This window comes from Rhineura floridana, chromosome 11 (genome assembly GCF_030035675.1).
Source record: "Rhineura floridana isolate rRhiFlo1 chromosome 11, rRhiFlo1.hap2, whole genome shotgun sequence".
Lineage (NCBI taxonomy): Eukaryota > Metazoa > Chordata > Lepidosauria > Squamata > Rhineuridae > Rhineura > Rhineura floridana.
Window position 1 is genome coordinate 20382610 of NC_084490.1, and position 124649 is coordinate 20507258.

Genomic DNA, 124649 nt, shown 5'->3' on the forward strand with positions numbered 1-124649 from the left:
GGACATTCTGCCTGCAAAGCAGACACTCAGCCCCTGAGCTATGGCTCCTCCTTATATTAGGCTCAAGAACAGTGACTAACCCAAGGCCAATCAATCAATAAGTTTTAGCACTGAGCACCAATTCCAGCCCAGGTATCCCTAGTCAAAGTCCATCACCAAACGTGTAAGGCCTGCAGTACGGTAAACATATATTCAAAACCCACAGGAGGGCCATCGTTTTATTTAGGAGCAAACAAAATGTCACAAGATAGCGAGCAAGCTTTTGAGTTCTTCAGACCTGTTTCGTCAGGCTAGATGTTAGGCAAATAAGCGAGCAGGGGGAATCCACCAATCTAGTTCAAGGCACAATATCTGCAGTTTATCGCAATGGCGTATGTGTAAACATATATGGAGGTTTATGGACAAAACAGGGTCAACCCTATAGTTAGGCAGGTGAGATGGCCTACATCAGTTGAGAGATTTTGGAGCACCATTAAACGGCAGTACATAGTCAGCTATTTCACTTATTCTATTTTTACCAGCTTTGGGGGGGGGCACCATTTCTGCCTCAAGCACCAGTGTTTTGTGGTATGCCCTCCCCACATTCTATTCATTCTGCATATGCACTCAAAACACACCTACATAATACGCACACATTTTCAACCCACACACACCGGCTGCCGTCTTTACCCAACCTAATTCTCAGAGGCTCATAGCAGGTCACCATATCTTAAAACCACAAAAGTAAGCCCTTGCCACATGTGAGCGAGCTGTTTTATGACATTCTTATCCCACTGTCTTCCAGGGAACTCAGGGCAAGATACAAGATCCCCGACTGCTTTAGCTTCACACCAGTCCTGTGAGGTAGGTGGGTTAGGCTGAGAAATAGCACCTGGACCAATGTTACTTAGCAGTCTTTGTAGCTGAGCTTGGATTGGAACTCAGGTCTTCATTCAACTCTCTTAGAACGCAGGAAGTGGCTTTATACTAAATCAGACCGTTGGTCCATCTAGCTCAGTATTACCAACACTGACTGGCAGCAGCTCTCCAGGCGGTCTCTCCCAGCCCTACCTGGAGATGCCGGGGATTGAACCGGGGCCCTTCTGCATGCAAAGCCGATGCTCTGCCCTGAGCTACGGCCCTTCCCCATGGACTGACCTACAGCCCCCGTCTTTATGGTCCTGACCAACAGGCGCCAGCATGATCGACTTGCTGCTACGCCACACTGCAAAGCAGTAATCATAGTAGCAGTAATAATGCATTTATAATAAATAAAATAATATATTGCTTATTATATTTATGAGACGCCTCATAAAATAAATTGTCTAAGCATCAAACAAATAAAAAGAGAATAAGAACTATAAACCCACAATAAGGGCAAGAATAAACATTCAAATGTAAAACCAGCTCAATGAAGGTCTAGATTAAGCAATAAAATACTGTCGATAGCAAGCTCAAGCATTCAGAGGGCTTCGCGTGGCTTATGCAGCTGCAATCCCCTTAACAACCCCGTAAGGTAAGTGAGGGTTATTATCTCGCCTCTGCATGACCTCACTAGGTGAGTCCTCCCTCAGCCTCCATTTTGCAGGGCGGGCGGGGAAAACTGAAGGCGCCAGAGAGCGCGGTTTACGAAAGGCGACGTAGCGCGTTCCCGGCAGAGGCAAGATTCGAACTGGGGACTTTCTGACCCGCGCAGTCTAGTCGCTTAGCCGCTGTGCTAAACCAGCCCTCGTGTACTGCCCCTATCCGTGCTCCCTGCGCACGCACACAGCAACCCCCGATACCCACACCGACGAATACACACACACGCGCACACACGAGAAACTCCTTTCTACACAAGCACAGCTTGCCCTCATCATCCCTTGCATCCTTCCCATGCGCAGAAGGCAACCTCGTCCACAGAGCGAAGGCCGGGGTGGGTCCGCGGGGGGAGTTAGCAACGGGCCACTTCGGAAAAGGCTTTTCCCGCGTGGTCTCTTGGGACGCCCGGCTACGACAGGGTTAAGCGTGTTTCGGGTGGTTTTTCGGCTAGCGCGATTTCCCTCCAAACCCCTGGATCACCTTACCCAACCTCTCTTCCCTCTTCCACTGCAGGGATAGGCGGGGACCAGCGCGCTTTCCCCTCCTCTTTCCCAACAGTCCCCTCCACACTTCCAGTAATCACCCAGAAACAAAAGGGGGGGCAGAAGGGGGAGGGAGCCTGTTGGGGTTTACCAGCCACTTCCTGCCAATCAGAAGCCTGCCAGCCAACCCCCCCTCGGCGGCCAATGAAAGTTGTGACCATTCATAAAAATAAATACGCTGCCACGCTCCACCCCAGCCACACACAGGCACAAGGGACCCAACCTCTCCCCAGCGTGTCAGTTTCCCCGTGAAATATACAAGCTTCCAGCTCAAATATTATTGCAAACCTCGCTCTCTTTTCCTTCTCTCCCCGCCCCCTCCCGCCGTTCTCCGTCCTGAGCTCCCATCACAATGCAGCCAGCAACACACTGAAATTATATTCTAGTTAATTGGTTTTGTGTGTGCGTCTCTCTCTTTCCGCCTCCCCCCTTCCATACTCTGCTAACGGGAAAAGCGCTTCGAGAAACGCGCGCACACATTCACACGCGCTTCCAGGAAACCAGAGACAGAGAGGCTGCGATTCTTTGCGAAAGGAAATAGATTTGCTTGGCTTCTCCACACTCCTCCCTCCGCCCCAAGCAACTTCTATCTCTTACTGCTCCTCTTGAGTCCTAATCCGGGAAGTATCTGAGAGAAAACCTTAATTTGCACAGGCTGAGAACGAAGCTCTATCCGGTACCCTCCGGGCGCTCCGTACATTCCCCCCCCCCACAAGTATGGGAAAGAGAGGCGATCGGACTGGGCTCTATTTCGGCAGCAGATCCCGTGAAGTAGAGTTCATTTTCTCATTTTGATCACCCCCCGCCTCTTTTTCACTCTTCCACTCTTGGAGAAATACAGGCGCCTCTGCTTCCACGCTACCAAAGGTAAGTGAGTTTTAACAACAACAGTCGCAGCAGCAGCACAATCACTTTTCTATTGTTGACGCCAGAACGGTGAATCGGGGAGATATTTCAAAGGTGGGAAGAAGACGAAGCACAGACCAGCCCGTCACGCTTAAACAAGAGGCAGTGCCTGGAGAACTTTGCCTGCTGTAGAACAGGGAGACTGTTGTGGTGGGTTAACGTCGGGTGCTAGTTAGCTTAGTTTAGAATAAATAACTTTCTCCAAGTTTTAATGTTATAAAATCGCCCTTTATTTGTTATTATTCTGGTTTTTTTTTATTTATTTAGAGAAGATAAAAAGGAATCGAATTATAAACAGGCGGCATGATGAGAGGATGAACCAATTTTGAAAACAGACAGAATTTGTACACATTGGAAATCTGACAATTGTTGTTGAAATCTTGGATTTCAAAAGCATTTTCATGTTGCTTTTGAGAGCTGGGTTCTGAGGGATATTTAAGTCCTATCAATGTGGAGTTGTGTGTGTGTGTTTTGACACAACAATGTGCACAACCAACTTGCCACATTCATTACTTTTAACAGGTCCACCCCACACTCTTAAATCCAAGGGTATGCACAGCTGGGAGTACTGGGAGGAAAGTTAAAAGAGAGCTTTGAATTCATCTAACCCAGTAGAAAATATTTTCAGGATTTCGAATGAGAACCATAGCAAAACTTTGCTTGGGAGACCCGATTTATATTTCCACATATTCCCCTTGTGAACATGAATGGCATTTCTTTGCTCTTTGGCAGAATTCTATCGATGATGGTATGATCAACATCATTGTTGCCTTTCCATAAACCATACTGAAGGCAATCAAAAAAATCAAAGAGACAATAAAATGGTATTATAAAGAGCAGGAAAAGGAGGGTCTCTTGGGTGAAAGCCTGAAACTCAATGCAAGAGCATCCGCATGGCACACCAAATGTCCCAGCTACAGTCTCTAAGTAGGACAGGCATTGTTGCCTTGGAGAGCCATTGCTAGTCAGTAATACTGAGTTAGATGGACTGATGGTCTGAGTCTGTATAAGGTACTTTCGTGTGTTTTCCTGCAGTCCAACCCATGCTAAGCATATTTAAGCCTTATTTAAAACTTAAGCAACTCTCTCATGTTGAAATGGATGGGCTTAACAGTGGTTAACTGTAGGTGGATCATGACCTCCTTGCTTTTATTTTCTTTTTTAAGTCTCAGCTCCCAACACAACTGCAAAAAGTTTTGCTAAATGGGGGTGGGGGTGGGAATTGTCCAGCTGATTCAAGGAGGGCAATGAGATGTGGCTGGCTTGGCAGGCCAGGCTGCATAAGGTGTTCTGTCTTTGCGATGCACCTGCTGAGGAGACTTTTTTAAAAGTTCTGAACAGCCCTACAAAGGAAAGGGGAGGGTGCCTTGGAGCAAAGGTGCCTTGGAACATCACAGGTGCCAGGAATGTCCACAGTCAGACAGATTTGCCTCTTGTTGATGCTTAACCATCCAAGACTTGATAGTCTCATGCAGAGATTCAAGGGAGGGGAATTCTGCAGCTTCTCTGCGTTGGGAGTGAATTGTACAATTGCACCCAGTGCAGGACGGTGGCAGAAAATGTGGCAGAATCCATGGCAGAATCCATGGCAGGAGGCAGACCAGAGCACTGACTCATGCAGAGATGTGACAGGCATCCTCATTTAACAACATCTCTGTATGACTGAAAGGTGCTATCACATCCGATACATATACCAAGCAGCATTGCCCTCCTCCAGCAGAGATAGGAAGGCTATAGCAGTGACTCAGTCAAAGAGGCAGCTTTATTGAGTGAGTACTTCATACTCACGAATACTATCAATCATTTTTCCCTCAAAGAACACAGGAAGCTGTCATATACCAGGCAAGGCTGCTGATTCATCCAGACTGTAGATCTGTCTACTTTCTAAGATTTTCCCCATCACTTGCTAGATGATGTTTTATGGAGATGCCAAGGACTGAACCTGGGACCATCTGCATACAAAGCTTGCGCCCTACTTGCTGAACCATTGCACCTTCCCTAGTTTTCTTACAGCAGACTAGCAGTTTTCACATAGAGTTGCACTTAGGAAATTTTAGACTCTGGACATTAATGAACATACAGCCTGCTCACACCTCTTTACAGTGGAGACTGGTGGCTCTGATGTCAGTGGGCAGTGAATCCGCTCTGGATTTTAGTTCAAACTTTCCAGGAGCTGTCCAAGGCACCTTGAAAGTTCAGACTAAAACCTGTAATGGATTCACTGCCCCACTGACATGGGAGCCACCAGTCTCCACTGCCTCTTTAGATGGGGATGTGTTTTGCTTCCCTTATTTGAACATCTGGGGATCCTTTCTCTTTGCTCACTCTGCTGAGTGAAACTCTGGACCTCTGGCTCAGAGTTTTGCCATGATGGTGGCACTGTTTCCTTGTGGCACCCAGGTTGGTAGGGGCATTGCTAGCTACTTACAAGATTCAAGGTCTGGACACAAAGTCACATATTTGCATAAAATTGGCATATATACATATATGCCAATTTAGAATTTAAATTTCACAAATTTCTCATCCAAACCACCCCATATGAAATTGATAGAGGGTTGGATACAAATTAACTGAAAGCCACCTCAAATTATTTCCTCTACAATTCATCTATCACCACTGATTTCTCACAGCTCAGTCTGCAAATCACTTTGTTTTGCCCAAATCACCTGTAGAGAAAATAATCTTAAATTAATTTTATTTCCCAAGATCAATATCCTAACCAGTAACCCAGATATCTCTCCCTTCACCCTTCAATTTCCCCTTGTGCCCAGAAACAATAAGGCACTTAGAAAAATAGAAACTCTCCTACAGGTTTGGGAATTACCAAAGGATTATTTCTTTGTGTGTGTGTTGTGTGTGTGTTACTTTTGCATCACAACCTCTTTCGAATATGTCGGCATGTGCAGGGCTGCTTTGTAGAATGATCTCTGCCAGAGGAATGATACACACACAAAGCACCACTCCAGAACTCACTTAGATTTTCCGGGAGAGATCTGGGGGACAGGATATTAGAATCCTGCCAGATCCAAGATCATGTATTTGAACAATGCAACTCTGCTTCATATACTGCAAAATCTCCATCCTCCCTCTCAGCCTGGGATGGGAACCTCAGGCCTCGGGGCCAGGTATAGCCCTCCAGGCCTCTCTCTGGCCCTTGGAACTCCCCCTAGGCCATGCACCCTCCTGCTTCACACCCTCCTGGAGTGTGTTTTCCCCTGGCTGGGATATGTCCTTGAATTCTGATCATGCTTCTTGTTTGCCTGGATGGAAGGCAGAGAGGGCTGCATCTGAAGAAACTACCCTAACTGTATAAAGGCAAAATTCACATTTGTTGCTCCACCCACTTTTGCCTCTGGCCCTGCCTACCACTGGCATGTGGTCCCCAGAAGGGAATGCGGCCCTCAGTCTGAAAAAGGCTCCCCATCCCTGCTCTCAGGATTATTCACAGAAGTCTCCTTTTTAAAATCCATATATTGCTTCATTTCTCGGCAATAATTTTCTTCCATGAGAATTGTTCCAAAAACACTTTTCTTGCAGGAATGTTTGTAAACTCCAAACTGTAAACTGGCATAGGCCAGCCTCCCACATCCCCTCACAGCAAAAGCTTAACCACACCCATCCCAAGTGGTCTCCTCCCCCTAACACTTCTTTGGCTCTGGAGTGGGATGAGAGGAACTTCCAAGATGGGGTCAGCAACAGGCGCATGCATTGGTGCCGGGGCTTTCTAGAATAGAACTGTAGCCTGGGGTATTCTTGGGACTGTACCACTTTAGTATGCAGGCAGGCAGGAACTGTATGGTTGAATGTTTTCCCCACACCAAAAAGACCCTGCCCATGGAATGCTAGCATGTTAGATGAAGGCTGATTGATTTCTGTATGCTGGGAGGTTTGAGTGATGGGGAACTATCAAATATATAACCTCCAGTCTGAAGTCCTGAGAAAGCTTTACCACCTGCACCTATAGATTCACTCTAAAACTGGGGTTGAGGCCTTTGTTGTTGCTGCTGCTGCTTTGTTTCCTGACAAGCAGATATTAATCAGGTGACAGTTTCCCATCACTGTCAGGGAAAAGCATCACCTGTTGAATTTCTGCCCCAACACTGATGGTAATATATGACTGCCAGAGGGGAACAACAAGATGGTAACCCCAGTCTAAGCCTTGCTGGAGTATTATTTGAGTCCTCCTTATATCAGGTGGTCCAGAATGAGAGGGGACCAGCTTGGGAAAGTCATTGCCTGAATGTGTGTTATTTGCAAGTCTAGCGGGGAAAGTCTGGACAGTTCCAGGACAGAATTATTTTGGCATGCACAGTGAATGTAGCAGTGACTCCTTTGGTCTTGCTTCCCCTTTCCTGGCTGTAGAAAGTGACAGGATCTGTTCCCTTTTAATGAGAGACTACCAGGGAGTTCACAGAGTCTTTGCAGTATCTGTTTACTTACAAATAGACAAGAACATTCGGGAGCAAGCCGACTTCTCAGGCAACCCCACTGCTGTTTTTGCATTGACTCCCAGGGTGCAAGAGCACAAACCCCTCAGCCCACCCCCAAGGCAGCAATCTGTGCAATTCCTGGTACGGCTCCCTGTCTCCACCCCAAACTCTCGACTGCCATCAGGTGCCAAATATGAAATAGCTTGCTGACTAAGTGGGGCTTTGAACCCAGCTCTTTGCATGCATTTAAGCAGGACTGGTCCTAGGATGAAGAGCACCCTGAGGGTGAGGAATGTCTTCAGGACCTCACTCTGTGGTTTTGTAGTGTTGCCATGTTATGTAGCTGGTGCAGCGTTGCAAAACCTGATAGCATAACATGCCCTTACTGTTCCCAGGCCTTCCAATATATGTTCATGGTAAGAGACTAGAACTAACTCTCAATTTTGACCCAGTACAGTCAACAAACCCTGAACTCAGCTGGATACACTCTGCCATTCAGCTTGGCGCCCAAGGAAAGCATACAGCTCACCTACCCCCCTGTTTGAGTTGCAGCCGTTCGTTCCAGGTAATCACATAACTAGATCTACTGAGATTAAGCATTCCTCCATGTTACGTTTATAGGGGAAAAATCCACTCTGACCAGTTTATTGACAAGAAAAGCTTCAAAACTTGGCAGCAGAATAAGGTGTGTGTGGGTGAAGGTGCTGAGGTGGTAGAATGGACAGAACCACTTTACGCTACAGACAGAGGTGGCCCCAAGAGCATCTTCTCAACACCTCACCTCTGTAGCCTATTTTGGGTATCCTACCCTGGACCATGATACAGTAGGGAATCTGTCATCTTCTATCAGTTTCACATGCCTCATCTCTTTCTTTTTAAAAAAAGTTGTGTACTTTTTTGGAGGGGGTAATTGAACTTACAAAAATAGAGGACAGAAATTTGCATCTTGAGAACAGCACCTTTCTTTCAAGTTTCTAGTCCTGCAGATATAAGCCTGAAAATGCAATTAGCATCACAGTCTCAACAGTTAGAAGGACAGCACATGCTTTGAGCAAGAAAGCCTGAATCAGAGCTAGTGATATCCAATGTTAGTCATAGTGTAGACCCATTGAAATAGTTAATTGGTGTCAGTGGGTCTGCGACTGACATCAGATATTATGTAGCATCTTATCTGGTGCCTGCTTTGAACTCTGGTCACCCAATTCTGCTTTTGTTCTCTGCTGGGTATCACTTTCATGGACAATTCCCTAAACTATCAGTGGCAAAGTCTGTGCAGCAGGCGAGCTTGCTCAATCACAGCCAGCCAAACATTGGACATCACAGCTCAGGCTTCCTGCATGAAGGTGAAAGCTACAAAGCCAAGTTCTTTGACAAGGTCAGTACACTGGAATGTCAACACAACATGCAGAAAGCCACTTTTTTGCTGCCCCCATGCCACCAAGACACCACCAATTTTGGTGGCAGTGGCAAAATAAAAAAATAAAATAGAGACGGCATTAGGGTGGGCAGGGAGGTTAAACTTATCTGTCCAGTCCAGTGGCCTGATGGAGATGGAAGCCATCTCCTTCCCAGTCATCCACCTGATCATTTGATGAGCTGAGAGGGAGCACTTCTCAGCTGAATTGCATGGGGGGTATCTACAAGAGTGTTAGGTGGCCATATTCATTTTGGCTGCACCCACAGCTGGTACGCAGCCGATGGAGGATTGGCCAAGGGACAACGTGGACCTCAGATTAAAAAAAAGGTTAGCCACCCCTCCTTTAGATCAAATGTCTCTGCTGCTTTTCAAATAAACTTTGCTAGACCTGTCGCTTGGTACTGTCGATCTAACACCTTGCAAGTGTAGTGCGAAGGAGATGCTTATCTCACACTTGGCTAACACAGCAAGATTAATATGAAGCATTTTTAGTGGAATCATTTTCATTCACATACCAATTGAAACTTGTCCGTCTCCTAGTTTCTTGGTTCAGCTTTTATGTTTGGGCTCAAAGTAAGGAAAACAGAGTCAAAGGGAGCTGGCTGAACCATTCTCACTTGGAGTTCAAAAGGCAGCAGGTACCTGTTGTGTGAACTGTCTTGTCCTTTGTTTTCAGATGCCGCTTTGGTAACTGATTAAGCATCTCTTCCAGCCAACTGGAGGCGCAATGGTCCCCCTGTGCTGGTGCTGCCCGCCAGCACCTGCACCAGCTGCGGTGGCCATGACCAGCACAGCCACACCTTCCTACCACTTCAAGAGCTTCTGTGGCGAGTTTGAGCAGGTGGAAAGCGCCCTGGAACGCCTCGAGGCCAGCGGGTTCTACTGGGGGAGCCTGTCAGGCACCGAAGCCAAGCAGCTTTTAACCTCCCAGCCACCTGGCGTCTTCCTAGTGCGAGACTCCTCTGACCATCACCACCTCTTCACCCTGAGCATCCGCACCAACACGGGCATTACCAACCTGCGGATCCAGCAGCAGGGCTCAGCTTTCCACCTGGAGGCCTTGCCAGGAGCCGGCCATGCCCCAGCCTTCCACTGCGTGGTCCAGTTGGTAGAGCATTATCTCTGCCTGGGGACCGTAGAAAGGGGGCCTTGCTATCTGGAGAGGGAGGGGCAGCCTCCAGTGCCTTTGGCCCTCCTCCACCCCCTCTGCTGCAAGGTGCCCACTTTGCAAGAGCTGTGTCGTCGGGCTGTGCGTGCCAGCATGCGGGGCAGAGGTGACACTAGGGCTCAGTTGCAGGCGTTGCCGGTCCCACAGGGACTCTTGAACTCACTGTGCAGCTGAAAGAGGAAATACAGCACAAGCTTTTAATGAGCAGAGGTTGTTTCCTTCCCAACATGCCTTGTACAGCACATGGACAGGACTGTTTGCACACAGTGTATTCCTGGGAGTGCCTGTTTATTATCTTTGTGGAATAAACCTACTGGTACGTAAGGGCCAGCCATTGAACCAATTGCCCTCAATTCATTTTGATGTGTCTCAAGCCTCCAAATGTCACCAGAAGCAGAGGAAAAGGCAACCTATTCCAGGACCTGGGGTTGGTGTCATCTTCTGTGACACGAAAGGCCCATAACTCCTTTTCCCTACATTCTCCTTAAGCCAACCAGTCCCAACATCTCAAAAGCATCTTTGGGAAAAAGGTATGAAGAACGCTTAATTCCTGGGATCAGCTGCCTCTAAGCAAGTTCACAAGTTTTCATCGCGCAGTGACTAAGGTCACCTATTGCTCTGCACCACAGATAGAGCTGCACTGTCACCTCATAGTATTGTTCACATGTTCAGCTGAAAGGCATTGAGAGATGCATATGCATGTATGCAACAGTGCTCAGTGCCAAGTGAGGGGGTCCCTGCTACTAGCTAGAGATATAGCTGCAAACACAAGTGTCTTGTGGCAATTTATGTATTTTAAGCAGGTGTGGGTACCTTTTGGCCCTCCACACTCCCATCATCCCTGACCATTGGCCATGCTTGCTGGGGCTGCTGGGAGCTGCACTTCAGTGAACTTCTGGAGGACTAAAGGTTCCCCACACTTGCATTAAAGTGCCACAAGGCAAGGTTCTAAAACATGACTAGTGCTCAGGACTCTAGCTTAGTTAGAAATCTATGGATACCCAGTGACAAGGGAAACGGCATTCTTTGTAGTTTCTTCATACAGATCAGGGCCATACTCTACTGCAAAGGCACGATTCTCAGCACTAACGGCAAAGTCTGTGCACACAGCTGTCCTTCCCCTTTCTCCCACTTGCATTTCATGTTTGACCACCTCAAGATCTCATTTTCTGCACACACACACATACACACAAACTTCGTCAGAGCCCTGAAGGCAGGTCATTACTGTAACTTGACAGCCCTCAAGAATGTTGACTCAGGAAACCAGTTATGAAAAAAAACACAAGACATTCCAGGCAAAAGAAAAGTACAAACTCAGCTACTTTATGCTGCATCCTGTGACTTGAGTTTGTGCATGTTTTTATAAACCGCCAGATATGTTCAAAGGCCATGACTTAGGGGAGCTTGGAAGAGCAGAGGGGGCTAGAGGTCTACCATCAGAATATTTAAAGTGGGGGCTTTTTGTGGAGGTACAAACCAGAGAGCCAGTGTGGTGTAGTGGTTAAGGTGTTGGACTATGACCTGGGAGACCAGGGTTTGAATCCCCACAGCCATGAAGCTCACTGGGTGACCTTGGGCCAGTCACTACCTCTCAGCCTCAGAGGGAGGCAATGGTAAACCTCATCTGAATACCCCTTACCATGAAAACCCTATTCATAGGGTCACCACAAGTCGGAATTGACTTGAAGGCAGTCCACAAACAATTCCTAGAGAAAGCTTTTTCCTGGACCAAGTTAAGAGTCCCCGCCCCCCCCCCCCCCGATCACTTGAAAATTGCTGATGGTCTTGGCAGGCCACTTAATGATATTGCTGCCTGTTGCAGCAACTGTAATGCACTGGGTAGATTCTGTATGATTACTAATTGTATTTTATGGCTCTTTATTTCTCATAAAATTCAAATTGTAATACAGTAACATACAATGTAAGAAACCAATAAAATACAATTAAGATCAATATGAATATTTAATGTGATGGATGTGCCATCTCTTATCTTCAAAACAAATTCAAACTGCAGACCACCTGAACGGAGCTTGAGGACCTACTGGTGGTCCACAGCCCAGTTTGGAAACTCCTGCCCTATACCCATGGTGAAACCTGGGCATATGCTCAACACCTGCCTTTACATTAAAGCACTGCACAAACCAACCCCCTGCATTAAAAATCTGCTTGCTAGATGTGCATGAAAACCAAACTCATTTTTTAAACTTGCGCTACTAGTCTAAAACCCTCCAACAATTAATGCAAAGTTTTTAGCCCTTGCAGTTTGCCCCCCCCTTCAAGTAACTTGAGCCACCCTTCCTGATATAAACCAACTGCAATCCCCAACTGACTGATTTCAATCTTACTCTTGGGTTGTAGAGTCCACATTTCTTGTTGGCAAGCCAGATCTCTTACTGGAAACCATCAGCGTTGCTGCCAATTTGTCTCCAAGGCCAGGTGACCCAGAGCTTCAATCTGCTCTGATAAAACTGGAAGGCTAATTTTAACTCCTGCTTGCTTGTATGCCTCCTTGAAAGTAATGAAACACACTTGGGAGGTGCATACAAAGTTGGCACCCAGAGAGCTCTATACCACTCCTGGACCCCAAATCTCTCACTTTTCCATCTGCCATATTTTCCTGTAGATGCTTCTGGGAAAGATCCCAACTTGTTTCTTCCTGCCAATTTGTTTAATCATCGCTCACCTTTATGCTATTTTCAGCAGCAATCTTTTTCATCTACTGGAAAAAAGGTTTGCATACAGTCATACGTATAGTTCCGTTAATTCCAGTAATAATTCCCCCTGGGATTGTACAAAAAAACAAGGAGGGGAAGTAGTATTTTGAGTCCAGGGAACAAATGACCCAGGAGGCCTCTGGGAATGGCCTCTCCTCTGTATTCAGTTTCGACTTGGCAAGGCAGAGACAAGGGGGAGGTAGGTGGAAGGGAAGAAAACAATTACTCCTTGTTTTTGGACCCTTCTGTCTGAGCTAGTTAACCATTTCATAGAAAAATTGTATGCATGTGTATAATATTAGCCTCAAATGGGCTGTTCCCTTCTCAGCCAACTAACCATACCCCACCACAACTACCCCCCCACCCCTGCAATTCTTAACCTCCGCCTCTTCCTGTATTCCCCATGGAAACTTTCAATGCAGGAACAGATGCCCTGTTTGTAAAGTGCTGAGCATAATGCTCAACCAATTCATATAGTTTCTCATCTAAACAGAGAATCCTATGAAACAGAAGTCTTACACATGAGCTACACCAAAAAGGGCTACAATATTTTATCCACAAATATTTTTTTATTGTGTTACAGTAAGGCAGGCTTGATTCCCCACCAGCATGTGTGGAGGGGGGGCACCCCATAGCTTAATCTTCCTCCTCATCATCACCACCGCCAGCACCACCCTGGCCCTTCTTGGCATTCTTCCTCTTGACACGACCTGGACGACCACCACCATACGGTGAGCGGAGGGAGAAGTCAATATGCTTTTGGGAGTCCAGACGAACGATGAAGGAAGGGATGTTCACTACTTGCTTCCTTACACTGAAGAAGGAAAAAGGAAACGGTTACAGAAATTGCACCTGATCTCACTAGCATTTTTCTGAAGACCTATTTCTCTTACAAAACCAGACAACTATTATGACAGAGGGGATCCAGGTGACACCCTCATCCATCAACCCCCAATCCTAACTCAGGGATTTAAAAATGTACAACATTAACATTTGGGACATGAACATTAACATTATACTCCTATTCTCAAGGCCAGGGTTAACAAGGAAAAGTTGCTGTCTTGCCCCTAGGAGTATACCCTTACTGAATTAGCACTGTGATGCAATCCTAAACATGATTATTTTTATTTTATTTTATTATTAAATTTGTTAGTCGCCCATCTGGCTGGTTGTCCAGCCACTCTGGGCGACGTACAAGATAAAACATAAACAGTTAAAAATTTAAAAAACAGTAAAAACTAATCCGACCCAAAAGCCTGCCTAAAAAACCAGGTCTTCAGGGTCCGGCGGAAGCTCATTATAGACGGGGCATGGCGTAGATCATTTGGGAGAGAATTCCATAGGGTGGAGGCTATTACTGAAAAGGCCCTCTCTCGAGTCCTCACCAGTCTAGCTGTTTTGACTGGTGGGATCCAGAGAAGGTCTTCCGAGGCTGATCTTGTTGAGCGGCATCCCTGTCGATGCTGGAGGCGCTCCTTCAGATAAGCTGGGCCACAACCGTATAGGGTTTTAAAGGTTAAGACCAACACCTTGAATTGAGCTCGGTACACAACCGGTAACCAATGTAACTCCTTCAGCACAGGAGTGATGTGATCTCTACGGCGGCTGCCTGCAATCAGATGCACCGCTGCATTCTGTACCAGCTGTAACTTCCGAACAGTTTTCAAGGGTAACCCCACATAGAGCGCATTACAGTAGTCTAGGCGAGTGGTGATCAGGGCATGCACCACCGGTGGGAGCAGATGATTGGGAAGGTAGGGGCGTAGCCTCCGTATCAGATGAAGTTGATACAGAGCTGCCCGGCTCACAGCCGACACTTGAGCCTCCATGGACAGCTGGGAGTCAAGAATGACCCCCAGGCTACGGACCTGGTCTTTCAGGGGCAGTCGTACCCTGTTAAGCACCAGGCCTATATCTCCCAGCCTTCCCTTGTCTCCCACCAACAGCACTTTGGTTTTGTCAGGATTCAGCTTCAGCTTATTCCTTCCCATCCAGCCACTCACCGACTCGACACTTGGACATGGTTTTCACAAGTCTCACCACTCAAGTGGGTTTTCTTACATATTGTCAAATGTGTTCAAGGTAACAACCTAAAGCAGCTCAGTCCTCATGATCTTACTCACAAAACTGATTACAGAACAAAGTTTCAGAACCAAGCAACAGGAAACACTTGGGAGAAACTGATTAAGGATTGAAATTTGTTGCCCTCAGTGTACAATCCCATTATGACTGCCGATGATATTGAAAACCAGCTGAAACAGCAAGCAATTTGCTAATAAGAGTGATCACATTATTTTTTGCTGAGAAGAAGGCTTGCTAGTTGTTACCTCTACTGCCCACATGTCAAAACCTTCACAAGGTGTACGGCTGAGCCGCAGTGAACCTTGCTGAAATCGTTGGGGCTTTTGGCATACAGCCTCACTGGGAGGGTTGCAAGGCTTTTAGGTTATCCAGGGTTCCAATCCAAGGGGTTGGTGGGGTAAAAAGGCATGCCTGGGGCATTTCCACACACATCCCTGCGCAGGCTACACACAAGAGACATCAGAAGCATTACTTAGATCCTGTCTTTACAACCCACAGTCACTGCTTTCAGCTTCATTTTGCTTAGGTGAAATATAATTTCTAAGCATAGTTCAGACTTCCCCCTCAAGCTCTGACCCACAGCAACATACCGGATGTGTCTTTGACGGATGAGTACTCGGGCATGGTGGATGGACTTGGCCAGGCCCAGCTTGAAGACCTGAGTTTGGAGACGCCTTTCCAGGAAATCCTCAATTTTCAGACCAAGGATGTAATCCAGCTTCATCTTGCCCTCATCCAACACCCCAATTCTGACTAGACGGCGCAGCAATGCATTACCTGAGAGAAGATAAAAATGTAAATGTACTGCTTTCAAGTCAATTCAAACTTATGGCAACCCTATGAATAGGGTTTTCATGAGGCTGAAAGGCAGTGACTGGCCCAAGGTCACCCAGTGCGCTTCATGGCTGTGTGGGGATTCAAACCCTGGTCTCTCAGGTTAACCACTACACCACACTGGCATATAAACAAGCTGAAGAGCTCTATCTACACCCGATTAGAAAGAAGGGATATAAGAATGACAAATTTGGCTATACCTAACTAAAGTTTTGCCTATCAAAAGTTAAGTTGCAAAAAGCAGGCCACAATGAAATGCTCATGGGATGCAAAGAGAGATTATATGGGGGGAGGGGAGAAGAAATGCAGAAAAAAGGAGAAAATGGCACCAAGTTTAGGCATATTATTACATGCTACTAATCAGCACTATTAGAGATTGACCTTGAGACCAGGGTTGCAATCCCATCTCAGCCACAGATGCTGGGCAGTCTTTGAGAAGTCAGTCACTCTCAGCCTTAGTCTGCCATCTGAAATATGGGATTGGCAATTTGCAAGTGTTAGCGTGGAACATGAGATTCTCAATGACGAAGTTTTTAAAAAAAAATCTGGATGGAATTAGAGCAGGAAAAAAGATCAACCCAATATTGGTAAGTGGTATTAATCCAAGAGATCTGATATTTACTTTCAAGACAAGCAACAAGCAAATCCGAAAGGTGTCAAATTTGAATTAACTACAGCCAGATCCAAGAAACCAGCGGGATTCATAAAAGAAGTGAGCTCATTCTAGAACCCTTGATCTGTTAGCAATTGGTACAGCAAGCAGCAACAGAAGAACCATTACAGATGCTCAGCACTGGTTTATCCAGGTCTACCATACCCTCAAAGAGACGCCTCTGATCCTTCTCATCAAGGGTGAGCAGCTCTCGAGCAGCTTTGCGGATCTTGGCCAAAGTGAACTTCACTCGCCACACTTCACGCTTGTTACGCAGCCCATATTCACCTAGAAGTGGGATATAAGAGTTCAAATATATCACACGCTGGCCTCTGGAGTGTAACTGTTTAATGAACAAATTCTTCTCCTAACCAACATAAACTTACCAATAAGTTTCAGCTCTTGGTCAAGGCGTGACTTCTCAAAGGGCCGCCTTGGGGTGACGTATGTCTTCCTACATACCCAACTCCTGGCAACTGGCATTTTGGCCTAAAGGGACAGAGTCCAGGCCTGTGGAGAAACAAGAGAGGTGAGACAATTTATAGAGGTATCAAGCTCATCAGCTCTTTGTGGAGTTGTATTGGGCAACTGATGAAAAGGTATTTGAGAGAAGGGATAATCTACTGAAGCTTACCCACTGAAAAGGGGGAGAATAGGGTCTTGAAGCAAGATATCACCACTTTGGGCCACTTGCTACATTTAAGGCAAGGTAGTAACATTGCAGCCAGACTCAACGCAGATCCCAAACTACAGCAGGCAACCAAGTTACACTTTTTGGGAATTTTAGTACATTAACTTGAAATGTTCTTTTAAAAGGCTAAAAAATTATTTTAGGAGCCAAGCCACTATGGACAGAAGCTAGCCTTCTTCAAAATCCAAGCAGAGCAAAACCTGTAAAATACATGGAACAATTTCTACTAACTGTGCTAAGAAAATCCAGAGCCTCTCACTACTTACATAGGCATGGTTAAGCCCAAATGTGCCAAGCTGAGAAGAGAAGATGAGAATTTGGGAAATGCTCCAAGACAGTTAAGCAGTTGTAATGGCCCACCAGGAAAATTAACTTGAACACCCATTCCACAGAAAAAGCAAAATGAGAACAGAAGGAAAATGAAGCTATCTGCAAAGCAGCTGGAGAGAATACCTTACCTAATCGAGAGGATGATAATTCTCACACCCACCAACACTTAAAAGATGAAAGTAGACACATTCTCCCTTCTCATACTAAAGATGATTTTGCAAGCCCCTCAATCCCATTAGATTGCTGAAGGGTCTTTACTGTCTGTTGCATTTCTTTTACCTGTGCTGAACCCATTTTAAGGCAGATGCCTCGTTTGATTAATGATATAGAAAAACAATTACCCAACATTATATTATTTAAAGTTCAAAATGCCTATCAGCAGCTGCAGCATATATGCACTACACGCTTTTACAAAGAAACGCACAGGACACAAGAAGCATTCGCACCCTCTCACTTTGATTCTCTGAAGAGAACCCAACACTCGGCTAACTCACAGTGACAAGTTCTAAGAAGGAATCTTCCAAAATATAATATAAAACGGGACAGGTATAAAATAAAGAACAAGGGATTCCCACTACCAAATAGGAATAGTTAGCATTTATCTATTTTTTTAGCAACACACTGAGTGGCATAGAGATAGGTAGGTATGTTTTTTATCCGCTGTAGGGGCGAAGTTAATTTTCAAGAAGTCATGTAAAGATGGCTGTTCGAGGGTGGATACAAGGCGTGTTTAATTCCCACCATCCATTAAATACATGAACGGCCAAACGACGCCTGCTGAAGCCCCAGGAAGAGACCAGTCAGACGAAAACCACGCGCTGGCCGGTGTGAACTGCGCACGCAGGTTTGCTAGATTTCTACAACCCGCGCATGTGCAGAACGAAGGAGGGAGAGACAATAGGGGCTCCAATTCCCGATTATTTCAACCGCAGCTGCAGTCGCGACGCCGTTTCTAACAGCTAATTACCGCGAACAATTTCTTTAACATTCATTTAAATCTCCCCTCTCAGCCACCGAGGCCCAACCTTGCACTCTCGTGAAAGGACACCGCCTTACCTCCCAGTAACGTTGACGGTACCTACTAAAAAGAAGGGAGCGGCCTATGGAGGGAGCTTATAAACAGCAGTGATCGGCTCCACCCACCGTCCCCATTAGCCAATAACACAGCGACACTTTTACTGTCTGGCCTATTGGTGACGGCCCGTTTCACGGAGTCATAGCCAATTCGCGCTGGCTCCTAAGAACGATTGAGAGGAAGAGGCTAGAGCGGGTGAGGCGGGAAAGCATATTACGTTAATCGTGAAGGAGAGTTCTTAAGCGGCCGCGTCTATGTGGAAAGCGGAGTCGCCATTACTTTGTGGGGGTGGAACCTAACAGGGTTCTTTAGTGTGGGGAAACAAAGTTCTCCCTCGTTGTCAGCTACCATCCCTGCCTGCGGTTTGGAGCTGGCTGAAGCGGATAAACGGACGGCCCTCTGCTATGTGGGATCAACGGTCTCCACTGTCCCTTGAAACAGTCCCCCTCACCATCCAAAACCGTAGAGATGGCAAAGAGCCAGCAAGACTTTCCTGCTCATTCTTCACCATAGAGATACAAAAAAGTATAAAGTCGAATACGTTTCCGCAGCCTCTTTTGAGCACTTCCGGCCTAAGGTGGAACTGGCTTCTTACTGTTCCAATCAAAACAACACAGGCTTTCACTATAGACGTGAGACAACCATGGCCATGTCGATTTCCTTTATTTTCTTGAAAGCTTAGAATAAGAATTACTCTAAGATTACTGTCTCCATGCTGTCAAACCACTATCCAATGGTAACCCTCGTATATAACAGCTATGGCAATTCAGAATCATAAGAGAGGCAAAGGGTACTTTAGTAATTGTAATTTGGGGTATTTAGTAATTGTAATTCTGGGTATGGGATGGCAAGAGGGCTGGAGGCAGAGAAAGCTTCAGGTCAATCTGTGTGCCACTGTTGAAACAGTGTATGGTGAGGCATCCAATGCATCATCTTGCTCTATATTATGGGGCCAGTTTCAGTTTTTGATGCCACCGGGATGTGGACAAGTAGTACAGCCTGCTACTTGATCTCTTGACTGTTGCCCATTATGGCTGATTAAAGCTAGCTGTGTGGAGTAGACTGGGTGGATCCAAGGAGTGGTAAACATCACTGTGTGATAGAGTGGTCCAACTGCTCCTGAAAAAAACCCTCCCTGGATCCAGAGGCTTATTCCAGTTACTGTCTAGTTGCTAATACGTCTTTTATACACAAGGTGCTTGAGAGGATGGTGGCAATTCAGCTGCTGATGTTGTTGAGGGAAACAGATTTATCTTCCCCCATTTCAATTTGAGTTCCGATCTGGTTCTTGGGACAGAATTGGCCTTGATTGGCCTGACCAGATTGACCTGATTGGCTGACCTTCTCCAGGAGCAGGGGTGTAGTTAACTGAGGGCTCAGGGTCTTAGACCCCTTGCTTTTTTGAGAGCAGGGTTCCTATGACTCCAGCATGCTATTATTTTATTTATTTATTTATTTATTTAATTTGTATCCTACCCTTCCTCCCAGCAGGAGCCCACGGCGGCAAACAAAGCACCAAAAAACTTTAAAACTTCATAAAAACAGATCTTAAAATACATTAATACAAAACAGCATTAAAAACAATTTAAAAACAACCTTTAAAAGGGTTAAAAACATTATTAAAAATCATATTAAACAATTCTGACACAGATGCAGACTGGGATAGGTCTCAACTTAAAAGGCTTGTTGAAAGAGAAAAGTCTTCAAAAGGTGCCGAAAAGATAGCAGAGATGGCGCCTGCCTAATATTCAAAGGGAGGGAATTCCACAGGGTAGATGCCACCACACTAAAGGTCCGTTTCCTATATTGTGCAGAACAAACCTCCTGATAAGATGGTATCTGCAGGAGGCCCTCACCAGCAGAGCACTGTGATCGACTGGGCATATAAGGGATGAGACAGTCTTTCAGATATCCTGGTCCCAAACTGTATAGGGCTTTGTACACCAAAACTAGAACCTTGAGCTTGGCCTGGTAGCAAATGGGCAGCCAGTGCAATTTTTTCAGCAGCGGGGTGACATGTTGGCGATACCCTTCTCCAGTGAGCAGTCTCGCTGCCGCATTTTGCACCAGCTGCAGCTTCTGGACCAATCTCAAGAGCAGCCCCACATAGAGCGCATTACAGTAATCCAACCTAGAGGTTACGTATGAGCCAATCAACATGAAAGGGGAGTGTATTAATCATTGAAGAGAATATTTTAACATGCTTCCTTGTCTTTCCTGTTGTTTGGAGCCAATCAGAGTGAAAAGAGGTGAGTCAGCCACTGAGAAGACTCTTCCCAGCTACTCTTCTCAGCAGCTAACACACTCCCCTTTCATGCATACTTTGGACACATAATGAGAAAATATGATTCACTAGACAATACAATAATGCTGGGAAAAACAGAAGGGAGTAGAAAAAGAGGAAGACCAAACAAGAGATGGATTGATTTCATAAAGGAAGCCACAGACCTGAACTTACAAGATCTGAAAAAGTTGGTTTATAACAGATGCTACTGGAAGTCGCTGATTCATAGGGTCACCATAAGTCATAACCGACTTGAAGGCATATAGTAACAACAAACCTCTGGATGAGGTTGCATTCCTTCAGAAGGAATAGGTACATACTCTGGGGATACTGTTAGATTCATTGCGATCACTAGAAGACCAGGTGACTTCAGTGGCTTGGAATGTATATTTTGGTTGGTGAACCAAATAGAACTGTTCCTGGACAAGCATAGCCTTGCCTTGGAGTCCATATATTGCTAACATCACAATTAGACTATTGTAATGTGCTGTATGTTGGTATACCCTTGTGCTTGGTTTGGAAGCTGCAAATAGTGCAAAATGCAGCTGCCAGGGTGCTTTGTGGGTCAGCAGCTTTACACATATTACACCACTGCTGAAAGATCAATTAGCTACAGAGCAAACTTCAAGGTTTTGTTGACATTTAATGTCCTAAGCAACTTGGCACTTGGATACCTAGTAGACCACCTCACTATGCACAGACCAAGACCATCTTTAAGATCTTCTGAGGATGTCCTGACCAGGAGACTATCACTTTTAAATAGCTTTAAAAGGAAAGTAGACAAATTTATGAAGGGTGGGAATTTCACAATTTTGATAGCTTAAAGGAACATCCAGGTTCAGAGGCACTGTGTCTCTGAAAATAGGTTGTTGTGGTGTGCTGGGTTATTGCCTCCTAGCTTCTATGAGAAGGATTGGAGACTGGGTGGATCTTTGGGCTGATCTAGCAGATCTTATATCTTATGATTTTATTTATCTATTTCAAAATTGACATAACTGCTTAACATTTTTTTGGCAAAAATCCCTAAGTAGCTTACCGAAATTATAAAATCAGAATACAATAAATATAGATTAGAATACAATACATACATTTGAAGTTCATAATTTAAAGCAAGCTACGGAACAGGATATCACTCTCAAATCTCCAAATAGGCCTGGGTGAGTTCAAATCTCTGCTCGTGTCTCCTGGGTGTCAAGGGCCCGGTAAAGATCACCCCTCAGTGAGTGGCTCAGGGGTTACGTGCCCTGCCACCTGTGCAGCTGTGGGCAAGCTGCATAGTCCCAAGGAGCCCAGTTGGCCACTAGGCAGGCAGTTGCGGACAAGGAAGGGGCTGGCTTGTGCAGCTGTGGCAAGCTGAGCAGGCCCTCGCCAGCTGGGGAGGACTAGCCTCAGAGGGAGGCAACGGTAAACCCCCTCTGAATACTGCTTACCATGAAAACCCTATTCATAAGGTAGCCATAAGTCGGGATCAACTTGAAGGCAGTCCATTTCTATTTCAAACAACTTGAGTTTTTAGGAGTAATTTGAAACATCCAGCAGGTGGAGCTTCCTAAATGTCTTTAGGTTGGTGCTACAATTGAAAAGGCCTGCTTTTGAGAGATTTATAGACGGCAGTCTGCTGGCTGCAACACAACCAACAGGGTCTCTTCTGATAATTGTAAAGGTTGGTTTGGCCTATAGTGATGAAGGCAGTCTGCTAGGTATCCTGGTCCCAAGTTGTATAGGCTTTTCTTTGTCAACAATAAAACCTTGAATGTGGCTTGGTAGCAACTAGGCAGGCAGTTCCCATCCTTCAGCAGTGGTATAATACATGCATGGCTAGATATACCATTCAGTACTCTAGCCGCAGCATTCTGCACTAGTTGCAGCTTCCAAACCAAGCACAAGGGCAGCCCCACATAGAGTACTTTATGGTGATCCAAACATGAAGTTACCATTGCATGGATTGCCATGGAGAGGCTATTCCTGTTCAGGAATGGGCATAGTGAACATACTAACCAGAATGGGTAATGAGCACTCTCTGCCACAGAGGAACCCCTAATGACTGAGATGGACCTAGGAGTACACTCAGGCTATACATCTGCTCCATGAGAGGGAGTTCAACCCTGTCCAGAACAGGCAGCTATCCCAGTTGTTGAACCCGGAAAAAGCTCACTGACGTAGATGAAAGTGACCCTCTTACCACTTGGAAAAGCTCCACTGGGTGTCTAGTTGAGAATGCAAAGGAGGCAGCAAAGGTGGCCGCCTTCACTGCCTTAACCACCATGCAGTAGACACTGTTATGTGCTCTCACGCATACTAGGTTGCCCTCACAACAAGTCATGTGCCACTTGTGCTCCAACTGTTGTCCAACCTGTTTAATTGTTCAGAGCTCCCCAATAAACCAAGCTCCCCAGTGCTAGAGAGGGCACACAGGTGCAGTTGTGCTGATAGCCTTCTCTGCCTTGCTATTCCATAGTGAGACTAGGGCCTTGGCAGGATTGCTGGGACTGGCTACTGGAATATCACCCAGAGCATTCAGGAATCCATCGGATTCAATAAGTCTCTGAGTGTTAATCATCTTAATAGGTCTCGCACCTCTGCAGGGTGGAAGTTGGTGTTGTCAGACCAAACTACACCAGGTAATGGTCTGACCAGGACAATGTGGTAATTTCAACCCCCCGCACATCCAGACCCCCTCCTCCAACCCTGAGATAAAGACCAATTTAAGAGTGTGCCCTGCCCTATGTGTCGGACCAATGACAGACTGAGACAGCCGTATGGTTGTCATGAAAGCCATGAAGTCCTGACCTGGGTCTCAGCGTAGATGTTGAAGTCCTCCAGGACCAAGACCTTGGGGTTCTCCAGCACTACCCCTAACACCACCTTATATTCAGTCCTGCAGCAATTTGTGTTTAATCCTCACGAAAATTCTCCAGCATTTTAGTGAGAATTTCTTCTAATAAACAGATTTTTGTAGGCAGTTTTGACTAATGTACACATTTTTGCAAGCCATTTCTCATCATATAATGCATTTTTGCATGTTATTGTCACTCCTATATTCATTTTTATGCACACTTTCCCCTAACATACCCATTTTTGTAAACATTGTTGGGTTGGTGAACATCACAAAATTCAAATAATTGTTTTGGAAAGTGAGAATCTGATAGTTTTGGCTTGAAATGCGGAATAGAAATGATCGCTCATCCCTACCCAGTCCTTCTTGGGATTCCTTCTTAGGGTGCCCCCTCCCAGAGTTTTTGTACTTCTTCAAACCTTGGAATTGCCCTGAGCCTGTTGATACCTCTCCTCTTGCATGTGAATGGTACTGTTTTGGCTACATGAGCAATGGCACTTGCTCACCACAGAAGGAATGATTGGTTTTAGGAAAGACGACAGTGGCAGAGTTGGTGGGGGAACCAGTTCCCAATATTGAGAGTTCTGTTAGCAATTTTAAAAGCTTGTTGTTCATAGGAATACATAAAATATTATTGAGCTAGTTTCTACACTGGTGACTTGCTGGTTGCCAAAACAACAAACAAACAAAGAAAAAGCTAGATAAATTTCCATGCGGATGAAACTATTGGCAGCTGGCAACAATCTGAGATCTGCAGATTCCCCCCCCCCTCACCTTGAGCTCTGGTCTCAAGCGGTAGCCTCCTGTCTGACACACTTCCATCTTGGGCTAGAGACAGACAATAGATTTGAAGAAATGGTCTTCCTTGTGTGCCTACTACATTGAAAGGAAGGCTTCCATTTGGACAAAGGGGAGCTTTTATTTCAGTGCAACCAATAGATGCAGACCCCACTCCCCCAATCTAGATCAAAACTACAGTAGCCCTGCCTGCCATGCCTCTTCCTTAATTTTAAAAAACCCTGTGTTTGCTAATTACATGAATGGCAACGTGTCTAGTTTGGCCCTGAGTGACACTGAGAATGTGGTACATAATTATTTCAACATTGATGAACACAAATACAGCAGAACATATGGAACGCAGGAAGCATATAACATAAGGCATTAAACACCTCATATTAATTTTTTAATTAATGTTAACAATTGCATTTAGTTGAATTTAGGAATGCTATACCAAAAGCCGAACTTGGAAAATGTCTATTGGATGGAGACATTTGGATGCCTCTAAGAAGTAAACATAGCCAAAGAACAATATTTGGCTCCAAATCCAGAACCTCACATGGGATGGCTAGGATTTTAACTTGCCCAGTTTATTCTTTCTTTCTTTCTTTCTTTTTCTTTCTTTCTTTCTTTCTTTCTTTCTTTCTTTCTTTCTTTCTTTCTTTCTTTCTTTCTTTCTTTCTTCAGACAGTGGGTGGCTGAATTTGCCTAGGGAATGAGTTAGTTTTTTTCTTTTTCCTACATTGTGTTCTGGGATGTAAAGAATTGTTCCTGGCTTAGGGAGGCTGAAGGCTTGTAAATCACCCCTTTTCGTTAAAGTGTGGAGGAACAGAAAATGCTGGGTAAATGAAGCTGCTAATTTACTGGGTGTCTTTTAAAATGGGGGAAAACAATATAAGTTAGTTTGTGTGTTTGCGGCTCAAACCTCTGTCCCACTTCTTTCCTTCAAGCTCCATTCTCTCTCTCTCTGAAAGATCCTCCTAGGAATGGCTCCAGATGCCTATCTGACTTCAGGACAAGAGAACCCAGAGTCCTGGATTCCCAATACCTTGTCCTCCAGCTTGCTCCCTTTCTCTAATGTTGTTTCATGGCTGAATTAAGATTGGAACTCAGGTCTCTTGGGTCCAAAATTATTCCGAGTATTGAAAAAAATGGAAATGGACTGCTTTCAAGTCAATTCCGACTTATGGCAACCCTATGAATAGGGTTTTCATGGTAAGCGCTATTCAGAGGGGGTTTACCATTGCCTTCCTCTGAGGCTGAGAGGCAGTGACTGGCCCAAGGTCACCCAGTGAGCTTCATGGCTGTGTGGGGATTCGAACCTTGGTCTCCCAGGTCATAGTCCAACACCTTAACCACTACGCCACACTGACTCTCCATTCCAAGTATTAGAGGACAGCAAATCTGGGTTTTCCCCTAGGGGCTAACTATGCATTAGGTGCAAACTATGCATTAGGTGCAAATGTGTATTAGAGCTGAAATTCCCTTTTGTAAAAAGAGAAAGGAAAGGGAAAGCAGTTTGGGGTGTTGCAATTGGAAGTCAAGAATTGGTGTATGGGTAGATGTAAGGGAAATTATCCTTTCCCCACTCCAGATCTCATCTCATGGAGCTTCCACCGCCTTCCTGGATTTCAAGGGTGTGTTTGCAATAGGTCTAGTAATAGCAAACCAATGGCAAAACATCAGTGTGAACAGTACCTTGAAATTGACTTAACTGTCATTATTTTTCCCAAGGAACTCTGGGTACTGTAGTTCCATAAGGTGGCTAGGGATTCCAAAGAGCAATTTCTTAGCATTGCTCTCATGGTTCATGGAGAAAAGCCAGGACAGTTATAGCAGTTAAAGTGTGACATGTTGTGCAGAACGGATCTCCAGATGAGATGATATCTGCAGAGGCCCTCACCTGCAAAGTGCTGTGTTTGACTGGGTATATGAGAGGTAAGACAATCTTTCAGGTATCCTGGTCCCAAACTGTATAGGGCTTTATACACCAAAACCAGCATCTTGCTTAGCGCGGGCAGCCAAATTATCAAATTCTCAAAGAAAATATATTGATTACTATAATTGAAAATAGAGCTAACTGTGGCACTGCCTCAGCTGGAGTGTTAATAATATGGGAGATGTCATCAAATACCTCTACCCAAAAAGGTTTCAGTTGACTGCAGTCCCACCATAGGTGGAAGTATGTGCCTTGAACATCACAATGCTGCCAGAGCTAAGAGTAGCACCAGCTACTATACTTGAAATCTGCATTGGCGTTCTATACCATCTATGATATAGCTTAAGAGTAGTTTCCTGATATGTGCTGAGGCAGTCTGCATTGGCTTTAGCCACAAAATTCAACCATTGTGCCTCATCAAATTTTATAGCCAAATCCTCTTCCAAGAGGGCTCACAAACTGGTCACAGGTCCCATAGAAATATTAATAGGTTTCTTATATAACTCTGTTACCACACCTTTGTCGAAGCAGCCCATATTAAAAAAAAACTAGCCTCAGGTTGTGTCAAATGTCTGGAGGCCTGTGTGCAAATGCTAGTATCTGTCAGCAAATTAGTAATCTGCTGACGATGCACCCAGTCTGCACCCAGGCTCCTCAGATCCACCTGTAATTGTTCCTGAGTAACAGGTTTACCATTGTTGTAGAAATCTCATATTCAAAAATATCTCTTGGGCTACCAACAGGAAAGCATGTGCTGCAACGTGAGATCTTTAACAGCAGGATGAGAGTGGTGTTCTTTCTGTACGTATGAAGGATGCCTGTGACATTTAGCATGCATGAAGCATGAATATTAGAATATAAAAGTTGCCTTGCTATTTCACACCAAAGATCCATTCAGGCTACAGTCTTACTTCCATTTACCTGGGAGTAACCTCCACTGAATTCAGTACAACGTACTTCTGGCCATCAGGGCACGACTTTGGGGGGGACGTTCTGGGCCCCAATCAGCAGACCAAACAAGAGATGGATTGATTCCATAAAGGAAGCCACAGACCTGAACTTACAAGATCTGAACAGGGTGGTTCATGACAGATGCTCTTGGAGGTCACTGATTCATAGGGTCGGCATAAGTCATAATCAACTTAAAGGCACATACCAACAACATCTCAGCCTATCTCCAATGAGCTCAGGGCGGAGTATATTTATCATCCCTTGCTAACTTTACAAAATTATATGAGGTGGCTTAGGCTGAAAGATAATGACTGACCCAAATCTATCCAATATGAGCTTCATAGTTGAGAAGGGATTTGAACCCATGTTTAGGCCTGTTCCATCACAGACATCCTGTGTTCACTGAGAACAGGACTGCACCTACTATCCCTGCCTTCTGACACCAATGCACCACTTAGACATGCCCCTGGAGCCAGAGTTCCCAAGGTCTGTCTGAGCACAGGCCCCTTTTCAGACTGAATGTGTGGGTGTCAGGCAGATGGGGCCATTGGGTAGATTGGCACTGGGAGTGTGGCTAGTGGGTCCAATTCTCCTTCCCTCTCACTAGTTCATTGAGGATATGTGTGTGATGGGTCATCTGAAGATTTCTTTTTCTCTCTGGTCCAAATATGACACTTTCACTGATATGCATGAGGCAACGTGTCTGGGTGATACTGAGAAAGAGACCCTATATGACATAAAATACATAGTGATGGTTTCATGACACCATGTGAGTAGAGTTTAGTTTGCCATCGAGAAAGAGCAGGGCCTTTTCAATCCTGGCCCCCAAGTCATGGAATTCTCTCCTATGCATTCCGGGGTCATTGTTGCACATTCCTCCACTTTCTTCTGACCATTTTGGGATTTTGACATGGCACCACTGTTTTAGCTGCTGGTTTTACCCCTACCCCTTTTCTTAGTTTCCTAATCAATGCCTTGGATTCATTGTTGTTCACACAACAATGAACTGCTTTTGAACTGATATTATTTTTAATTGTTGTGAACTGCACTAGGGTAAATAAGTAAAGCAACACTCCATATCTATGTGTAAGACTATTTTTGCAAGCATGAAATATTATGCATGATCTATTATGAGGTGTGTGTGTGTGTGTGAGTTCCAGAGACTCTATTTATGCCTCTGTGTGTGTGTGTGTGTGTGTGTGTGTGTGTGTGTGTGAGAGAGAGAGAGAGAGAGAGAGAGAGAGAGAGAGAGAGAGAGAGAGAGAGAGAGAGAGAGACCCTATTTATGCATATCTGTTTGTGGAATTCCACACTCAATCTGGGAGATGCTGAGTGTGTTGTGCTATTCATGTGCAAAATACCCAGCTCCTTTTTGCAGCCCCCCTCGCTGCCCTGGACCCTTCTAATCCCTCCATCCTTCCCTGGTCTTCACCTTTTTGCTCCTGCGCTCCCTACTGCTGCTACCCAAGAGCAGGTCTCCATGGTGATAACACCCCCCCATCCATTCCTGCATCCTCCTCCCTTCAGCCTAAGTGACATGCCCATTGTCCAATCCACAACCCGGGTTGGAAGGGAGGGCTTAGATCTCCATCAATTTCCCTGCTACCCAGGGAGCAAGGATCCGAGGGGGAGAAAAACACCCAACCTCCCCCCCCCCAGTTTTCTCTTCCCCCTTTCTCTCTCTCTCTCTTTCTCTCTCTCTCCTTCCTTTTTTTCAGTTGGGTTTTTAGGTTTGTCTCCTTCACCTCTTCCCCACCCCTCCCTCTCCCCCGCACATCTGCTTCCTTCCATTCCCTCCCCCTCCCCATGTGAGATCACCTATTGTTACAATCTCTGTCTTCAACCCCCCCATCGCCAGTTCGCTTCAGCCACCTTTGATATCCTCTGCCCCCCCCCAATTTATTTTCTTTTTCATTCCCTCCCCTTCCTCGGGCAATGAGAGAAGATGATCGCTGGGAATGAGATCCAGGTAGCAGCTAGCCAAGCAGTCGCACATCCTCGGAAGGATGCAGGCGACAGGATCTGTTGGGTACCATTGTTCTTGGCTTCTTCTGCTCCGTCCCATCGTTTCTGGTGGTGACTGATGGTCACCGTGCCTCCCCTTTTCCTTGCTTTGCTGGGTGGCTGATCTCTCTCCCCCCCCATATCTACGTCTTGAGACCTCTCCCCGCCTCTCTCCCCTCCTTCCTGATCCATGATCCCAGACTCCCCCTAAGATGCTAAGACAAGGCCCCTTCCTTCTCCTGGCTGTGTCCATGTCGTATTTCAACCCAGAGAAAGCTTTGGCAGCGCCTTCGGAAAACGGTGAGTCTTGGTGGGTTGCGAGGGTTCCCATTCATCTGTGGCAGCCCCCCTTCTGGTTGGCCTCCCTCTCCTCCACCATCTGTGACCACTTGTTTGTGTGATGATGGGTTACCTGCCCAAACCTTTTCCATACAAAGTGGGGTACGGTGGCAGACTTGGGGGTTTCTTCTAGGCAAGAGCCTGGTGATGTCTGGATTAGTAAATCCCATTCTGGAGGAAAGGCTGGGATTCCTGTACAGAGTAAATTAATCATTGCTGGTTTTCATCCGATACGTTAACGCCAGAAGTGGCATTTGCTGGTTGTTGGATTTGTTTTCTTCTGACCCTCTTGGTGGTGGTGGGAATTGGGTAAAGCTGGAGGGGCCCAAGGAATGGTAATAGAATTATTGGGGGTTAGGGAGGGAAGATATATGTTTTTGTATATGGCAGGGGTCCGTAATGAGAGCACAGTACCAAAGATCTGGGATTAATATTTGCATGTGAAGATAACATGGGCCATGTGTGTGAGGTGGGCGTGATGTCTGTGCTTGGGAGGTCTGTGGCATCTCCCCAGTATGTAGCATGAAGCCACGTTTGGTCTGGCAGCCATCTGTAGAGAGTGGTGTGACTCAGTATGGATGTGCCCTGGGCACTGAGGTCTGTGGGAGAGTTTTGTGGGACTCAGTGAGGGGTGTGTGTGATGGGGTTGGCAGAGCTCTCAAAGAGCCAGTAGCATGTCTGGGATGGAGAAGATGCTGGAGAAGTTCATGAAAGGTAGGGTGGCTGTGGAGATAGGTTGAAAGAGAGAGGAAGGTGTGCGTGTGTGCAGGCAGGTGTGTCTAGGGAAGGATGGATGGATATGCGTTGATGGGATCTTATGGGTAAGAGGAAGTGACAGAAGCTCGTCCATTGGATAGTGTTGGAGGTGGCTCTGAAAGACCTCAACCCTCATCTGTAAAATGGGAGCAATAAAGACTTTCCTCAAAACATTAGCGTGCGGGGTGTGTGTGTGTGTGTGTGTGTGTGTGTGTGTGTGTGTGTATGAATGACAGAGATTAGAACTGGGAAACAATGTTTGTGGTTTTCCTGGAAGAAAGTGGCTGCCTCCTATGCGAAAGAGGATATTGCACTAGATCAACTTTTGGTTTGATCCAGTAGGGCTCTTATTTTCTCTGATACACACATAATTACAAACATTAGTTTCCCACGATTAATTCTAAAACATTGCTGGATAAGAAGGCCTATCAAACACGTCATGAGGTTTGTCTCACCCTCCCTTGGATTAGACAAATTCCATCCTATTCTTGACAAGGTAGCTAATGAATTTTATTTCATCGCTGGCGATTTCAGAACCCTGTTATCCCTCTTGTTGCTACAACTGGAAATTTCCCTCCTAAGTTTTAATCAAAGCTAACTTTCCCCTTCCCTCTTGCCACCTAGTTTAGTCCCTCATGCACAACTCTTCTAATATTTATCTCTCTCTTTCATCTCTTTTTCTATACATATTCTGATGCCATACTGCAGCCTGGGCATGCAGAGGTGGTGCTCAGGCTACCATTGGCTTACTTGCTATGACATCACCATGAGTTCTGGGCTGCGTGCAAATGGGGAGTTGGCAGACCTTGGACCTTTTTGGCCCATGTGCTTTCTTCTGCAGACAAGGGCAGATAAATCCACAGGGAAATAAAGGAATGTTCTAGTTGGTCACTCAGGGTGGGCTAATCAGGGCTACTTGGGTAGTGTAAGAAGATGCAGAGGCAACATTGTTTGGGGGGAGGGAAGGCCCATGACTGTGTGATGGGCTTAGGACAGAACATGTGGTGTTTCCTCCTCCTTCATCAGCAAAACGTCTATGGGTTTACCACAGACTATTTGCCAGGGTTTCTTTTTACATAGCCTGCTGTGAGAATATAGTGGCCTGTTCAGGTGGATTTCCAGTTCTGGCATAACTTTTTATATGTGTAGTGGAAAACTCCACCAACATTGTCCCAAAATCTTTCCCAGGGAGTGGAACTTAACATTGGGTCTGGCATATAGAAAAGGGGCATATCCTTAAACTGGTTAAAAAAACCTGGGAATTGTAGTTTTTTTGGAAGTAGGGGCCAGAACTCCCTTACCAAACTACAATTCCCAGAGTTCTTTTTTTGGGGAAGCAATGACAGTTTAAGAGTATAAAACAGTATATATGTCCATAGCACTGTCTTGACTCTTTAAACAAGATCTGAAAAACTAATCTGTATAGTTTCAGCTTAGAGATCTGCTTCTGAGGCACTGAGTGAGATGGATGAACAATTGGGACAAATAAAATAATTGAAAGTGGGTTGGGAAAAAGTGTCTATAGGGGCCAACGTGGCATCAACACCTGGCATGATAGGGCAAATGCTTGGGCCCTCTAGGACTGGGGCCATCTCCCATTAATATATATTTTGCCTACCACTCCAATAAGAAGTGCCAAGGGAAGCAGCTGCCACTGCCACCATCTTTATTACCTAGAATGCATTTCAGCCTCAATTTCATGGAGCCCAGAGGCATTCTGGGGAAAGAAAGATGGAGCAGCTGCCTTGCTCAGTGCTTCTCCGCTGTGCAGAGTGTTGTCTGATGTCACCAGGCCTTGTAAGGTTTTTTTTGGGGGGGGTGCACAGGTTGCAGGCAGCGGGAAGTGGCAGGAATGTGTTGTGGTGTTCAGCCCAACACTCAGCCAGAGAAGTGCTGAGCGAACTATCTGCAGTAAGCTGCTGTTATCTGCATTTCTGTGGGGAGGCCCAAGGCATGGTGCTGGGGAGAGCCAGAGGGCAGCTTCCCCATGGGCCCTTCAAACTGGGTGCTGACCCTCTACTGGGGGATGAATGAAGCTTGTGTGGTAGGAGGCCTACGTGTGGAAAAAAAAGAGGACACTGGAGGTATGTGCGTAGGAGGGTAAATAACGGAAGCAGTTTCTGGTGGATGAGGGGTGGAAGAGTATTTGTGACCATGGACGGAAGGAATGGATTATGTCCAGGGAGAGAAAAGTAGGGAGCCAGATTTGCAGAGGAATAGCTGAAATGTGGAGTAATGGATGGCTGGGGAATGGTGCTGTATGTCCTCAACAGATGTGTAAGGACTGGAATCACAAAGGCCTTGTTTACATCTTGAGGTTGAAAAGCACGTCCCCCGCTAGCTTCTGTTATCCATTCTATTGGATCAACTGCATCGCGGTCCCAAGATGCAGTGCTGGAAAACAGGGATGCTTGCTTACTGCTCTCATCCCTGGCCCTACCATTAGGCAGAGTGAGGCAGCTGCCTTATGTAGTGGATGCTGGAGGGTAGGCAGCAACAGGGAAGTTTTGGAGGACACAGCTGTGTGTATCCTGCATCTCCAAAGCTAGCCTGCTGTCCTCAGGTGAGGTGGAGGATGCTATCCTGTTGCCAGTGCTGAAGTAAGATGAGGATTGCCAGGTTCAAGGCCTGAGACTGATCCTGTATCTTTAGGAGAAAAGAAAGTCAGCCAAGTGCAGGTGTTCTTGCAACCCTGTAATGGGAAAAACCACAAGGTGGAATTCTCCCTTCCCCCTGGGGGAACACCTGCACTTGGCTGACTTTCTTTTCTCCTAAAGATACAGGATCAGTCTCAGGCCTTGAACCTGGCAACCCTAAGTAAGATTCACCTTCCAGTCTCATTGTACAAGTAATGGGGGGGGGCAGCATCATGCATTTTCCTTCAGGCAGCAAAATGTCTTGGCTACTTTGGGACATTTTAGTGGATTCTAATAAATAAAGGCTGTGTATACACCATACATTTAAAGCACATTTCCTCCCCCCACCAAGAATCCTGGGAATGGTAGTTTGTTAAGGGAATTGGGAATTATTGCTCTTTGAGAGTAAACTACAGTTCCCAGGATTCTTGTGTTTTTTTGGGGTATGTGCTTTAAATGTATGGTATGTAAACAGCTGCATTATCTTATTATGGATTGTGGATTTATTTATTTTTTTGTTGATGGGCAAACATAGCTCTAGACATTTTAAAAATGTGTTTTAAAGATAAGTCCTATTTTTGGAATGCTTGTCCCATTTTCTTCTATCTCTTGTCTCCCCTTTAGATGGTTTATTCCAGGGCCGGGCTCCCCTGGCCCCTCCGTATGCTGTGGTCCTGATCTCCTGCTCAGGCTTGCTGGCCTTTATTTTCCTTCTCCTCACCTGCTTGTGCTGCAAGCGGGGTGATGTGGGGTTCAAGGTGAGCCAGGTTGTGGAGAAATGAGGTGGACATGTCATGCTTTCTGAAGGGGATTTTTTTTAAAAATCTGTTACTGCAGGCTGAAAGGTTTTATGGTTTTGCAGTCTGTTTATTAAGTAAAGTGAAACTTAATGGCATCATGGATTGAAATGTGTAGTTCCCTAAGACAGGAATGAGACATGTGTGGCCCTCCTGATATTGTTGGATTCCAGATCTCATCAGCCCATTCATCAAGGCCAATGGTCAGGGTTGATGGGAGTTGGAGTCCAATAACATCGGAACGGACACAGGCTCCCCATCCCTCATGTGTAAGAACATGTTGGTGGGCTGGCCTTGCACTAGGAGTTGGCCAGGCGAGGCACTCCCTGAGGACCCCAGTACTCCAAAGGGGCCTCTATCAGCCTGACTTGCTGCCCACTAACTCACTGCCAGGCCCAGGTCCTATCCACAGAGGCCAGGTAGCCAACAGCCTCAACCTTCTACCTCCCTGCCTTGCTGCCCACTAAGGCCACATTCACACCATTTATATATTTCACTATTATTCCATTTTAAACTGTCGTGGCTTCCCCAAAAGAATCCTGGGAAGTGTAGTTTGTTATGGACGCTGGGAGTTGTTAGGAGACTCCTATTCCTCTCACAGAGCTACAATTCTCAGAGTGGTTTAACAGTCAGCCCCTCTTCCCAGGGAACTCTGGGAATTGTGATGGGGAATAGGGTTCTCCTAACAACTCTCAACACTCTTCACAAAGTACAGTTCCCAGGATTCTTTGGGGGAAGCCAAGACTTTTTAAAGTGGAATAATAGCGGAATAAATGTATGGTGTAACTCACTGCTGGGCCCAGCTCCTATTCACAGCGGCCAGCTAGCCAACAGCCTCAACCTTCCACCTTCCTTGGGCTCCGAGAAAAGGCCAAGACAGTCGTTCTTCTTCGATCCGGGCATTCTGGGCAAAGTGGCTAGCAGTGGCAGCTGGTGGCTGCGTATCAGTGGGGCAGTGAAATCTGCTCTGGGGTTTTAGGCCAACCTTCAGCACCTTGGACAGCTGCTTGAAAGTTTGGACTAAAACCCGGTGTGGATTCCACTGCCCCATTGGCATGGAGCTACCAGCCCCTACTGGTGGCTAGGCATTGCCTGAGCCACTGCAGTTTGCCACGATAGGTAGAAAGGCCTTTTAAACTTAAAAAAAAGTAGGTTTAAAAAGTCTTTCTAGTCATCTTGGCAAACCACAGAAATGGTTGGGCGGGCATTCTCCAGGCCACCTCACCAGAATGCTTGGCTCTGAAGAAGGAGGCCTTTGGCCCTTTCTCAGAGGCCAAGTGCCGAGGAGAGTAGCAGAGAAGCTGCTGTTGCTGTGGTGAAGAATATTTTTAAACAAAGTAAGAGAGAGGACATGACAGCTGGTATAGCACAGTGGGGAGGAGAGCCAGGCTGGGAGTCCAGAGTCTGTGAGTTTAAATCCCCGCTTGTGTCTCCTGGGTGTCAAGGGCCAGCTAAAGATCATCCCCACAGTGAGTGGCTCAGGGGTTACGTGCCCTGCCACCTGTGCAGCCGTGGGCAAGCTGCATAGTCCCAAGGAGCCCAGTTGCCCCCCAGCTGGCAGTTGCCAGTTGCTTGTGCTGCTGTGGCAAGCTGAGCAGGCCCTAGCCAGCTGTGGAGAACTAGCCTCAGAGGGAGGCAATGGTAAACTTTCTCTGAATACCTCTTACCATCAAAGCCCTATGAATACAACCAAAAAAAGGATTCATAGGGTTGCCATAAGTCGGAATCGACTTGAGGGCATATAACAACAACAAAAGGGAGAGGGCAGGGGGAAGAGGAAGAATGGCAGTGCTGCCTCTGCAGAGAGCAATATCAGAGGCGGCATGGGGGAGGCACTTTGGTTGTGGGGGGGGCATTTGCCAAACCATACTGAGGGCCCCATAAAGTCTGGCACTGGCCCAACTAATGGATACCAACACTCAAGGGCAGCAAGGCCATGAGGAAACAGTGAGACTGCTATTTCAGGCAGCAAAATGTAAAAACCTGCAGAAAGGCTCCCAGGCTTCCTTAAAAGACTCAGGCCTCCTTTTGATCTTCATCCTTATGTCCACTTCTGCCCACCTGGCAGGAATTTGAGAACCCTGATGGAGAAGAATATTCCGGAGAGTATACACCACCTGCAGAGGAGACCTCCTCCTCTCAGTCTATCCCAGATGTCTACATTCTGCCTCTCTCGGAGGTCTCGCTCCCACCCTCCAACCAACAGATGCCCCAAACAGGTAAGATTCCTGCTGTTTGAGGGGAGGGGGGGCATGCTATTGTCTTCCTCTTCATCCTTCACGTTTTCCATACCAACCTTGCTCCACAGAGATAGCAAAGGCTAGAGTGACAGGTGGCAGAACTTCCAGTAAAAATGGAAAGGCACTGCTAGTTATGACTGAGGTCATCAACCTTTTTGGCCCATGGGCACATTTGCAAACTGGGAAAACGGCCATGGGCACCCTCCCTCCCACTAACGCAGTCCACCAAACACACACCACAACCTATTATCTCAGCTACAATGGAATGCTGCTTACAAGCCTAATGCTCAGTGGGGGAAGAGGTGGGGGGAGGTTACCCAGCAGGCACTAGGGAGGGAATACTTCTTCAGGCACATGGGCAGCCACAGGTGCCACATTGGCTCTACCAGGGTTATGAGATTCTTGGGTACAGCGTGGCATTGCTCTAGGCTAGGGGTAGGCAAAATGGTGCCCTCCTGATGTTGTTGGAATACAACAATGCCCATCATCTTTCACCATTAGCCATCGGCTCCTCCAAATGACCTGCTTGTGGACCATTCTGTCGTCACATTTGCTAGCCCAAAGCTTAGACGGAGGTTTGACAATAGCTGGTCTTTGTTGAGCATTCATTCTGACATTTGTGGGGAGGTTAGATGACAACGACCATTCCTCCTGATTTACTTGCATGGTGGTTATATATCTTCTCACTAATCAGTGGCTTGTCCCACACTTCTTGGTGCATTTCCCCATAATTTTCCTAACTGCAGGACCTACATGTTTTCTTAAAGCAGATTTAGTGCTTTAATCCACTTTTAATTGCACAAACCTATGTTTCTGGTGTGGGATTGAATCCCTCCTGCAAAATACTCACCATTTGGAGGTGTTCCATGCTGGTTGAAAAGACAATAATGCTGGGACAAACAGAAGGGAGTAGAAAAAGAGGAAGTCCAAAGAAGAGATGGATTGATTCCATAAAGGAAGCCGCAGACCTGAACTTACAAGATCTGAACAGGGTGGTTCATGACAGATGCTCTTGGAGGTCACTGATTCATAGGGTCGCCATGAGTTGTAATTGACTTGAAGGCACATAACAACAATAATGCTGGTTGGGGCTGATGGGACTTGCAGTTGAACAACATCTGTAGGGAATTCTGATGTCAATCACTGCTCCAGGCGCTGGCACCTCTGTGTCCTATACACTTATTCATTATTTATTTATTTATTGCATTTGTATACCGCCCCATAGCCGAAGCTCTCTGGGCAGTTTACAACAATTAAAACATTAAAAACAAATATACAAATTTAAAAACATATTTTTAAAAAGCAATTTAGAAACACATGCTAAAATGCCTGGGAGAAGAGGAAAGTCTTGACCTGGCGCCGAAAAGATAACAGTGTTGGCTCCAGGTGCACCTCGTCAGGGAGATCATTCCATAATTTGAGGGCCACTACTGAGAAGGCCCTCTCCCTTGTTGCCAGCCTCCCAGCTTCCCTTGGAGAGGGCCTTTGATGTTGAGCGTAGTGTATGGGTGGGTTCGTGTCGGGAGAGGCGTTCCATCAGGTATTGTGGTCCTAAGCCATGTAAGGCTTTATAGGTTAAAACCAGCACCTTGAATCGGACTCGGAAACATAAAGGCAGCCAGTGCAAGCGGGCCAGAATCGTTTTTATATGTTCGAACTGTCTGGTCCCTGTTATCCATCTGGCTGCTGCATTTTGCACAAGCTGCAGTTTCCGAACCGTCTTCAAAGGCAGCCCCACGTAGAGCGCATTGCAATAATCTAACTTGGAGGTTACCAGAGCATGGACAACTGAAGCCAGGTTATCCCTGTCCAGATAGTGGCGTAGCTAGGCCACCAAGTAAAGTTGGTAGAAGGCACTCGGTGCCACCAAGGGTACCTGAGCCTCAAGTGACAGAGATGATTCTAGGAGAACCCCCAAGCTACAAACCTGCTCCTTCAGGGGGAGTGCAACCCCATCCAGGACAGGTTGGACATCCATCATCCGGTCAGAAGAACCACCCACTAGCAGCATCTCAGTCTTGTCTGGATTGAGCCTCAGTTTATTAGCCCTCATCTAGTCCATTGTCACAGCCAGGCACCGGTTCAGTACATTGACAGCCTCAACTGAAGAAGATGAAAAGGAGAAATAGAGCTGCGTGTCATCAGCATACTGATGGCAATGCACTCCAAAGCTCCGGATGACCGCACCCAACGGAACCCCATACTGGAGAGTCCAGGGTGCCGAGCAATGTTCCCCAAGCACCACGTTCTGGAGCCAACCCACCAAGTAGGAGTGGAAGCACTGGAGTGCAGTCCCTCCCACTCCCAACTCAGCCAGTCTTCCCAGAAGGATACCATGGTCGATGGTATCGAAAGCCACTGAGAGATCAAGGAGAATCAGCAGAGTCACACTCCCCCTGTCTCTCTCCTGACAGAGGCCATCATACAGGGCAACCAAGGCTGTTTCTGTGCCAAAACCAGGCCTGAAACCCGACTGAAATGGATCCAGATAATCGGTCTCATCCAAGAGTGTCTGGAGCTGGCCTGCCACCACTCGTTCCAGGACCTTGTCCAGGAATGGAACATTTGCTACCGGCCTATAGTTATTAAGATATTCTGGGTCCAGGGAGGGTCTCTTCAGGAGTGGTCTCACTACCGCCTCTTTCAGGCAGTCAGGGACCACCTCCTCTCACAGAGAGGCATTAATCACTTCCCTGGTCCAGCCGGCTGTTCCATCCCTGCTAGCTTTTATTAGCCAAGAAGGGCAAGGATCTAGCACAGAAGTGGTTGCATGAACCTGTCCAAGCACCTTGTGAACATCCTCAAGCTGTACCAGCTGAAACTCATACAAGAAATCGGGACAAGGCTGTGCTCTGGATACCCTGCTTGATTCACTTGCTATAACACTGGAGTCTAAGTCCTGGTGGATGCTAAATATTTTCTCCTGGAAGTGCCTAGCAAATTCATTACAGTGGGCCTCAGATGGTTCTACCATGTCCTTTGCATCAGAGTTGAAAACCAGTTCATTTTTTACAACGGGAATACCAATAAGGACGTGTTGTAAAGATCTTGGCCTTTAGGGGCTTCCTAAACTTATAGGAGGGACCATCGAGGCAAGCTCATGATGTAGAGCTAGCCTCACAGCAACAGCATCACTGCCATTTGCTGGGATGGGGTGGAGCAGAGCGGCGGTGAGGTTGGGCTGGTTTGGGAGCACTGGCAGAGCCAATTCAGCCCTTCTGCCAGTGTGCCCATACCTCCCTGCCCTGCCCCAGTAAGTGGCAGCGACAACGCTGCCAGGAGGTTGGTGTCATCCTGACCCAGCAGCTGCTGCTGCTAGCTTATTTTTTTTATCATTTATTTATTAATTAGATTTATATCCCACCCTTCCTCCCAGTAGGAGCTCAGGGCGTCATTCCATAGCGGCTTTCCAAGTAGCTTTTGAGTGTGGGAGATGAAGGTGGGAGAATAATGCTCAAGCCGTTGGACCAGGTGTCGCATCCTGGCTTCCGTTACTAAGGCACTGTGTTCCTCTTTCAGATCTAGTGAAACACTTGGGGCTCAGCAGGCAACACCTCAGTTATCTGCAAGAGATTGGGAATGGCTGGTTTGGAAAGGTGAGTAACATCTTCTTCAGCACCGATTGGGGGAAATGGCTCAAGGATGTGATTGTGTTAGGGGACCCCCAGTTTTTTCCAGTGAGAGCCAGTTTCATTGCATAACTGATGTGGCAGCGGGCATAGCACAGGGAATACGAAGAGCCATCCTGAGGGTTTTTTCCAATTGAAATATTGTTATGCTGTCTTATAATAAAGGGGTTGAAGCAACTTACAACAACAGAGTAACAAGACAAACACATATGCAGATGCACAAAAATGAAACAATAAATAGGAGCGTAGGAGGTTGCCTCAATCAGACTCTTGGTCCCCCTTAGTTCAGCATTGCCACAGAGCTACCGCCCTTCTCCTACAATCAAATCAAAAATGCAGGCAAAGCAACAATTAAAAAGAAATCTCGAAATTCAGTAGAAGGGATAAAACAATACCTACAGCCAGCTTACAGATACAAAAAAAACGTGGCTATTATAAAGGTGTTTGCCCGGCACCAAAATGACATCAAAGTGAGAGTCCCTCGGAAGGGCTTTCAATAGACAGGGCACCATGACTGAGAAAGTCCTCTCTGTCCAGGTGCCCCTGTCAGATTGGGGGGAGGGGCAGAGAGAGCGCTCCAAAGATGACCAGAAGGGCCGGGTAGTCTTATGTGGTCAAAGGCAGTGCCCTGGTACCCAGCTGTTTAGAGCTTTGTCGGTAACCACTAACCCTTTGAATGGTGCCCGTAAATGAAATGGCAGCCAGTGCAGCTCTTTAAGAACTGGGGAGATATGATCCATATAGTTGGTCCTAGTTAGTAACCGTGTCTTCTGTTTCACAGGTAATCTTGGGTGAAATATTCTCAGATTTCACTCCGGCGCAGGTGGTAGTGAAGGAGTTACGGGTGAGTGCTGGGCCACTGGAGCAGAGGAAATTCCTGTCAGAGGCCCAACCATATCGGTAAGAAGCAGAAGAAACTGAAATGAGAGAGAAAAAATATGGAGCAAAACATCCCCATAGATAAAACTAGCCCTGTCTCAGAGGTGGCTTCAGCAGGGCTAAAGGAGGGATTCCAAATAATGGACTATTTTCATATCCTACCTCAAAAACTTCAAAAAGTAACCCCTCCCCCCCATATGTACCAATATCTATTGGATATTGAGATTGTGTCTGTTTTGTTAGTAGAAAATCAGGTATCTTGTGTGGTCACCCAGCAATATTTAAACCTGGAAAAGAAACTGTCAGGCAAGCTAGCTCACCTCTTCTTTTTGAGTGCCCACCTATTTTGTCAACCTTTCATCTTAATTATTTGTGTTCCAGTTCCTTCCTTATAGTTTGTGTACTTTTCGGGATGGAATCTTCTGCAAATCTTGATGTTGAGCTTATCTGCACAGAGTTTTTCTAATTCCTGTCTCACTCCTTAGTCTTGACAAGAAGTGTATCCTCCCCCCGTTTTGCTAAAAATATAAACAATTCTTGCATATTATTTGCATTATTACACATATAATATGATATGCCTACTACTATACACATATATCCATATACACTCCAGGTTTCCTGAAGTTACCGAAACATAAAGGGATACACACAACGATGCACATAACCATATAAAAACACTATGTATTAATTAGGGATGTGCTAGAATTCTGCCCAATTCTGATTTGGTATTGAATTTTCAATTAATCTGCTTATTCATTATAGTCGCAGATTGGATTTTATGTAGTGATTTTTTGTGGCTATTTTGGAAACAGTTTTTCTTTTTAAAAAATCTGTCTAAAATATTGATATTAATATCAATATTTTTTCTGAGGGGAAAACCACACAAATTAGTAAAAGCAGCAGCTTGCAGACAAAGAACGAACTTGAATCGATACCAGCCTGTTAGGTCAACTGAATGCTTTCGAACCAGCACCAGAACCATCCCTAGAATTAATAGGTGTGTAATATTATGCTGCAGATACACTACATCATGGGGCTTGACTCTTCTACATGTATAATACACTGTTTTCTTTGTGTATATTTTTGCATATAATTAGATGGGCTTTTAAAAAGAAAAAACAACAATAGTCAGGCACTTGATACCAGAAGTGTTCTGATGCAAGCAAAGCTCAATTTGATTAGAACTGCTCAATTCTATGTATAAATCCATTTCAAACTAATTCCCCTTCCATCCCTATGCACTTCCCTTGTCCCATGTGCAGAGTACTTTTACAGGCAGGCTTTTTTTGGAGCAGCGATTAATTGTGTTATTGGAATCCCATCTAGCTTGGCCCTATTCCATGTTGATGGAATAACGGGAAAGAAAAGTAGGGATGGGGGACAAATTCAATTCAGTTTGCATTTAAAACTGAATCTATCACATTCACACTTTCTGAAACAATATGAGAACCAGAGCACAGGCCTCCATCAAAATTCACACTTATCCAAATTTTATGATGCAGTTCCCCAACCAACCAATGTTTACAAAAGTGCATATATTATGGGAAAGTGCTCAAGAAAGAATGTATCAGTGAAAATATCATACAAAAATGCATTATATTAGGAGAAATTGCTTGCAAAATTGTCTATATTCATCAAAATTGCATACAAAAATGTGTTTATTAGGAAAAATTTGCATTAAAATGCTGGAGAATTTTCATTTTAAATTTTCAAAAAATCGCAAATTGCTGCAGAAATGTGGAGAACTGAATGTAAGACTGGAACAAGGAGAAATGGAGAGAACTGAAATGGACAGATCCAGGGTCGGCGCCAGGCATGCCGGGGCCCTTGGGCACCAGCCTGCCCTGGCACATGCACACACACATGCACACACGCCCCACCTACCTACCTTTCCCTTGGTGTATGCTGCCCGCGCTGTGCGCACATGCCTGCCGTCAACCAAGATGGTGGCTGAGGCTTCCCTAAGGGGCTGATGCCTCCACCACCATCTTGGTTGATGACACACGTGTGCTACATGCGCGTATCCCTTCCATCAACCAAGATGGCGGCAGGGGCATCAGCCCATTAGGGAAACCTTGGCCGCCATCTTGGTTGATGGCAGGCTTGTGCCCGCAGTGCCACCAACATTTACGTCAAGGGAGAGGTAAATGGGGCATGCAGGCGGGCGTTGCAGACCTGCACAGCAGTAAGGGGGTGCCTGGGAGCTCCCTCTTGCGATCTGCGGCAGGGTCAGGAGCTGATGCTGCCATGGATTGAGGAAGGAAACGCTACCCACCCACCCTAAGGAGGGACCCTTCAGGGGCCCCTTGGGACCCAGGGGCCCTTGGCCAGGGCCCAACCTGGCTGCCCTTTGGTGCCGGCCCTGGAAAGATTTTTCCACCTCTTGTTGAAAGACTTACTTGAGACCCACACAGCACAAAGGCTAAAACACAACTGGGGCACATTTCAACTGATCGTTCAAAAACTGAAGCCATTAACAGAAACAGGTGCTGCTTCTTTGTGATAAACGGAGCCAAATCTTCTTTTCCCCTCCTTTTTCTGTGCTTCTCTCCATCCACCCCTTACCCTCAAGAAGTCTCCAGCATCCAAACATATTGCAATGCCTTGGCCTATGCACAGAGACCATCCCTTTCCTGCTTATCATGGAATTCTGCCAGTTGGTAAGTAAACTTATGCCAAGATGAATTTGGGCAGGAAAACTATTCTCACTCAGATTCTCAAATTTCTGTGTGGGAAACACCCCACCCACCCCCAGTAATCCAGACATTAGGTTTGGGTGTGGACATCCATCTACTTAAAATCTACATTTATAATTTATATATGTGGGAGTTAATCACCCCTTCCTCGCAAAGATCTAACATCAGATTTGCATGTGGAAATCCCTTTGCCTCAAAATCTGGATTTTGAGCCTGGTTACAGAAATTTCTGAATCCCAACGACAGATTTTCAATGTGTTTGGGGGAAAGTTTTTGTTGACTAAGCAGTATATAAATCTTGTTAGATAGATGAATGAATGAATAAATAAATGGAACATCTTTCCTTCAGATCCCAATTCTGAATTGAGGAAGTTGGAAGTTGGAATCCAACAACATCTGGAAGGCCACAGGTTTCCCATCCCTGCTTTGAAAAAAGTAAAATCTGAAAATTTAACCAAGGGTGTGCCTGGGTTGTCTGCTACCCCATGGCTGTTCCCCACATTTTAACATGGCAGGGGGTGTTCTTCTTTGAAGCAGTCTCCCAAATGCTTGCCTACCATAAAATTATGATTAGGCCTTTATTATTATCATGCTTCCTAGCATGGATCATGTGGTCTGACATTATATCTTTGTTTCTTTAGAAGTTTGGGTATTCAGAATGAGATTAATGCTACCTGCCCTTCTAGGTATGCCCTTTGTGATGTTGTCACATAGCCAAATCTACCTGCAGGTTACGTCCACACCATATATTTAAAACACATGGTCTCCCCCTAAGAATCCTGGGAACTGTAAAGGTGCTGTGAATTGTAGCTCTGTGAGGGGTAAATTATAGTTTCCAGGATTCTTTGGGGGAAGCCATGTGCGTTAAATATATGGTGTAGATGTGATCTACATGACATTGTCATAAAGTCAAATTCGATTATGGGCAGGAAGTGAATGCCTCTTCTTGCTGTTTCTCCTCCTTTATATAGAAATGTTAACATACTAAATTCTGGGAAATTTACCTGGATCTACGGGAGGCATTGTGCTACCTTTGCTGACCCCTTTTCTCACTTGGTGTCCCTACAGGGAGATCTGAAACGTTACCTTCGAGCTCAGCGCAAAGCAGATGGGATGACTCCTGATCTTCTGACCCGTGACCTCAGCACACTACAGCGCATGGCCTATGAGATCACGCTGGGAGTGCTTCACTTGCATAAAAACAATTACATCCATAGGTAGGGCTTGGGGCTGGAGACCATGATTCTTGGGTTCTTTAAGAAGGAAATGTGGAGCTGGATCTTAAAATAGGAGGGTTTACAATCAAACTCAAGGGGCATTTTTGATGAAAATGGGTTTGGTTTATAATGTGGTAAGAGGTAGAACTCCAGATACCTATGTGAGGCAAATTAGATTCATTTGTTTAGAGTCTGATCAGGGCGGCGGGGGGGACAAAAATGTGAACCTGCCAATCTGCTAAAGCCTTCTGCCCAGACCCTACTCTGGGTACCCCACCTATGGAGGTGAGGTGAGTATCTGTGGCAGAGAGGACTTTTTCTGTGGTGGCACCCAAAGTTTGGAGTGCTTTATTGTCATTTAGCAGAGCAATCCTAAGGGGTGGAGGAGTGGCTCATGGTGGCCAGGGCAGGAGATAGTGGCCTTTTTTTCTTTCTTCATTTCAGTGGGACTTGGTTTTTTTAAAATCCCCTCATAGGTTTCTAGGAGGCGGATTACCTATGCCAGCTCCAGGTGGGTGTTGTTGATGGGCCTTATTTTGGGATATCTTGGGGGAATGGAGGGGCTTTGGATCCAGGGCCAGCCCTATCTGCCTCCACTCCCAGAATACTCCATTTCGGGGCCTACTGCCAGTGGAAGATTGATGCAGATGAAGATTTTTTTATCCCTCTGTAGTGATCTGGCGCTTCGGAACTGCTTGTTGACCTCTGACCTCACAGTGCGTGTCGGAGACTATGGCCTGTCACACAACAACTACAAGGTGAGGGGGTGGGGCTATCCATACCACCACAAGGCCCTTGTAGGTGGTTCTGGGAGGAGCATCAGGTAGAGATTGTGTCTGTACTGTGTACAAAAAGTTCCAACTTCTGTCCAGGCATTGCCTGCGTTCTGCGGCCAGAATAACATTATGCAAAGGAAACTGATTGGCCTGTGTTTGCTTATTTTCCCCCCTGCTTCCAAAATAATGTCTTCGAAGGATCTCATACTGTTGGTTAGGGTTAAAGGGAAGGGAGAGAAGCAAGAGTACAGAGGTTGGGAAGATGTGCTTTGTGGGAGCCAGTACCTGCCAGCTGAGTGCTTGGAGATGGAAAGCCATGCAGAGCAATGAACTTCATCACAACTGGGAGCCCTATACACTGCCACATATTTTTTAGTGCTGCAGGGGTTGCCAGCATGACCCCCATAGAAGCCATGGCACCTGTGAAGGCTTTCATGGGCACCTCAGGCAGAGCTCCCAGACTCTGAGCTTTCATTTTAAAAATTAAGTCTCTAGCCTTCCTAGAAAAAAAGTTATGAAGCAAAATGTGTAGGTACCCTCTGTCATGGCCCCTTCAGAGGACTCAGAGGAAGAGGCAGAGGCAGAGTTGGCAGACCCAGGAGAAGGAACTTGTGGAGCCCCTGAGGGCACAACTCTGGCTGTTCCCCAGCTGGAGAATGTCCAGGACCTGGCTGAAGCCCCTCAATCGGATTCTGGGCATGAACAGGAGGCTCCCCTCCCCCCTGCAGAAAGGAGACGCCAGCGAGTAGCACAGCAACGAAGGAAGAGGTCGGGTCGTTTAAGGACAAGCAGGTCTGAGCAGCTGGGAGACTAATCACGGGCACCTGGCTTAGGGAGTCTGTTATAAAAGGCAGTTCATGGCTGCAGCAGACTGCTGACTACAATGTCGGTTGTGACCTCTTGCGTGTAACGCCGTTGCTAGCCTCTAGACCTTCGAACTGGACCCCTGGCTTTCTGAACTCTGATGCCCTACCTGGACAACGCTCTTGGACACTGCTACTGGTTAGTTTGTCAAGCCTTTCTTCTGCCAGCCGGCCTCCGTTATCTGCCTGGCCTTGACTGATTTATTGCCCAGCTAACTGCCGGCTGCTTCGTTACTGCCCAGCCCCCAGGCCTGAAGCTGACACCCTCCTAACTGATTTCTGTGAAATGAGCCATCCTGGCTGCTCCTGCCTTTCAGTGGTTTTTAGCCAATGAATGAAGTCAAAGCTGTGACAGATAAATGAATTGTTTGGACACCAGGCAATAGGAATCTTTGGGGTCCTAAAGACCTGCTGTTTCTCAATCTCCTTTAATACACTTTTTCTCCTTTCATATTTTCTGGTGCTTGGAATCTCTGTCGTTTGCCCCTTTCCCCCCTAGCAACCAGGATGGACACCCCCATGGCAGCCATTTTCTGACTGGTGCCCACAGCACTCCTTCAGAATTCAAAATGTGCTCATTGGTCCAAAATGGTGGGCAACCTGAGGGTGGGCTTGATGTTGCTCTGCTGCATTCTGGTCTGATGTCCCTAGACACTGCTCGTGCATTTTCAAGCTACTTTCCACAGCCATGAGGTCTAGAAACTTGTTTGTGGAAGGATATTCTCAATGCGAAGGTTGAAGGAAAGTGTTGATTGACTGACATAAAACAGTTACGTCCTGCAAATGAAGCAAATTTATGTTGTCAGTTTACAACAATATAATTATCAATGCAACTGGTGAGCAGTGTAGGCTGGTGGCTCTGATATCAGTGGGGCAGTGAATCTGCTCCGGGTTTAGTACGAACTTTCAAGGAGCTGCCCAAGGAAGCACCTCGGACAGCTCCGTGAAAGTTAGGATTAAAACTGAGAGGGGATTCTCTGCTCCACTGACATTGGAGCTGCCATTCTCCGCTACTGGTGAGTCTTCCAGAGATCTCCACTGACCAAGCAAGAGGTGGTGGTGGGTGGACATTTATCCTTCTTGACTCATTGTCTTCAGAGGGCATTGCAAATATAAAATTCTACTGGGCTGAGATCTGTACTTATTACCTAAAGTCAGGGATGGGGAACCTCAGGCCCTGAGGTCAATTGTGGCCCTCTGGGCCTCTTTATCCGCCCCCCAGGATTCTCCCTAGGCAACCCCCCCCTGTCAAGCCACACCCTTTACCAGCCCTGCTTTGCATTGCCCTTGAGCGCTTTTGCCTGGCTGGATTGTGTCCTTGAACTCTGATCCTGCCTCATGCTTGCTTGGATGAAAGACAAAGAGGGATGTGGGAGAGTAAGAAACCAGCCTATTGTAGAAAAGCAACATATACATTGAAAGATCCATCCACTTTTGCCTCCAGCCCTGCACGCGGCCCCAAAAGGTTGCCCAGAAGGGAATGTGGCCCTCGGGCTGAAAAAGGGTCCCCACCTCTGTCTTATTGGGGAGGGTCTCCACTGCCTTGAGCTATTCCACATGCCCTGTGCCCAGGAACAACAGTGAACCAATTTGGAAGAAAGGGGTTTTGTCGCTTTTTCTGGATTGGTTTGCAAATATGACATTCCTGGAACTGTCTTCCCTTTGTTATCATGACTTGGGTCTGTCTCTGTCAGTTCATTGAAGCCATTCTGCTAGAAGGTATCCTCCCTAGGCAGCACCCCGATATTTTTTCGGTAATGAGTTGCAACACCTGGTCAAAGTGAAACTCTGGATTCTTTTCATGAAATGGCTCTTTTCATAAGAAACCTGAAACCTCATTTATGCCTTCACTGGCAAGCTGGCTGATGATGGGAACGAAGGGAGGACTGACAGCCAGCCAGCCATCCCTAGGCATGCCGAGATGCCATCTAGAACATGCAGTGCCCTGCAGATGGGGTATTATTCCCTGATGTGGGTGATAAGAAGGGAAAAACCGGGGAAAGAGGATTGGAGAGAGAGACAGAGAGAGAGACAGAGAGAGAGACAGAGAAACAGAGAGACAGACAGACAGACAGACAGACAGACAGACAGACAGACAGAGACAGAGAGAGAGACAGAGAGAGAGAGAGAGAGAGAGAGACCGGAGCCTCTTGACCTTCCTCTGATGAGGACTCTTCTGATGAGGCTCCCCTGGCTGGGACCTGACACTGGTGCTTCATTGACGGTGTATTTTGCAGCATGCTCTTGACCCAACAGCAGTGCATTACTGGTGGATTTATTCTGCTTTATTCGTTATAAGTGGTATTGGGTGTGACCGCCCCAATATCATCAAAGCACAAATCGCTATGAATGTGCAATAAAAAAGATGTCTGGAAGGGCCCTAATAAAGCAGAACAAATCCACCACTAATATACTATTATTGTGTCAAGAACATGTTGCAGAATACAACCACAACAAAACACCAGTCTGGAGGAACTCCGTGTCCCTATCTTCATCTGTAAAACGTTGGAGAGTCTGCAGCTTCCGTCCGGCTCCAGCCATTTCTCATTTCTGCTTGTAGGAAGACTATTATATCACCCCAGACCGACTCTGGATTCCTTTGCGTTGGGTTGCTCCGGAGCTGCTGGATGAGATGCATGGAAGCCTCATTGTGGTGGATCAAACCAAGGCGAGCAACGTCTGGTGAGTCCCAAGGAGCGCCCACCTCGTGATTGAAGGAATTCATAGTGCAATCCTATATGTCTACTCAGAAGTAAGAACCATTGAGTTTAATGGGACTTACTCCCAAGTAAATGTGCATAAGATTGCAGCCTCCTGAGTTTACACTTTTGCACCCCTAGGTGCACCTTTCAGTTGGGATACAGCTGAAACAGACATTGTTTTAAAATTCTCCAGGGAATGCTCCTAACTTGAATTTGGTTGCAAATGTTAAAAGTTATATCCACCTAGTTCAGCAGTGGGGAATCTCCAGCCAATGGGCCTAATTAGGATAAAAGTCCTCCCCAAATGGCTTGCAAGGCCGTTTTTACTAAGTCATGTCCACCCACCCTACCCCTGACATCACTATAAAGATGCAACAAACTGGAATTTGCTGGCAGTGAGCTTATCTGCAATCCCTACAAAGCCCCGTGCCTTAGCAACCACCATTGGTCAACTGAACGATACTTATGAAGGCACAACAGGGCTTTGCTAGTTCCCATGATCGTTTGATTGGCAGTGCTTGCAAAGCCCTTGCCTTCAAAGTCTTTACAGGCATTGCTTGGATTCAAACCGCACCTGCAAACAGTCATTTTTCCTCTTTGTTTGCAAGTGCAGTTTCAGTGCAAACCACCTCTGCAAACAAACTTCAAAGAGGTTCTTTGAAGGTAAGCTGTGAGCACCAAACAGCTGATTGGCGCTGACAGTATGCCTTCACCCGATTGGCACCAAGAATGAGTCTTTTTGAAGTGGTTACCTGATGACATAATGGCATCAGGTGATTGACAGGTAGATACTCACTTGTCAAAATTGACCCATGGGGGAGGCAAGATACGACCCACTGGTTGAATCCAGTTCCCCACCCTGACCTAATGGATTTGAATTTTTTAAAATAACATTCTTCATTGGTTTAGGGATTTTGAGAAGGTTAGGCACCTTACTGCTGTTTCTATTCTGCTTTAATTTCTGGTTATGTTAAAATGTTTTTAATGTTATTTGTTGTTGTTGTGTACTGCTGTATATGTGATAATGTATTGTTAGCCTCCCATTAGGAGGAAGGGCAGAATATAAATACAAGCAAACAAGCAGACATACAAATAAATAAACCAACCTAGGGTATAGAATATTCTGACTGGTGAGTTAATACTTAACTTTATTTCATTTAATAGTGTTCCAGAAGTATTTAATACAGTTCTTTAAAATGCCTCTAGAAATCAGCATTTGAGATTTGGAAATTTCAGAGTCAGATTTTAAAATGGTTGAGATTGTGCTTTTGTTTTACAGAGCAAAAGGTGCTATCTAGTACCATCTGAACTGACTTGTAGTAATGGAACCCATATAAGCTCCTGATACTACCATGCTCTTTCACACTAAGGGGTAGGAGGAGGGAAAGGGCTGCAGCTTCACAGTGGTTTAGGAAATGCACTCTGTATATTCTCAGAGGCATTTGAATCTCCAAATATTCCAGGACCCAACTCTAGTTATTGTAGCTCAGTGACAGAGCATCTGCCTTACATGCAGAAGGCCTCAGGTTCAATCCCTGGTGTCTCAAATTAGGGCTGGGAAAAGCCTGAAACTCTGGAGAGAAGCTGCCAGTCAGAGTAGACAGTACTGAGTTAGAAGGACCAATGATCTGACTCTGTGTAAGACAGTTTCCTATGTTCTTAAAACAAATTCCTGGCTGACACAGAAATGAAGCCCTTTATTGTTTGGGCTGAGTTTTTATGGGACTAAATGAGAAAGGGTAAAAATGGGTGGGGGCTACAAGACCCAACCTACAGGACCTGCATAAATCCTCCTCTAGGGCCCATAGATCTGGGCTTGCTTTTCTCTGTCTTGATCTCCTTTGTTGCTTTATTGCCAGGTCAGTGGGGGTGACCATCTGGGAGCTTTTTGAATTTGGCTCCCAGCCTTACCAACACCTCTCTGATGAGGAAGTGTTGGCTTTTGTCATCAAGGAGCAGCAGATGAAACTAGCCAAGCCACGCCTTAAGCTTCCTTACTCTGACTATTGGTAAGTTGATTCTTCTGTGCGCCCCCACCCCAAAAGTGTTTGGCATCCAGGACCTCATCCAAACAGAGTGAGACCCACTGGTTGGGATATCTTCCTCCCTGGATCTCTTCCATCCTTGACATCTGTTATTGCCTCCTGGGCACCACCCTGTGATTTAGGAATGCTGCCCTGTTCATTAAGATTGTTCTTGGTCCTCCTAATGTTCTTCCATTCTTCCCTCTCTGTGATCCTCCAACTGTTCCTCTGCCTGCCTGCCAATTTCTCTCCCTGCGCTCTCATTCTGCCAGGTCTTCCTCTGATTGTGACGTCTCTTTTCCTTGCCTGTTCTTTCTAGATCCTTTTGGCTACATCGATGGTCTGTAAATTAAATCCTCACTCCCTTGAGCTTTGTATTTTCAGACCAGCCTTCCGGTAGCTGTTGCTTTTCTGGACTGTTGATTTCCTTTTGCATGCTGTTAATATTCTCGTAAAGATGCATCTCCGTCATAGGCTTGCTTGCTTTATTTATTTATTTATAACTTAGATTCAGTACTAAACGTTTTCCCGTAACAAAGAGAGTCACACCATTGCATCCACGATCCCTACTCACAAGTAGAGGTGGGAGAGGAATTTAAGTCAGTTTGCTTTTAAAGGCGAACCTAGCTAATTCGCACTTTCCGAAACACTACTGAAACCAAGACACAGCCATCTTTTGAAATTTGCACTTCTCCAAATGTTTCAGGGCAGTTCTCCAGCCAAGTAATGTGTACAAAAATGCATACACGAGGGTAAAAGGTACAGTAAAATGCACATATTAGTGAAAATAACAAACGAAAATGCATTATACTAGGGGGAATTGCTTTGAAAAAATGTGTACATAAGGCAAAATTGCATATTAGGAGAAATTTTCACTAAAATGCTGATGAATTTTTCACAAGGACCTTTTTTTAAATTTCAAACTGATGCAGAAATGAGGAGAACTGACCTTAAGATTGGAATGGTGAGAAACGGAGAGAAACTGATGTTGCCATATTCTCCAACCCCAGCTCAGGACCACCATCCATCTGTAGTGACATGTACGTGATACATAACCTGGCGTAGATATACATAACAAAAGGGTGGGAAGAAAAAGAGGACAGGAAAAGGAGGAAAGGGTTTGTTTTAATTGGGGAGGAGGGGGTTTATTGCACTAAACCTCAAATTTGACAGAACTCTTGAGGGGATGAAATTCAGTCGCGATGCTCAACACCGCTTTCTGCAAACAAGACCAGATGTCTGAGAACTTCCTGTTCTCTTATCTACAGCACAAAGTTTAGTTTGTTTACTATTCATTTCCCTACTCCGGGAACCTCTGAAACGATAGTTCTGCAAGAATGCTCCAAAGTAGGATTCTTTGGAGGAAGTCAGTATAATTAAACTAGTGCAGAGCACATAAAAACTTGAAATGTAGGTAGGCTGTTAATGCCTCCTCAAAACTTCATTTTTACAATCCAATCCTATTTTGGGTGGGTGGGTGGTTGTAAAAAGGATGGAGCTCTCCACAGGCATACCTGAGGCCTCCGAGGTAGATGCATTCATCCTGTCGGTGAAAACAGATTTCTGCCCTTTTCAAATGCCTGACAGCTGTTGGAGATAGTATTGCTCTGCTAATGATAGTTTGTTTTATGGACTATGGTTTATGAGAATACTTATGAGAATACTCCTCTACTTCTTATGCCCAAATAATCAGAAACAGAGAAAAAAATCTACGCGCATAAATTTGTCTTGCTGACTATTTTCAATTATTATCATTATTTACAAAATCTGTAGCCTGCCTTTCTTAAAAAAACAAAAATGGACCTCAAAATATAAAATAGAAACAGGAGCAACGATACCATTCAGTTATCATAAACGCTCAATTTAAGCATAAAAACAGTAAGCACTTAACAGTTAAGTATTCGTTCCCAGTTCTTCTTTTATATAATTTATTTGTATCTCTGGGCCTTTTATTTTTGTTGGTTCCTCTTTTCTTCTGATGCCTTTGATGTACTGCCAGTGATATTACTAGTGATAAGAAGCATAATGGCCCAGTTCACATGCCACATTAAACCCTAGTTTACAACAAACTGTGATTCAACGTATACAAGCAGTGTGCTCGTGCATGCTGCTCAAAACCTCCCGTGGTACTTCTCCCTTTCTCCTTTTACTGCTGCACTGTGGACTAAACAAGCCAGAGGTCTGGCTTGTTGTGGCATCTGAACCTGGGATTGTGCTTTGGTTCCTCCAAACAAACCACAAGCGGTAAGCTATGGATTAATATGAACCAGACCAACACTTCTTGTTTTGTCCAGGCCATGTTGTGCATCATTTTAAAGTTTTTTTTAAAATTATTTCTTTGTGGTTGTTGTACTACTTAAAAAAAATTCCTTTGAAGCCAAGTGGTCTCTGTTGTACCACTCAAGTACGGGAGCTCTTCTAGTCTTTGAAACAAATTTTTTAAAATGCAGCAATCAACAGCAACACGATTGTTGCTCTCCACAACAAGGACTCTTCCAATGCAGGAGATTCCCTTTTCTTTAAATGGGTGTGGGGAACCTTTGGCCCTCCAGATGTTGCTGAACTACAACTCCCATCAGCCCCAGCAAGCATAGCCAATAGGCAGGGATGATGGGACTTGTTCAACAACATTGGGAGGGGGCAAAGGTTCCCCATCCTTGCTTCAAAATTTTGTTTTTATGCCTGTGCACACTCCCTCACATTCCATCCCTCACATTTCCAAGTGGGACTGGAAAAGATCACTGTACGAAACGCTGGAGAGCTGTGGCCAATCAGTGACAGTCATACTGAGCTAGAGGAATCAATGGTTTGACTCAGTATAAGGCAGCTTCCTATACCGCTACACTACAACAGTTCCCTTACCCTTCTAAATAATTTGCTCTTTGGGCTGTTTTAACATCTTTCCCCCTGCCCCCCTCTACCTGGTTTGCTCTTCTGATATTCCAACCATTCTTCCTTTTATTCCGACTGTTACTTTTCTGTGTATGCTTGTTCTTCTGAATATCTGTCAAGGCTCCCAACTGGCTTTCTGACTGTTCTCCTGACCTCCCTCCTCCTGACGGCTCTTCCATTTGTTTCTGTTTGTTTTCGTGCTTAGGCTCCCTTTTGTTTGCATCAGTTTTTCTATCTCCACCTGTTCCTTTTGATGATCAGCAGTGTTTGTGACTGTTCTTCTTTTTGCAACTCTTTTCTATTATTATTATTATTGTTATTTTATTGTTCCCATTCCCTATCCTCACCCCTAACTGTTCTTTCAGGCTATTTCCCCCACAACTGTTTCTCTCCCCTTCCTATTTCTGCCTATTTTTCCGACTGTTCCTCTATCCTTCCTCCATCCCTGCCCCATTGCAGGTACGAGGTGATGCAATCCTGCTGGCTCCCACCTTCCCATCGCCCAACCATGGAAGAGCTGCATTTGCAGGTGAGCTACCTGTTGAACGAACGCTCCAACGCTCAGGCGGAGGAGAGCTTTGAGTGGCGCTGGAGTGCCCTGAAACCCAAGCGCTCCTCTTCGCCACCGCTGGCCTCCTTGTCTTCCTCGGTACGCCACCGCCGCCCGTCGGAAGAGATCTCGGCCTACCCGTTACTGGACGGGTTCCATGGGGGCGACATGGACGACATTCTGACAGTGACAGAGAGCAGTGGGGGGCTGAACTTTGAATACATGTGGGAGAAGGCTCGTCTGGGTCGATGGAAGGGCCCTGCTTCGGCACCGCCTGAATACCCCTCCAGCAACGGCGGGCTAGCTGTGCCAGGCAGCAATCCGTTCTATGAACAGGCAGCCCAGCGTGGGCACAGCCTGGAGACACCCAGTGTTGTGCCTGTAATCAGTGCCCGCAGCCCGTCAGTCAGCAGCGAGTATTACATTCGCCTGGAGGACCATGGCAACGGCGAGCAGCCTGTCTGTGCCCCCAGCCCTGGCTCACCACCCCAGCCTCTCTTTCCCTCAGACTGGGACTGCCACAGCGCTCCCTATCGGCCGCAGGAGCAGCCCAACACCAACCCTTTCTTGGCCGGTGGCAGCGGCGATAGCAACCCCTTCCGTGTGGACGGTGAGATCCAAGAGACATCTCTGACAGAGACACCTACGACGGGAGGTGAAGCGTTCCTAGCTGAGTCCCTGCTCACTGTGTATCGTGAGCTGGAGGACCAGCAGCACAGCTGGGATGCTGAGATGATGGAAGAGAGAGGGGCGGGGGAGACACTGGCTGGGGACCCCTCGGAGTTCCAGGGATCGCCCTCGTGGGAACAGGAGCCTTCGCTAATGGAGGACCAGAGCTCTGGCAGCAGCACTGACGACTGTGGGAGCAGCATTGGGGGCGGGCGGCGCAACCTCCTGCCATGCCCACTGTGCACTCGGGTGCGGTGCACATGCGCCATTCATCGTGGGGATGTGGTGAGTGGTTGGAGCAACCACGGCCCATCCCTGCGGCGTCCTCATCATGACAGCTATGGCACTGAGGATGACTCCTCACTAAAAGTGGAGCGGGGCTCCCTCTCTGACTGTCCTATACTGCCCCCTAGGGACTGTGATGGGGATGGCAGGGAGCGCAGAGAATTCTATGACCCACTCATGGGCACAGCTGTGAAGACCTATGAACTTCAAGACTACCCGAAGCAGAGAGGTGGGGGAAACACCCGCCCACCTGGATCTCCCTTCCCAGCTATGTCGTCTGGCTGCTGCAATGTAATTGTTCCTGTGGAGATACCGCCATTGTCCACCCTGGCTGAAAGCAATGATGAGGAGACAATTGCCATCATCCCTGAAGCCATTGATGGATACTCCACTGGCCCAGCAACCTTAAGCCTCTCCCCCGCAGCACCTGATCGGCAAAGGGGAACCCTAGACTCAGTGGATTCCTTGGACATTCCTTCCAACACCAGTTCCTCGGATGTCTGCAGCCCGGCATCCCACTACTCCTCTCCGGGGCAAAAATTTGGTGACAGTGGCTATGAAACAGAGAGCACTTTCTCACCTGAGTTCATCTTCAAAGAGGAACCACCACTGCCACCTTCCAGAGGAGAAGAAGAAGAGCCAGAAGAAGATTCCAGCAAACTCCCAGTAACACCCATCTCTCAGTCCACTAGTGATCTTACCTTGTCAGTGAGTGAAGAAGGGGCGGAGCTAGAGGAAGAATTAGGGAGGAGCCTGGGGCCAGCAACACCTCACCGTGACTCTGCCTACTTCTCTGACGGGGAGGCAGAACCCACTGAGGTGCCTGCTGCCGGTGGAAACGAGGGAGGGAAGGCCGCAGAGAAGGTGACTGTGGACGGAGGCTTTGTGGTTCAAGTGTGCAAGGAGCAGCTGTTGGTCACGCTTCAAGAGAACGTCACGCGCAACCTGCTGTGTAGTCAGAGGATGCCGACCATGAGGCTTTCTCCTATTGCCCCATTGAAGGAACAGGCTGTTCTCAAGTTGTGGACCCTGGAGCCAGATGAGAGGCAAGAGATTGAGGAGGAGGAAGAGGAGGAGACCAAGAAAAGCTACAATGGGGATACAACGGACTGCCAGTGGCCAGAAAGTGCAGAAGATAAAGAGAAGGAAGAGGAGGAGAAGCAGCAAGAAGAGAGAGGAGGGGAATCTGAACAAATGTGTTCAGAGCAGGAGGAAGAAAAAAGGAAAAAAGGGGAGAAGCCCAGCCAGATGGCGAGCCAAAGTGTAGCAGTGCCCGTTGTGGTAGAAACGCAGGATGCCTCCCAGGGAGATGGATATGTAGCAGCCGAACAGCCCAAAAAGGATCAGGAACCTGGTGCCCCTGTGAACCAAGCCAGTGAAGATATCAAAGGTAAGGCTCCCATCTTTGGTTTGGGTGGAAGTAAGCGGGAAGTGTGTGTGTGTGGGTGAAGGATGTCCATCGAAGAAACAGGGGAAGAGGAGCCAGCTGGGAGACTGTTGCTTAACCCACAGTCTAAGAGCTGATTGGTGGTTACAGCGAGCACCTTTGAAGGTGCACTCTCAGGCAAGGGCTCTGCAAGTGCTGGCTATCAGCTGACTGTCCACCCTTGCAAAGCCCTGTTGTGCCTTTGTAAGCACTGAGGATCAATTGATCGGCGGCCCTTGCAAAGGCATAGGGCTGATCGGTGGTGCCGGCAAACCCTGCTTTATCGCGTCTTTACCCGCCCCACATCGACATCATATATGACATTGTACACATCACATATAATGTTAGGTGTAGGGAAGGTGGGTGTGGCTTAGCAAAAACAGCCTTGTTGGGCAAATGGAGAGGCCCACCGGGAGGCTCTCCACAGGCCAGAGGTTCCCCACCACTGCCTTAAAGCATCAGCAATGCAACCTGGGAGAGGAGGATAAATGAAGGAATGAGAGAAATATGCAGTAGTGTGGGTGCTGCTTTCCGGCCTCCAGTCTCCATCTTTGTGTGTCATTGAGTAAAAAGAGCTCCATTCCAGTGTTTGTGTGTGTGCGTGCGTGCATGCATGCACCATTTTGGATGTCCAGAATACTTTAATGTGCAAAAATAGCTAATATCATAATGCATTTATATAAATTTGTAGTATGGCTGCATTTGGCTTGCTGTGTGCAGTTTTGGTTGCCTAGTGTCCACATGTATATTGCAGAGCTGGAACAAGTGCACAAAAGGGCAACAAAATGTACACAATCTTCCTTATGAGGGAAGGCCAAAGCAAGGATGTGGAACCTTTTCTAGCCTGCGGGCTGGATGCAAACCTTCCTTACCCTTCCTCAGCCCACTTTGACAGGTGGGCAGGGCCGCCCACCTTTCAATCACCTATCATTATGCCATCAGGTGAGAAGTTCAAAGGGTCTTGCTGAAAGTTGCACTTTCAGCACCAATAAGTTGATTGGTGTTAAGACCACTCCTGCTTTGTCCAGTTGCAGGTATGGTTTAGATTCAAAGACAGTTTTCCTCTACAGATCGGCAAGCTGTTCCCCAGTGGGGAACTCCCTGTTCCTGGAGGGGCTTGCTGTCAGCACCAATAAACTGATTGGTACTATCACCAAGCCCCGCTTGCAAGGGAATAATCTGGACTGCAGTTTAAGCTCCTGATTTGGAGCTGTGTCTTGTCCCACACTTGACATCACATATGACATCAGGTGCGGGCAAGTGGGCAGAGTTTGCAAAAGTGCCTCACTGGTCAGAGGGTTTCTAGCTCTCAGCTAAAACAGTTGGGGCTTTTTAGTTTAACCACACACATGCAAAAAAAAAAGTAAGGGAGGATCTTGGTGAGGTTTATAAAATTATGCACGGTGCAGAGAAATTGAACGGAAACCATTTTTTTCGCTCTCTCTGTTATAATAAGTAGCACTTGGAGAGTAGAATGTCTCACAATAAAGTGCATAGGCAGATAGATTCAGGAGAAAGAAAAGAAAGAACTTCACATAGTTAAACTATGGAATTTGCTGCCACTAGAATGTGCTGAGGGTCATTGGCTTTGATGACTTTGAAAAGGAACTAAACATGCTAATGGAGGATAGCTCTACAACTACCAGCCATGACCGCTAACAGAACATCCATGTTCAGAGGCAGCATACCACTGAATACCTGCTGTTGGGTAGAAAGCTTTTGCCTTCATGCTCGGCTTATGGGCTTCTTGGGGACGGTGTAGGAAACTGGATACTGGACTAGGTGAGCTGTTCCAAAAGGCCTTTTTTCTAATGCTCTAAAGCAAGAGTGGCCAACATGGTGCCCTACAGATATTGTTGGGTTGCAACTGGCATCATGTCTGTCCATTGGCTATGCAGGCTGAGGATGATGGGAGCTCGAGGGTGACAGGTTCCCCATCCCTGCTCAAGGTCAACACTGTAAACCAGGAGTAGCTAACCTGTGGCCCTCCAGATGTTGATGAGCTACAACTCCCCTTATCCCTCACCATTGGTCATGCTGCTTGGGGCTGATGGGCGTTGGAGTCCAGCAAAATCTGGAGGGTCATAGGTTAGCCACCTCTGTTGTAATCAACCTAGACTTTGTGCTGATATGTTAGAGGAAAGACATAGATCAGCCTTCCCTAAGCTGGTGCCCACCAAATGTTCTTGGACTACAACTGCCCATCAACCCCAGTCAGCATGACCAGTGAACAGGAGTGATGGGAAGGGTCACATCCACACCATTCACGTAAAGCACATTTAAAGCAGATGGTTTCCCCCAAGGAATCCTGGGACCTGTAGTTTACCCCTCAGGGAGCTGCAATTCCCAGCTATAGTTCCCAGGTTCTTTGGGGAAAGCCATGTGCTTGAAACGTATGGTGTGGATGTGACCTAGTCCAAAACATTTGGCATACTTCAGGTTGAGGAATGCTGACAGAGATATATGTTTGGGCAGGAATCATAGGGACATGTTCATAATGAAATAACTCTCTCTCTCTGTCTCTCTCATCCCAACCCTTCATTCCTTGCCTCTCTTCCACACCATTTGCTCTTCTTGCCCTCTGAACCTTGGCTCTTCAACCCAATCACTCCTCCTGGCACCTGGCCTTCCTTCCCCTTTGACTTCTGGCTCTTGCCTCCAGCCAAGCTGTCCCGTTTGTCTCTGTCGCTTCCCCCTCTGGCCTTGCAGACGTTCCCCCCACCTGGCGGGGGAAGGAAAGGGCCATTTTGGGAAGGTGCAGCTTTGGGGGAGGGTCCAGTGCTGGGAGGGAGAGAGGCTGCCATAGCGGCAGAGGATGAGGAGGAAGATGATGTTGAAGAGGAAGAGGAAGGGGGCTTGGCTGGAGGCGGAGGGCGGGGCGTCCCCATTGTGGTGAGTGAAAGTGATGACGCCCGCAACTTGCGTGGCCTCCTCAAGTCGCCACGCTCTGCTGAGGAGGCAGCTGCTGAGCTCGACCGTAAGCGGAAGATGGTCTCCTTCTTTGATGATGTCACCGTCTACCTCTTCGATCAGGTGAGCTGTGAGGAAGACCAAGGTTGAGGGTATGTAAGTTAGGGCACAGTGGGGTGAGGGGCTTCTTTCAGGTCCCTGGTTGCAAGCCAGCTGTCTACTCTGTCCTCCTCCTCTCCGCCATCCTGGCTCTGTTCCCGCTTTCTCTTACCTCTTCTATCTTTTGGGCTGCCTTTCCCACTCAGCATTCCACACTTAAGTTTCCTTGTCGGCCCACACAGAACACACTTCCTCTTGGACCTGGTTTAATCCCAGCCATACTGACTTTTCACTTTCCCTCACATAAGCTGCTTGCCAACATTCTGTAGGTAACTGTTCTTCCCCCTCCCCCTGAATGGTTAAAACATTATCTTTTAGCTATTTTTTAGGTGTTGCTCGATATCAACAAATATTTACTAACTCTCTGAGTTACCTGAAAAAAATAGCTAAAGGATCCCACACACAGTTAGCAGGCAGCAGCCAGTATCTTGGATACATAGCCAGGGAAGATAGTCGGAGTCAGATCGAAAGTGAGAGGAGCCGGAAGTTCTACAATTGTCTTTGTCTCTTTCTGTATGTAGGAGACACCAACCAATGAGCTGAGTTCCCAGGGAGCCCCAGATGGTGATTCCCCCTCTCCTGGTCTAGCAGCAGAACCGGGACTCAGTGCCTTCCCGCCAGCTGATGGCTTCAGTGAGTATTGGGGCAAGGAGGAGGGCCTTAAGTGAGGAATGTTTCCTGGAAGAATGCCAAATGCAGGATGCGCCAGTGTAGCAGTACAGCCAAAGAAGGGGCAGCCTGGCCACTGCAGTCAGCATCTGGTGTGAAAGTGCCCAGTTCCAGGATCCAAGGGGAGCTGGCTGTCAGGTGGGTGGAGACAAGGGCATAGTCCAAAAGAGGCAAGGTCAAATTCTAAAGGACTTGAGGGCCAGAGGCAGGTGAGCCAGCAGGCAGGAGGCTGAGTAGTTCAAGGGGATGCTAATGGAGATCAGAAGGACCGGAGCAGGGGTAGCCAATGTGGTGCCAATTTCCAGATGCTGTTGCACTCCCACTTCCCATCAGCACCAGCCAGCGTGCCTAATGGTCAGAGATGATGGGAGCTGTAGCGCAGCAACATCTGGAGTTGGCACCACGGTGGTTGCCAAACTGTGCTGTGGGGCATACTAGTCTGCCCCTGTCAGGCCAAGGACAAAGAGGTATCTCAGAGGTAAATTGGCAGAAGGCAGGCTAGGATCGTTTTGTTATTTCATTTGTGCACTACAGAGTTGTGGAGCCTGTGGCCCTCCAGATGTGGCTGGACTACCATTCCTGTCATTGCTGACTGGGGGTGATGGGAGTTAGCGCCAGAGAACATCTAGGAGGCCATGGGTCCCACATCCCTGATGTATGTATCAAAAGGAATGAGGGTTGTTAATCACAACAAAAACTTACGAGGGTTGGATCTGGACTAACAGCGCAATCCAAACCCAAGATCCGCTGGGATGAGCACGTTTGGAACAGGTGGGCCTTGGACTGTCTTGGCTGAGTCTACACTCAGTGTAATTCCCTCAGCCTGGCTGAGCTGCGGCTGTGCTGGCTCAGTTGGCAGGACTTACCTCGGAAGGATTGTTCTTGGGGTGTGGCAGGATGGAGCAAGGAGAGACTTACACCTGTTCCAGTCCTCTGTTAGCTCAGTTAAGTGACCTGGCAACCCAGCAGAATTTACACCAGCGAAAAGGGTGGTGTAAGTCAAGCTCTATTTTCACGGTTTGCTTTCCGTCTATTAGGCTTGGGCTGGCTTAACTGGCAGTAGCCCTGCTCCTGGACAGAGTTTGGAATTGGGGTAACTTATGCTGGCTTCCTATATTATTTTAGGATTGCTCTGCCTGCTAGTTGCACTTGTTTCCCATTGACGTCAGTGGGACTTAAGTCATGGCTAACATCTCCCAGTCATTTCCTTGGGACCCAAGTTCTGTTGTGTAAATTTGTATAGATATTAGCAGAGAACGTCAACGGTCTGAGATGCATGTGTGCCAGTGTGTGCGTTTACCGAAGAAAGCAGGATTTTACCCTGCATTGAGATCACTGAGAAGACTTAGTAAAATAAGAAAAACTACTTTATTTATAGAAATACATAGTAGATAGAAAGGCATACCTAGTTCTAACTAACTAAGTTGGAGGTGCAACGCCCAGACGTAGGAGTTGCCCTCATGGCACAGGAGAGAGAGAGCAGAGACAAAGGTGTCTCCTCTCTCTCGGACAGTCGAAGAAGAGAAGAAAGGAAAGGGCGGAAGGAGGAGGGGCAGATAAGCTTCCCTAAGTATATCAGTCTAAGGATGGAAGGCAGTCAGTCAGAGCATCACAGGTAAAGGTAGTCATCATCATCAAAGTTTATTTGCCGGGCCATAGGCCAATAAAGGTAGTCAAGCCTAGCCATCTGGAGGACCCTAACTCTATCTCCCTTCTGGAACATAAAGAACAAAACAGGAGTTGCTCTTGCCCCACTTCCAGCAAGTTCAACTAATGGGTTAGTGTGGATTCAGCCAAGAGTTTTGAAAGCAGGTATTATCACGTGGCACGACCGTGGAACAGGCTGAGGGGAGGTTTGATGATGTTGTGTCAAAGCAAGCGTTCTCCCACACTTCTCAGTATACTTTCCCGTTCACTTTCCTTATTGCAAAAAGTCTGATCTTTTGGGGAAGCAGATTTGTTGTGCAAGGTCTCCCAATGAACTGTAATCACCCAAACTGTATGTGATTGAATCCCATCTGGAAATAGCAGCAGTCTGGAAGCACCCCCAGCAAAAGTAAAACAAGATGGTCAAAGGGCTTTAAGCCCTTCCTTTGCTTTCTTCAGCTTAATTAAAGGTAAAAGCCTCTCCACGAGGCTAGGAAGGGCAGCTCCTGCTGCACACTTTCAAAATGGCCCAGGAGTATCCTTAGAAATGGTGCTGTATGATCACATACCATAGTTTCCAGGGGCTGTCCAGAGCAAAAAAAGGGTGGCCCCTATTTGAACAGTCACATAAAGATTGCCTTTTTGCAGTGTTTCATCCAACAAGCCTTTTAAGGAGAGACCTTTCCCAGTCTGCATCTCTATTGGAATTGCAATTGGAATTGCAAATTGAATTGAGGGAACTGTGGCAAACTGATGACGCTCCAAAAGCAGAATTAATTTTAGAAATTCTCCTAGTTATATTGGATCTGAGGAGGAGTGGGTTGCATGGCAGAGCAAACCAGATGGATAATAAAGCAACTGAATGGAAGAAATGGGATCACCCCTATTCAAAACTGGCTCCGATTCATTTTGCAGAGGGTTTTATTGAGAGGTTTTATTGATGAGGTTTTATTTAAAGGCTCTTGATGCTCTCTCCCATTTCTATTGTCACGTTCTTGTCTCTTCCCTCTTGTATCAATGGCTTGAACGAAGGGGAGCTTCCATGTGGCAATTTACTGTGGATTCAGGTTGTTCATTCATGCAAGTTTTTCACCATGTCCACATGACATCATTCCCATCAAACTGCTGGCCCATATTTTCCCCCTCCTATTTGTTTTGGATCTACTCTTTCTGTGGAAAATCCAATATATTTTTAAAAAATGTACAAATGATAAGTCTGGATTAAATGTGTTTGTGTTTGGGGACAGAATATGGGAAAGGAATTTGAGGAGGACATTGTGGATGCTCTGAAAAGCTTGCATGCACGAGCAGCACTGAGTCCACAATAAACTGCCGCATGGGAAGGGCCCTTAGGCTTGAGTATAGCCTAAAGGCCAAATTTATGATATAGTTATCCTGCTCTTTCATCAGGAAACTTGAGACAGCATAGATGGTTTAGTCCCCATTGCCCCCCTTTTATTCTCATGACAACTCTGTAATGTAGGGTGAGAAACAGTGATTGGCCCAGGAACACCCAGTGACGTTCATGTAATGGCTAAATGGGGTTTGGAACTCGGACCTCCCTGTTCCTAGACCGATACTCTAACACAGCCTTCCCCAACCTGGTGCACTTCAGATGTTTTAGGTGACAACTCCCATCATCTCCGAGCATTGGCCATATGGTTTGAGGCTGATGTGCACTGTAGTCCAAAACATTTGGAAGGCACCAGGTTGAGAGAGGCTGTTCCCACCACTTTATCTCGCTGGCTCAGTCTAGCCCTCCTTCCTGCCCATCTTATTCTTCTTCCTCCACTCAGGTGGCAGTTTTGAGTGGGATGATGATTTCCCCCTAATGGCTCAGAACCCATCCTATGTCTCCCTGATGCCTGACCACAACACAGCCAAACCCCACCTGGCCATGTCCTCACCAGTGCCCATGGCCCCTGCCTTGTTGCCAGCAGCCAAGAGGGTGGAGTCTGGCCTTGTGGATGCCCTGAGGTTCTCTCGCTTCACTGTCTCTCCTGCTCTGGAGCCACATCTTTCTTCATCCTGTGACACCGAACTGGGACCCACGGCTCGTAAGTGGGCATTCAGGGAGTGGGGATACTAGGCTAGCTTTATCTTGTGTGGGGTGGGAAATTTTGGGACAACAGTTTGTGGGTTTGGTTCAACTTCATGGGGAGGGAGAGGAGGAACTACCCTTAACCCTTGAAAACCATGGCTGCATACTCACCATACATTACAAGCACGTGGCTTCCTGCAAAGAATCATGGGAATTGTAGTTTGTGAAGAGTGCTGGGAACTGTACCACTGTGAGGGGTAAACTGCAGTTCCCGGGATTCTTTGGAAGCAATGTGATTTAAATGTATGGAGTGTAAGCCCGTGTCTCCTTAAATGGAAGACAACACTCCCTACCTATACACACTTGATCAAGAGTTCTACCTTCAAAAGAAGGTGCTTCAGCTACAGCTGAACAATTAAACATAGAGCAGTCAAAGGTACAACAGTGAATTTCTGTGTTGACATTATTTTTGTATGCTTTGCCATAGAGTTACGGCTGAGAGAACATGGAACATGCCAATAACCAGTAGTTTTGTGTATTTTGTTATATGCAGTGATTAAGTGCACAGTCTGCATAGCAGCAAATGACTGTAGGGACCCCTTCAGGCAGGATGAAATGGCACATGAGTGCACATTGAGAACACAACCTATTGCAGCATTCTGTTGTCATTGCCAGGGGTCTAAAATGGTGTGGTTGTTGCCATCTGGGGTGAATAAATGAGGCACACTTTTAAAAAATAGCCTATGACCCTAGTACAATTCAGCTATGTTGGCCACCAATAACAAGCAGCTATCCTCCAAAAAGCACAATTATGTCAGAGAAATAGCCCCAAAATATAGTATCTAGTTTGGGGCTATATATTTCACACCTTTTGTTCATTTTGGGCCCAAGATGGCTCAGATTGACTGGAAAAGACCCATAACATACTATGGATCCTGCTGGAGGGGTGAGTGGGATTAGACTTTATGACTCCCTGAGCCCTTCCATAATTGATACTATGCAGAACAGACAGCTGCCAAATCTGTAAATAATGCCAGGTAAAATCTTTGGGGGGTTTTTAGATTGTACAAATGGATAAAATTGTTCATAAGGGCAAAAGTGTGGCCTGTCTTCTGTATATTAGGCACCAAGGTTTTTCTTTTCTTTTAGCATGCTATCTGACGCTGATCAGTGATTCATCTTATCTCTATTGAGGCAACATTCTTGGTTTAGAGCAATGTGCCTTTGCATTTGATGTGCAGGTGTTTTAAAAATAGCAAATAGCATCAACGGGAAAGTCTGATAATTATCAGAGTCAAAGCAGGCTGAGAGGGAGAATTTAACCTTTTCCTCCCTTGCTGCAGTCCTGAGGAAAAAACTCCCTCTTCTGAAGCTGGAATTTGTGTGGAGGGTGAAAGATGGCCTTCACAAGTGCTTTAAAGTAGTGAATATGCTATAGATCATAAAGGCATAACTGGAGCAAGCCACTCAGATAAAAGAAAATTTTCTTCTTCCTTCCAGACCCTATTGAGAACTGAGACAAAGTAGAAATTGGGACAACCATGCCTCTTCTTCTCCCACCATTCAAGGACGATGTCCAGTCGTCCAGTCGACTTACCGATGATGCCAAGCTACCACACACCAGCTCCTATGGCGGATGGACAGACAGACAGATGCGTTTGTGTGTGCACTTGCGTTTGCGTGCATGGCATGGAGGCCGTTGTTGCTAACTGGAGCCTGACATATAAGGATTGTTTTGCCCTCCCTCTTCTTCCCAACAACTCATCCCCACTTCCGGGGAGGGGCTGAACTTTTTGTATGAACAATCATGTGCCATTGAATAATGAGGGAGGGCATCTCCTCAATTTTAGGGCCCCCTGCCCAGCACTGGCTATTGAATGTATAACCCTTGTTTCCTCTAGGCATCCCTTTAGCTCTCTGATATGTCCCTTATGAGGACCCTCTGTGCCAAATTGAGAGTGGGGGGAAGAAGTCTCCCGGAAGTTGCATCCGACTGTTCATGAGCAATTCCCCAAATCTCATCAGCTGCATCCTGGAATGTGGAATATGGCTGACATTTAAAAAAACCCTTTTTGTGCCAAATGGAACAGAATGGGGCTGGTGACCCTCCCATTTTAACCAGCATTATATATATATATGTATATATATAAAGACGACTGATTCAAACCTTGGACAGAACTCAAACACAACCGTGGAGTTACCAGCAGACAATTGGACTCCACAAGGCGGGTGGATGAGATTTGGCTAGGTGGGGGAACCTTTTATCTAACTCCAAGGGGATGATCCAGATGTTATCTTTTTTTTTTTTAAAAAAAAGAGATGCATGTTGATCAGCATTCATTGGGATGAAGCAATATGGGAGAATGCTGGATCACATTGCCAAGTTTTAGTGGCGACATAATGGACAGCCATTGGTTAATAACGTGAACACTCTCCTATTGTCCCTAGCTGGTTGGTGTCTCATACTTGGAAAATCATCCATAGTTCATACTTAGCATTGATTGAGATGGTTGGCTCTTCTGGGGTTGGGCCTGTCCTGTTCTTCCCAGTCCTCCACTGGTTTATACTGGGAGGTTAATAAAGGCTACTGGGTCCTACTGGGATACAGTTCAAATGGCTAGGATTTCCAGGGATTTGACTAGACACTATTCAATTGCACCAAAAGCACTGCATGAAGACTTGGATTGTATTAGGAAAAGAATGGGGAGTTCAGAGATGTAGGAAATCCTTTGGAGTTATCTTCTCTGTGAGCACCTTGAGATGATGGATCCGTTTACTTGTCTCTCTGCTTGTTGCATACTGTGGCAAGATTTGGATAAGAGGAGCATCAGTGTAGGGCAGGACAGGGGAATCTGTGGCCCTCCAGATGTTGGACTCCAGTTCCTGTCAGCCCCAAGCAGCATAGCCAATGGTCAGAGATTATGGGAGTTGTAATCCAACATCTAAAGGGACACAGGTTCCCTATCTTTTGTGTTAAGGCAATGTGCGAGTTAATCTTGTGGAGGGGAGCAAATATGTGCCTGGACCTGCCTTCTAGCTGGAGGGGTGTGGGATTAGACCTGATGACTCCCTGAGCCCTTCCAGCATTGATTTTTGTAGTCAAGTATTCATCAGACTACGTATTGCTGGTTTACAATAGAGGCCATCAGCTTATTGTTATTAAGAGGTTTAATATAAGCTATTTCTACCTTCTAGGGCAAGGGTTGATTTAGGGTGCTCATCCTATCTTCCCCCATCCCACAAAAATAACATTCGTGCCCAGCTAAGACCAAAACAAAGGGAGGTATTTAATTCTGAGCTTGGGGTATCTGTGTGTGGGAGATGGAAAGAGACCTACTGAAGGGGAAAAGGAAGCTGAAACATCAGAATAGCCCACAGAAAGTCAGACAAATCACCAAGCCCGGGTAGGTCCTAAAGGAAAACATGATGGGAATATCCACTTGTTAGTTTATGGCAAAGATGCATCATCTTTGAAACTACAGTTTATTCCTGCTGGTTTGCAGAGCCAGTAGCCATGAGTAGGCCCATCGTCTACATGCTCAGCCCTCATGGTCTGGAGAGATGGTGAAGCAAAGCAAACAAATACACCCTTGACAGACGAGAGCTAGCACATTTACATGTGAGCTGGTGTGCTTATGAGCAAGGGAGCTGAGAGGTAGAAAAGCAAGTGGCTTTTGGCCTTTATCTCAAAAGCAAGTTGCTTTATAGGACCAGCCAGGCCAGAAGTGTCTCCTGAGCAGTGGTGAACTAGTAGCATTAGCACTGCCCTCTAGTGTCTTGAGCTGCAATCCTAACCTCACTGGAGAGTAAGCCCCACTGAATTCTTTAGGACTCATAGCTTTGGCTAAACTTGTGCTTTAAGTGTACCTAAGAGCAGACTAGCTTCTTTTGGCAAGCTACCGTAGTGTGACAAGGAGGATAAGGCCCTTCAGTCTGGCCACCAGAGTCTCTGATTCAAGTTTCCTGTTGCCTTACACCTGTGAATCCTTTCCCAAAGCCATTAAAGGTGAGCTGCCCCAACAGCATTCCACTACATGACATCCAATGACATTGATCATATATTCTGTTAAGAAGTCCCATGCCCACCTAAAAGGAGTTGCCTGGGAGCACAAACGCTTGCAACACTCCCCCTCCCACCCACCTCCAAAAGTTGTCCCAATGACCTTCAAAACTGGCAGCACTAGAGGTAGCAAGTGTTGTCACTTCGGGCCCTGAAGTCATGGGCAGGGCAATGTTGGCCCTCTGCCTCCTGTTTCCAGTCCTCCTTGCGCCCAATATGGCAATTCTCCGTGCCTCCATCAGGAGACCTGCCGTCCACTGTGAGAACCTCTTGGTTTAAGGTGGGAGAGCCAACATGGCGCCCACTCCAGATGCCGTTGGGCTCCAACTCCCCTCAGCCCTAACCAGTGTGGCCAACAATCAGGAACAACAGGAGCTGGCAGTCCAACAACATCTGAAGGACACCACGTTGGCTGCACATCACTTAAGGGTTGGTGCCTCTTAGCTGAGGCATTTCCCTTCCCCAAAATGGCCTTACTAATGGCATCATATTCATAAACCTTCAAATGCTTTCAGTTTTCCTAGAGAGAGGAGGAAGCAGCTGAATCTTGAAAACATCAAGAATGGACACTGGCATCCTGGATCAGGACAATGTGTCTATCCAGCACTGTGTCAGGCTGGTCACCCATCTTTGTCCTGCGGCTGTGAGCATTTTGACTTTGATTCCTCACCTGCTGAGACTAAAATGGCTGCTTTGACTCATGGTAAAGGGCTCCCGCATCTGTTTCAAATCACTTCTTTGTATATTCCGAAGAAAGCAAGTCAGCATAGGTGCCAGATTAAAAAACCCCCGACAAAACTACTAGATTACCACATAAATGCAAAGAAAGTGAGGATAACCTTTGCCAATTTTCCGATCTGCCAAAATGAAAAAGAGGTAAAAACACTAAAATAAGAAAAACAAAAAATTAGGCAGTGAGGGGGGGGATCTTAAAAAAACAAAAAACCCAACTGCACCCAACTTTTTGTCTGTGTGGATGAGTGATTCTTGGGGTAAGGATTGAACGTAAGCAAATAGTGGGTGGGTAGATGGATGGAAGGATAGGGAACGTGAATATCCGAGGAATGTGGACGGGAAGGATGGACGGAGGTGTCCTGGGGGAGTGGCTGGTCAGAGATGTTACTGAGGGCTGGTTGTAGGGGGTGACACTTTCAATGGAAGGGTTGTGGGAAGAAGTATGTAAAGATGGGGAGAGCGTTTAACTATCAGAACTTTAAAATCTCCAGAACTCTGCAATGATAATAAATTGTGCATATTTGCATACAATGAATTAATTTGCCTAATTTGCCATCGGCAAAGCCTGGGGTTTCTCTAGATGATGGAAATGAATGTGGAAGAGAGGAGGACTAATACCTGGAAGGGGAAAAAATGGATATTTGAAAGGGGAGACAGGAGTAGTGGGGGGGGGTGAACTCTAAGCAGAGGGAAAAAGATACTGGAGGGATATAGAGTGTAACATCCACTTTACTGACTCCTGGTTACCTACCCCTCTCATTCAAGCCCCCTGTGGCCTAGCAACTTCTAAAGTTTTCCTACTTTGATCAGTAAGGATCAGAAATGTATTCATTCTAAATGAAATTAAAACATTCTGCACTTGCCACCAAGGTGTGATTTTAGACAACTGTAGTTAAATTAGTAAAAGCATTCTTTTCACCAGCTCTTCAGCCAAAAAAGGCTCCAATCGCAGCTTACAGCAGTAAAAAAACCAAGACAGTCCCTGCCCCTTAGGCTTACAGTGTAAAAGCCACAGCACAAAAGATAAAAAGAATGGGGAGGGAGAAGGTAACAAGCAAACTCAAATACCATTCTTAAAGCTACCAGCTGGGACGAAAGCTCAATTTCATCATTTGTCACTCCCTCTCTCCCTCCTTCCAGATTTCTAGACTCACTTGGTGAGGAATGGAAAGCCACTGGTGTATAGAGACTGGTGGGGAAAATGTTCTGTGTAAAAAAGAGATGGAGGGCTGTGTCTGGTGATAAAGGAATTAATTATACCACAGTGAAAAAAGAAACAGGCTAGAACCACAAATGTTCTAGATGTGCAGAGGTGAACCACTGCACGTTTGGAGGTTGGCAACTGGATGGGACCAACAGGGCCTAAATCTGGTTAGGCCAAGGTTGGGTCAGGTAAGTAGAAACTGTGGCCAAAATCCATTCAGTTCATTAGTATGGCGAAGATAAAAAAGGGGTGCCACCGTTGCAGTTGGAAAATGGTGATGGTTACTAACACTGCCCAGCACTTAGGTTGACCTCACCTGGAAGGCTTCATAGAAAGATCCTAGCCAATCAAAAGGCAGGGTTCAGAACCATTCGGAGTGAGAAGATCCTGGAAGAACAAGACACAAGTCAATTTGCCTGTCAGGCCTTGCCTCGTCTTGCCAAATCACTTAAATGGACCTGAAAAACTCAATCGTCTCAGGGGCCAGCACCTAACTAGAGATAGAGAGGCGAGATAGGCATGATAGGAAAACTGTCTGAAGGAATGGAAGCTTCTCTCTGACCTTTGCCAAAGGAAGGTCATGTCAGCTGGCCTCTTCAAAAGTTTCATCAGTACTAGGCACATGTTAAAGTTTTAGCATGTACCCACAATGAACCCTGCAATTCACTGTGCATGAGGCCCAGCTGCAGGAAGCTGAGGCCAATCACAGCTCTCTCACTGGCTGCATTTTTCTGGGGTATACACACTGTGGATTAATTGCATTATCCACCTTGTACATCATGGGGTAGTTTGGTGGCACAGTCTATGCTTTGCCTGTAGAAAGTACCAGGTTCAATCCTGGGCATCTCCAGGTATGGGGAATACCTTCCTCTGCTTGAGACCCTGTTGCCAGTCAGGGAAGACAATATTGGGCTAGATTCTGGTCTGCTGTAAGAATTTTCTAAGTGAGTACACGCGGAAATTATTTTAATTCATCCACTTAAGTATTACATTTTGTGCGTGCCTGCTTAAAAGTGAAACAGCCTAAAACTGCCACTAACAAGTGCTGTTTTTCACAAATTCCATCCTGTCCCTACCTGTGCATATCTGGGCTGGAACACTGTGAAATTTGGTACAGCAAGTTGCTATCATTTTGTTTCTAGAGAATGAGAAAACCCAGATAGGAGTAGGTTTATATTAAAACTTTATTAATATTAGAATTAGGAAGTATCAATAGAGAGATATATACATAGCTAATGAGAGACTTCCCCATACCTCCATGGATACCTGCACACCTCATTTTTGTATCCCTATGCAATGACGCTTCTCTCTCTCTCTCTCTCATTCACTCACTCACTCTCTCTCACTCACTCATTCACTCACTCTCACTCTGTCCAATATCCCCAAATGGAAACTCATATTTTTGTACATCATTCACAGCCACACCAAGCACCCAGCTATGCACAATTGTGCACATGATCCTGAGTGCATGCGTGCACACACATAGACTAATTAAGGAAAAACAAAACCATTTAGCAATGAGAAACTTGCTGAGACTTTCTCATCACTTTAGTGTTCAGATTTGAACGCCAGAATTTGAAAACTTTGATGTTAGGTATAAAATTCTGCCATTTGAAATCAAACTTCGGATTTTCAAGTAAAAATATGCAGAATGTAAAATGCCTCCTGAACCAATTCAACAGAAACACGCAAAACAAGAAACACACATGTACATAAAACAAACATCGTGACTGGGGTCATTTCTCTCTTGCAGAGGGCAGGAAACGCAAAGATATGTATCTTTTAGTATGCCCCTAAGGTTGCAATCTTATAACCACTCATCTGGAAATAATCCCCAATGAACTCAATGAGGCTTACTTCTGAGTAGATGTGTATAGAATTGAGCTGTAAGTATGGTAAAATTAGGTGTTTGCTATTAATAAGGCACACTTCTCAGCTTCATAGGTTTAAGATATATATCACATTCTGCAAACACAATCTGCTACAGAAAATTCTGCCGCTGGTTATTTCATAAAGGACATTTGCAATCGTATTTCCACACTGAAATCCCACATTTGATCCCGCTGCCCATAAAATATTCCTTATCTGCTTGTCCATAATACAGTAATAAACTGTCCTGGCATACTGGTGACAGCTGTCTCACTGGGTCTTTGTGACTCAAGAGCAGCTTCAGACATTGCATGGAAATGGAGGATGGAGAGAAGGTATATTCACCTTTCATGTTTTCGGTGCCAAGTCCCAAGGAGGAACTGGGGCATCCCCTCCTCCTTATATGCACAAGCTTCTCCTACATCTGAGCATCCAGTAGTGTAGTGGCAAATTTAGAAGTGCAGGATCCCTTCATGATAGTCACACCATGCAACCATGCCCCCTTTCCACTTTTTGTGACTTCTGTGTCATCTCTGAGTCCACACTCCACTACAACAGACATTCCTAGAAGCCAATCTGCATGAAAGGGGAGGCTGCTGAGAAGAGTCTTCTCAGTGGCTGACTCACCTCCTTTCACTCTGATTGGCTCCAATCAGGGTGAAAGGACAAGGACTCTTTTCAGTGGCTAACAAGCTCCCCTTTCATGATGACTGGCTCATACCTAGAGACCTGGCTGGGAGTTTGCTCTCCCAAAAAGGGGTCTATAATCCCCCCGATCCTGGATGACTACATCCTTGCACACATCTCATTGCAGAGGAAATGATTAGTCTTTCCTTCTTACAATCCTTCTGTACAGCATCTGAAGCCACCTCTTGCTGTATACAGTCTTGCCTCATCAAATGCATGCCATTCCCCCATCCCTCTCCAAACCTGATATTAAATGCTAAATTTTGAAAACGTAACAGATGGACAATCATTTCTTTGTACCAGGCTCAACTCATTCTGCTGATCTTGCTCTTTTAACTTATTACTTCCACAGTGGGTTAGTTTTAATACTGTCAATTGCACCCATCCTGAATCTATAGGAAAAAGAGGGACATCAGATTTGGTATGGAAGAGAGTATGATCAATACTGCAGAGTAAAGAAAACAAGGGGATGAGAGATAATGGGCTGAGGGGAGATCCTCACAATGAACCCATATACACAGCAGGCGTGTTGGGATTAATAATCCTGCATTGACAAACTCTGTCCTTGGTTGTTTCAGCTCTATGCCCCTTCCTGAGCACTGTGGCCATCATTTCACTACAGAATTGTGAACATCAATAGAGGTAACAACCCTGCGTATTGCTTTTATAATTGCTTATCCTAGGATGAAAAAGGGGTGAATCATGATCCATGGAGATTTCCAGAAACTGCCACCAACCAATTCAACCCCTTGAACATGCAAATTAATCAAGAGTTCAGGGACTATGGCAGTGCAGCCAGGCCAGAGATTCTGTAATGGCACATCTGTGCCCGCAAGGGGCAGCATCTCAACCATTAAACTAGTGGGTCATTTGTCCTGGGGAGGGTGCGGTGTGGGGGTAACACACAGGCAATGGGACAGCATGCCCTTTCCTTAAAAGTTTTCTTCAGACAAAACTTTTGCAGCTGAATTATTCAGTTTGGGCTTTGACCAAAATGCCTGCATTTTGGTCCTCCCAAAACACATACACTGTTGTGTGGTGTTTTTGCTTTGTTTCTTTGTTACTCATTCCAGTAACTGAAATTAACAAACAACCCCAATTGTTTGAAAATTTCTCAGCTGCCTTTCTCTAATCTGCTATCTCCCCCAAAAAACTCAGGAGTCCTGACTCCTGGCTTTTCTGTCTATATCTCACTACATTACTGGTTCCCAAAAATGTTAGCACCAGGACAAAATCTATTCTCGCAAACCATCATATATCCTAATAAAGCTATGGTTAAATCCACTACACAATTCAATATAAATTACAAAGTGAACATATGAAGAAAATGTGTGGCCCATGATTCATAAATGTATATTAGGGAGACAAGTGTTTTTTTTCTGTGACATTTCCAGTTCTGGATGAAGAGGAGGCAACACTCACTAGCTGTGTGAACTATGTTGGCAAAGTTCATGGACTATCCAGCAGTCCATGAACAATAGTTCAGGAACCACTGTACTTCCAGAAAACCCAGCAATCATAAATCTCAGCTCCTCTTCAACACACCATGTTGCCCTGTCACAGATTATAACTAAGGGCAAGTTGTCACATGCATACCATCACTCTGAAAGTAATGGCAAGTGATGACATGCATGCCTAAAACAGCCACTGCAGAGCAAATACCAACATATTGCCTGTGATCATCCACTGGTCAGTGGAGACTGTTGAAATATTCAGCCCCAAGTAACCAAGGGCTACTTCACATGTGTAAATTTATCACTTGATAACTGCAATATGAAGTGGGGACTTCAGTGTATTAATAGACCAACACAGATCTAACACTGCAGAAATAACATTTGTATCACTACAAATGCAATGCTTCTCAGTGGAGTCAGTTCACTCATTCAGTTGCCAAGTGATGTTTATGCCTGTGTGGATCAGACTGGCATTTTGAGCAACTGAGTGAGGAAATATCAAGTGGCTTACATTGCATGTGTAAATCAGCCTTGATTTCAGCTTTTCTAGATATCTCAAATTCCTTTTGCACTGATCACCTTTTTCTTCCCTCCTAGACTATTCTCCCCTTCTGTCTTCAGTTCTGACATCTCTAAATTCTACACTGTAGGGATAGATTTGGGTGGTGTCTGAGTAGTTCCTTTGTGGGATGATGATCTCATCATATGCAAACTTTTTACCCACAAAGTGTATTTCCCTTAACACGTTTATTGCCCTTAAGAGATTAAAGGTTGCAAATGACCAGGCTATCATAACTGTAGCCATCAAGTGAATCACCTGGGCAGCTGAACCCACTCTGCATGTACAAATTCCAGAGAAAGTGAGGTGAATTTAAGGCTCATTGAAGGAGCTCCTGAACCCCATGGCATCCAATAAGGTTTAAGTATGCCTTGCTTTCAACCTGGTCTTAAATGCTTTACTTAGGAGTACATACCACTGAGATGATGGGGTCTTACTTCAAAGCATGAGAGTGCAACTCAGATATAATTAAATCAATGGGAGTTTCAATGAACACTGATTGCATCCAAATGCCGGGATCCAGTGATGTGGATAAATAGATAAATTTGTAATGTGAGAAGTGACTCTAAGTCCTCCTATCCACCCTAGTTTTCTCCTGCTTCCATCTGACCTCCAGTCCTACATCCTCAATCTTTCTTCCGCCTCTGTTTATCCAACTATCACGCCTGTGCCCCCATTTCTTGCATCCATAGCTCCTTCTTCCTTCCTTTTTTCTTTCCTTCTGCTATTGGCTTGTGTACCCTGCAGGAATCGCTGCCAACCATGTACACCATACAGCCGCCCATGCCCAGGAGTTGCAACACTCTCATTGACCACTAGTGGGGATGTGGAGGAGGCAGGCCCCGCCTGGCCTAGGTGCCAACTCTAAGCCGGAACCACTTTGTTAGGTAGAATGGCCACACAGTGGGGGCAAAAGGGAGAAGTAGGTGCCCTGGCTTCACCAACTGATGCACCTCTCACTGGATGAGAGGGGCTGAGCGGTCGTTCGTCACTGTACGCTTCAGTTTGATGTGAGCAAATGGGTTGGTCCTGCAGTGAAAAGGGGAAAGTCAGAAAGAAGGAACAGTGTCAACATGGCAGGAGGCAGGCCCAAATATTTTGAGGATGCTTTCTAAAGCTCTGAGAAGGGAGTCATTACACTTAAGTCTGAAGATGGAGGTTAGGTCAACACTGGCATCAAATGAGGTTGCAGTGAGGGATAGACTTTGTGTGGGGAAATCACACTTTTAAATGGTCCTCCACATTAAACGAACAACAATCCTTACCTGCAAATATAATACTTGCATTTGAGGAACAAAGGTTCGAGCCTGACATTGTGCTCAGAGGGGTGGTTTCCTGTTTGCAGGAAGTTTTTAACGTAACCAAATATTTAAAAAGCTGACCTTAACCTGAAGTGGTGCTGCCTATTCTACAGCCTTACTCTTCTGAGGCCTAAATCACAGAGTGAGAAGGCATCAGTAGGTTGCTCTGTGTCCTCTGGGATTCCTAAAGCACTGATATGCAAGATGATGTCAAATAGGTCTCACAGGAAGAAAGAAGCCTGTGGAAGCCACAGGAGGGTTTCTTACCTTGAAGGAGAGGCAGTTGGACTTCCAAATTCATTTGCTAGCTAGAAAGATAAGGGAACAGTACACTCAGATACTAAAGAATCCTTTCAGTTTATGCAACAGATCCAAGTCCCAGGACATCAGAAAAACCCTCTGTCCGTGGAACTGTAAAAGCTTTGTAGAAAATTGCACTGAATTTTCTTCATGAGGTCTTTCTGTTAAGAAATGTTGCTTAGCAGACTTTGACCACTGGATGGAAGCAGATACACATTAAGAGGGCAGAAACAGTATTTGGAGAGAGGGCTCCTTTTTCTTTCCTCACACGCACGCACACACACACACACGCACACACACAGACGAGAGAGAGAGAGAGAGAGAGAGAGAGAGAGAGAGAGAGAGAGAGAGAGAGAGAGAGAGAGAGAGAGAGAGAGAGACAGTACTCTGTAAACTCACCTGCGACAGGTCTGGGTTTAGCATGCTGTAAGGTCGTTGGCGGGGCGTGCTGGCACGGGGCGAAGGCCCGAAGCGTGGGCCACCGTCACCCCCATCAGAGACAGTGAGTGGAGACCCAGCTCGGTCCAAATTGCCTGTGCTGCTACTGTTCATCTTGCTAAGTGGGAAGCCACTAAGTAAAAACGGGAAAGGAGAATGTTGTCAGGCAATTCATGCCAAGGGACGGTAGGTCTTTGCTTCCTTGATCTGACCCGCATTTCCCTAATGGCAGCAGGAGAAGGGGAGCAAAAAGTACAAGGGTGGGGAGGCCCCACAGGATGCTTGGCTGACTTGGAAGTGTTAAAAGCAACAGCAGCCCCCTCAAGACAAGAGTTAGCTCCTGGGGACCCTTAAGGCAATGCCAAAGGCTCAGATTGTCCTGTCTCTCCACCAACCCCTCCCTCTAATCTCCTCCAAAGCCCCTACACCCCCATTTCCCACCTTACCTGCTGAATGGTTTGTCTGCCCCCTCGACTGGGGGGAAGGGCCGGGTGTAGGAGAAAGGAAACCAGCCTTTCCTGCAAAAGGGGAAGCAAGGAGGGGAAGGAGGGGAAACAGGCTTTGAAGATAGGGAGGGAAAAGGTTCACAACCGCTTCCTTTTCTCTCCTAGTTTTGAAGTATTGGGGAGGGAAGGGGGGTAAGAAGGACTAGTGTTAAGGACAAGAAGTGGCTGGAACAACCACAGCCAAGGCAGACAGCCAGGGCTCCTGTGTCTAGGGAGGGAGTGTCGCCTAGTGGGCTCAGAAATGGTAGAGGCCCCCAATACCTTGGGTTCTCAAGAAAGGGGGGACGAGCTCAGTTTAGAAGCAAAACAAGAGAGGTCGAGAGCCAAGGCTCTGGCGTTCTTTGCAAAGTAGAGTCTAGCACAGACCTTCGTAAGCAAGAACTCCTAGATCCTAGTGCAAGGGAGCTGTGTCTTGTGGCTGTTGGCACATTGGAATCAGGCCCACTCAGTCTGCCTAGCCCAGGATTCCTTACTGTGGCTGGCAGTGACCCTCCAAAACCTCAGCCTCGCAAACCATACACCTGACCTAGACCCACACTGGTAAGGGTAAATTCCCACAGGGGACAGTACCTTAGAATCGGGAAAGGCTGGCAGCAGGGTTTGTAGGGAGGATCTCACTCACATTTTGGTTGTCTCGTTTTCTCCATAATGCCAGCCGTCCCGTGCCTCAGTCACCAGTAAAAGGATGACATCTCCCTCTTGGAAGTTGAGCAGGGTGCTGTTCTCGCCAGCCGCGTGTGAGAATATTGCCTGGACTCTCCTCCGCTCAGATCGTGGAGGCAGGACCGAGAGAGGATTGATGCGGGGCAGGGTCTTGTTCTCCACTGGAGGTGGGGTGGGGGGAATGGGGAGAGTAGAATTGGGCTAAGTGGGCAGAAAAAAAAGATGACTCTCTCTCTGGTACTTGTCATTGTGCTCTCCCTCAGGTTTCTGCTTAGGGCAAAATAAACTCCAGAGCAAAGCCTGTGACTCTCCAGATATTGCTGGAATACAACTCCCATCATCCTTGTTCATTGGCCATGCTGGCTGGGGCTGATGGGAGTTGGGAGTCCAACAACATCTAAAGGGCCATAGGTTTCCCATCCATGGTCCAGAATATGTGGACAATCCTACAGAAGGGTTGATATGTTGTATGGATGTGGTTTAGGGTGTTTTTTTAAAAAAAAAAACCCCAAAACTAGGGTTGCTTACAGAGCCTGCCTTAATCCAATTCTGCCCTGAATGTTGTAGTTCTATATTTCCAGGATGTCTTCTGGATCAGAACTTGATCGGACAGAATCTATCTGAAATCAGATTCTGGAGGAACGGTTTTGAAGTTTTCCCTAGCAAAATTGAACTGGTAAGATTTTTGAACAAAGGCATGTTTGGTTTTTTATTTTTTATTTGCAAAGATGTGCAACGGTGCATCTCCCATATGAGATAGCCCCTGTATTGGCTGTTGTATCCACTTCTCAAAAGGTTTTGGGCCTCTCTTTAAATTCAGCATCTCTTAACCCAGCCTGGCCAGTTCCAGAATGGTGCAATGATGAAAAAGTGAAATAGCGATACTGTGCAATTGCAATACTGGGTTGTATTCCAAGCTAGTCATATTCAGAGTAGACCTATTGAAGTTAATGCACACAGCTAATTCAGATTCATTCATTTCAATGGGCCTGCTCAGAGTAGAACTAGCATTGCTTTTTTTTTTTAAAGGGGAATGTACAGAATTAGTTCTGTCCCAATATTCTGCAGTTAAATTTCTGAACAGAATTTAACAAAATCAGGGCCGACAGCATGTCAGAATCCTGGAACAATTACGTAGTGGAAGTCTCATTCCGCTCATCTCTGTTTTTAATAGGTGTGGGCTAAACAAGGGGAAAAGGTCCCAGGATGAGCTGCAGGTTGAGACCAATAAGGGACATGCTTACCCAGCGTCGCCAGACGAGTCTCCATTGACATTTTGCGTGGCATGGGCAGGGTGCAGGAATAGCTGTCGGCGGTCTTGGTCTGTGGAGGTGTCTGAGTGGTTTGTGTCAGCGGCAGACCCAAGGTGATGGTTATGGGCTCACTGACCGGTGGATGGCCCAAGTCCCGGGATCCCTGCCCACGGTGTGAGTCACCATTTGGCACTGGCGTCACCTCCTGGATTGAGGCACGCTATAGGAGGATTGGTGGGGGAAGAAGGGAAGACAGGAAACAAAGAATGGATGAGGCACCCTATTTTCCCCCAGGGTGATCTTATAGAACCTTTGGGCTGGATCAAAGGCTAGGGGATCCCTCTTCATTATTGGCTAAGTGTCACATGAAGAGTTTGGGAGCTGCCATTTGGATTCCCAAAATGTGATAGTAAAGAGGGAAGGGTGTGTGTGTGAGAGTGAGATGAGTGGTCTGTTCATCAGTCATCCCCAAGGACTCACATGGTTTGGCCCCAGCTCTGATAGCTCTTCTAGGATCTTGGAGCCAGGGAAAGCATCAGTGACTGGTACGGGAGCCCCACTGGAGAGGTTATTGGCGGTGAGCTTGACCAGGGCCAGCGCCCGCTCTGGTAAGCGGGTGGGTTGAGTGCACGATGTCTGCCACACGGGCAGCTTGGCCGCCAGTAGTTCCCGGACCTGCAAGGGGATGAAAGGGACAAGAAGATCCACGCAGCTTGTTCTTTGATTCATTTGGCCAATCAGTTTCTACATCTTCCCTCTTAAGCTACAGTCTCTTATTTCCAGATTGCAGAAAGTTGTGCTCAGCTGTTTCCTGCCCTTGATCCCAAGATTTCACCCTGACTTGGCCATACAGTTTACCTTTGCACTTGTAGTGACTAGAAAACAGCAGCAGATGGTGTGGTGGGGTGGCAGTGCTCCTCTGACCTCCTGAAAGCTCAGTCCCTTCTGCTTACCAGGGAGGGAGATGGGTAAGACAACGGAGAGGTCAGCATGATGCAAATGAACTAGCAGAGCCAACCTGGTCCTCCTGCTGGTACACTTGAACTGCCCTGACCTCCCTGCTACCTTGTTCCTGCCACTATCCCTCCCAGTAAGCAACAGCAACTTAGCTGTTGGGAGGTCAGCAGAGCACCACTGCACCACCATGCCATCCGCTACTGCTAGAAACTTAGGGACAAACCATATGTGTTTAATAACAAACATTAATAAATCATTGTTCACTGCTATATTTTAAAAAAATGGTCTCATGATGACTTAGAACAAATTAATATTTGCATTTAGCATACAGGTTTCTAAAAATCCAAATAGCATCAGCTGGTGATGGTGGTGAACTGAGATCATGGCATGTGTGGAAGGGAAATTTAATCCTTTCCTCCCCTGCTGTGGTCCTGAGAAAATCCTTCCTCTGAAGCCAGAGTCTCCCAATTGCAACAATGGGGAGTGTCGCCCCAAAGGAAATAGCTTTAGAAGGGTTTTTTTCCTTTTGGGGCAGAGCAGGAGAGGAAAAGGTAAAAAAAACCTTTAAGCTTGCTGCAATCCCAATAATGATCAGCCCCTACCCAGGTGATGCTATTCTGCATTTTTTTTAACAACCAACAACACATGCACATTAATGTTGTATCTACTGTGCACCTTTAACACCTTTTTATCCAGCACACTTATCCCACCTTTACTTGAAAAACCTTTTGTCAGCATGTTTATATTCCACCTTTCCTCCTAGAAATTCTGGGAGGTGTGCATGCTTCTCCTCTCCCCCATGTTGTCCTCACAACAGCCCTGTGAGATAGGTTAGGGCAAGAGAGAATGATTGCAACAGACGGCTTCATGGCTGAGTGGGGATTCAAAGCTGGGCCTCCCCAGTTCTCGTCTAATACCGCCTAACCACTACACCACGCTGGATCAGAGTCTCAGAATGATAAATTCCACACCCACACAAAATTCTGCACTTCTGTAGGGCAGTTGCAGAATTACTGAATGCATGTGGCCCTTCCTGTTTCTCTCTCTGGAGCCTGCATTGGGGAGAGAGGCACAGGAGATTCTAGTCCTTCCTTCTGCAGTGGGGAGGATGCAGTTCTCACCTTAGTGTGATAGTTGCTGAAGTGTTTGGAGACAGCACACTGGCGATCCACCAGAAAGGAGTACCGGCGCCTCTCCTCCGTCAGGGCTGCTTTGTAACCTTCCGCCACAAACCGATCCAGTTCACTCTGTTTGGTGCTCATGATCTCCACATACTAAGGCAGGGGAGGGGGAAAATCCCAAAAACCATCATGAGAAGGGAAGCGGCTATCTGTTCTCTAATTTGAGGGCCAACCACTTCACAGTCAGTTCTATATAGCAACCCTTTACACCATCTAGTCTCTCCCATACCCTACGTTATGTGCCACACTTTATTTCATAAATGTAGTCCACCACCCTTTGACAGAAATTCTCAAAGCAGCTTACAGTAATCAAAACACCCCCGCCCTCTCTCTCACACACACACCACTACCAACACAGCCACAAAGACAACATTAGTTGAAGCAGTATGTGTGTGTGTGTGTGTGTGTAAGCAGCATAAACATCAAAATAACAACCCTGAGTGGGCTCAGTCTGTTCGTGCCTGTGCAGCTGGCAACACGTCCTTGGCGACCAAGACTCTTCCTGCCCTGAGGGCAGAGCAGGAGACAGTTCTGGAGGCAAAACAGGGGTGGATGGTGTGGAGATGCACGGTTCACTGTTGGCCGTCATCTCATCTATCGCAGGTGGCATCTCAGGGGCAGGGCTGTCACTGGACAGACCCCTCCCTTGGATCCCAGTCTTCCTCCTCCTCCTCCTCCCCCCCACTTTGCCAAGAGTTCTTGACAGTGCTCATGACAGAAGGGGAAATGGGGGTGGCACAGCCTTCTTGGTAATGGCCTCCTGACTGTGGAATGCTCCCCTATGATGTTATCTTTTTGGCGACAGGCGTAGAATCTTTTATTTTCTCAAGCCTTGAAAATAACTTTTGGTTCTGATGTGATTGGTTTTTATTATGCTTATACACTGCTGTTCTAATCTTGTTGTTTTGTAATCTTGTTTTGATGCTGATTTTGGGAAAGCTACCCTGGAAAATTCTGTATGAAGGCTGACTTATGCCTTTATTATACAGCCACTTTATTATATAGCCAGTGTGGATTTTTCACATTCTACAATATTAAATTGAAAATACACCCCATGCCATTCTGATGCTTCCAATAAGCTCATTTCAAAACAAAACCTTACAAAACCTATAGTCCTGAACTCAGAAATGCTTGCTTAACAATCCTCTAAATTTTAATGACGATACACAAAACAGTCAGAGAGAATGGAGAGTTCAAAGTGTAACGAGAGAGAAAAAAACAGACCCCTTCGGGAGTTTTTTCCGTCAGAGTTCTCATAATTTGTTGAAATTAATTAAAAATCAGCCATGTTCACAGAGTACCTGTAATCCTATTACTGACCTTGCCCCATACACTGACCTTCATCTTCTGCAGCTTAAAAGTAAAAAAAATAACTGACCAATTTTTAATTAATTTAAGAAAATTAGCATTGAAGTCTATTATAATGTCGGGCATGCTCAGTAAGAACCAACTGTCAGTGTTCTAAAAGCCACTCACAGCTGCTTAGCTAATCAGGGCCACACTCTTTATTTCACTTTAGACAGTCATATCTTCTCCCAAAGAATCCTGAGAAGCGTAGTTTGTGAAGGGTGATGAGAGAAGACTCCTATTCCCCTGACAGAGCTCCTGTGGCCAGAGTGGTTTAACAGTCAGCTGCTCTGACTGAAGCTCTGTGAGGGGAACAGGGGCTCTCCTAGCAACTCTCACCTGTGTAGCTTGGAAGAATTTGCAGGTGTTGCCACCACTCACCATATGCTCAGAGGCACGTTACCAAATTCTTCCAAGCTACATAGGAAGTGGATTGGACTGTGAAAGACCAACCCAAATTGTGTTTGCATTTTGACAAATTTGTAGGGCAGTACAATAGAAAGGAGGTCAGGTCTGCTTCCCTAGAGCATTCACTATAGCTTCCCAATTTCCCTGCTTTTTAAAGTTTGATAGAAATATCTGTTGGCTATAGGTACATTCTTAAACTGCAAGGTGTTTTTTTTTTGCCTATTAGTGAATTAATAACAAATAGATACAGATTAGATTAGCTCAGGCGAGCTAATGTGGTGTAACAAACAAAGAGTGCTGGACTTGAATTGGAGATTCCTTGATTGAAAACCCCATTCGGCTAGGAAACTGACTGGAAAGCCTTAACCTACCTCACAGGGTTGTTGAGAGAAAAAGGTAAACTCATATAAATTAATTGGAATTCTGTGAAGGATGGGATACAAACATGATGCGACAAAATATACCAACTGCCCTGGTAGTCCTGATCGTCACTTTACTTCCCTCTAATTCTCTGCATTATTATTTTTTTAAAAAAAGATCATGCCTGAAGTAAAATAATGTTGTTATACTGTGTGGAAATGTGTTTTGACATGTCATCTTCCTCAGCAGCCAGTGAGAGAGATGTCATCAATGATTGCATTAAGAGTGCTGATTATTAAACTGATAATAATAACCTTCCGTTAAAAATACACATTGCTTCGAATATATACAATAACTATGTATACATAGCTTCCACATTCTCAAAAACAGTAAAATGTCATGGTAATGAAGACAATATTGAATACATATCTGTAATCTAGTCTCTAAACTCTTTGGTTAGAGTAATAAAATTTAAAAACTAAACCAACATTAAGGGCTAAACTAGTCATGATACCATTCATAAAATTAGCAGCAGCATGATTTTTTTAAAAAAGAAAACAGCAGTACAGGGAGTCCCAATTCAAACTGAGACCACAGCAGAGGACCTCACTTCCCAAAGTCCAACACACACCCCCCTGTGGTCACATACCAGTCCAGGTCATCTTTTGTGGATGCTATTGATTTTTTTTTAAAAAAACCCAAGCAATTGTTAATTGCATGAATGCTCTTACGTCCAGTTTAGGTCTAACAGCACAGCCTGTACATGTCTACCTGGAACTAAGTCTGACTTTTCAGTGGGGCTTACTCCTAAATACGTATGCTTAGGATCGTAGCCTGAAATACCTTAAGTGTTTCACTCAGTACTCTTCATACAATCATTGTTATCATTTTTTCTCTTAGAGAAGAATGCAACATGTCATAACATGTTTTGGGAGGATCACATTGTATAATAAAAATTCTTTTACTTCAGGCATCCTTTTGTGGTTTCATCCCCACCTTTTTTTGTTCTTTTGTTTTGGCTTTTTGCCCTGTAGGTGCTCTGGCTTTGTCCCCATCGCCCCCAATTCAGGGACATTTCCTCCCTACTCCTTGAAATTTTCCCTGTGGGGGTGAGATAAAATGCTCTGTTTTCACATTCTTTATCAGACCTTTTCCCAAAGTAGTTCCTCCCTGGTTTTCTGTTGGTTCAATACTTAGCAGGCTGCATGGCTCACAGAGAGTTATCATTACCAGAAACATAAAATCAGTGTTCAAATGCATTCCTGTTCACACGCAGTAGGGGCAAACCGATAGGCAATTTTTGATTTTGTCCACAAAATTGTTTGAAGAGCCCACTCACTCTCCTAGCAAAAGACACCCCATTGTCCCTGGATAGTTTCTAGAATCCTTTGCTACATTGTTCTGGATTAATAAACGCTGAGTAATTACCACTGCATAGTTCCATACACAACCACCAATGTGGATTAGGATCTCTGCCCCATCCATAAGCAAGCACTGACAGACTTTGGGGTGGGGGAGAGATTCAGTCCTTTCACACCACTTGATTCAGCCCAATTGCAAGTACAAATGGATGGTAAAAGCGCTCTGAAGTAACTAACTATTCCTGTGATACCCGCATCAAGATGGAAAACTGTGGGCAGTGCGCAACCTTATAGGATCCAGGAGATGAAGGGTTACCTCGGTATCCCCTTCTTACCAGCCCCCTCCTTGCGGCCTCTAGCCTGAGCAGGCCTTGATCCTGAAGTAATGGTTACCGCGGCAACAGGGTTGACAAAAGGGGCCTTTCCAGAGCCAAATGCTGTCGCTGCCGCTGCCACTGGGATTCACAGGACAGGGGTAGAAGGTGGATGGGGGAGGGATGGTAAATAAGGGAGAGAGGGCACCAGACCAAATTGAGTCAGACAGTGAGGAAGCAGTGTAATACCTGAATCAGTGTGGGTGCAGTTTATGCAGCGTTGCCATGCACAGGACGCCATCCTCTCACAGAGGTGCTTTGCCTGCTCTTTTATGTCCCTCTATACAATTGTGGATATCAAGATGGGCATGCAAGAGCTCTGCCCTGGCACATGCACGGTGTACAAGCAAGGTGTTTTGTATAAGGCTGTGTGTATGAGTGCCTGACATGCAGGAATGCCAGGGCAAAAACATGTATGCATGGATGAGTGTATGTGCAATGAAGTATACCTGTGGGTCAGGAGAGGCTGTGTGCACTTCTCTGTACTGTCAACAACCCAGGTACCCCCTCTGTAGGGATTTGTCAACAACCCAGGTGTTGGGCACTAAATGCCCAAAGAATGTTAAACCCTTTAAAGACATAAACTTCTTAGTGACCCCAATCCCAGCACCCAGATGACATCCGTAAGGAGTGGCTGGTAAACCGAGATTCGCAAGGAGAGAGCACTGGCAGCAGGGTGAGCTCTAAACTTGCTGCAGTTCTCACCAGAAAACCGATTCCCTTTGTTCTATCCTGCACGAGACAGTAGCTCCTGGTGTGTGGCTGGGAGGAAGAGGCATACTCGAGATCAGGGGTAGATGGAAGTAGTTCTGGATCTAATGAGATTTGCAGATCAGCAAGGATTTTTGACTCTTAAGATGTGAAAAACAGCAGCAACAAAATCACACACACACACACAGTGTCCTAAATTATACTGAATTGGATCATGATACTGAAATGAAGAAAACTTGGAATAACCAGGAGTGGATCTTTGTGTGGTTCACTTCTGGTACTCAAAAAGTGCCTGGGCTCAGAATTCTTAATTCTAAGTGTATGTCTTTTGCACCAGGTTCTGACTGGTGGATCTCACAACTCTAAAGTTTGCCTGCCACTGTTCTAGATGCATCTATCAGATCCTGATGATAGCATGCTCCACTGAAGAACTTCCCTATACCTTTTTGCATTCAGATCTGTATTTTTTGTTCATCCAACTTTGTTGTTGTTGTTATGTGCTTTCAAACTGATTACGACTTATGGCGACCCTATGAATCAGTGAATCTGTCATGAACCACCCTGTTCAGATCTTGTAAGTTCAGGTCTGTGGCTTTCTTTATGGCATCAATCCATCTCGTTTGGCCTTCCTCTTTTTCTACTCCCTTCCAAAACTCCCAATTATACATTTTCAGAATTTCAAAACGCATCCTATGCCAGTATGGTTGTTGTGCCATGTACCAGCTCAGATAAAATATTCCATTTTCCAAACAGCTGGAGGCTACATTTCAGCAAAAGATTCAAATCTGGGCTGGCCCACGCAGTCATATTACATCACACAATTACTCAAGGCTTGATGACTTTAATCGAAACATGCAAACTGTCTTCATTGCAATGTTCTGGGTGGTATTCCATGCAAGACTTATTCAGAGTAGACTTAATGCCATTAATAGAATTAACTTTGGTTTGTTCATTTTAATGGGTCTACTCTGAGTAGGACTCAGCTGAATACAACTCTCTGGGTTTTAGCAGATATCAGGTGATACAAATACACTATCTGTGGTGATTCAGTTGTGATGGCTGTTTATATGTGCAAATTGTCTTTTTATGCTATGCTCAGTAAGTGGTGAACATGTATGTGTGAACATAACCTAAGGGATACTCACCTCATGTTCTGATGTCATCATGTCACACATTTCTGTGCCTCTGCTCCATATCATTGGCTGCCATTGTAAGGTGCACAGAAGCACATGATATGATGATGTCACATGGGATAAGTGACCCTACACATTGCAGGGGAAAAGGGTAGGACAACTGTTTTCGGTGGCATCCCTGTGTTGCTTCTAACATTTAGTTGTGCTCTTAGGTACACACCATCAACTAGGAACATAGGAAGTTGCCTTACACTGAGTCACAGATGCTCTACCATTGAGCTATGGCCCTTCCGCACAGAAGAATATGGGGAATTTATATTGTCCTAGCAAGGAATGCAATAGAGAGGGAGGTCCACACAACCCAGTGCCAGAATGCATGTTTTTGTGTGTATAGGGTTGAAGGTTCAATCTCAGGCATCCTGGATTGCAGGACAAGGGAAAATACCTCTGCTTGAACCGCCATTTTCAATCACGGTAGATGATACTGGGCTAGATAGATATCATGTGTCCAACTCAGCATAAGGGAGCTGCATGTATTACCTTCTATCTTGTAAATAAGCTCAATAGACCTGAGGAGAGAGACTTGAGGTTGTTCCATCTCCTGCCTAGATAGCCTGTACTGGAATTCCACACATCCGCTTCTGGCAGGATGTAACACCATTCCCTGAGGGAGTGTGCAACATTTCCATTGTTTTCTTAAGCACTTCCCCTCATGGAATCGCTCTCCCGTCCCTCCACTAGCAAACTCACCTGCACCTCGCGATCCCCGTATTTCTGTGGGTTTTTGCTGTTCTGACACTTCTTGCGCAGTTTCTTCAGCTCTGTCTGACACTTTTCAATGGACTCTGCTTTGGCACGGTGTTCGCCTTGGTATTTCTTCAGGGTGGCCTAGGAGATGGGGAGGGAGGGGGTACCAGACAGCACATGGCCATGTCAACTCTGAAGGAACAGGATCCTCCCTGGTTCTCTTTGACTCACTCCACATATAAATACACAGAGCAGCTCCATGAACTGCTGTTGAATTTTGAATCCTTTCAGATTAACATGTAGATCAGGGATGGGGAACTTTTTTTCAACTCAAGGGCCACACTCCTTCTTCAGCAACCTTCTGGGGGCCACATTCTAGGGGGTAGGCAGGATAAATGCAAAAATGCGTAGGGCAATGGATGGGACTCTGATCTTTGTAGTCAACATTCCAGCCATGCAAAAGACAGACATTTCTACAAATACACACGTGGAACGTAAGAGGCATTTGTCTGTTACTTGAGGCAGAGGTAGGGCAGGGTACATCCTGGAGAGAGGTTGCAGCCTAGGGAGAATCCTGAGGGCTAGACAGAGAGGCCCAAGGTCTCCCACCCCTGAAGAACATGAAGTAGGTTGACAAGATGGAAGACTGGAAAATACCTCAAGTCACACCCTTCTTAAATCAATATGGCATACTAAATGGATTGTTGAGTTCCCTGAGGAACATTGGTTGGCTTTGAGGCAAATACTAACTGTGCTTCTCTTGAGGGAAATCTTGGGCCTGGCGGAAGCCATATTTCTTCACAACCATTCAGAGAGCTCAGCTATATATCTTCACTTTGGGCAAGGGTGGGAAACCTGTGGCCCTTCAGATGTTGTTGGGACTACAACTCCCATCATCCTTGACCAATGATCATGCTTACTGAGAGTGATGGGAGGTGTAGTCCAACAACTTCTAGAGGGCCACAAGTTCCCCATCCCTGACACTTAAGGTGCTGCCAAGAGAGTGCCCAGCCCTCAACTCTTTCCATGCTAATAGCAAGGCTTCCTTTTCGCCTTGTCCCTGGCAAGCAAGAAGCTAGCCAGAGGAATGAGGAAAGTAGGTCTGTGAAGAAGTGTAGGCTCCTTTGCTTTCTCACAGAGGGCTAGTCAGCCTCATCTTCCTCAGGGACTTGTGAGGGAAAAACAAGATGAAAGATATATCACAACCCATCCTTAGCTGAATACATTTACCAGCCAGGTCTGATGTCCCTCACAGCTACACTCACAGGTGATTCCTGTCTCAATGGCACTCTCTACTGTGAGTAAATTTGATTCCTCCCTAAATGGCCAGCTGTAAGAAATTGAGATAGAGATGAATCCAGTGTTTGGAAATTAGAAAACCAGTGCAGGGGCACACACTTTGCTGGAAGCCATGCTATTTGACTTGGAAATTCTGGGAATCTAGTGACAGGCTCAGCAGGAAAGGCACTTTGCATATGCTAACAAGTACTTTCCTTCATTGTTACTTCAGATAACCAGGGCATGGATAGATTCTGGGACTGAGCCCTAGCAAATATTAAGCAGTGAAAATAGAATATTACACAAGAGGAATACTGCACAAAGTAAATGACAGATGGATATATATGACAATAGACAAAGTTGAAATGTCGGAAGAGAAGGGCACATATTAATCTTTCTCTCACCATCAGATACTTGATATCCAGTTCCAGTTTGTGTTCCAGCTGGGATAACAGCTCCGAGTGGAATAGCTTCAGCTGGGACCAGGTGACAGAGAAGCAGAAAGGGAGAGGATGAGAGTCAGAAGGTGGAGGCCAATGCCACCCCCTCCCGCCCAAAGATTGGAAGTCCCAAGAATAGCTGTTGGACATGACAGGATACCAGGATAGGTGGGCCTGCAGCTCTGATCTGGGGTAGCAGAGAGGAGGGGAAGAGGACAAAGGTATAAATAGGCCTATTAGCCTAATCCAGGCAGGCCTGATACCAGGCTGAGGGGGCTATCACATATGGATACCTACCGTCTCCTCCAGTTGTACTTGGATCTGCCGGTGGACCTCAGCCATTTGGAACAACGTGTCACCTGTAGACCAAAGTGATTGGAAGCTTAATACACCTCAGGCATTCCTCAGTCTATGTCCCCTCTGACTCTGTCTGTCCCAGGATAATCTCCTTTGGGTTAATTCCTTTCCCAGGAGTTAACCAAGGAACTCCAACCAGCTTTTAACTAGAACCAAAATTTTGATGGCACACATTCACAGAGGAAGGCATTCAATTCAGTACATAACCACAAACTGGGGCACAACACTATAGATTCTGCCTTGGAGATGCAATGTGTAATTCACACATTTGGCCTAATCCACGTAGCAATCAGATCTATGTGACATGATACAGCACACACTAGAAGGCATCTAGACAGGAACTTTACCTCCAAAATAAAGTGCAATCTAAGACAGGAGAAGTTCACAGCTATATTGTCTAAGTAGCTAAAAGTGATAAAGATACATGCAATCTTAATAAAACAAAACAAAACAAAACAAAATAAAAATATGTATCTTGCCTATTGGCCACAAGAGCCCTTGAAGGCATTTTACAACATAAACACAATGAAATGTGAAAGATGTGAGAGATAAAAACTAGAGCAACACTAAAACTGTTTGGGACAGCAGGGAGTAAAAACCCAGTGCCTTGTGAATTTTTTTTTAATTAGATGACCATTCATCTAAAGCAAACTTTGCCAACCTGGTGCCCTCCAGATGTTTTGGACTACAATAGTCATCAGCTCCACCCAGCCTCCCAAAGAAGGGTATTCCACAGCTTTAGTACATAACCTGGCCCCAAACCATTCAGACAGCCAAAAGGTATATAAACTATACTTAAGGGTTTAGATTTTTTTGGAAAAAGAATCTGAAAGTTGCATTACAGGTAGGGTTGCAAAATGGGAATTAATGGATGAAACAACTACAGATTGACAAATGACAGATCTGCAGCAGCATAAGGTGGCAAAACGGACTGTACCACTTCAGACTGAAGTTATCGATGACGTTCCTAATGCTTCCCTACACAAAAAACTCCCTATAAATAGTAACCAGCACAACGAATGAGCAGAACAATAACTCTCTTTTTTCCTTGATGTGCAATTTTTACTTGCAGGAAGCTGTTTTTACATGGGAGAGTGTTCAAAAGTGATGTCCCTACCACTACTGTGAAGTGGTACAGTCCACCCTATCAACACAGGATTCTTACTACCTCCATCCGCTGCATTGTGCAGTTGATTAATAATGGGGGCCTGTTTTAATCAATGGGGCTGTGGCTTAAGGGCACACTTGTTTAGTCTGGAATCTATTTTGGTTCTGGTGTTGAAACAGCGAATTGAAAAGAGGAAACATTAAAGATAGTCTTTCCTTCTAACAATGAGCAGTAGCCATTGTTTATGAAATTGTAACTTATCTCACACTTCCTTCAACATCTCAAGAAAGGGCCTGCCGCACATTTATTTTCATATAACTGATGGATCGGTTAACAGAACAACTAAAAATGCTTGGTTTGACAGTCCTAGTAACAACAGAAACTATTGTGAAACGTGTACAGTAGGGTCCCACTCATACGGCGGGTTATGTTCCAGACCCCCGCCTAAAAGCGAAACCCACCGAAAGGCGGAACTCCGTCAATAAAATGGCGTCCGATGCCCAAAAAACGCCATCAAAGCGGAACAAGCTCCATATGACTGGGGCCTTACTCTAACTGAAAACTGCCATATTAGCGGAACGCCGAAAAGCAGGGCCATACTGTACTGCTAAAAACCTCTAAGGTCCACCATTGATATGCTTAAAGGCAAGTTTATACACTAAGCAGAATCAAGAAGTAAAGTTCTTGGACGTGAACCATTTTAGGCTACAAGAAGTAGTGATGGCCACCAACTTGGAAGGCTTTAAAAGAGGATTAGACACATTCATGGAGGATAAGGCTACCACTCGCTACTAGCCACGATGGCTATCTTCTACCCCCACTGTCAGCTCAGGCCCTTCTTGCAGACTTCCCATCAGCATCTGGTGCACCACAGCGAGAACAGAAAGCTGAACTAGATGGGCCTTTAGATTGATCTAGCAGGGCTGTACTTATGTTCCTATATGTGTGTGTGGGGGGGTGCTGAATGCTCGTTCATGGGGAAAAATTCCCTGCATGTAGAAAAATAGCATGCTAGAGAGAAAGTGAGTCTTAAGTCTTCTCCCTGGCACGCAGGTCTAGCATCTAAGGAGGCTATTCAATGAGATAGGATTCAAACATGCAAATCCACCCTTACCTGCAGCCTGAAATAGTGAGGCCTAAAGTTTCGCCAAATGATTTTGCTGAATGTGAATGTGTAAACTAGCTCAAAGTCTGAATTCATATGTAAACATATGTAAACCTTCCTCTTTCAACAAGCCTTTTAAGTTGAGACCTTATCCCAGTCTGCGTCTGTGTTGGAATAGCTTTTTAATATGTTTTTAACCTTTTTTTAAAAAAAGGTATGTTTTTAACCTTTTTTTAAAGATGTCTTGAAAGCCTTTTAAAAATGTTTTTAGATATTTTGTTTTAATGCATTTTAAAGTCTGTTTTTAAGGATGTTTTAAAGTGTTTTTAGTGGTTTTGTTTGCTGCCTTGGGCTCCTGCTGGGAGGAAGGGTGAGATATAAATCAAATAATAAATAGATAAATAAACAGAACTTTGAGGATACTGCTTTCTTGGGGTTGCTTCCTCGGGGCTGGTACTTCAGCAGTGTTGGAAGGATAGAATTACATAGTCACCAGAAACAACACATGGTATGCCATCCCCATCACCACCAGTGCATATGCCATGAGAAGAGTGTAGGGAAAGTGTTCATCGGCCCTGGGTCCCCAGATGTTCTTGGACTACAACTCCCATCAACCCCAGCCAGCTTAGCCACTGGTCAAGGGAAAATGGGAGTTGTAGTCCAACATCATCTGGGGACCCAAAGTTGAAGAACACTGGTGTAGGTGGTATCCACATCAGAAGCAGCTCACCCTCTTTGTGTGTGTGTGTGTGTATGATGGAAGTCACTGTGGTGCAGGTGCACTGGACAGCACCATGCTGACTCCCTCTCTGCTTTGCCCCTCTTCTCTCCCTCCTAGGATGTGGCAGGGTCACACCAGCTGGGGAAGCTTGACTTGCAGCTCTGCCCCGTTTGGCAAGTCCCTCCTGATCTACATGATCAACGGATCCCATGTAGTTCCAACCAGAGACTTGATGCTGTGCAGTCCAGCTGTGCTTATGCCAGGTCTATGTTTTCCTGCCTGCCTCTTACAAAGATGCTTGCTGACACCGTTTTGCAAACACAAATTTGCATGTAAGAGTTCTCTAAAGAGAATTCACTAGTGGGACACAAGTTCCTTCCCTTCTGAGGGGGCAACAGATCAAATCAAGAAACCTACCCAACTCCTTGGATCCTTGGCTGTCGCTGGCCAGCTCGCCGAGTTTCACTAAAGCATCAAAATAACCCTTGGCAGCCACTGTAACTCCTGCAAAGGGGTGTGGGGAGAGCAGACCATTGAATAATAAACTCTTAACAAACATGCTGCAGAGACCTTTCCCCTTTAAGAAGCACCAACTCTGACCTGGCCAGAGGTCAAGGGCTAGACTGGGGTATTCCATTACCTGAGAGTGCTTTTTGATAGTTCTTTCCCATAGTAACAAAATTCCTTAGACTGGGATTGAATTGGTCCAGAATCGCCTGGAGACAAGGAAGAAGAAAGCAAATAAATAATGGAAACTCTTCCTGCATGATCCAGACAAGTTACACACGTTTTAAGTTCCCCTTGAGAGAAGCTGAAGCGTGTTCTTAATTTCCCTGCTGAAATCCACAGGAATTAAAAGTACATAACTTTGGTTGGATCATCCCCTCGTTGTCACCATTCTCTCTCTATTATCTGGAAAGAGGCCTTTCTTGAAAAAGGAGATCAATCACAAGTGTGAAGGAGAAACTGAAAAGCGAGACAGAGTGGGTGCAGAGGATGGATTCTGAATTCTGCGCTATTTGTACCATACAGTCTGCTTCTAAATTGTATTTGGTTTTAACCTGTATTTTTCTTACAGTTGGAAACCACTTTGGGTCCCTTGGTGAAAACTGATCTAAAAACCTTATAAATGAAAAAACAAAACAAAATTACATACTGTACTTGGGGAGAAGAAACATAAACTGGAACAAAGAAGGGGAGAAACATGCAAACTGGCATGCAGGGAGTTGAATGAGTCAGAGGATATCTGGAAATGAATATAAGGCCTGGTTTACACGGCAGCCAAACCACGGTTTAGTGTGAATGTGTGGGCTCTGGTAGAGGAGATTGCAGCTGCTTTGCTCCTCCTTAGTCATTCTGCTGCTACACTTTGCTAAACAATCATTTGGCTTAGTGTGTCATCCTAACCTGGGTTAGCTCTCTCTAGACTAACCATGAGCTATAACCAAGGTTTGTCCTTTGGTTTACAGCCTGTGGTTTGTCCCAGACAGCTAAACCATGAGCTCGAGTTTGGACAACACACTAAGCCAATCCTTGCCTTAATTCAGTGCATAGAAACACATGTTCAGGCTGGAGAAATGCAGCCACAACCACCTCTCCAGGAGCCCACACACTTGTGCATTCGTACCAAGCCAAGGTTTGGCTTAGCATGACATGCTAAACAAGCAGCAGACAGATAAGAAGGCTAGGACTGGATAGAGAGGAATGGACTAGGATGAATAGTTTAGTTATCTATTTTTTTCTTCTAAGGGGTTCAAGTTAGCAAATACATTTCACCCTATCTTTCTCAAAACCACCCTGTGAGGTAGGTTAAGCTGAGGGATGGTGACTGGCCCAAGTTAACCCAAGTTCAGTCCAGCATGCTAATCACTACAATGGCTTGATCAAGAACAATCTGTAAGTTTTATTAACACATATCCATATCTAGAAAATTAAAATTAAAACAATTTCTGCATGACAAATGAAATGACTGAAACTCCACAAACTTCCTTGTATCCTTCTATATAATATATGTTAAACTGATGTGTAAAAGTGGATTTATTTATGTTTAGGTCTCAATGAATAATTGTTTATAATTGATTGTGAAATTTTATTCATTTTATTTTTTTCATGCAGAAATTGTTTTACTGTTAGTTTTATAAATATGCCTTAGAAATATTTAGTTTGTCCTGACTCATGTATATTGTTTGGTTGCTGCTGGCCAGGAAGCTATTTATCTTGTTTTGACTTTGATGAAGAGTGCCCAGTGGGGTGGGAATGAAGGTGGAGGAATGAGTATTTAGACAGGGAGGATGGAATGTGTGGGAGGATGGAAAGATAGACATGAATGGGGTGAAGAGGGGATTGTACAGAAGGACGGGCAGGGGAGGAAAGGGAATGTATTGTGCGATGGAGTTGGCCTGGCCTACACATGCACCAGAAGGAAGTGGTAGGACAGGGCTGGAGGCAGGGTTCTGTGCCTCCCATCGCTTGGGGCTCTCAGAGGGAGCCAAGCCTGAGAGAACCACCCCACTGCCACCAAGTACTTCTCCCTTCTGGAAATGGGAAACCAGCCCTGTGTCTTGGGCCAGTGGTAGGACTGACACTGGCTTGTGGGCCTTGGCAGGTGCCCAGCCATGTAGATCCTTGACACCGGACCTGTGGTAGAATCCTGAAGTGTTAGAACCACTTCAATCTCTCTCTCTCTCTCTCTCTCTCTCTCTCTCTCTCTCTGTGACATGCTTCTCATGAAAAAAGTTCCCTGCAAGTAAAAATCTAACATAGCAGGGAGAAAGGCTATTGGCCAGCCCACTTCTCTTGTGATGCCATTTTTCTACCTACAGAGGATTTGTTTTACAAAATATAATAATAATAATAATGAAAGGGGGCATTTAGAAATGGCATCCCCTTCCTGCAGTCTGAAATATTATAATCCCTTCTATTATCTCAGGAATCTCTCACCTCATTCCCACCCAATCCTGTTGCATGTAGGCTACTGTTTCATCACAAAAAAAGGCATTTCCACCCAAAGTGTTTTGCTTTTCTGTAATATGGAAGCAAATACTACATAGGCATTTGGCTTTTTCTTAATGTCCATCTTCCATTTTCTCTTCTAAATTAACAATGTTCATACGTCCCCCCCAAATAGTACTATTATTACTAATAATACTATAATGATAATAATATGACCTTTTAGTCTAGCATATGCAAAGATGCCTTAAATTTACTGTAGTGTAGCAGTACCAGACCTGGACTGGGTTAACCCAGGTCCAAACCCCCACTCATCCATGAAGCTCACTGGGCAACCTTAGGCCAAGTCCCTATTTTTCAGCCTAACCTACTTCACTAATTGTTGTGAGGATTCAATGAAAGAGAACCTTGTGCAACATCCTGAGGTCCTGTGAGGCAGGGTGAGTAAAAAATGTAATAAAAGTTATAATAAGTGCACCCCGCAACAAAATGTTGCTCCAGTCAACCAACCATGTCCTCCTCCATGACACTCCATTCCGTTCCCCCTTCCTACCTGGTCTTCCATCCCCCCCCACAGCCAATCAGTATTCCATGATCACTGAGCATGCTCAATCCTCATTGCATTGTTTTTGTGAGATTCCTCCCTGATTTAGGGTTTTAAGATTTTTTTTATACTCCTGCAAATCTTGGGATCCTCCTGAACCTCCTGACACCTCTCTCACTCGTTTGGGTGGTACCATTTTGCCTAAATAAGCAACAGCACTCACAGTCTGAACTTAAGAAACAGAAGGAATGACAGCAACAACGCTGAGAGTATAAAACTTGAGCCTCGGCACGTTCTTGACGTACACTGGCAAAACTACTCCGAAGACCCAGATTTCAGATAATTCAAGCCCCCGCCCTTCCCAACCACAGGGAGACAATGGCCCCTCCTTGGCCTCTGCTTAACAGCTGTCAGATGTGCCTCTGCTGAGCTACAACGGCAAAGAGCACAGGAACCCGAGCCCGATGTGCGTGTTTCCTCTCCGGATAAGAACAGAATATCCCATCCAGTTGGAGTCAAGATGTTTAGGCAACGAGCTCCACACATCTCAGGGTCAGGGTGTGGAAAGAAAGGGTTAAGTCTTCATCTCCTGGCCAAGTAATTGAGGCTGGGATTTGGCATGGGATTCGCTTCATTTCCATAAGGGAGAAGAAAACACACAGAGAGACAGAGCAAAAGCTTCCAGCGTTATCAGAACCCAACCAGAAAAGCGGGTAACCACCGAATTCATTGAAAGCAGGGAGCCCAAATCAGAATCTGGCCCCATCTATAGGTACTTAAGCGTCTCTTTCTTTCCAAAGAAGTAATCCAAACAAGAACCCTTGACAAACTTTCCCAAGTTTTTTTTTCCAGCGACACGTCCAAACTCACATCTGAGTTTCTAATAAAACAGCAGGATTAAAAAATAAACAAAAACACCAAGAGTTTTTAAATGCCTGTGGCCACATTTCTCCTTGTAAATCCTGCAGATAACGGAACATGCCCGTTATCTGAGCAAACCTTAAAAAAAAATTCCACACTTCTATGTTTTAATTAGGGTTTGTCTGGCTTTACATTATTGTTATTTTTTAAATGGATGAGCAAAGGAAACGTCCCAGACTCTAATGTTATTAATTTTGTGTGTCCTTCGAATCTGGGTCTTTCTCCCCGTTCAAAAAGTGGGGAGGCAGCGAGGCAAAACTGGGGGTGTGCACGTGTGTGTGAGACAGCAGGGAACTTGTTGGAACACTCTGTCCCGCCACTCTGTCTCGCCTCCCTTTCCACGCTCCCTCCTTTCCGTGGGCTCTGTTTTCCAACAGATCTTTGGGAGGTGAACAAAAGGATGGTGAAAAACAGCCAGAAAGCAAAAACAAGGGGAAAAGAGGGAGGGGGAGTTGTAGCGGTGGTGGAAAGGATGATGTGCGATGGGGTCTATATAGCAGTGCTAGGGCGGAGAAGAACTGCAACACAAATCAGGGAGGCAGAGAGAGAAGTGGGGAGAAGGCGATTGAGAAGGCATGAAGAGAAGCCAAAGGGAGGGTCGGAGAAGAGAAAGGAAGAACAGAAGGTGTAATAAACGGGGGGGGGTGATTGAGGAATGGACGGGAATCTGGGAAAGGAGCAAGGGGTCAAGAATGGGGAGAGAAAGAGAGGTGGAACTGGAAAGGGATGCAAAGAGGACTAGGAGAGTGTCATGCTCACTCACCCTATAGACATTCTCCGTGAGTCGGTTTACCTCTTCCGAGCGGGACATGATGCCGGGGCAGTGAGCGCAGTGGGGCCTGGACGGGGCGTGTTAGAAAGGAGGTGGGGTTGGCAGGGGGGCGGTGGCAAGGGGGAGGGTCTTACTGTGGTGGTGTGTGGGGGGAAGCAGGAGGGGATTGGGAGCCAGATCAACGGGGAGGAAAAAAGGCTGAGAAAGGCCAAAGCAACGCCGGAATGCAGCCGGCTAGGTCCTCCCTCAGGCAGACCACAGATGCCATGCGGTAGTGAGATGTGTAAAAGCGTGTCAGACTCTCCTTAGATTCTCAAAATGGGCCTCGTATACTGGACTGTACACTGTCATTTTTTTATAGGACACAGCAGAGCACTGGAGATACACTGCTGCCAAATATTGGGGACGTGGATCTCTTGAATCTGGAATGTCCCATTTGTTTTTATTTATTTTTGGAGAGCAGAGGCTTGTGGGTAAATTCTCAGAGTTAAAAAAATTATGACTGAAAATTCAGAATTCTGATGTTCCCATTTTGAATCATTTTCAACATTGCTCGTTTGGGATGCTGCCGGATTTTAAGGCTATCAGGAAAAAACGTCAAAATGTAAAAATGACAAGCTGGCAACTCTGATAATCATTATCTTAAATTTCATCAAAATTTTAAGTTTCTCTCATGGTTACAAAAGCAAAACTCAAGAAAATCAGAAATGCACACGTAATGTCTGAAGTCTGAAAAGTTGCCTCATGAATTGTACGAAAGTTAATTTTAGCTCTGTTCAAGATGGCCAGGCAAAACTATATTTGTTAGTAGAATTGTCACTTGAATTATTAAACTGATATTATAGCTGTATAATTTTTGCATATGAGGAAAAAACACAATTGTTCTAAAATAAAAAATACATTCTTAGATTTATATGATTGCATACATGGGTTGCAGTAAGAATAATCTTCGAAGATGAATTATCTTTTGTTCTGTCCCACATAGGACACAGTGTCTCTTCTAAGATGGCATTTGCTGTCTCAAGTTTTGGAAAGTGCTTTTATTAAAAATAACACAAATCCATGTGTTAAACATAATAAATAACTGCAGAGGCTATACTCAGGTAGTAGACAGGGCCTTATGTATCAAATAACTAATACATTGACATTATTATTATTATTATTATTATTAATAATAATAATAATAATAATAATAATAATAATAACAACAATATCCTAAGTGTTTAGAGATGTGTCGCACCTTCACACGTGATGTGTACAAGTGGTAATACTTGTACATGCCAAATCTGACTATGGAGCTTGAATCAACTTTCAAGCCTGTACATTAGAGGCTTTGTTAAAGAATCCTGCTCTTGAACTAGGTTCAAGTCTAAGTAATAGATACCACTGGCCAATGTAGGTAGCTTGGTGATTCAATTAGATTCATATAGAGATAGACCCCAAAAATTGTTTCCAACAGAAATGGATCTGAAAGCTGGGCATAAGCAACACTGGTACAGCTTGGCAGGAGGTTTGCCTATATCTACTGTTACTGCTTTTCAGGGCTGGCAGGATTCCCAGCCATGCAATGCCAGCGCTGGGCGACTCATTTTTCCCACGGGACTCCATCCAGGCCCCCTGTAGTGAAAGCCCGGGGACTATGACTTTACTGCAAGTTCTGTATCTCTGTACCTCAGTGTGTTTTGATAAGATGGGTGCATCTTGGCTTCAGGCTTCCCCCTGCTGGCTGTCTCTGGCACTTGCAGTGGCAGAGAAAGAAAAAGAGCCCCAATGGGTTAGAAAAACAGGGCAGGCCCATAGCAGTTTTCTGGGCGAAGAACATTAGGCTTTAATTTAATGTGCCTTGGAACATATTTATAGCACTCTAGTTCTTACAACATGGATCATTGCATGATCTGTCTCTACACTGCTGGTATTACACCTTGCTGAAGGTTGTACTCTTCTTGCTGTATCCTGCCTGTAATACGTGATGCATTCTGTGGTGCAACCAGGGTAGGATTTTGGGGCAGATGCCTGCGGCCTTGCTTAGCAGAATGAGCAGGAGGGCTCCCAAATGCAACAGGCCTTACCATGTTTTGAAGTTAAGAAATGCACATCACCATCTAAAGAATCCATCCACAAAGCAATTAAGTCCTGCATCTCAAATTATCTACTTACGCCACTGTCTACCGTACCCTGATTGAAAAGCCAAAAGTGGGTGCTTGTTCTATTGAATAAAGCTGTATTTGGAAGGAAAAACATAATTGTCTGATGTTATGTTATTAACAGTTCAAAATATACCTCCATGTGCAGAATTCCAGACTGTGCAATGTGCCATATTCATGCCCATGCATGTACATCAGTGTTACACTTTCATTCTGTTTGGAGATTTGATTTCTAGAGAGCTTGGGGAAGGGAGGTGAATCCTGAAGAATGACAACAACTCTTGCAACTCCCACTAAGAGCTCCTCCAGACCACCTGTTTATTGGCCATTCATCCTGATTTGCTTGCCTAAAGCTTACGTGGAGGTTAGATGACGTCCAGCCTTTATTGAACATTCATTTGTATTAGGTTGTAGGGAGAATATATGACAAATAGCATTCATTTTGATTTCATCCTGATATGCTTGTGTGGTGTTTATACATCTTCCCAGTAATCATTAGTTTATCCCACACCTTTTAATACATTTCTGACTTGCTTTCCTAAGTCCAGGTTTTTTAAAAAGTGTATTTGTTGTGCCAGAACATTCTAATTCCGCAAAGCGACATTTCCTGTGTGCAACTGTGTCACTTCCACAAAATACTGACAGGCATCCTTAAAAGACAAAAATAGAAACAAAATGCTGACAGTGATTTCACAGGGACAGAGAGCAGAAAGGAGGATTTGCACTGCTGGATTTATTCTTTTATTTGTAGCACAAATACAAGTGTCTTTTTTCTTTTAAAAACTATAGGAGCTGTTGGAGCATCTGGTATATGAAGTAATAATCAACAGAAGAGAGTGCTCTTGATGTGTAAAGAGCATGGAGTTTGAGCTAGTGACAGGAAGAAATTTAGAAGTCTCCTACTATAGGAGACCTGATTTTCCCTGGAAAAATGGGATGTTCTCCGTTTAATGCGCTTTCAGGGCCACTTTATTTACATATAACCAGAACTAGGAGTATAGCTTTTTCTGGACTGTACTATTTCAGAGTAAGTGTTCATGTGCGTGTATGTGGAGATGATTCCTGTTTCATTATTAGTCTCCACCCCAGACAAAAGGCTCTGCACAAAGCATAGATTTCTCCCTGATGTGCGGTGTTTTCTATGAGCAATGTTTTTGTTGGTGTTGTTTCAATATGGGAGAGCATTCAACCAAGTGGTCCCCCATTGGCAGGCTAAAGTGGTTCAGCCTAGGACAGAGATAGGGAAAAACTGTGGCCTTCCAGTTGGACTCCAACTCCCATCAGCCCCAGCCAGCATGGCTGATGGTCAGTGATGGTGGTAGTTGAAGTCTAACAATAACTGGAGGGTCACAGGTTCTCTACTCAGAATTGGGGAAAAGCTTCAGCAGGCCAACTGGAGGACCACAGCAACCTTCTGAGGCTGCTTTAAAGGAGGGGGAATCACAGCTTTGAGTTTGAGGTGTGGTTTCCTCCTGAGTGACAGCTTAACATAAGAAGAGCCCTTCTAGATCAGGCCAGAGGCCCGTCAGCATTCTGCTCTGACAGTGGCCAGCCGGATGCGCATGGGAAGCCTACAAGCAGGACCTGAGTGCAACAGCAACTCTCCCCACTTGTGATTCACTGCAGTTGGCATTCAGAGGCATACTGCTTCCAACAGCGGAGGAAGAACATAAGCCACACCTCGAGGGGCAACGAGTTGATCTGCCGATTAGTTGCAAAATCTCATTAAAGTGATTTTTTTTTTAAAAAAAGCACTCAGTCTGATCCCATCCGGTTTTAAAGTAAAAAGGCAGGGTTTGACTAGCATCATAGAATCGTGGTGTTGGAAGGGGCCTATAAGGCTATCGAGTCCAAGCCTCTGCTCAATGTAGGAATCCAAATTAAAGCTTCCTGACAGATGCCTGTCCAGCTCCCTCCTGAATGCCCCCAGTGTTGGGGAGCCCACCCAGGTGATTGGTTCCATTGTCATACCTCTCTAACAGGAAGTTTTTCCGGATGTTCAGTGGAAATTTGGCTTCCTGTAACTTGACCCGTTATTCTGTGTCCTGTACCCTGGGACAACTGAGAAGAGATCCTAGCCCTCCTCTGTGTGGCAACCTTTCAAGTACTTGAAGAGTGCTATCATATCTCTCCTTAGTCTTCTCTTCTCAAGGGCTTTGTTTCTAGTCATGTGCCCGTTTTCAGGAAAGAGAGATGGAGATGCACTGGAACCTGCAGAACAGTAAGTGTGTCTCTACCCAGAGCCTTATTTTTCATGAATGTCTAATCATTTAAAGCCATCTGAGTTGGTGGCCACCACTACTTCTTGTAGCCTAAAATGATTCATGTCAAACAAGAGCTTTACAATTTGATTCTATTGCGTATATAAACTAGTCTTAAACGAGTACAAACTAGTCTCTCTACACTTGTAATTTCCAGCATATTGTGTCCAACAGTGGGGGAAGAACATAAGCCATAGTGGCTAGTAACCACTGATAGACTTATCCTCCATCAATCTAATCCTTTTTTAATGATTATGGGGAGAAATAGAAGAAGAAAAGAGAAAGTTGCCTAGATTGCTCCATGCAACACAGAAGGTCTGCTGCTCCACCCCTTCCTCATTTCATACTGGCAGCCCCTCCTTTCTTGAAAAGTTTCAGTTTCTAGGTGGCATGCACCCATGGCACACAGGGTTGTACAGCTGCCCAAATCTTGAGGAAATAGAGTGCCCTTTGACTGAAAGCTGCCACAGCGGCACAGAAGAGGAAAGAAGCACTTGAACAGATTGTTAGTGGGAAGAGCAAGGAAAAGATACAAGGCTAAAGGTGGGTCCAACTTGCTATCGACGACAAGGTCTTCTGGGCTAGGCTGGGGGGTTTGGCGTTAGTGACAGACAGAGGCAGCTGACAAAACGGAGTAAAAAGGAGGTCAATGAGGAAGTGTTGGGGTTGAGAAAAGTGGGCATTTCCCATCTCCGCCCTGTTGCTTGTATAATAACAGGGCAATGGTCACTGCAAAGGCTGGGCTCTTAAGCCTTCACACAGCTGCATTGCAGGCAGAGAAACCCAAGAGAGCAAGCTTTCCCCTCTGCTACAACATCCTCAGGGCCTTTTAACATTTGGTGGTGTTTTTTAAACAAAGTTATTATGACTGCCTGCAGACCTTTCAGTGTCCTGCTCCCTGAACTCTGGACGGACCTTGAACATGATTGCCCTGTTGTGCCTGACTGTAACTGGTGGTCTGCTGTTCTAGTTCCAAATTCCTTCGGTCGCATTGCCTTTTCAGTTTCCTTCCAGTGGCATTAACAAATCGCTTGACTACGTGAGGTTGTGCAAAGTCTGAAGCAGCCCTTTGTTTGGCTGTGGAGGTTTGCTGAAGCATGTTTGTCTCCTCGGATATTGCTATGCTGCTCCTCACTTGCCTGAGCAGTGAGATGGGGGTGGGTGGGGAGAAGACGAGCAGCACCAGCAGGTTGTTTCCTTTGGTTGAAACAAGGAGTTGACCTTGTGCAGGGCACCTGCCAAAACCCGCACCTCAGCAGAAGACCCACTGCCAACCTCTTCACACACACCCCCCGCTGATTCTCCTCCTTGTTACTGCTGCCTGACCACCTGCTCTCTCTGAGGGCACAGGAACATAGGACGCTGCCTTACTGAGTCAGATGATTGGTCCATGTAGCTCAGTATTGTTTACACTGACTGGCAGCAGCTCACCTTAGGTTTCAGACAAGGGGGCTTTCCCAGCCAGGGACTGATCCTGGTACCTTCCGTGTGCAAAGCCATGGCTCTTCCCCATGAAATGAGATATATGGAAAAGGAATTAACGTGCAATTATAAAAATGTAAATAGCCTCCCACAAGGGAGTGCAAAGCAGCAAGGTCTGGAATATGGTGGCTGGGAAGGGAAGGGAGCCTTCACTTGATTGTGATCAAGAGGGAAATCACTCCCCCCACCTCCCCAACAAATCTGCTGTTAGCCAAAGCAGGAGCCAATGGGAGCGTCTCTCCTGATATAAATCGCAGCTTGGGGGTGGGGAAGGGCACCAGGACCATGGCAGGAGGGAAAGGATTACATTCTCCACCTCCCTGCCCACTGTGATCCCAATCCTGCTCAGCCATCCCCTGCTCTGATGGTGGCTATTTGTTTATTTGTTTAAATTAACATCACCTCTAGTTTGGCCCTGGCCTCTGTGAATAATGCTGTATATGTGAGAGCCAGTGTGGTATAGTGGTTAAAGTGTTGGACTACGACCTGGGAAACCAGGGGTTTGAATCCCCACACAGCCACGAAGCTCACTAGGTGACCTTGGTCCAGTCACTGCCTCTCAGCCTCAGAGGAAGGCAATGGTAAACCCACTCTGAATACCGCTTACCATGAAAACCCTAAGTTGGGATCGACGAAGGCAGACCATTTCCTTTCCTGTATGAATAAGCAATGGCAGGATGGAGAAGGAACAGCTGCCTCCATTCATCTCACTCCCTTCCCCTTGGGGCAGCTGTGGGGATCAGAATCAGAGGAAGAAGGCAAGTGAAAGGGCAGAGGTGACAGCAGAGAGAGAGGGGGGCTGTTGGGAACCTTAGTCCAAAACTGGAGGGCACCAAGTTGGGGAAGGCTGGCATACACACCAACAGCCCACATCCCTGTGTACTTCTCCTATCTCCCTTTCTTCTGTTGCCTTGCCTTTGTTTCAGTTTTAGGATAGAGACACACTCACTGTTCTGTGGGTTCCAGAGCATCTCCACCTCTCTCTTCTGAAAATAGGGGGCACATAACACTAGTCAGCTGATCGGCAGATCAACCCATTCCCCCTCCAGGTGTGACCAATGGAAACACATTGCTGTAGGTGACTAGTGTGGCCACAGCCCTAGACTCTAATCTCCTCTGTAGAAGGGCCTGTCTTCTTTTTATAAAGAGCCAACGTACACTGATTGTGCTGCACAAAGTGACAAAGAATTATACAGCCACAAGAGTTTTTTCAGTGTAAATTTTGCAGTGTTGCTTTACTTCACATATTCACAGAAACAGAAGCAAAAACAAATGCTTCACTAAATTGCAAAGTAAATCAAACATATTTAAAGTGACTATCTGAACTATATCAACTGTCTTAATATTGTTGCTTCCTCTGTGCTAAAACAAGATCAGCACAGCACATGTCTTGTTTCTGTTATTTGGGCTAACTGCAGGTGTTGCCACCACTCACCATATGCTCAGAGGCGCATGTTACCAAATTCTTCCAAGCTACACAGGAAGTGGATTGGACTGTGAAAGACCAACCCAAATTGTGTTTGCATTTTGACAAATTTGTAGGGCAGTACAATATCTCAGAGGAGGTCAGATCTCATGCTTCCCTGGTGCATTCACTATAGCTGCCCAGTTTCCCTGCTTTTGAAAGTTTGATAGAAATATCTATTGGTTATAGGTACGTTCTTAAACTGCAAGGGTTTTTTTTGCTTATGAATAATATATCTGTCCTCTCTCTTTAGCTGTGGTGGCGGGGGTGGTGGCAAGGCAGCTTCTTCAAGCTTAGTGCTCAAAGAAGCCATAGCCACCTGGCATTCTTACAATGTAATCCAAACCCAAGATCCGCTGAGATGACACAGCTTGGATTTGGTGGATCTTGGGCTTTCCCAGCAGAGCCATGGCTATGCTGGTGTAAGTCCGTGAGCCAGAGATATGCCAGCACAAGTCCCTCACCCCGGTAGCACAAGTCCTGCACCTCAGCTGGCAGACTTTAAGCTGGCAAACTTTTGCTGGTGTAAGTTCCCCAGAAGGGGGCATTCTGGGGGAGTGGCGGTGGTGGGACTTACACCTGTTTGGCTCAGTCATGTGACCTAAGACCCAGTCCTCAAAATTCAGCCCCACACTCACCTGTTGGCTCAGCCAGCAGCAGTAATCCCTCCCTGAGGCTCCTTAACGGAGTTTGGAATACATTTGTAATAAGGATATCTTACGATGGCATAAGTACACTAGCCTAATTTACACTGGCTTCCCATAGTTAGGATTGCTCTGTGGCGGCTAACATGCTTTGGAAAAGTTGCAAAAGGCTTGTCTGTGTAATGGTTAAGGGACACTTTTCACCCCTTCCCAGGATGCCCCTGAGTTAGTTCATTTCAGTGTATAGGTGGCGCCAGATCAATGACATCTTGCAATGGATTATGAGTAAGGAGATAATTCTGCTACACCCCCTTATTGTGTCCCTGTACTGGAGCCTTTTTTGGGGGGAGAGAAAATGGGTAATGTACCCCTGTATATTACAAGTGAATTGAAGGTACAGAAATAAAGTACTCCTGAATAAACCTTGCAGAGCCTAACATCTTCCTGCATTGAACAGGGGGTTGGATTCGATGGCCTTATAGGCCCCTTCTGACTCTATAATTCTATGATTCAATGATTCCAACTGCCTTCATATGAATGCAGAGTGCTAGCTTGTTCACTTTACACCCCACCCCCCCGTTGAACTCACTGGAACCACTTTTTGTATTCTTATTTTAGGAGCTGAACGTCTCGTTTATGAAGCTGCTGATGACAGTTCTCACCCATGTTGCAAGAAGGGGAAGAAGGAACGGGTTTTTGCAGAGTAAAACCCACAGTGCATGAAATACAAGCAGTAAGCGCAAAGAGCTCATTATGTCCAGTTTTAGATCTTTCCCTTTGATGCTCTGTGTGCTGCTAGATTTCTTCATGTGGTCACATCGGGGTGTTCATTCTTTTGGGCTCGATCACTGTATCCTTTCCGCTGACAGACCAGGCCTTGCTATATGTAGTGACCAAGCCATCTTCAACTTGAGTTCTGCCATCTTCCATCTGCCCAATTCCACTCATTGGCTCAGAGCCTCCAACAACAAAGTGACAGATCTGACCTCAACCACCTTTACCCACCTTTCTGACTTGTTGGAACTTTACCTGGACCATAATAGTATCTCACACATTGAATCTAATGCCTTTCAAAGCCTAGGGAACCTGGAGGTGCTTGATTTGAGCTGGAACCAGCTGGCTTCCGTGGGGTCCTCCATGTTGGCCAACCTAAGGAATCTACGTGAGCTATTCTTGGGTAACAACAAAATTACCACTCTGCACCCCAATTCTCTCATGTCCCAGGTGGCTCTCCAGGAACTTCACCTTCCCAACAATAATCTCTCTAATCTCCAAGTGGTGGCAACAGCTATGAAAGGCTTGCTCAATCTCACCTTCCTTGATCTGGATTCCAATCAGATCTCTGTTCCATGTATGGGCCCCAGTTGGATTACCTTTCCTTTCCTGAGGAACCTCAGCTTAAACAACAATGGGATATCCAGGCTGGACTTGTCCAACTGTTCCTTCCCTAACTTGCAACAACTCAACCTAACCTATAATAATATGTCAGAAGTGGGGGCCAGATCCTTCCAGGCCACCCCTGTTTTGGTGGAGCTGTCCTTGGACATGAACCCCCTAAAGATATCCCAGCTTAACAATGCAACTCTTCCTAACCTAACCATGTTGCATTTCTCTAGTACAAAACCATCATTAAATGAGACCTTGCCAGCAGCTTGCTCCTTCTTCCAAGGCCACCCATCTTTGACCTCTTTGGACATCAAGCATTCAAAAATTAATGTCACTCAGCTGATCCAGTTGGGTTCCTGCACTAACCTCACATGGCTGGATCTGTCTACCACAGAAAACAAGTACCTGGACAAGGAGGTCTTTACAACATTTCAAAGCTTGGAGTTCCTGTCTCTGGACAAGTGCAAGGTGCTGCGGCTCAGCTCTAGGGCTTGGGGGAAGCAGATGCGGCTACGTACACTGATCCTGAGGAGAAATGCTATCTCTCAATTGCAGGAAAAAGTCTTCTATCCTTTGAAGAATTTGAGCTATTTGGATCTGTCGAAGAACCGCCTGACCAATCTCCAGCAGCGTTCCTTTTTCGGCATGGAGGCATTGCGTACACTCATCCTGCAGGGCTGCCAGATCACAGCTGTTACCCGCAACACCTTCCATTATGCTCGTAAAATGAAGTTCTTGGACTTGAGGGATAACAGCATCAAACTACTCAAGGATAATGCCTTTTTGCTCAACCACATGGTGACTCTCTTGCTTTCAGGCAACAAAATTCTCACTATCAAAAGGCGTGCCTTTGTTAAACTCAACTCCCTGAAATATCTGTACCTAGACCATAACTTGCTTTACAAGCTATCTCTGAGAGTCTTTGCACCCCTCAAAAAACTAGAAACCTTGGACCTCGGTCACAACTGCCTCTTTACTTACAACAAATATGATTATCCGTCCCCTTTTGTTGGCCTCCTCTCCCTTCGCAAGCTGGACCTTAGTTTCCAGAGACCTAGACAACCCATCTGCCCCACAAACAAAGTCTTCCAAGGCCTGGAAAGCCTACAGTATCTCTCCTTGAAGGGCAACCCCAGTATATTATTCTTTAACCTCACATTTGTCAACCTGACTAGCCTAGAGTCCTTAGACCTCTCTGAAATTCAATTTGGTTATAATGACTCTTGGAAACCCCATCCAAATATCTTCCAAGGCCTGAGTAACTTAAGTCGACTGTGGATAGAAGGCAGCGCCATCCAGGACCTGCCTGAACAAGTATTTTCTGGTTTGCCATCTCTAGAGCAGCTCTCTCTTAGCAGGAATGACCTGAGGACCATCAGTAAAAAACTGGTTGGCGGGCTCTCCTCCCTGAAATATCTGGATGCCTCTGGGAATCCCCTGACATGCTCCTGTGAGAATGCCTGGTTCCAAAATTGGTCTGTGTCTGAACCGAATATCCAGGTGCCCTTGCTGGGTGCTTATCATTGCTTTAGCCCTGGCACAATTGATCGTCTCTTTGCTTATGAAGACATGTCCTTCTGCTTTGAGAACTGGGGAATATACTTCTTCATTGCCACCACTGTGATCACTCTTTCATTTCTGCTTACTGTTTTGGTCTATGCCAAGTTTGGTTGGACCCTCAGGCATGGTTACTACTTGTTGAGGGGCTGGGGCTACAGGCGTCTGCGTCAGAAAGGACAGAAATACCAGTATGATGCCTACATTTCTTGTTGTAGTCAGGACTACGAATGGGTGGTGAAGAATGTTGTAGAAAAGCTGGAGATGCAGGGAGAACCTGGTTTGCGGCTCTGCTTTGGGCCTAGAGATTTTGCCCCTGGAGAATATTACATTGACAATGTTCAGAATGGAATTAGCCAAAGCCACAAGACCTTATGTCTGGTGAGCAACAACTACCTGGAAAGTGAGTGGTGTTCACTGGAAATTCAGCTTGCTTGTTCCAAGATCTACTACCATGGACAGGACCCTCTGGTTGTGGTCTTTATGGAGGAAATCCCTAATTACAGGTGAGGTGGGATGGCACATCAGGAAGAGGTGGGACAGTGATATCTGGCACCAAGGTGGGAGTTTCTATTTTATTATTTTATTTAGAACTTTTGCAACCCATTCTTTGTTAAATATTAATCCCTGAGTAGGGATCATATTTCCACAAATCATATTCCATAATAATCTCCATGTTCAGAGGCAGATGCCAGTGAATATTTTTTACTCTGGGGAAACAGTGGGGAGGGCTGTTGCCTTCATGCCCTTCCTTTGTGGGCTTTACAGATGCCGTTGGTTGGCCCACCACGAGAAACCAAACGCGGGATTAAATTGCTCCTTTGTCTACTTCAGCGGGTTCTTCTTGATGCCTTTGCTCCGTAGGGATGGCAGCATCTATCAGTTTTGGTTCTCTCGGTTTCTCATTCTTCTGATCTCAATTCTGCAGCAATTTGCCATTTTAAAAAAAATCCTCATGAAATTTCTCCAGCACTTTCGTGGAAATTTCTCCTAATAGATAAATTTTTGTGCACAGTTTTGACTATTAAATATTGCAAGCAATTTCTCGTCATACAATGCATTTTTGTATGTTACTTTCATCAATATATTTGTTTTTATGCACTCTGTCCCCTAACGTATGCATTTTTGTAAACATTACTTGGTGCATTGAGAAGTGCATCGCAAAATTAGGATAAGTGAGAATGTCAAAGGATGGCTGTTGAAATATGTTCTCATGTTGTTTCGGAAAGTGCAGATGTGACCAATCTGGCTTCAAATGTGAATTGAATCGAATTTCTCCCCCATCCCTACTGCTGGGCGTCTTAGGGCATGGAGTATGGTCTGTGTGCTAAGGAATGGAAAACCTGATTTCCTTCCTCCTTCCTTCCTAGGTTATCTCCCTACCATCGCCTAAGGAAACTGATCAAGCAAGAGAGCTACTTTACATGGCCTGAGGACCCTGAGGCTGAGAATGTATTCTGGACCAGGCTACGTGAGGCTTTGAGATGTGGAGAGCAAGAAAGAGCGGATCTGCAGTTCAATGTAGCTGGGTAGATGACGGCAATGAAGGAAAACACAGTGGTTGGCCTTACTGGTATTAGTTAACCTAGAACGACATGAAGCAGGGCAGATACTGCTATTGCCACCACCAACTCAGGATTAGGGTTGCCAGGTCTCCAGTTTTCACCTGGAGATTCTGGTGTTTGGGGGTATTCTCCAGGGGGGGTATTCTCCAGGTCTGTGGGTGAATCACCCCAATCTCCTGCCTCTTAGCTTTCATTAAAAAAAAAGTTCCTAGGTGGTGTATATTAAGAGATATACACCAAAATGTCAGCCCCCCTTTTGTTAAATGAGCTAATAGCCAGCTGCTGGAATCCCCGCCTCTTCAGGTTTTTAGCCAGTGTGAAGTCCATGCACTATAAATATCTTTATGGATTGTGTAAAATAATAAACATCTTTGACAGTCATGCTTACATAAATATTTCTTCATACTATGTCTCAATAAGTATCTGATTTCACACTATGGTTGTACATCATTATTTCCTCTGCATTTTAAGTGTGCCCATCTTCCTTGGGGTGGTCATAATCCCCCTCTGTTGTTTTCACACTGAGGGGAAGATTAGGCCGAGAGTCAACTTTGTAGCTGATTTCCATTTTAAAAATTAATTAAAATGATTTATATGCAGGCAAAGTTTATGAAGTAATGCAGATCCACATAATACATTTAAAGCACATCCAATTTGCATCTAAGACGCATGACTTCCCCCAAGAATCCTCACAGTTATAGTTTCCCCTCACAGTTATAGTTCCCCACCACCCTCAACAAACTACAGTTCCGAAGATTCTGTGGTGAGATTCATGTGCTTCAAATGTATGTTGAATGTGCTTTAAATGCATGGTGTGGATTTGCCCTAGGTATGTTGTGCATTCATTAATGAACTGAAAAGAACAATTTTAAAAGCACACCTTGAACTTGGCCTGGTAACAAATTGGCAACCGGTGCAGATTTCAGAGCAGGGGTATTATTGCTGACAGGGTCTAATTCATGTTAGTAATTGTGCCACAGCATTCTGCACTAACTGCCGCCCCCAGATCAGGTTGTGCTGCATGGGGATTTCTATGACCTTGGCTGACTGGCTCCCAGGATTATTTTAATTTTTGGTTTTGGGTTGGGAACCCTGACTGGTTGTGGGATGCTGAGTTTTCTGCCTTACTCATAGGAATATTGTTGTGGTTGGTATGGTATTGCATTTAGGAAATCACTGTTTTTTGTTTTTGTTTTTCTATTTGCATTTCATTAACCTCTGAACTCACTCCCTTATACCCATAGAAGCAACTATAGTGGTGCCATGATGCTCAGGTCAACCCCCTTAAACCCACTGATGATGTACCTTGTTGGTTGCATGACGGTTTGTTTCTTGCCCAATAGTAATAAAAGAGAATCACATACTGGGAAGTGTGGCTGCAATTGCTGTTGTTCCCAAGCTGCTGCCTGTGAAGGTAGACCAAACCATATGTGTTTGCTGTCTTTCAATTATTACTCATTGGAATTGGGTTGGCTGTCAAAGTGAGTTTATAGCAGCCCATAGGGTAGGTGGGAAATGATATAAAATCTTCTTGCTCATTTCTCAAACCTCTCACTGCAGCAAAGGGTCAAGTCTGTAAAGAGATTTGAAGCAGCCACGTTAAAAGGCAGGGGGAGAGCATTCCAGGCAGGGAGTTGCTAACACTGCTTGGATATGGATATCTTTGCAGAGGATCCCTAGTCATGCCATACTAACAGCACAATCATAACCATATCTACTCAGAAGTGAGTTCTATGGGGCATAGTCCCTTAGTAAGTGTTTAGAATTGCAACCTTCAGTGGCATCTGTGATGTTCCTGCTTATAGTGTAAATATGGTAAGTGCTGTTTATATAAAAGACATATGGTAAGTGGGGTGAAAGAGGAGGGAGTACATGAGCAGTAGAATGCTGGATGATTGGCTGAGCGTTTGAACGGCTGGGAGTATAAATGGAAGAATGACAGTTGAATCTGGGTGGATGTTGGGAGTGTGGAGAAAGAGGTGTTTGAGGGTGGGGGTCAGGAGTGTGGAGAAAGAGGGAGTTGGAGTTCTGATTAATAATAAGTCAAGTACAAAACAGGAATAGATGAAACCATACGCTTGTGAAACATTCTAAAACTAATCTTGTTATTTCTGATATTTAATAAATACTTATTTGGTTTACCAAAGGCCTGATCCTTGGCTGGGGGATATACAGACCAGAAGGGAGGGCAAGGTAATTACCAAGGCTGAACAGAAACAGTATCTAATGGTGGCAGCGGTGAAGGGAGGAATAATAACAATTCAAGTATCCAGAGCAACCCAGAGTTGTATGCGTTATCTATAAAGATACAAGGGGGTTGGGAACAGCATAAGCACGCAGTCACAAAAGTAACCAGCTAGAGAGAGACTCAGGCAAAGTCTCTGGGAGTATTGGTTATAGGACGTGACTGGTGGTGCTGCCTAGCAGGGGGATCTAGTGAGATCTGTGCTAGAGCGGAGTGAGAAACCATATAAAGGACGTTCTGGACTGGTGGTATCCCTGGTGGTGCCTAGTGAAAGGCAGTAGCCACAAGCAGGTGGGAACCTGACAGGGAGAACCAGGGAAGGACGTCACAGCATCCATCTTTACTTCTGAGTGCTCCCATCTGACATTTCCACAACACTAGGCTCCCTTCTTCCTACAATGGCCTTCTGGTGGCTCTCCAGGAGGGCACTTCAACCCTTCTTGCCAAAAGTAAGTAAACTAGATTAAATGTTCCCTGTCCAAGCTCCCTAAGCAGGTGAAAATGAATGATCCTGTCACTTCAGCTGGACTTGGGAACACCCTCTTTTAGCTAAGATTTCTATCTTAATTTCCAATCACACATTTTTTTTGTTTGAATTGTATGCTCCAAGCAACTGTGGTTGATGCTTAATGTATCCTGCTTCACTAGGGCCCGCCTTATGACATCAGTAGGGCCTGCTCCCAAAACCTCAGGGTTTGGGGTGCTTCTGACCTGATAACCCTACTCAGGATGCCATTACACTTTAATTCTGGATGCCACAGTATTTTTTTAAATGATGCTGCATAAAAGAGTATATGGGACTTGTGGACTCACACTCAGGTGATGGTAAAGTATCTATGGAGAACAAAGTATACAAATACTGAGTCTAGTAAGCTGATGCTTAACACTATTACCTTAAACTTCACTAAAAAGAATTAAGATGTTTATGTATTTTTAAACAAAACCCTCAGGGAATAATCAAAATATTTTGGGGTAATATAAGTATGTGTTCAAGATTTATTTGACTTTAATATAATTACTGTACAATGGCAAGCTGTGCAAGTGCTTTAGAAATATGAATATTAATAACTATTATCGTTATTTTAAAAGACTCAAAATTCTAAAGGTAAAATTATAGAAATTTTCTCAGATTTGTACATGATGTTGTATTGATCCTAAAATATACACTTTTGTGGGTTTTTAGAAGGAAAAGTAGTTTTTCACTTCATGTCAGCTGTTTCCTGACTGTATATAATCATAAATTGCTTTTTAATATGTTTTTAAACAATATGTTTTTTAACCTTTTTAAAAAAATGTTTTCAAAGCTTTTTCCGAACAAGCTCTATCTGATTAATGCGATACGTTTATCTTTTCTTCAAAGAGAAAACAGACTAACAGGCAAGCACCCTTCTTTCTATTATTTTTTTTACTTGGTTTAAATTGTTGCAGCAAAAAGAGATTTGTCAAATGAATCAGCTTTAAAGAACTTCTGGGTGAGCTATAACTCTTCTCTGTTATTCACGAAATTAACAGCTTATCTCTGTTTCTATTGCAAAAAGCTGTCCTGGAAGTGCATTCTAAAGATATAAACAGAAGAGGGATTTCTATTCCGAGGAACATTATATTGTCTGGGACTATTCTCTTTTTGGTCTATTTTATTTTGACGAATCTGCTTCTTCACGACGCCACTAACTGTTTTGATGCTGGGAACTAAATTTGTTTTGTATTCTTGAACATAGAGAGATAAGGCAGGCTGCTCTGTTTATACTGTGATGTCATCAAGCCTGGAATATTAACCCAATTGTTGCTGAAATAAGAAGTGGTTCTTCTTTATTTTTGTTTTGTTTTGTTTTCGTGGTTTTAAAAATGGCAATCAAGAAAGTGGCTGAGAATCTGGAAGTAATTATGTTTCAGAAAATAATGGATGAGATTGAGATAACGAAACAAACCCTGCGACAGGGCAGTAAGGAGCTGAAAATTGAACTGAGCAAAATGACGCAGGAGCTTAAAGAAATAGGGGATCCTGTGAGAGAGGAGAATGAGATCAGAGATGAGAAAAGAAAAAATAAAGGGAAGATACAAGCCCTGGAGATTGGCACAAATGTGGAATTGGAAAAAGATCTGGAGTTTATGGATATTAGAAATAAAATCTACTGTTTGGAATTTAACGTTATCTCTGAAGAAATTAATGAAGATATTAGAGATAAAGTTATCAATGGCTTGGATAATCTTCTGGACTGGAATGACGTGATGGAGCTTGATATAGAGAAAATCTATGGAATTAACTGCAGCCATGTGACAATGGAAAAACTCTCAAGAGATGAGCCAGTGCATTTTGTAAAAAAGAACAGAGATATGACTTTACAACAATATTTCAGCAACTTATTCAGAATTGATGGCAAGAAAATATTTGGGATAGAGGAAATTCCCATCAGACTCTTATTATATGACTATGGCTATGACAGCAAGATTATTATGGAATACTGATAATGGAAGATTGGACACTGAAATTACTGGATTTAACAGGACTATTGAAGATGGAAGATGGAATTAATATGGATAATGGAATAATGGCTATTGAAATTATTGGACCTAACAGATTTTGATGAGATGGATTAATCGATATGTTTATTTGGACTATGGTTATGACAATAAGATTATTATTATTATTAACGAGATGGATTAATCGACATGTTTATTTGGAGAAAAATTGATAGATATATTTCTTAAAGAATTGAAACCTCTCTTTGACTTTTTGTGGAAAGAATAAAGTAATGTTTATGAGATTTGATGATTAATTAAGATAACTACTGGAGGAAAGTGATCTTATAATATAATTTAAGAGACAGGATTGTTATATATTGTAGACCTATAACTGATCTGATCTGCGACAAATGGGAAGTCAACATTTTATTTTTTTGTTTAATCATTTTTGTTTTGTTTTGTTTTTTGTCTTTGAATGTTTTATGATTTTGTTTTGTATGTTTTATGAAAATTTGAATAAAAATTATTGTAAAAAAAATGTTTTTAAAGTTGTTTCGTTTTAATGTATTTTAAAGTTCTGTTTTTATGATGTTTTAAAATGTTTTTAGTGCTTTTGTTTGCCGCCCTGGGCTCCTGCTTGGAGGAAAGGCGGGATATAAATCAAATAATACATAAATAAATAAGTGGTTAGTACAATGCCTTTGATTCCAAAAGGATAACTCGGCTGAATCCAGTTACGCTTGATCCCACTGAAATCAATGGGAAAAGTTAGTTGCACTGATTTCAGTGTGAATTCAGTGCAACAAACTTAATATGGATGCAACCCAATGTCCTAATAGCTCAGTTCAGGTAAAGTGCCTGTTATAATGTCCCCAATGCCTCCAATTATAAATGCTATTGAATACAGGGACTGTAAGGGAAAAACTCAACATATAAAATTATTGAATCTGGCAAGTTGTCTGAGGGAGATATGGGAAATCAAGGCTTGCTAGAAGCAACCTGTTGAGCTAGCATAGGTGGTGCCTATAGCTAATTGCTAGCAATTTTCATTCTGATTTTCTTTTAAATTTCCAAATTCATTCAAAGTTCTTTTCTTTCCAGGGGAGACAAACCATATTAGGCTGTTGTGAAATTTCCATCACCTGGAAGCAAACACTGTCAAAACGATCACTGACATGGGTGTTTGTGATAGGAGTTTTGTATTAGTATCTATGTGCTGGATTGAATTGCTTTGTATTTTTCTCTATCTGATTGGTTTTGATCACATTATTAGTGCCTTGTGTTGAAATATAAGATGTATCTATATATCTATTGCAGACATTGTCTCTGTTTATCTTTCTGTCTCCACACATTGCCCATTTGACATATTGCGTGAGTAATGGGTTCCATGAAAGTACTTTTCATTAAAAGAGAAACCAGTGAATTAGCCCAGAGCTCGGCTTCTCTGTCTCTTACTGCTAACTTAATTCCTCTGAGTGGAGTTTTAGCTTTGCAAGTCTCTTATCCGCTGGGGGCAGTGGCGTGAAGAGGGGTTGTGTATAGTTTGCCGGCCAGGGGCCTTAGCAACGGAGGGTGGGGTGGATGGGCAGGAGTGAAGGAAAAAGCTTTGCCATGACACCTTAAGCCCATTAATTTCTTGGTCGCTAGGGGAGACGATGCTGCGCTCCGCATCACAAGCGGATTCGGCAAATTGGAAAGAAAGGAGAGGCAGGAAAAGCACAGATCCCGACAGGGCAGGCTGTTGGGACACCTGCTGGCAGCTTGGTTCTGCTGGACAGAAAGGTGCAGATACCAGGGGAGGTACACGAAAAGGCTCTGACTGCTGAGGCAACATAACCAGATTTGTGGCACTCAGGGGACAAGGCCTGGTTCATGTTTGGTGGCTTGGTGGGCCCACCTTGGCTTACCTCCATTGTGTGCTCCAGTTGGAATAACGTCCACTTTTCTATCAAGACCTTTGGATTGCCTTCCTAACAGAAGCCTTTGAGGTAGCTTCTTGGGATTTTTGTTGGTCTTCTAAGAGAGGGTCTGGGTGATTGATGTTGCATCTAAATCTGTTGTACAACAAAGTCTGTAATCTCTAGATTGGTGGCCTCTATCTAGGATCATCTCCATTCTCCTTCTTTGGCTGTCAAACCCATTCTGGACTGCTGTCTCCACTCACCCCTTTCCCATCTACTGAAGACATCCCAGCTGTGGAGATGGCCTTGCATTGGGCATTTCTCTGCCTCATCTTTTCCTCACTGGTGCTGACAACTGAATATGGCTTGCCCAAATTTATTTGCAGTCCTATGCCACTGGATATGGATAATGGATGCCAGTCAGCCAGCCAGCAGTGACATGGAGTGGGGGCTAAAGTTGGGGGAAATGGGCACTGGGTGGAGGAAGCCAAGGAAACAATCCTGCATTTGCAGGAGCCCAGAAGGAGATGATCCTGGACCAGAGGGAGACAGTGCGGGAGTTGACAACCAAGCTGAGCCGCTGCTGAGAAGCAGTATGGTGGTCACCATGAAGATAATCACAGCCATGGTCATGGCCATCATGAGGGAGGCCATCGAGGCCATCACAAGGGTGGAAATCAGGGCCACCGTGAAGATGGACAACAGGGCCACAAAGAGGCTGGCCACCGAGATCCCCATAAAGGCATCCATGCCCGGGAGAATGAGTACCATTATTTTGGACAACGAGAGCACCACAAACTACAGGTGGGGTACAACACCCATTATGCCTTTCGCAAGGGGGCTGCCGCTGCCAACACCATGGAGGATCCACCCAAGGAGGCATCCCCTGGAGTGCACCAGATGGAGAAGATGTTGGACACACTCAAGGAGAGACTGGAGCATCTACAGGTACCAGAGTTTGTGCATCAGCCACCCCTTCTTGAGAAAACTCTTATCTTTCCCATTGCACTTATGCTTTCTTCTCAGATCTGTCCATTTGTTCCTTGTCTATCCAGCTATCCACCATCCATCAGTTCTCATATTCAGCCCCATGTTTGCCCCCTCCCCCATCCTTTGTCTATCCATTTATCTTCCTTCACAAATGCTCATCAGACAGCTATAACCTTGCTCATTCTTCAACTTCACTCTGCTTATCAGTTTCCACATATTTGGAAAGTTTCATACAATCCTCTATCCTTCCTTATCTGCTCCCTGTCGATCCATATGACCACAATAAACAACTGCAGGGAACGCATCCTTCCCTGGTACAATCTACCTTATTTAACACACAAAATGCTATAAATCCTACTACTCCAAATGTTGCTCACTCCATATCTGATTTTTTTTCCTGCTAGAGTCATTGTTCCTCACATTAAGCTTTCCTGCTTCCTCTTCACATCTGCCCAATGCACACATAAATTCACACAACTAAGCTGTTTTATCCATAACGATGACTTGGACAGTGCACATGAAAAGTGACATTTAATTCCAGAAGCTCCCTATCACAACCAACAAAAACAACTGGATGGGAAAATCACAAAGTAAGGTCAGTACTCCTCAGAAGAGAAACATTTTGGATCTCATTTCTTAAGTATCCCATCACAGACTGACAGATCTAGCTATCTTATGTATCCGTCACCTGTCATAGAGGCCCAGTGTTTCAAGAGACCGATGACACAGGATAGCCTCTGCTTAGCCCATACCTATCAGGTCCCAATTGTACCACTCTGTAAAGTCTCTATTGCTAGATCATCTATAGTTTGGTTCACACATGTATGCATACACATCATGGTTTCGCTACACTTTATCCTTAATGACTGGAAGAAGGTGTTAAATGACTTAGCTGAATAAGATTGTGCTCAAAATCACGTCTGCAATTAAGAAAACTCTCTCTGTGGAGTTATTTCCCATTCATACATATAATCCATCACTTGAGGTTGCAGCCATCAAGTGATGAGCATGCGTGTATTTCTAGTTTTATCCTGTACAGCTGACTACATTTCTTTCAGTTATGAAGTCATCCATGCCACCTGACATTCTATATGTCCATCCCCTAGAGAGGAAGCCAAGAAAATAATCTCTGGTACTCCAGATGTTGTTGGACTACAGCTCCCATCATCCCTGATCATGGAGCTGTGCTGGCTGGGGATGATGGGAACTGGAGTCCAACAACATCTGGAGGATCACAGGTTCCCCATCACTACCCTAAAATTACATTCTTGGTTTGTAAACCCACTGCCCTTGTCCCAGTCTCTGTTGCAACAGAGACTAAATTGCTTTCTGCCAACTGTGTGCGGCAATTTTTAAAAAGTAGTCAGTGAATGCAACTGAGTCCCCTTTTAATCTTCTTTCCTCCAGTCTAAACATACACGGCTTCCTTAACTTTTCCTGCCTGTGACACACTTTCTAAATCTTTTGGTTTAATGTTACTTCCCAGTCACATGTCCATCCCCCACTTCTTCCTTCCATCAGGTTTCCACAACTAATATCACCCCCCCTCGGTGTTTCTTCTCTTTTCCATCAACATATCCATCTCAACTGCTGATCTATCTACTTCAGTGAGGAAAACAGATCACATGGTTTCCTGAAACTCCCATAATGTTTTTCCTAACCTCAGGAATGAATGTAGGTGAAATGTTTTGCCAGAATTCCATAATGGTTCAGAGACGCTGGTCCCTCTGTCCTTGCCCACTGAATTTCTCAGAAATTACCCCTCCTATTTATCTGTCTGTCTGTCTGTCTGTCCGTCTGTCTGTCCTTCCATCCAGCCATCCAGTCGTATGTAGCCAGAGACAGAAATAGTTTGTTTTTAAAAGAGATTTCAAGATAGTGTGACAGAAGCCATTGTTGACCATGACAGACACAGACATACACACACAGAGAGACATATCTTCCCTGTCATTTCACATTAAACAGATACTGCAAGTTTTGAAAGTGGTGTTTTTAAAAAAGCCTTTTAATCAGAAATGACAAGAGTTTGTATATGATGTACCACACAATGCAAGGAGAAAATGCCCTGCAACTATTTTATGGTTCCAGCTGAAGTCAATTTCTTTTGGTTTACAACCTCATTCTATCAATATATGCACCTAGCTATCTCAGTACCCCCAAATGAGCAGGTCCTTTGGGAGACATTTTGGGTCTAGAAGAAAAACAGTATTAATAAGCCCTTATTCCTCCCCTGAACTCCCCAAAGTGAATATCACAACTGCCTCCACTTTGAGGCCATGCCTTCCAAGAGAGGGATAACATGATGGCCAAAATCTACAGTTAGGCAATACTTTTTATTGGGATGAACCAAAATGTCACAAAAAGGTGGCAAGCTTTTGAAGTCTCCAGAACTCTTCATCAGGCAAGATGTTACAAAAAGCAGTGTTTTGAACCTTTGTGCAGATAAGGAACTGGGAATTTGCAATCAACTTCAGCACTGGGAGGGGGGTGAAGGGAAAAAGCAAAAATAAAAAGAGCAAATATTAGGCTGGATGCTGTTTGAGATGGGGGACAAATGTGATTCAGTAAGCATTTATAGGCAAGCCTACCTAATCCACACTTTTCCTAAACAATACATGAATGCAAACACAGCCATTAGGCAAAATTTATATAAAGGTGTATTAGAAATTTGCATTAATGTGCTGCTGAGTTTTATGAGTACTTTTTTTAAATGCAACCCGATGAAGAAATGTGGAAAGCTGAACTTAAGAATGGAAAAAAACCTGATGTTGTAGCCACTGTCTTTACATCCAGCCTAATTTGTTTTTTCTCGCCCTACTCTCCACCCACTGCTTCGTGTGACATCTTGCCTGATGATCTGGGAGGGTTTTTTTTCTCCTTATGGACCAACAGGGCCACCTTTGCTTTTTATGAAGGCCAAAGATTCCCTTTTCTTTTTCTGTCTCTCCCTCTTCTGATAGAAGCTGAAACTGGCAGTGTGTGGCATCACCCATATAGACCTCAAGAATTCTTCCTGCTTGTCCTTCCCTCTCACAGACTATCCCTCACCTCACCTTCCTCACCGGATTGTTGTGACAAGCAAGAATATGTGACAATGGTAACCTGTACTGACCAAGTTGAAATGGACTTTGTCCATGTTACATGTATCAATTATATCCCCCACAGCAGTGAGCAACTGTGAAATCTCCCAAAATGGCTGTTGGAAGAGGGCTAATAAATAGACCAGGAAGTCAGGAGAGAGAAAGCATGCAGATAGATTTGTGGAATACGTCGATGGATTGATGGAATAAATGCATAGGAAGGATGGAAGGAAAGAAGGATAGATGCGATAGGAAGGACGGAAGACAATATTAGATGGAAGGAAGGAATGACAGATGTAAAACCCAGGTCCTACCCCACGACACAAGCAACCCAAGTTGCCATTTGGTGCGGCAGCTTTTTAGGAGCACACAACTAATACAAGAGAATGCAGCCTGAGAGAGTATCCTCAGGGAGATTGCAAAAGCCACTTAAGATGGCAGAATGGGCTTTGATAAAATCACAGAATGGCACTTTCATGAAAGATTTCATCTGGCTTTCAGGCTGCCCACAAAAATTCCTATCTGACCCATGTGCTCTGCCTCTCGTGTTCTGTTCCATTCCTTTGCATGTCTCCTGTTTTCACCTTCATAGCCTTCCCCTCACACACTTTCTGCTCATTCTCAGTGGGAGGCCATTCCTGTACAGGCCCTACTCCTTTCTCCTGTACACGTCCTCTTTCCCACACTCCAGCTCTTGTTCCCTCTGGGTGTATCTGGACCTATCTAAGTTATTGGAAAGGCTTGTTGATTCTCAAGCAAGACCAGTTAATCCTGCTGGGGCAAAAATGACTTGTTTGTGAATTTAGACTGTGGCTCTTCCAAGAAGGAAGTGAAACCATACAGGGATAATTTAGATGGCAAGAATCCTTCATTTCTTGGAGAGAGAGGTTTGATCAAACAACAACAACAATAATAATGTAAGTGCCAACTTTGATTAGTTTTCACTGTTTAAGGCTGTGTACGTATTACTGTATACATTTACAGCTAGGGTTGCCAGCCTCAGGGCCTGAGAATGATTCTGTATCTTTAAGAGAAGAGAAAATTCAGCCAAGTGCAGGTTTTCTTGCAACATTGTAATGGGAAAAGCCACAAGGTGAAATTCTCCCTCCCCCCTGCACAACTTTTAAAGATACAGAAGACCGATATAGACAATCAAGGCACTTCAGGGCGACACAGCTTAAACACAGGGTGGTGGGGACAGTTTATCTATCTGGGCTCACTGGCATTACATCAGAGAGTGGGTGAGTTGTTGGAGTGTTGTACCAGAACCAGGGAGACTTGGCTTCTAGTCTCCACTTGGCTACAAACCTTGCTAGGGCAAAATTTATCCTGGTCCCAACCTCTCGCAATAAAGTTATCAGAAACTGCTCTGTTAGACTGTTCTACACAATCCTTCCCTCAGTCTGCCACAAGCAGAACGCAAATTATTGTACCTTAATAAGGAACAAAACTATTGTTGAGTCAAACAAGAGCCAAAGCAGATATTACAGGTCAAAGGACCACACACACACACACACAGTGGAGACTGGTGGCTCCGATATCAGTGAGGCAGTGATCCCGTTCCTGGTTGAAGTTTGAACTTTCAAGGCGCTATCCAAGGTGCTTTTGGTTTCAGCACCTTGGACAGCTAATTGAAAGTTCGGACTAAAACCCGGAGTGGATTCACTGCCCCAATGACATTGGAGCCACCAGTCTCCACTGCACACACCTCTCCTCCCAGATCACTGTTCAATCAATCACAGAAGGAAAAAACAGGGCTGTCAGTTCCTATGTTGTCCTATAGGGGCAGAGCTGGCCATAGGGGTGGGGTGAGCAGGGTTCACCCTGGGAGTTGAGCTGAATGCAGTGCCACTAGCATGGGGAAAAGATCGTTGTGCCTCTCTGTAGCCTTTCCCCCAAAAAATTCTACAGGTTTTTTTTGCAAGAACTACAAAATGAATTTCTATCAATGAGCTTTAAAGTATGTTTATTTTTCAACGTCCAGTTTGGCATTGTCTGCTGTACATAAAAGCAGAATACACAGCTGTTCTTTGAGGGCAGACTCCCAAAGTGGCATAAGCACTACAAGTACTTTGAATGCTATAAGCATTATAAACAATTTAAAAAGAAAACTGTAAATCAGCTGTCACTTTCAAAAGTGGATAAACATTTAATTTAATTAGACCTTTTCTTATTATTTGCAAAGACACAAAGGAAGAGTTGTGGATCAGTGGCAGGTCTCAGGTTCAGTCCCTGGCATCTCCAGGGTATTATTATCAGTATCAGTATTAGTATTAGTATTTCTATGCCGCCTTTTGGCCAAAAGGGCCTCAAGGCAGCTTACAAAAAAAACAAAAAATAAACACAAATATAGAAATACATATCAGTAAAAACAGTAATTTACAAAAAACAAGGTAATAATATTATTAAAAAGCAACGATAACAACTTTCAATCAAAATGCAATTTTATGCATTTGTGGTTTGTTTGTTTTTAACTGTTCTTTGGGTTGCAGCCCACAAAGCACTAAGTTAAAGTTACTTAGCAGTATGGGTAGGGCAGTAGCAGGGTAGGGCTGGGAATGTCTCCTATCTAAAACCCTGGAGAGGTGCTCCCAGTCAGTGCGGACGATACTGAGCTAGATGGAGCAATGGCCTAAGTATAAGGCAGCTTGCTATGTTCCTCTGTTGAAGAAGAGCAACAACTCAGCAACACTACAAAACTAACCATGAGGGTGGGGGAGGAACCAAGGGGGGGACCACTCATTGCCCAAGGCACTTTATATTTGGGATCTCCCTGAGTAGGGGAGTGGGGTGCAGTGGGTTAGTTAACAGAGTGGCCGAAAACATTTTGCTTTCCCTTAATGGCTGCACCAATCAATTTGACAACTGTACTGTGCCCCCCTCCCCTGAGTCACATTACTCAGGATCCTGGAGTGCACCTCTCAGATCACACTTGGCTTTATAGATGCCTCTACAAATATTGTTTGTAGCTGTAGGGCTGCAACTTTTAATTGATTACTTTGATTAAATCAATGGAAAGTCTTTTTAGGTTGACTAAAATAGGGCTTCCCAAACTGTGGTCCGCAGCCCAGCAGTGGTCTGTGAGCTTCGTTCAGGTGGTCCGTGGCATGTCTGCATTAAATATACATATCAATTTTTAATTGCATTTTTATTGCTTCTTTCTTTTATTTCATTGTATTACAATTTGAATTCTATGGAATGCAAATTGTAGTACATTAAAAGATAAGAAATAAGTCATATAGATACAACTAAAATCCCTGCAGCATCTAACACAGTGTATTACAGTTGTTACAACAGGCAGAAAAATAATTAAGTAGTCCACCAAGATCACTGGCAATTTTCAGGTGGTCTCAGGGGAAAATGTTTGGGAACCACAGGACTAAAAAGTCTTCTTTGGTTTATTGGGCAACTCATTTCAAGAAAATATTAATGATTCGGGGGTTGCAATCCTATATACACTTACCTGGGAGTAAACTTCATTGAACTCCATGGGACTTACTTCTGAGTAGACACGTGTAGGATTGTGCTATTAATACCTCTCAATATAGCAGGTGCGAGGTGCCATGCTAGAAGAGGCATTATGCTTGCACTTTTACACAGTAGGGAATGCCTTTTTTAAGATGGCACCACCTGTGTCATATATTTGCAGCAACTAAAACAAGGGCGGGA

At 45.2% G+C, this 124649-nt stretch overlaps 5 protein-coding genes and 1 pseudogene across 15 annotated transcripts; 4 read left to right on the top strand and 2 right to left on the bottom strand.

Annotated features, from left to right (window-relative positions):
* Positions 1 to 1443: 1443 nt before the first annotated feature.
* Positions 1444 to 11852, top strand: LOC133366794 (suppressor of cytokine signaling 3-like). Of its 6 annotated transcripts, XM_061590286.1 has the most exons (4): positions 1692 to 2969; positions 7891 to 8003; positions 8698 to 8813; positions 9532 to 11852. In XM_061590286.1, exon 4 carries the CDS (start codon positions 9583 to 9585, stop codon positions 10195 to 10197), a length of 615 nt encoding a protein of 204 aa, XP_061446270.1. In that variant the 5' UTR covers positions 1692 to 2969; positions 7891 to 8003; positions 8698 to 8813; positions 9532 to 9582; the 3' UTR covers positions 10198 to 11852. The 6 variants fall into 6 exon arrangements, with proteins under 6 accessions (XP_061446271.1, XP_061446273.1, XP_061446270.1 ...); XM_061590287.1 differs by lacking the exons at positions 1692 to 2969; positions 8698 to 8813 and adding an exon at positions 1444 to 1495 and having other exon boundaries at positions 7896 to 8003; XM_061590284.1 differs by lacking the exon at positions 8698 to 8813.
* A 1434-nt stretch (positions 11853 to 13286) lies between these two features.
* Positions 13287 to 18486, bottom strand: RPS9 (ribosomal protein S9). Of its 2 annotated transcripts, none has more exons than XM_061590066.1 (5): positions 18383 to 18486; positions 16692 to 16815; positions 16471 to 16593; positions 15410 to 15596; positions 13287 to 13551 (listed from the first exon to the last, which is right to left on the bottom strand). In XM_061590066.1, the coding sequence occupies exons 2-5, from the start codon at positions 16786 to 16788 to the stop codon at positions 13374 to 13376; spliced, it is 585 nt and encodes a 194-aa protein (XP_061446050.1). In that variant the 5' UTR covers positions 16789 to 16815; positions 18383 to 18486; the 3' UTR covers positions 13287 to 13373. The 2 variants fall into 2 exon arrangements, with proteins under 2 accessions (XP_061446050.1, XP_061446051.1); XM_061590067.1 differs by lacking the exon at positions 13287 to 13551 and adding an exon at positions 15117 to 15262.
* A 10918-nt stretch (positions 18487 to 29404) lies between these two features.
* LMTK3 (lemur tyrosine kinase 3) lies at positions 29405 to 66468 on the top strand. Its single transcript, XM_061588700.1, has 15 exons — positions 29405 to 29492; positions 33548 to 33681; positions 35789 to 35939; positions 39480 to 39556; positions 40371 to 40489; positions 43041 to 43128; positions 44233 to 44381; positions 45055 to 45139; positions 48581 to 48702; positions 50582 to 50731; positions 54098 to 56532; positions 59231 to 59601; positions 60159 to 60270; positions 63750 to 64010; positions 65495 to 66468. The coding sequence occupies exons 1-15, from the start codon at positions 29405 to 29407 to the stop codon at positions 65509 to 65511; spliced, it is 4359 nt and encodes a 1452-aa protein (XP_061444684.1). The 3' UTR covers positions 65512 to 66468.
* On the bottom strand, positions 59552 to 97871 carry LOC133366051 (brain-specific angiogenesis inhibitor 1-associated protein 2-like). 3 transcript variants are annotated; one of them, XM_061588703.1, is made up of 14 exons: positions 97789 to 97871; positions 93252 to 93327; positions 93029 to 93115; positions 89618 to 89679; positions 89285 to 89356; positions 87606 to 87743; positions 81102 to 81254; positions 79504 to 79698; positions 79015 to 79243; positions 77730 to 77931; positions 77048 to 77119; positions 76563 to 76734; positions 70310 to 70380; positions 59552 to 59606 (listed from the first exon to the last, which is right to left on the bottom strand). In XM_061588703.1, the coding sequence occupies exons 1-13, from the start codon at positions 97834 to 97836 to the stop codon at positions 70333 to 70335; spliced, it is 1554 nt and encodes a 517-aa protein (XP_061444687.1). In that variant the 5' UTR covers positions 97837 to 97871; the 3' UTR covers positions 59552 to 59606; positions 70310 to 70332. The 3 variants fall into 3 exon arrangements, with proteins under 3 accessions (XP_061444687.1, XP_061444686.1, XP_061444685.1); XM_061588701.1 differs by lacking the exons at positions 59552 to 59606; positions 70310 to 70380 and adding exons at positions 71160 to 75591; positions 76131 to 76171; XM_061588702.1 differs by lacking the exon at positions 59552 to 59606 and having other exon boundaries at positions 69957 to 70380.
* Positions 97872 to 102586: 4715 nt separating this feature from the next.
* LOC133366802 (toll-like receptor 13) lies at positions 102587 to 114317 on the top strand. 3 transcript variants are annotated; one of them, XR_009758481.1, is made up of 4 exons: positions 102587 to 102745; positions 106412 to 109242; positions 110107 to 112494; positions 113851 to 114317. XR_009758481.1 is itself a non-coding variant. In XM_061590300.1 (3 exons), exons 2-3 carry the CDS (start codon positions 106547 to 106549, stop codon positions 110267 to 110269), a joined length of 2859 nt encoding a protein of 952 aa, XP_061446284.1. In that variant the 5' UTR covers positions 102587 to 102745; positions 106412 to 106546; the 3' UTR covers positions 110270 to 113570. The 3 variants fall into 3 exon arrangements, 1 of the variants encoding a protein (XP_061446284.1); XR_009758482.1 differs by lacking the exon at positions 113851 to 114317 and having other exon boundaries at positions 106412 to 106526; positions 110107 to 110194; XM_061590300.1 differs by lacking the exon at positions 113851 to 114317 and having other exon boundaries at positions 110107 to 113570.
* Positions 114318 to 117210: 2893 nt separating this feature from the next.
* Positions 117211 to 120992, top strand: LOC133367516 (neuronal pentraxin-1-like; annotated as a pseudogene).
* Positions 120993 to 124649: the final 3657 nt, after the last annotated feature.

Bases quoted from the DNA above. Each gene is read 5' to 3' on its own strand.
- LOC133366794 (XM_061590287.1), top strand. From the start codon at position 9,583: ATGGTCCCCCTGTGCTGGTGCTGCCCGCCAGCACCTGCACCAGCTGCG.
- LMTK3 (XM_061588700.1), top strand. From the start codon at position 29,405: ATGCTAAGACAAGGCCCCTTCCTTCTCCTGGCTGTGTCCATGTCGTAT. The intron at 39,557-40,370 runs GTGAGTAACATC...TCTGTTTCACAG, and splicing joins GGAATGGCTGGTTTGGAAAG to GTAATCTTGGGTGAAATATT. The intron at 56,533-59,230 runs GTAAGGCTCCCA...TCTTGCCTCCAG, and splicing joins AGCCAGTGAAGATATCAAAG to CCAAGCTGTCCCGTTTGTCT.
- LOC133366802 (XM_061590300.1), top strand. From the start codon at position 106,547: ATGTCCAGTTTTAGATCTTTCCCTTTGATGCTCTGTGTGCTGCTAGAT. The intron at 109,243-110,106 runs GTGAGGTGGGAT...CTTCCTTCCTAG, and splicing joins GAGGAAATCCCTAATTACAG to GTTATCTCCCTACCATCGCC.
- LOC133366051 (XM_061588701.1), bottom strand. From the start codon at position 97,836: ATGTCCCGCTCGGAAGAGGTAAACCGACTCACGGAGAATGTCTATAGG. The intron at 87,744-89,284 runs GTGAGAGAAAGA...CCCATCTCCTAG, and splicing joins TGGATATCAAGTATCTGATG to GCCACCCTGAAGAAATACCA. The intron at 79,699-81,101 runs GTGAGAACTGCA...ATCCCCTTGCAG, and splicing joins TCAGCAACTATCACACTAAG to GTCCGGGAACTACTGGCGGC.
- RPS9 (XM_061590066.1), bottom strand. From the start codon at position 16,788: ATGCCAGTTGCCAGGAGTTGGGTATGTAGGAAGACATACGTCACCCCA. The intron at 16,594-16,691 runs GTAAGTTTATGT...TCCCACTTCTAG, and splicing joins CCAAGAGCTGAAACTTATTG to GTGAATATGGGCTGCGTAAC. The intron at 13,552-15,409 runs GTATGTTGCTGT...TTCCTTCTTCAG, and splicing joins ATCCGTCAAAGACACATCCG to TGTAAGGAAGCAAGTAGTGA.